The 144,179-nt window shown below is 36.7% G+C and overlaps 1 protein-coding gene across 9 annotated transcripts; it reads right to left on the bottom strand.

Moving 5' to 3' along the window:
• Positions 1 to 38,294: 38,294 nt before the first annotated feature.
• Positions 38,295 to 138,024, bottom strand: VPS13C (vacuolar protein sorting 13 homolog C). 9 transcript variants are annotated; one of them, XM_082322098.1, is made up of 83 exons: positions 137,796 to 138,024; positions 136,048 to 136,091; positions 131,973 to 132,015; positions 131,085 to 131,180; positions 130,209 to 130,310; positions 123,280 to 123,389; positions 122,369 to 122,428; positions 121,699 to 121,758; positions 120,879 to 120,959; positions 116,618 to 116,675; positions 116,162 to 116,289; positions 115,157 to 115,263; positions 114,307 to 114,478; positions 113,784 to 113,846; positions 112,448 to 112,583; positions 111,785 to 111,879; positions 109,776 to 109,918; positions 108,211 to 108,403; positions 107,953 to 108,067; positions 107,486 to 107,622; positions 106,639 to 106,765; positions 105,900 to 106,017; positions 105,422 to 105,551; positions 104,959 to 105,037; positions 103,822 to 103,961; positions 103,076 to 103,229; positions 102,541 to 102,617; positions 102,333 to 102,392; positions 100,446 to 100,599; positions 98,979 to 99,095; positions 97,952 to 98,055; positions 97,482 to 97,649; positions 96,372 to 96,676; positions 95,905 to 96,052; positions 94,967 to 95,075; positions 94,388 to 94,521; positions 92,193 to 92,349; positions 91,347 to 91,426; positions 90,425 to 90,484; positions 89,109 to 89,274; positions 87,957 to 88,073; positions 87,299 to 87,402; positions 86,672 to 86,839; positions 85,930 to 86,234; positions 85,393 to 85,537; positions 84,092 to 84,248; positions 83,107 to 83,237; positions 81,879 to 82,048; positions 81,090 to 81,328; positions 78,866 to 79,095; positions 77,992 to 78,084; positions 76,063 to 76,428; positions 74,695 to 74,784; positions 74,115 to 74,270; positions 72,803 to 73,067; positions 71,859 to 72,019; positions 71,221 to 71,342; positions 70,680 to 70,974; positions 68,932 to 69,321; positions 67,793 to 67,897; positions 66,853 to 67,017; positions 66,366 to 66,494; positions 65,487 to 65,620; positions 64,972 to 65,098; positions 63,278 to 63,513; positions 62,791 to 62,941; positions 61,579 to 61,719; positions 60,410 to 60,491; positions 60,234 to 60,303; positions 59,279 to 59,390; positions 58,253 to 58,366; positions 56,558 to 56,694; positions 56,216 to 56,297; positions 55,669 to 55,782; positions 55,339 to 55,414; positions 54,517 to 54,680; positions 53,204 to 53,249; positions 52,056 to 52,179; positions 51,225 to 51,339; positions 44,071 to 44,162; positions 42,665 to 42,788; positions 42,321 to 42,404; positions 38,295 to 39,884 (listed from the first exon to the last, which is right to left on the bottom strand). In XM_082322098.1, the coding sequence occupies exons 1-83, from the start codon at positions 137,893 to 137,895 to the stop codon at positions 39,783 to 39,785; spliced, it is 11,160 nt and encodes a 3,719-aa protein (XP_082178224.1). In that variant the 5' UTR covers positions 137,896 to 138,024; the 3' UTR covers positions 38,295 to 39,782. The 9 variants fall into 9 exon arrangements, 8 of the variants coding, with proteins under 8 accessions (XP_082178224.1, XP_082178225.1, XP_082178226.1 ...); XM_082322099.1 differs by lacking the exon at positions 131,085 to 131,180; XM_082322100.1 differs by lacking the exons at positions 91,347 to 91,426; positions 92,193 to 92,349.
• Positions 138,025 to 144,179: the final 6,155 nt, after the last annotated feature.

The following is a 144,179-nucleotide window of genomic DNA, read 5'->3' as shown; positions in this document are numbered from 1 at the left end:
TGCAGTTTTCTTTTTTCTTAAGGTTTGACTGCACAATCCAAACACTATCGTTAGCAGGCAAATCCAAAAACTGTGAAGAGGTTTTTTAATGCAATACACAAAGTTCTCAATTTACCTCTGTTTTCAGTCTTTATAGGAAGAGCTCTACCTTATATTGCCATACTGGGACAAACAACAGACACTTGAAAACAAAACCTCCATAATAAAAATATTTAAAAGCCTAGGTTTGCTAGAAAAATTTATATTCGGCTAACAAACTTCTCCAAGAGAGCACAATAAAACTAGTTAGCTAAAGAAGCTAAAGAAGTTTGTTTTTGATCTTCAAAAATGTACTTACAAAAATAAAAGAACTAAGAACTGTCCTCCATTATTTTGGATACCAAGGGTTAACAACCTGCACACAATTTAAACCATACAGGGTTTCAAATACGGAAAGTAACATGAATGAATACCAGGACAATAGCACCACCTCTAATACCACTTACATACCTACTGCATAACAGCATTTACCAGCTGTTTAACATTAAGCCTCAGTTGTTCTCTGCTGATATGCAGAATACATCATTCACAAGAGTTTTAAATTAGTTTAAATTCACCTCGAACAATATTTTTTTAAACTTATAAACATCTGACCTGCTTAATAATAAAAGTGATCCAGTAGAAAACTGGATGTAGAGTTGAGACTTGACTCCATTTACAAATTTCTTGCTATATAATTTGCAAGCTTTATACTTTCTCTGCTATAGTGTTTCTGCCATATTTAAAAAGGAGTGGACATATTTCAGAGCATCAGCACTTGTTCAACTAACTACAAAGCCTCAATTTGTCTCATCATTCATCACTCATCAGTCTTTTTCTTCTTTTTCCACCTATGCTACAGTCCTTACACTTTGCTGACAAAGGATATCAGCAACAAGGGGCTGCCTGACTATGGAGCACAATTAGCTTCAAACATAGGTAATTACAAATCATGCTCAGCACTATTTCTGTAACTGGGGTTATTCTTCAGCCCCGTAACCACATTAATCGTGAGTTCAGGACAACTTGCATTTGCCTATATGCATGAAAGAGAACCATGCTTATGAACCAGGAACATCTGCCGGAACAGTAAGGGTGATGGGAGGCGGCGCAGGATGGTGTGGTATGCGCAGAACAGAGAGGGTCAGAGTTGATCAGTGTAGATACTGCTGGGGTTTACCATTACTACTTTTGCTTGAGTACAATCAGAGTGGGTCTAACTTCAGGCAGAAGGTGACAGATTCTCAGAAACACAGCAAAAGACTCACTGCCTGGGCCCTGAGATTTAACCATTTTGCAAAGGGCAGCAATAACTAAAAGGCAGTAGCTGAATACAAAGGTTTTTGAGTGCACACTTTAAAGAGACTGATTTCCTCCTAGCCTGCCTTTCCACCCTTCCCCCTTTCTCTTTCCACACAGAAAGCACTGTAGTTACATACGATAAAAAGCCTGTGCTATTTCTAATCAAGGTCAGTAAAATCATTTTTGTATTTTTGCGTTTCAAGAAAAATTCAAAAATCATTACTACCCTAACTTGGATGGTCTTTTTCAACACAAACCCATGACTGTGAATCACCTTCCTGTTCGTAGGTGCAACTCTGGCAGCTGAGAGATAACATCTTCCTTATGGAAGAATATATTTCCCTAGCAAGGCTGGGGTTGGTGCATGTGCATTACTGTTACCTTGGCACATGGGAAAATTATTCCTGGATCATCCTGATTTTTTTTTTTTTTTTTGAATTTCATTTAATTGTAAAATTCTTCAAATCATGTTCCCCATCTGTACTCTTCCAGGCTTTTCCAGGACATTTGTAAATGTTTTCATTTCCCTTCAGTGAGTACAGCCATCTTTTCAAGTGTAGCCTTTTCCCTGCAAGCAGGCACCACTTGCAGAGCTTTCATACCCAGAGAATGTAACACGCAGTTGAAAATGTGCAAAGCTAGTGCAGGATGAGTAAAAGCTCTTAAGTGTATGTTGCTCATTAATTAGTCAACAGAGTCTCCAGCTGCCTCTCTCATTCAAGGCTGTTTTCCTTCGCTTTTCTTTTTTTTTTTCCTTCCCCCCCGCCCCCAGGGAAACCAGCTCCATACATGCAGCTTGCTTTAAAGAGATTTCTGCTGTGCCTCTGATATCACCTATATTAAGTGCTCCATATAAAACCAGGGAGCACATTTTAGTAACATTATGCTGACTCCTTTTCCTTGGAATCATTTATAATGTTTTTTACTTTTTTTTTTTTTTTTTAAACTGTTAAATTTACTGGTATTGCACAGGGGTGTACTTTAATATGGACAAAACATTATAAATCCTTTAACATCTACCTGTGTAAGAAAGAGTAAGTGTGTTATGCACATGAGCAGAAAACAGAATCCAGGCACTATATATAATAAAATCATGTTATCCAACCAGAAACATGAGGACTCAGTATTGTTAATTATTTTACAAGAGTGTTCAAAGGCATCAGTGCTAATGATCAGCTCTAGCCGCTCTAGACACTATGCAAAAAATAGTAATAGCTTCTGACCCCCCAAAACTCACCATAGGTGCTAGTGTATAGATAAGTGCATAAATGTGGAAAGTGAGTTTTTTCCAGAGCCAGGACAATATTTGTGATGCAGCCTGGAAAAGGAACTTGTATCCCCTGGAATATAGTCTAGGGCTGTAACCTTGGTTTATTGTCAGTGATCTGTAACAATTGCTAACATTTCTCAAAAGCAAGGAAGATCTAAAATAATGATATTTCTCTGAGCATAAAGGCTTGTGTATTGACATGCATATATCTAGACATATAAATATACATTGCACAGTAAAAGTTTTTCTCCTTGTTTTAAATAAAAGCTGAGGTTACTTTAACAGTAGCTGAAGGTTGACACCTTTATGGATTATTCCATTTACCTCGCTTCTCAGTTTAAACAACCTATCAGACAGAAAATAATTCAGAAGTTCACGTAGAACATTTTGCTAGGATGTCAGATATTACAATGTGAGGGAAGTTTAATTGCTCTGTTTTTAAACCTAGCTCTGATAAAGGCCTAGCCAGCCTCTAAGTGTCCCATTCAGAAATGCTTTTGGATTGTTTATGTCTTCTTTCACCAAATTTGTATGAAGGACAATCTTGAGCCATCTGGTGCCTATTTAATTTTTAACCACCTCTCACTTGGAATATTTCTTTCTTTATACTTATTTTGTCTTAACAAATTGGCCATAAGCTAAACCGCACCATCTGTGACTTCCAGTAAATACAACTGTTGCTAATGAAATTACCCAGCTTCATCATTTTGATTTAAATGCATTGCCTGCTTTTTCTATGACCTTTCATTGCTTGCCATCAAATCACAGCTTTCACACATTTAGATACACACTCATGTAGGTCAGGCTTCAGGAATAAATCTTATCTGTGAATCTCAAGAAGCCTGGCCAAGCTTGCTCAGCAGGCTGGCATGAGCTACCACAGCCAGGGCCGTGCTAAGAAATCATTATGGCATTTGTGACCATCCAGCTTAGGGGCTCAACTCAGCGTGTTTCATGCTCCAGGGCAGATCCCCCGCCATGTGACCAATTGGTCACTGTTTCTTGTTCTCTTGCCTCCCATTTGTTTGACGGACTGAATTAAGGATTCTGGATGCACTAGCCCAGTCTTTTGGCTACCCTATCTCTTATTCAATCGCAGGACAAATCTGACCAGATTGAACTGGAGGAAGAGACTGGGACCCTTACCTTAAAGAAAAATCACAGGAAACTAAGGGAAGCAATGGAAGATTAGTGGTGGAAGTGGGGTATATCATCACACCAATTATTTATATAGTATTTTATGTATAAAAGTAACCTGGTGTGATTAATTCGAATCTAGAGGAATTCATTCCCTTGCCCTCATGTTAAACTGGTAGTTGCCAGGCATTTAGTAGCATACAAAAGAACTGCACCTCAATTTATGTCAGAAGGAAAAGATAAAGGTGAAATTTCTTTAGTCAGAATGTGATTTACTCAAGTAGGTATTCATCCAGTAGACACGTTATTTCAGTGGCCATTTACATGGCCCCTGCAATATTTTTATTAGGAGCACAGTATGCCCGATACCAACAAAACTTCAGTCCCTCAAGCAGAGGGATGTAGCCCTGGTGAGCTGGAAAAAAAAGGAGAATCATCTATTTCACAGTACAAGCATCTATTTTGGAGGTCCCTTAGGTGCTCTGCTAAGGCTTTGGTTCAACATGGGTTCCAAAGTACCATCCTGAAATTGCTGTCCTGGTGAGACATAGTTAAAGACAGCCTTTCCAACCTCACATCCAGAGATACCAACAGTATTATGAAATCAGTTAGTGAAAGCACCAGCGGGTCAAGTGTAAGAACAGATATGAGTACAGCATACACCTACTGTACCCTGCCCCAACCTCTTCCTTATAAAAGCAGTAACACATATCATACAAATAATGTTCCAATATTTTACAGCGTGGCAAGACCACAAAGAGGTAAAACATGAATGCTGGAAGGAGTAAGGAATGAGCAGCCAGGTTCCTAGGTCACATAAATTGGATTGCTGTCAAGCCACATATTTGCACTGGTTTGTGATCCCTCTGCCATGGATGAGAAACTTGTAACCCAGGTCCATTCTGTTTTCTAAAATGAACCCTTATTTCCAGTTACCCAAAACGGTAGTGAAGAATAAAGCAAATCAATTTAACATTTAAAATCAAAAGATGAAACCGAATAGCTCAGAATAACTTCCTTTAAATAAGAAAGAGGAAAAGAAACTTGCAAAGCTCAAAACAGAGTTCATATTTAATCATTGCTCAGAAATCTAACAATTAGCCAGCATTAGAAACACGATGTGATAAAGACACCAATCTCCTCTGTATACTTCTGCTCCCCATAGCAGATGCTAGTCAGGATTATCACAATGGGCCAATGCAGCCATGGAGACAGCTTTGGATATGCAAACACCTTTCCCCAAACCGTCCATTGCATCCTTTCTAAATGGACATACTTCTGTTTGACTCCCACTCAATGCCTAATCAACATGTCCTTCTAGCTGGAGTCATTAATTTAGCGAGGCCACAATCCGCTCTTGATCAAGCTGATGATAGGTTACATCATCATGTAAGTGCTACAATTTATGAGGCAGGCTAGAGGACCGATGAGTTAGTAGGTCGGTTATGTTTATACAGAGATATGTTGGTATCCAGATGGAAAAGGCAAACAGAATAAGAGCAGATGGCAATTACACTGGCATTTTTGATAAAATTTCAAAAGTTGGTACATTTTGTCAGAAAAAGACAGGGCTTTTGTAAATATGCTTGATGATACTTTCTTCCTGTCAAGGAAGGGGAATCACCTTTACAAATAAGCTTACTAGTTTTATTTAAACTTCCAAGAAGCCTGGCAGTGTCAGCCAGTCTTTGCTGCTCCTTTTTCCTATTTTCAGCACAAAATACATTGTCCTATTGCTCCCAGAACTGCTGTCAGTGCAAACTACAGGTGAACACACTGTTTATTTGCTTACTCCACTAGCACAATCCCAATAGAGGCTCATAAAAAGTTAGAAAGGTTAATAATTCATTACCCAAAAAGCACTTTTTTGGTGTAGATTCTATACAGTACATTAAGGAGACCAACGAAGAGAGGGCATTCATACTTTTGGAACTTGGGCCTTGGATGACTATCAGAAGCACTGGAAAGAAAGAGTAATTTTTAAGTATACTGTGAAGAAAATGTATGTCTGGAATTAGGTATTTTGGCAGTGCAATAATCTTCATGATGTCTGGCAATATGAAAGTTTCTGTACTATCAAGCTGATACACAGAAACAAGACTATAAAAGGAAGCAGTATGAATGGCATTGTTCATCGGGGAAGACTTCCAGAAGCTGGCAGAAACTTTTGTGTACAGCCCACAGAAACTGTTAAAATCGCCAAAATACAAGATGCTATACGGCTACCGGTAGATAAGCTGACTTCCTACATATTAAAGCAAGTAAGAACTGAGCTAAAAAAATATGTGTAAACTCCAACCAAAACCCCATACAAATCAAATGTACTCAGCTTTAATGAGAGATAAGATATTTTAAAAAAACCCACACACACCAAAAAAAAAAAACAAAAAAAAAAACCCAGAGCCCAATGCTTAGTGCAAACACCAAGAAAAATAGTTTCTCAAGCTTCCTTCTGCAACTCCCTTCTGTATGTGGTTGCAGTCTTCAAGAGACAATCAAAAAAAGTCAAGCCAGGGTTATAAACCAAGACTTTATAAAGGGCAATGGTACATTTTAGATAGAATAGGATAGGAATAAATAGAATCCTTTAGATAGGAAGAAATACCACTAAAGGAATGTACTGCCTCAATTGACTTACTATGAACAGACACAAAACAACTTAAACTCTTAACAGTTTGGGTTACACATGTTCTAATCTATATGAGCATGTCAACAACTGATAACTGAAAATCACAACGTAATTTGGTATGTTTGTTTGATGGGACTAGGCTTAATATAAGAGATAAGGTTCTGCAAACCCCTTCCCAAAGTCAAAGCATACATGCAGTTAAACCTGCCTGATATCAATTACCCTGCAGTCAGGTATGTTTCACAACATACTCATGTTATATGGCTAGAACAGGATGACATTTAAACTCACACAGCTCATGGGGATTACAGCTACATGGATTTCTTTGAAACTGTAAGTTTTTTATATTAGGAAAAATACTAATCTTGTTCAGTAACTCCTTAAGAGATTCAAAGCTGTCTTGTCCTGCAGCCCTGAGTGATATACAACCAGCCGAACAACAAAATACTGTGTAATCAATTGTATTTTATCTGCACATTTAAGTATCAAACCATTTATCATCATGCCCAAAGGAAAAAAAAAGCTCTTCAAAAACTACCTCAAATAAATTAGAATGATCCAAGTAGAATTGGAAACTCAAATATCCCAAAAACAATAACGAACAGCCATTTCTATGGCAAAAGTTATTTGATGAAAATCATTATCACAGTTTATCAACCTTTGATGTTCTGTGTGCCTTTGTATGTGCAGACAAGGAAAGAAGACAGCCAGGCTAATTGAAGAGAACTGGATCTAGGAAAATAATCTATGATAGGAAACATTTTCTGTGTTTTGTAACACACACTTCTCTGTTGACAACAGTATCATTTCACATACATCAGGATAACAGGGTGACTGGGCTATCAAGCCAGCCAGCACAGCTTCTCAGAGAAATATTAACTCATTCTACAGATGCAGTCAAGATAGAGCTATGAACATGTTTTATTGTAAGTAGGAGAAGGCAAGGTTGAATCTTGGTTGAACTCAGACCCAGGTAATTTCTGTATAATATTTTTAAGGGAAAAACAAGCTTAAGAAGAAAGTTTAAGGGAGGATTAAACTTCTGTTTTTTTATTTGAGGTATTCTTTGGGGAAAAATAAACAAAACTAAAAGCAATTCACATATGGTCTCTCAGACAGAGGTTTCTATGGAAGACAAGTTATTTCTGGTTTTAATAGCTTACATAAGACCAAATATTGGTTTGGCATTACTAAGATGACAGTTTTTAAACAGATGTTTTATTTCATCCCCTATCCTTTTCTATAACCTGCACCCTATGATAACATGTATAGATAGGATAACTAATTATCCCTAGAAACATATTTATTCAAGGCAACGCAGACTCCAGGTCTAAGTTTAAGAAGTAGCTTTGCTAGTACCTTTCCCCTTTAACTTTTGCTCCTGTTAAAAGTATTAAATTAGGTAAACAGAAGTCTTCCTAACATATATTTTCACCACTTAATGAAAGCTTAAAATGGTACAACAGTGCCGGTACTGCCATTTAAAAGGGCAAGCGCTCTGACCTTCAATTCAGAAGGAGAATCTTTCTCTCAAAAAACTCAGAATATGCATTGTTCCATTAACATAAATTATTTTTAATAATTCGCAACCCTAATTTTAAAAGAAGTTTGGTGTCCTGGTTTTGTTAGCCTTCTTCTAATTCCCATTTATATTCATTAGCATTTTACATCTTATGTTAGTTCTAATGTTGATGTTTTCCTTCTCAATTCTTACCACACAACCTTATGCCAGTGTATTCATACAATATAGATGCAATACAAAAGAGGTTTAAATTCACGCTGCAAAGTTAAACCACTAAAACAAATCCATTTTGATTCAAACATCAACTCGGCATTTTGCTATTCACTCAGGCCTCTATTTTCTGGTTTTTAGCTGTACCTTCAAAAGACAAAGTTGGTCAGAGTTTGTCACTTCAGATCTCTAAAATATATTGGTATGATTACATGTTAACTCTAGACAGTTCATTATACTTTTAACATAAATTAGCAAAATCCTAGGGGAAAAGACAATTTCATGAAAGTCAAGATGAGAAGCATCAGATAAGCTTAGTTTCAATAAACCTAGGTGCAATTCAACAGCATCTCAAGAGAGAGTTCCACGTGTAAGCCTTAATTATGAGTTTCTCTTTATCCTAATTGCTGTCCAATAACAATGCGGTTTATGAAATAAAGCTGTATTAAATGATTGTGTCAACAAAAAGGGTAGGCTTTCTTCCTCTGGGAGGCACAAATACCTGATTGGCAGTTAGCTCAGCAGATGAGCAGAAACCCCCCACACTTTTTATTTAGGGTAATCACTTTTTCACACTCTGAAACCATTCCAGTTCTTTTGCTGCACGAAGAATGCATGACAAACTCATCACATGCTCTTTGCAAGGTATATGGATCCATCCACCCACTTTGTAAAGGGTTACAAGTGAGATTTCCCAGTGTAATTTCTCATGGAACAGGTGTTCTCAAAAAGGAAAGGTTGCTCCACAGCACAGGGTATTGTGAAGGGGAACTCTACCTCTGACAACATACACACAGGCAGGCTCTGACATGCCTAAACTTTTAGTTATTCTCTCTACATTAGGAATTTCTTGCTAGAAATCCTCTCTACACTAATCACTTCCTTTACAAATAAGATTGCAACTTAACCGCACACCCTTAAACTCCCACCTTAAAAGAATGAATTGAGAAGAGCAAAAAGAGGGAGCATGTGACTGATAAAAAAGGCAAGAGAAGCTAAGATGGAACCACTTTCATCTTGGACACAAGGTTCTGCCAATCTACAAATGAGTAAGACAGAGCAGCGTGGAGAGTAAAATAAAAGAGGAGCACTCCTCCTGGTTGGATTTCAATCACTATATCTACTCTCCACAGGAAAATGCCTGTATTTCACTGTGAAATAAAGAGAAACGCCAAAAAGCAAATAACCTCCAATCCTTCCCAGCAAATAGCCCTTCCAAACCTTGCCTGCACATTTTTGTTACAACTTCCACCACTTCTAGCAGCTTAGGAAGCGACCACCAGTGCTACAGAGACTTAAATCAACCCTTGGCTTTCAAAACTAGATGCAACAAATCATGTTTTGTTTAGTTAGGAGACACCCTTTCAAGCCAGGTGACACAGCTCCACTGAAGAATTGCTGAGTGTCTCAATACATTCTGTTTGTAGAAGTGATTTAGTAAATAAAAATCATTTCATTGCTTTCTGAGTCATCAGCTCTGTACTTCATCTAACTTTTCCTTATCTGGGCATACACAGTTATATCAAAGAACTTCTATTATCTATCTGCTTTGTTCCCTGACACTGGACATTTTTTTGAGCTCTGAAAAGTCCCAACAAACGCAAGACCAGTAGCTTTTAAGATGCTTAGCAAATCCACTGTTCGTGCTATCTACGATCTGTATTTCTGCCAGCTAAAATGCACAATAAGCATTATCAATCCCTCTTTGTTTCAAATGTTACTAAATAAGTCGCACCTGTTCACCAGAAAAAAAATATCTAAAGGAGACTTATGAAAAATATTTTCACCGTTTATCAGTGTTTACAGACAACACTGGAAGAAACAAGACTCAGTATCTGAAGTGAAGTATATCATAAAGGATACACACATACATATACTTTGCCACCAGCTTTCAGATGAAGCACACTGCTGATACACATTTGACTCTTAGAAATACCTAAGATGTGATACCAAATTTTACTAAATAAAATCTGCGGAAATGTTTAACTTCAGAAATATTAAGGGATAGTATTAAGGAATATCCTTAATGCTGAGGAATTCTCAAGTTCTGTACCTGTAGTGGCCTAAGGACAGTTAGTTACCTCAAAATCTAAGGTGTCCATACTGAATTAATATGTTAGGAAGGATATCAGGCCCTCAGAATTTGATGTCCTGATATTTTAACTTCCTGAGAAAAGCAAAAGCAGTTTTTGATCTGTGGTTCTTAAAAAAAAATTAATTATGGGCTGGATAAAATTTAATGTGGAAATTAATTGATATTGCTTGCTGAGTAAGAGAAGTGTTTTAAATGTTGTTCTTATTCTCACTTTCAGTGGTTTCTGTAACATTTCCCTAGTTAATTCTACAAGTAAAAATCGTGTTATCTGTTACTGCCTCAAGGCATGAAGTTCAGGCAGGGTGCTAAAACATGACATGGCTTTTTCAGCATTCTTTGTCCTTCCTGAGAAAAAATTCTGTGTTTATGTTTAAAAAATTATTTCTAATTGTAAATTATTTCAAATGAGCATATTAAAAAATCTCTGTTGAATTAATGACAGGCACTTGCATTTCAACAGCTGAGCCTGAAAAAAAAACAGCTTTGTACATGCAGTGGAAACATTTAAAACTCACTTCAGTTTTCCTTACTCAGTTATTTTTAAAAGCTGAGGATTTTTTTTTATTATTATTTTAATACCTAGTCATAATTTATGACACTTCCATTTATGATTCTGCAGTATAACAGTACAGAGAAAATTAACTTTGTCTTCCTAGAAAAAGTAGCAGAGCTCAAATAACATGCACGATGTTCTCTCATGTCCATAGGTCTAAAAGAGATGCCTTTCACATTTAAGTAATCTGTAAGAGTTTACAGGTGCTTGCATATATAAGACGAGCATATTACTATATTACTATATAATAATATTACATATTACTATACAGGAAATTAAATCCAGGTCATTACAGGAAACATAACAAACTTTTATTTCTATGAATATTGCTTCAGAAAGAGTGAAGGAATACACCATGTTACCTGACAGTGTTACTAAAATGTGTCTACCACTCTTGTGCAACATCTTTGACTCTGCAATTTAACATGTTTTTCAAAAATAAGCAAATTTGTTCCTACTAACTTTCATGTACATATGTGTAATTAATCATCCTCACTATATGTCTTCCAGTGACTCACAGATACTGAATGATTTCCAGATCTTTTGCTTAGAACCTAAAGCCAATTTCATCTTTTCTTCCTCAGTTTTCTCTGCAAAAGGTCTGCGGAGAAACTAACAAACAAACTGCAGTTATATCACAAATAAATTTGCATAAAACCCTCAGTTTTACAACTGTTTCACATTCCTGGTAAATACTTGTGCCTTCAAAGAGAAGCAGATCTGCAGGTTGAACATACCTATAGCTATCTATCTACTAGCTTAAGGTCATTGATCTAGAGACTTCTTCAGGAACAGCTTGTCCCTTTTTAAAGTTACTATCCTTTAGATCTTCGAATTGCCATACACTATTCCTATTTTGGGAATACATATTTTTACTTGTGCTAGAGAATTAGATCTAGTAAAACACTATTTCTACTTAAAAAAAAAAAAATCACATAACAAAATCAGAAATGTGTCTGGTGATGCTTTTTTAGAGCATCGTTTACTCATTATTTTGTGTAGAACATGCTGGAACACAGTTTGATGTTTAAGTGGGACTTGACTCAGCTCTCAGAAAAATAAGCTTACAGTACTTCATCAAGTCCTTTTAGGGATTAGTTTGTATCAAATATATCCTTATTTGCAGTTCAAGTTACCTAAAAGGAACTGCTATCAGCGTTTCAAAGTGGATAAAGCCAGACACTTGGTTCTGAATCAAGGCACTTGATTGAGGGGAAAAAAAAAATCCATGTAATAAAAGAAAGACATGGAGTCACAACAACAACAGAAATTTGCCGTGCTACAAGTTATTCTGTTATACCATGGCATGATTCTTCTTACCTACTGAAGGAGGTGATAACAGGGAAGTCTCCATGGGACTGAAACCTAAAAAAGGAGATGGAAAGAGCATCAGATCCACAAAATTAAGTGCTCAAAGTCAAGAAACGCTAAAAATTAGAATGCCTGTGAGACTTCAGAAAGTTCGCTTTGTGAGTGTGCATCATCTGGCAGTCTCTAAATTTTATCACAGGAGCCCCATCTCACTTACGAGAGTGAAAGGACAGTGCCCAGGAAATATACTGAATAGCAGGAGGAAGAAAGCTGGTGCCTGTAGTGTCCCCTTGCCCTGTCTTCCTTTCTGAGAGAATCTGGAAAGCTTGAGGAGAAAGATATTAGAAGCAAAAGAACAGACTTCATATCATTCCTTCTACTCTGGATTCTGATGCTGGCTCCGTCCCGAACAATCTGTGATGCTGTGCAAATTACATAAGGCAGAAGCTCTGTGGTTTCTGTTTATTCTTCATTTTATGGGGGTCCAGCTTCAGTAATTTGATTTGCAGAATCTGAGCACTGTTAATCACTACAGGAGTTGTTGCTACAGTTAAAAAAGTGCAACATTGGTAACTGATGTTCTAGAAAAGTCATTATTCAGTAAGTATGTATCAGACTTTCATCTGCCCCAGCTGTCCATTCGTAAACTGGAAGGAATGCTTCTACCTTGTCTACAAGTGGCATTCCCAAAATAAATTCTTAAATGTGAATGATGAGTGTCCTTACGGAAATCAGTGTTTCCATATTCAGCACAGTGTGAGTACTGCACAGTAAATAGGACATGAGCCATAGCCCGTGCAAGAAGGATAAAATGAAACACTGAAAAACTGCTCATTTGTTGAGTACTGAGTATCCTGCATAGAGAATGAAACGAGGTCCTGCAGAAAAGGTACGTAATTACAGAATTAAAAATCACCTCATAAGTGCATCTGCACATAAGGAGGCCAAACTGAGGTTGCATGGGAACATCTTAATTTTGACTTTTTCTAATTTGAACATTTGCCTTTGCAATATTAGGGATGAAATTAACTCTGCTGGTTTCTATGAAGTGCTTTGCACAGCTGAAAACCTGCAAGTTGCAGAATGTGGGCCCACTCACTGGTTAATACCAATAGCCTGATACCACTCAATCAATGGGCTGAGTCCACCAAAACAGAGCAAGCTGACTAAATTCACACCCAATGAGCACTCAAAAAGTGAGTATCTAGGAAGTGAACAGACTGTTTCTATCTATTCAGCACTGCTGCAAAAAAAGTTTAGTTTCAAAAGAATTTATCTAGAAAAAAGGGAAGTGGATCTGGCAAGAGTTTGACATTGCTTAAGGCATGCACAGGTGGATGGAACTGCAGGCCAGGTCAAAGGAAAGAAGAGATTTATGTTATGTGCAAAGAAAAGGGCAGAAGAAAAATAGCCGATCGGGCTGGGCTGCACTGAAGTGAATGAAACAGCTGTTCATACAGGGAAGGAATGGTCAGGTAAGACAGGTTGGAAATAATAATCATAGGGCCATCTGCTGCCCTGGGACTTTGCACCCTCAAGGTATGAAACAAATTTTTTCTTCTAGGAGCTCAAGCAGTGTAGCTGTTACAAGCCTGTCAAGTAAACAATGCCTGAACAGGGCTTTAAAGTTATATGAGTTTCATGCAAAAGTTGTTTAACTCGCAATAGTAAGTCAAAAGAAAACAGTGTCCTTTTAACTAGATTTTCTGTTTTAACCAAATGCTCTGTGAACACAAAAGAAATACACTACACGAAGTGCCACTACTATTTCCAGCTTACATGGAAGAATTACAGCCATTTAGTTTGATTTTTTTTTCAGAAATTACAGTTCCCATACTGATTCTAACTTTCCATTTTTACCAGGACTTTCCTTTTGAATAATTTTGACAAAAAGCTTGAAATAGCTGGAATCCATGGTGCAGGTATTTCCTTGACCTCCATCAGTTTGTTTCAGGCTTCAGAATGCAGTACAGAAGCTATACTATGAGAGAAAAACATTTTCTGGACTAATTACTGCTTTCATCCAAATTATACAGGATTTGCTACTGTCTTGAGAAGAAGGAGAATGAATCCTTCCATCTCTGGAAATGCGTGTAGCTCTGTAAGCTGTTTTTGAGACCACTGTTCATGCCCACTTCACTGATAAGCCTGTAGTCCACTGCAGGAAAAACACAGGAGAGACTCCAGACCAGTCTTGATATCTTTAATGGGTCGCAATGTGGCCAACTGGTCTTCTGCAATAAAGCCTCTCCCAGGCTGGATGCCACAGAAGCCTGTTTTAGTCCCCTCTCTTGCTTAAGTGGTATACCAAAGCATCAGGAGGCTGAGTGACAGCTGAGAGCCCAAGTGTCCATAATTCCTAGTTTTACCTCTTTCTCATACTCTAATCAACCGGAGAGGTGAAGAGCATATCCTGCAGCAGATTGAAATGGCAAATAGAAGAGAAAGGCTGAGAGGTAACTGGGTATTAACTTGAAGAGAGACGACAACTGAATGCATTGTTAGGGAAATGCCCCTCTTGCATACCACTATTTTAAAATCTGGATATGGTGCTATTTTTTTGCTTTTGGATGCTATTACTACTATAATTAAAATGAACCTCCTTCAGTATGTTATTCCTCAAAACAAACTGCAAGAGTATTCTAACATGGTACACAGCTGATCAAAGTAGTTCAGGCACCTTGCAGGTCAAAGTCTGTGACCAATATGCCATGCCTTGCACCTTTTTACTACAAGGCAAAGATGCATTTTAAGTTATTGTTGAACTTTTAAAGCAGAAGTTTTGTGCCACTGCTACCCTGATGACTTCCCACTTGCTTGGACAGCACTGGCTCAGATAGTGACCCAACATTTTCTACTGAGAAGATATCTAATTTGTAACTCAGAAAGGTATCTAAGGAGTCTAAATTCAGCCAAGGATGGCTAATCTACCTAACATCACTTTTGTAATCAGTGCAGTTCCTTTCTGAGGCCAGCAGGTTACAATAGATCGTCAGTCCACTCACAGAAAGCCTACTCCTTTTCACAGCTGCCCCTTCTGCCCTGAGCCCACCACTAGGCTGTGGGTTACTAGGCAGTCCTACCTCCCCAGGCTCAGAGCCTGTAGAACACAGCACGCTCCAGCTCCAAAACCTTCCTGCAAGTGTGCCATAGGTCATGTCCAAGTTGGATGGTACTGAAGGACAACACATCCTTGAGGAACAGCTGCTTTCCTTCTTTGCATCACTATCAGCTGGATCTCTTCATCAGCTATAAAAGAAACCTAAGGAGACAGCTTCTCAAGCCTAAACAGCCTTTGTGAATACCTCCGTAAATATCTTTGCATTGGCTCAATGGAAACCATATTTGTTAGCCTGCAGAACACACTGCGACATGCACACCCGTTCTCCAGCTCCACTGGAAAGAAGCCTTCGGCTGGTATGTTTTAAGAGAATAGACACCAGGATAGGGGCTTTTAAAAGAAATGTAGGCAGAGATGACCTTGCATTCGGATTCCCTGCTGTTTGCAGCCATCACTTAGAAACAGCACTTTTAAAATTACGTAGCATCGTGGCACATTAAGTGTAGCTCGAAAAAAAAGATCATTTATTTAATTTAGTTTATTTATTTAAGTTGACCTGCTGAGGGATGCAGTGGGACAGGGAGAAATGAAAGAAGGAAATGGCAATGACCTTGCATTAATGAAGATCACACTCTACTGGAAAAATAGCCAGCATTAGTAGGGGTTTTGCTCTAAGGAAACCTGCAGCTGCTGAGTCTCACCAATACTAATGACTATCATTATGCCCATTTGTGAAAATAAGCCAAATTTTAGACAAACAAATGAAAGTAGTTGGGACAGAGAGATTTATGAAGTAATCATAACATGCCAAAGTTACGACAAAATGTCACCTCAGTATCTCACTTAGCAACCACCGCTAATATAGTGTGAAACACAGCTCAGAGGAAAAATTCCTCAGTTATTGTAATTAAAAGGTGGATGTCAGATGACTCAACATAGCATAATCCAACACAACAGCCCAGGTTAGGAAATCAGCGTTGGTTTGGGTTTTTTGGGAGAAGGGGAGTTGGGTTTTGTTTTAGGGTTTTTTTTTTGGTGCCACTGGACAATACCTGCTAACTGAGCTTTCCAGATACGACACACTCATTCAGATTATCTATGCTAGTCAGCTGGCACAGATGTAGATAAAATATCTCAAGTCAGAAATAGCTGTGCAAGTGACACACCAGTCAGGCTGTGCATCCTTTATAGTAAGTGTGCAGTCTCATTGATTGGGAAATCCACTTCAGCATTACTAGGAAAATTCACCGTCTGGGATAGTCAAACAATTAAAGTTTATAATAAGCTCAAACACAGTGTATATAGATGTTTTAGCATTAACATGGCAAACCCCTTGGAAACCACGCTCCTTGAGTAACATCAAATTTTGGACAGTCTTCAAGCTAGAGGCTAAGCCAAAGGCAAATAAATTTGCTGTGGGCATTATTTAATACAGATTTACAGCTTTTCTTAAAAAACAGACTATAGCAGATGTTTAATTTATTGCATCTGAAAATTCAGAATATATCTGGGAGAAAACTGTACAGTAATGATTACAAAATAGTGACTGAAGTCACCAAGAGTATTTTTACCTAAAAGATCCTCAATCATGAAGCATAAAGCTTGAGTAAGCTGCTTCCCTTTTCCATGCAATTTAATATACTGCCATCATACAGTAGAGAAAAGGCTTCTGGGTATTCTACATGAAGAGACAACTGGTGACATAAGAAATTAAAAGTTTTAAAACTCCTCATATATCCTGTATATTTCCACTTGTTAACAATATTTCTTGAGACAAACCAATGATAACCCTTGCTTAGAAAGTTAGGCTACTTGCAAGCTAAAAATTCAAAGCCACAGTCAATTAAATTTTTTTTCCATTTTACTCCATTTTTACACCACTGATCCCTCACATTAAAGAATGACATTTAAGATATGAATCCACTTTGAATCCAAGCCAAATTAATGTTTTTCTTTTAAGAACTGTAATTATTAGAATTATAAAAATAATTGATCAAGTGAGGACTGAAACTTCCTCAGTTTTAATATCTGATCAGATTTTCACTCACTTTTAAAATATAAATACAGATTTATACAAAGCATTGTTGGCTTAACAAACACCCAGAAATCCAAGTAATACATTGCTAAATGGTAACAATATTTATGTATTAGATTGATTTTTAGATCTCAGCCTGAGAGCTTTTCATAATAAAACATCCTACAGGTAGTTTGCCCATAAAGAGATTCCTGTAATCAGGCTGCAACAATTTAAATTAATCATAAAAGAAAGAAGGAACAATATTGAGAGTTGATTCATGTCAGCTCTGAATTACCATTCTAGACTAGTGACCTTCCCTGAAAGTGGTGATGTTTGAGGACTTCTTAAAAACTACTTTCTTGGTTAACGCTCATTCATATCTTTTGCAACTACAATAGTGACAACATTTGACATGACAACATTTAACAAATACGTCTGAGCTCATAGGCTCAGGCCATCTCCTGTTTGTTGTTACTTCAGCGTACCAGACAAGTACGCCTCCTCAGTGTGTTTGCATGATACAAGTACACAGTAACTTCTACTTGGGACAGTGTTTCTGTCAGCAGGAAAAGAGAACCCTCTGCAGGGCTCCTAGCAACACCTCCTGGATCAGTCATACTACTGCAGCAAATGCATCCTTACAGCTGTCTGCCATATGACAGGAAATAGTAAGGAGCAACTCTGACAGTTTAGAAAAAAGTATGTCTCTAAATTCAAAAGAACAAAGGATAAGAATTTCATATGACACTCTCTACTTCTGGCATGCAATTTTGCAGTGTGGGTTAATTCTAATATGCATGAGAATGCAGCAAGTAGTATCACCTTGTACTTTGGCTTTTAGTTTAATTGAATCACTGGTTCATCTGAGTATGAGATGTAACATCCCTCATGGACAGCCAGGTCCACTTCAATATCCTTATCAGGCCAACGCAGTTCCTCGGGAACTTTGCTTCTTTGCTTTTAAGACTGGCACAACTATGAGAAAATTCAGGCTCTAGGACACAGTGCTCTCTTCCCTCATCCACTTCCAGAAACCATTTTTCTCCCTCCAGTGTCTTACTTCTATCAAAGTAAGAGATGTCTTTCGAGTTGTGTTTGGAAGAACACTATATTAACAGTCACTAAGAAGTACTTAATTTACAACATCTTATTGTCTTCAAACATTTTGTCTGGTCATAATTCATTGAACATAATTTAATGTAAAAAGAATATACGGGGCCATAGCACCACTATTCATACCTGTTGATAGTGCATGCAGTCCTTACTGAATTGGATTCCTCTGCTCAAGGAAGTAGGATCATATACATTATTTGTAAACAAATAAGACCACATCAAAGAAATGTCTGACAGCATTGCTAATTTGTCTTGCTCATTGGAAACACAAAGAGAGACTCCATATTTTGCTTAAATCCCCATCTGCGGAGAGAAAGAAGGGAAAGCCTCACGACACATACCTCAGATATGCGCAATACAGCCTTCTCCTTGTGTTCTACTTCCCTGTTTCTTTTCAGAAAAGGGAACATTTTGTAAAGCTACATAGAGTGTGAATGCAAGGACGGGTCTATTCCTTCCACTGACCTCTCTGTATCCAAGGCTGCTTCCTTCATATACATGCAGAGAAACAGAATTGAGTTTAGGCTCCAAACTAAGTTTAAAAGATTAGCTTTTGTGTGAGCACTAAGACACAAGGGACAACTATTTTTTTCCAGCCTTTCTTGATTTTTCATGTAACACCTATTAGCAGTAATTGAGAGTGCATGCATGCATGCTGACAAGATGCTAAACCACTATGTGGCTAGTTAAGATTTAATCTTGGTGTTGCCTGGTACAAAAGATGGTATCATTTATTCCCAGTAAGACCATAAATAGATTACCAGCTTTCTGCCACAGTAACGTATTTGGTCTCACATTTTTAATACCTATCTTTATAAGGTTACTCTTGTAAGTGTCCTCTCCAAGGAGCTTAGCATAAAGCTTTGCATCACCTAATTTATGGGATATTAGCTGTGAAAGAAGTCGATCCCTTCAATACCTTTTGGTAGGGGATAGTTGTTCCTTGTTCTTGTTTGTAATTGGCTCTAGTCATCATGACAAATTCATACCATTCAGAATCCCTATAGGGTAATGACTTCCACTGGGGGTGGATTAAGACAGGGTGACTGCAACAGTACCTCTGCCACAGGTTCCTGTCACAGCAACCGTAACAAAATCAATTCTCATTTGGCAAAATAGCGCTCACCAACATCTCCTCGCTAGACTCAGAAAACAAATTGTGTCAGTTTGCTTGCTTTCTCACTAGCATCTAAACTACAGCACAACCAGGAGAGCTGAAAACTGCCCTTGTCAGCTTAACAGATACTTAGCATCTGACATATTACTATAAAACCCTATTAATGAAATAACTTCTAAACAGAGAAGGTAGAAGAGTGTTTACACTACATCTTCAGCAGCCTTTTTGGTGCACATGGTGACAAGCAGAAAAGGAGCAGAGAGGACAAGTGATGACAGTAACTGCTACAGCCATCTGAGTTTGATTTGCTGCTGAACACAGACAAAAACTTCAGTCTTGCTTTTTCAGTAGATAGCCAAACATGGATTATGGCACAGATAAGACCACACTGCAAGTCAGCAAGGCTAAAAGTCATTGGGATCGCACCACTGCATAACACCTTCACTACAGGCATCAATTCTGCATACACACAAATAACTCATATTCCAGCTTCTTGAGAAGCTAAGTAATAGATTACTACAGGTACAAAGAATACTGTTTCCAAGTTATTCACCTCTGTCATCCTATCAATCTAATTTAAATATATATTTCAAATATGTATTTTTGTTTTAATCGGAAGTCAGACATGTCTCTTGCCAGTTCCCATGTCAGAGTGTGCAAACCACTCCTAAAGATCATCTATGGCAAGTTTCCTACAAGAACTTGTGTGCTGGACAGGCAATTGGGTATGTATGTTGTGACTGCAGCTGATTAGTATCCATCCTACTGTCATCTTATGTTCCTCCATCCAGTCAACTGTTATATTACCTGCTGCCTTACCTTATAGACCGGTTCAGAGATGTTTAGCATTGGTGCTCTTCAGCTTTGGTTTACAGTGGGTTTGAACTTATTGGAATTGTCAGTGCTGTTGAATATGATTTTTATGGCATACTTCAAGCTTATGCAAAAAAAATAACAATTCATGGCAAGTTCTGCCTGTCTTATTATTTACACTAATGCATATTCATCTCAACTTGTACAGGAATGCATCAGTTTGCAGGGGCAAAATCCATATTTCTTTACCACAAAAGGTGTAACATATTGCAAATTTTCACACTGCAAAATGCACTATTTTTTTGTGGGTAGAAACGTCATGGTTTGGCTTCCCTGGTGTATCATCTGTATCTACTAAAATACTTTCAGTTCATTAACTAGATCCTTAAGTTTCCAGACATATTTTTTTGGCTCTTTTCTCTGGCTTCTTGCTTTAATTAATTTCGAGGGTCTTGCAGTCTGTTCCCATATGCAGAGAACAAGAGCAAATACGGTGTTTCTCTAGTATACGACATCACTTACAAAGAACATACACAATTCCTGTGCTCCTAATTGTTGCCAGCTATCTGTTATCAATCCAACTTTACTGCAAGTGTATTTAGTGTATTTTTTTAGTGTTTATTTTTTTTAGTGTTCTTTTTTTTAGTGTATTTTTAGTGTATGTATTTAGCCTCTGACAACTAGCAAAATAGCTAATGGATACTGGTGAAGCCAAGAATGATGCTATGTCCAACGAGAACAGTAGGCAGTAGAGAAGTGGCAAAAACTATGAATAGAAAGCAGAAGAAATGTGCAGCAAAAGCAGCCTGTAAGGACCAAGGAAAGATGATTCTTTATAAAGTAAAAAGCACATACTGACCCAACTCACTGACTCACTACTGATTGATAGTAAAGCTGCTGTGAATTTTGAAATTCACGTTCTGGAAGGCCTCAGCTATAACAACGCAATCATATTCCAGTTCAAACATTACACCTGACTTGCGTCCTTCCTCTCTACCATGCAAACCACACTAGTAGTGCAGCTTCAGATCTCAGACTTAGATCAGCTAATGGTAGCTCAAATGCCAGGGGACATCATAGTAAAAAAAAAAAAAAAAAAAAAAAAAAAAAAAAAAAAGTCATTTGCATTTAGTTCAACAACCTTCAAGGGCTTCAGCAGCACTGGGAGATGTTCAAGCTTAGTCAGCCATTGAGCATACAGCTACACATCCCTTCATAAGTAACGAGATCATTCTGGAAACTGCATCGAAGCTATAGCACTCTTTTTCACTTTTATCCAAACCCAAAACTATTTTTCACATAAAACTGTAAACATATTGGGTGGAAGCCCAGCATGTCACAAACATGGAACGTGGTATTTTATTGTCTCCCATACAAGTAGTTTGGAGGTACTCAAAACCAGTGAAAGTTCTGACCATTTACTTTTCTCAGCTGCAATATAGCAGAAAATTCAAAAGTTCTTTCTGAAACAGATTAAGCATCAGCTAATACTGAAACCTCTTACGAAATTCAAGTAGTGCATTTGCTTTACTATTTAGCTTAACACTTCATTCATGTTTCTGAGGTGACGGTGATGAATATATACTCATACCTAACCCGGTGCAGTGTCACGGCTCTTGATGTGCTTGGTGTACATGCAGGACATGCTGTCTTCCTAGAAAGATTTCTCTTTTTTTTTTTTTTTTTTTTTTTTTTAACAATCAATATATCTTGATCACCAGAAACAGAGCAATTATTCACAAAGAAAAGTGTTTTTAAAGTTCACCACCATTTTAAGTAATGAAATATCCAAACCAGTGCAGTGCTCCTATTACACAAAATTCAGCTGCCACCACTGTAACAAAGAATGGTTTATAAGCCATTCTTGCAGAATTGGCTCTTGGAATAGGGAAATTCTTTATGGGTTTTCAAAAGCTCATATTCATATGAGCCCAGTCAGTATGTAGTCCTGCTTTCACAGATTTGCTATAAAATTAACTATTCATTTCACTGAGATCAAATTGTTACAGTCTACTAATTGGACTTCGTGAAATAAACATGAACATTAAAAAAACCCCAAAAACAAAACCCAAACCCCACCAGAACTTAATTCCTTAATGGCACTTTAATTGCTAGCTCCTCTCCTGAGGCTAATACAGGATTGAGTCTGGAAGATATTTTCTACAAACAGATCATTCCACATAGAACAGTCTCTACCTAAGACAGATTGCACTTGTGCTGCTTATACTCAACCCAAATGCAGACCTTTACAGATAGCACTGTATTTCACATCACATAAAATGACCACAAGTATTTCTTAAACCAGCTATGTAGTGCTTTGCCTAAATTCAAAGTATCAGCCAACTGCACAATACTCATAGAATAATAGAGGATATGGGATTTTACTCAATATAAGCCGCTCCCCTCAAAAGGTCTGTGTAAAGCACACAGCATCTCAAAATTTGCAGCAAGTGAGCTTGCATGAAAGCTATTGTTTCAGCTGTAGATTAATGAAGGATGAATTGAGCTGTGATTTCTATAAGAGGCTCTATCAGCCATCTTCTCTAGATAAACTCCAGAACAGCCAAGTTAAAATATTTTTTCTAGAGAATTTTGCTATAAATTCACTAACAGAAAGAGGAAAAAAAGTAGTGCTCAATTTAAAAAAAAAAAATTAGTCTCTTCAATAAAGTTACATTTATATAAGAAGCTTAGTTGTGTTCCTCAGCTTGAAAGCTACTGGGCATCCCTCTCTCTGACATTACTACTGGACAACAAACTGCAGAAATTATTTACTGGGCTAATAAGCAGTAGTAAGACCTCAGAGTCAAAAAGAAGGACATTTAAATATGCTCTACTTTATATTTGCCAAGAAAAGAAATGCAGAATGGCTGCGTAAGTATAAATACAGTACACCAATAATACAGTAGTCCTAAAGAGTTTCCAGGAATTAATTCTCTAGAATTAAGATGGGAGTGTTTACTGTATCTTCATTTAAAAACACAGCAGGTGGCAGTGTCACTAACAGGTAGTATTGAGAATATTAGTATTAGCAAGAAAGCAGGAAAACTCTCCTTCAATCCAGAATCAGAATGTGGGCAATACGGTTATGTATCTATTCTTTATTTAAATGCCCTTCAATTCTCACTAACAAAGAAGTTCTGACAAGAAAAGGTTTTGCTCATTTTAAAGTGGATACTTGTTATGAAATAGATGTTCTTCAGAAAAGGTCACAAACTATAGGGAGTCAATCACCAAACTGATTTTTTTTTTTTTTTTTTTTGATACATACAGATAAAGAAACATCCCAGACATATGCACACAAAACCCTTTTGTTGGGCCTTTTTCAGGTGTTCCATGAACCACTCACTGATTTAACCAAAGTGTGTTCACCCACACACTTGAAATATCAGAAGCATCAAATAACAACGCTCTGTTCCACCTCTGAAGGACCTATCATCGAATCAGTACAAAGCTAGTTGAGGCTGGGAGCCTTTACCTGGGCCAGTACAGCATTATTGATGACAAATGCTTCCTGCAGCATTCATTAATGCAAGGGACACGCATAGGCCTCAACACAAGAAAGCAGTATTTCCTCTCCAAACAATTGTCAATGCTAATACATGGTTTTCACACACTTTGTGGCCTCTAGGCTCCAGAGCAGTTGCTAACCTCCACCTTTGACAACTATGCCATTGCATTTATCCTGTTAGCTCTTTGAAACTATGCAGACTCAACCATTTTTGTATGCATTGTATTACTACCGGGTCTGTACATTATACCAATGCGTGCCATGCCCTTTGAAACTGCAGCATGCAATCTTTTCCCTCCCGAGACTCTGACTTCCTATGCGCTAAAACTGGTCACTGGATTTAGTCAGTGTGTGATTTGAGCCACCATGTTAAAACAACGGATATAAATCACTTGTGGAGGAGAAGGATCATAATTTTTCAAAATATTCATTTTGACTGGCAGGCCAAAACTATACAATCACGCAACAGTGTGTTAACGTCCTCTCATAGTCACAGAAGTCTTTAGGATTTCAACTAGATGTTTAGAGAATCGAGCACGAAATGACAGGTTGTAACAGCAAAATAGGTCTTTTACCAAAGTCTGTAGGCATTGTCATAACAATGCCAATACAAGTTCAGTAGAACTCTTTTTTCCAGAATGTCCAGTAGCAGAGAAAGAGTTCACGTAATGCCAGATAAACAAGAGAGGAATGAAACAAAAGCAGCTAAAACAGGGCCCACTGCAAACAACCTTCAGGAATAGTCTCAATTTTTCATTACAGTCTGTAAACAATGTTTTCCATTAAAAGAAACAGCTGTATGTTAAACATAATTGTTACCCATCTCTTACTGCTTCAGGCTAGGCAGTTGGTGAGGGATTTTGTTTTGGTTTGGGGTTTTTTGTGTGTGCATGTGTGTGTGCCAAGACTGCCATATTATATTGGTACCAATGATCTTGATCTAATTATTAGGCAGGAAAAGGGAAAAAATGAGCTGAAATTCAAAATTACAAGGCCAAAACCACATATAATTAAAAAAGACACATAAATTAAGGGTTTAAGAAACAAGTAGTGAACATCCTTTTCAGATGAGAAATGGAAGCTTCCAGGTATTGTCACAGACCTCTTTATTTAGTTCTATAGACTTAGAAACCTGGTTTTTAGAAATCTTAGAGAACATCTGATCTCAAACATTGATGTAAGACTACCTATGTGTTTGTTCCTCTGCTTAGTTGCTTTCTTCAAATACAAAGAATTTACATTCTAAGGAATACATTTTCTGATCAGAAGCACTATGGCAAAAATACTCAGCAGTTGCTTCTCTATGGTACTTAAATTTTAAATAAAGAGAGACCAGAAGGAAAGACAACTGTGTGCTTTCTCAATGTTTCTGGGTTTCCTTAAATGAGCCACTGCCAAGACATTGTGGTCTAGAGTAGAATACAAATAGAATACAAGGATCTTGTGTGCAGGAATTTAACACCAAACCAAGGAAAACTTGTTTTTAAAGTAATTTTATCATCGTGTATCATTAACAGTATCATCCCCTCCATAGGCTCGTTTTGGGTGAGAAAGATTTAATTTCTTGAAAGTTAGTTGCAACTTTATATCACAACTTCTTTCTTAGAACTGTCAGTGCTGATACTTCCTCGATTCTAAACCACTGAAAAATACCTTTGTATGGGGTCAACAAGAAAAATAAACACTATGTATAAAACTAGCTTCAGCCCAAAGGAGAACTGAACCCATGACTAATTGTTCAGACTTTGCTGCACACATAACCTGTTTGGACAAACAAACAATAGCAACTGTCAGCTACCATCGATCATTTACATTATGTTTAGAGTGAATCTTAAATCATTGTCTCTCTGGAAAGAAAGACAAAATTGAGATAGATACTGAACTGTCAAAAGCAGAAAGCTTTGTAATTGAGGGTCTTTCACGAAAACTTTTAAACTTAAGTCAACCAGCGGCTATGCAAGCTATTGAGCTTTTAAACACCATGACGACTCGCTAATGAGCACATATCTGTAGAAACCCTACATCAACCAAATGCTATAAGCTTCATCATGAACAAGAAGTAAGAGTCTTGGGAAATCTATGCCTAATCAGAGCAAAAGCCAATTTTCTTATAGCACAGATGAAATAAACGCCTTAGCAAGTGAATTTCAGCAAGTAGAATCAGATTAGAGGTATTATAAACAGTGATCACTGGTTTAGCACTGACAATAGTGAAGACAGAAACGAGTAAAGCACACAGATCAGCTAATTTTTGTTTTTCAAAGTTTATGGCTTTTTTAAACTGTGGAAAACCTTTGAGGAATTTACTTATCATCATAGAGCTATGATTTTAACTAAATCAATGTAGACTTCAGAATGCACAAAGTAAATACTTCTGAATTTAAATATAATCTAAAAATATTCACTGCTTTTATTTACAATCCTTCTAAAGTTCTTAGGAAAATTCTCCAGATAAGTACTATATCTTTTGTAAAAAGGAATGGCTAGCCATCTGAATTTCCTCTGTAGATTAGAACTCTGGTTTAATTCTCAGACTGTTATAGAAATTTCTCACAAAGAAAACAAAGTTTAAGCAGTTTGCTGTCCCTACAGATGGCCAATTCAAATGCTCAAACACCCACACAGGAAAAAATATAGCTCCAACCTCTCTAGAATACTGATATCTTGAGGAGAAATCAGCATTGTCTTGTGTTCTTCATTCCACAGTATCATGAGAAGACTCAGCAGACAATTTTTTTCTAAGGCTTAATATGACAACGTAACAGGACCAAGTTAACTTTGAAATCCAACTTAGATTCACAGCTATGAGAAAATCTGATTTCCTGTTCCACTAATACCTTTTTCACTTTTTCCTTCATCACCCATTAGGGCAAAACCACTAAGTTTTGAAGATTTGAAGGGTGATACAATCAAAGAAAGAAAAAAGTTTCATAAGCATATGGTTACCTGGAATGTGGGAAACTGGTGCTCTAACCAGCATGTTACTATTCTTAGCTGAGGGAAGAAGAGGGACAAAGAAGTCTCTTGTTTTGATTTCAGTTTTCAACTGAATCTGAGCAACTCTCCTTCAAGTCAGTATGTGTCAACATATTTATGCTTTTAATTAATCTGCTTTCCCTCCCATTAACAAAATATTCCAATTATGAAAATTCAACAATAATTCTTTCCTAAACTTTTTCACATAACATTATTTGGAAGGCTAACAAGCTAGTGTGTTTAATTTGTGTGCTCTCTCAGAGAGTTTTGGCTCAATGCATTCATTCAATTTTGCAAGAAATTCTTAGGTTTAAAACATTTGTTTTCACTAGGATTGAAAACAATCACATTTCAAAAAACATTTCCAAGGTTTGTGTGCTGCCGTAATAGGGAACTAGATCTCATCAAGCATTGAGTAGGAGGTCTGGATAGCAAAGGATCAGTCTGTCTTTAATCTCATTTCCTATTTAAAAAAAAATTCAACTTTGACATGATCAAGTGATTTTTAAGATTTCAGTGAATCCATCTATTTTGATTAAAATATTGTTCAGCAATTATTATTGTATTCTTCAGTGCCCCACAGGAACTCTCCAAGTAATTGTTAGAGGTGAAAGGCAAGGCGTACAAAGAGATAGACACAATTTATTTGGCATGCTTTAGTTTACAAGCATCAGCCAAAATGTATGTGTGTAAAGGGATTAATATTTTCTGATGTTTATAGAACATCAAAGGACCGCCAAATATCTATCATACTTTGTTACTGATACTTGCACCGTCAATGCACAGAATCACTTGAACAGAGATTTAACTTCAGTTAATGGTATTTACATAATTACATTTGGTTACTTGACAATTTTAAACATGAAATACCAGTGTTACAAAAGCACTGCAATCCTATTTGCCAGATGGGAAACTGGAGTTTTTAAGGGTGAGGCTTGAAAAAGTACATAAGAACTCTGCCGCAAGACACACTAAAAGTCTGGGACAGCATTAGTAACTGCACAACAATCCCAAACTAGCAGTTCATCCTTTCTCAGTGAAAAGGAAATGCCTCGGTGAACCAGCTATGAAAGAAAACTTTAAATTACTTTGATCAGTGGCTACAATATTGCTTATAAAGTGGCTAAGATACCTTTAAATGATCATCGCTTCCACATGTTTCGTTGCAGAAGTCTGCTACTCTCACAGTATTCCCATGTTCCAAGCAGAAAGTGGTTTTTATGCTCCATAATAGACTATTCTTGTCAGCGCTTCTTTGGAGATCTCAGCTAACTCATCTTGTATGTCACTTAGCTTGTATAAGCCGATAGGATTGTAAAAGACATAAAATTCTCTTAATTTCATATTCTAACACTATCACTATATTCTAATACAGACCACATAAACAAAGTAGTACTCACTAACATACAGCAACTTCATCACTCACACAAACTATCTTTTAACATTTAAAAGTTTCAACATAAAAGTAACCTCCCCTATGATCCACCCTTACAACACTTATTGTAACTTTATTGAAGAAATACAAGACTATACTGGGCTTTTTTTTTGCCCCCCCCCCCGCCCCGTTTTAGTCCAGAGTGAATGCTAAAAACAGGGTTTGTAATAGTTTTGGGTTTTTTTGGTTTTTTGTTTTTTTAATAAAGGTTTTTCCCAAATGGAAATGCATTCCCTCTGAACACTTTATTTCCAAGCCCTTATCACCTGTAATAGAATAGGCCTGGTGGAACAGTTGAATAATATATTATGCATGCATTCACTTATGCTATGATCTCCACCTGGGTGCTTAAAAAGCAGTATGTTTTCTGAAGAAAAACTGATAGTAGAAACATTCATCTGTGTTGAAAGGACAATGCTATTATTCTGCCCTGTATTGCTTTGTATCTCATGAACTGAATCTATTTCAGGTTCCACTGAAAATGCACAATAAGTCTCTTGACTGAACTGCTAGAGATTCAGGTGGCCCCAGTTCAGACACATGCTGTGCTCTCATACCATTTTCCTTGTATATTTATAAACTTGAAATGTTAAGAGGCCTTTCTTCCCAAAACTCCTTGGAAAGCAGTATTGTCTTGTGGCAAGTGGATAGCTGCCCTGATCCCAAAAGTGTAGGTATGCTCACACCTTTGATGGACTTCATCCTGCAAAGCTTTTATTTCAATTTATCTTCACTAGGTACGCTAGTGACTGGATCCTAAATCATGGCCTATTTATTGCACACTGGCATCTGTTTGACTAATTCATTGGAAGGATTTGGAGGTTTAACTGCCTACTTGTTGCTCATCTGGCATAGGCCTTTGAAAATGTCACACACTTGTGTATCTGTTGGTGAATTAGTCAATTGCCTGCCTGCCAACAGCCTCTCTGCTAGAGTTTCACACTCCCTGCTTTGCTTCTTGCCTCTGGTTTTGGGGCATTTTGTTGACTCCACTCTGCCAATGTGAGTATTATTCATCTGCCCCAGAAACAGGTCACAGACCTCAGCATGTAGAAATGAACAGAGGCGATGAAGCCACCCAAAGAGTAACACCTCATATCAGACAACACTAACACTTGAAAACCAGCGTATTTCAACTTCCAGCTGAAACATTTTTTTAAATTTCTTTTCTAGTACTCAATTCTTCAATGACAACAAAAATGGAAACACTGTGGAAAGCTGTCATTTTTCAATGAAAAGCTTAATTCAAATGAAAGACACATCTTTAGCATGCAGCTTCAATTGAAAAATTTCAACTAATTCTTCAGCACTGCTAACTTTTGGGATGAAGCTGAGCCAACCTAACAGCTTGCCATCATCCAAAGGGAACATTTACTCCCCTCATCTCCCTTTCCTTTCCCTCTCTAGGTACTTAGTTGACTGTTAACATGGCAGAAAATTAATCCAGCGTAGGAAAACTGAAATATGCTTTTACTAAACTAATCCACTCCAGATAATTTTGTTGATTGTGTTTAGGTGTTGGTATCACAGTACTTAATATATAGGCAGAGAGTAATATTTAACATGTATACTTCCCACCGTTCCATTGTTTGTTTGATCTCAAAGTTATTAAGACAATTGGTACCACTTCAGTTTCTTCCCAACATTAAATCACGCCACTCATTTGAATTTACAAGCAGTCTGTATTTAAAATTAAAAAAACCCCAAACAAACCACATATGTTCCTTACAGGTTACAAGAAGCTGAAGAAGAGCTGAAGCACAAGTCTTCTATAGCTGTCCTCTGATTAATCAAATATAGGCTAAGTCAAGCATACTAACATCTACTGGATTGTAACCATGCAGTGATATACACTATATGCATATACCATGTAGTGATACATGAATTTTGGTGCAACTTTTGCTAAGGTGAGAAATGTAAGGCTGCGTCCTGTTTTGGTGAACCAAAACAGAGAAAAGCAATTGTTTGGCGCATAGATGCTTTGATTGCTGTGAATAATCAAAACAAATGAGGAAGGTTGTTGATGTGTTACTGACTTACTACTGTGTTGCAGTAACCAAAAAACCTAAAGTACATGGATAATTGAGTAATTTCCCCAAAAGATGCAGCAGGATAGATAAATTGTGCATACCTTGTGCTTAAGAACAGAAATAACCTTTAAAAATTCCAAGTTCTCATTCTGATGTACATAAGCACGACATGTCAGAAGAGTAAACACAAAACAAGAGCTACTTCGGCTAAGGCTGTGATTTGACACTACATATAAATCATTTGGTGGCAATCTCACTACTTCTTCCGACTGCTCGGTCCCACCACTGACAGGTTTCACTGGTGTGAAGCCACATGAGTTTCTTGATCTCATTTAGAGTTTGGTTTGACGGACAGTTGGATTTACTCAACTGAGGGCGTGGCACAGAAACAGGAATGAGTGGCTTGGACTGCCTTTGAGCTCCACAAACCAATATTGTTGCTGAATGCTTCATATTGTCACACAATGGCCTGTTCCATGTGCCATGGTCCACAGAAGGACCAAAACAAAGAGTAAGGCAGACACATGATGAATATCAGTGCCTCCTTGCCAGAACTGCAGCATTGGTAAGACTGCCTGCCTAACTGTCTTTAATACCACTTTAGTCATATTGTTTAATGCTTATTATTTGCAAACATGGCCCTAAACGTGCTTTCAGATAAGTTATGTATTTCCCAGGTCTACAAGCTTGCTTAAGTCCTTAGATTAGGGAGGGCTTCTACACATGCCTCTGTATAGGAGGCCATACAAGAGAACAGACGGATAGCTCAGGAAATGAAGTTTTGTGCTCACAAAAAAACCCAAAAAACAATCATGTTAGTTGCCCTGTGAGTAATTCCACATATTATTATATATCTATTTTCAAAGACACATGCATAGAATTCTGAAGACTTGAAACAGATAACCTGCAACATCAAGAATATGTGCCCTATATACAGGTACAATTTATATTTAAAATTGCAAATGTGCAAATCCAAAAGAAACAACTATTAGAGGCAGAACATGTTATGAGACATCTATGGTGGAAACTTGAAGAAATCTTCCATGCACTCTTGTCTATGACAAAAATTAGTGTTATCTCAGTCTAAGAAAACTTTTAAAGACTTTTTACGTGTCAAATATAAATGTTATAACAGCTAAGTTACATTAGGGTTTTAAACCTTGTGACTACAGATCACAGGTGCTAGCAAGTACTAGAGTCAGAATATAATTCTCAAGTTTTCTGGCCTTTCCAAGGTTTCTCCATTCCACTTTTTATTCCCCATTCTTCCGTTGTACTAAGCTCCTAAATCCTTCAAATACCTATAGATTAGTCAGGCAGGTGCCACAAAAATGACTAGAAAGAAATGAGAGGCCGTCCAGAATTTGTTACTCAGCATATCTAAACTGTGTCAGTGCCACCACAGCCAGCTCAGTTTGCCCTTCATGCCCATGGAAGCCATGAAGCTTCCCCTGAAAAAGGCTAAATATTAACCCAGAACACAATGTCTAGCAGAATTCCAAGAATAAAAAGGCCAAATTGGGAATTAAAAAACAATCCATGTGTTACTTGCTAGCTACCCAGGATATACTAGATGGGACACAAAGTCACAAGGTCTTGTCTTCTGGATAGGATGAGAGTTGCTAGACAGAGACTAGAAAAGGAGTAAGGCAGCAATCTTGTTGCAAGTGCTGTCAGTGAGCAAGTGCCTTCCCTCCCTCTTTCCTTTCTTCTCAGTTCTCAGCCCCTGCCTGCAAGCCCTAGATGCTACAGGGTTAGAAAATTGTGAGAGATGGCAGGAGGAACTGAGCAGCCCTCAGAAGCTAGCACAGAGAGCACTCTATGCCTGATAATACTAGAAATAACCTGGTTTAATATGTTTAATTTCCCTATAATGAAGATTGTCTTTTCTCCCATACACCCTCCCAGCAAGATTTTCTCTCAATAAATACTTTTTGCCATTAAAAGATATGGCCAAATTATTATTTTTAAACATTTGGATAGCCTTACCTACTTCCTGTTTTAGGTATTTCTTTCCATAGCATTGGCAAGAGAATCTTTAGAAAGTAGGAATTGGAAAGGATCCTAAAAGCAGACAAAGAAAAGGACACTTGCAACCAACAAAACAGACACAAAAAGAGCAAATGGGCTAATACATCTTCAATTCTTGCACGCTGCAAAGGAACATACTTGATATTCTGCACAGTCCTGGAAACTCACAAGTGTAAGAATGGCTCCTACAACTGAACTATACAAGTTGAGTGAAGACTAGTTCTCTTTAGCAGCAGCTCATAGTGGCAATCTCTAAAATAAGAAGCGGCAGTCATCACCCAAATACAGAATAGTATTGCTTATTTTTTAATTTTCACTTTGTTTGCAAGTAATAGTCTTAGATAGTTTTTAAGTACTATTTGAAATAGGTGTAATATCTAGCATAAAGTATTTATTAACTTTAGCTAAATAGTGCAAAGAAAAAGTATGCAATTCTGTTAAACAGTTCTGAGATGGCTTCTTGGGCTGCCTTAGATCTCTGAATTTATTAGATACACAGAAGAAAAACACGACATACCTTATACAACACTCTGTTACACAGCCATCTTCAGATCAATTTCTGCAATTCAACAGTAGCATTAGCAGAATGAGCACTTCAGTAAAAAACACACAGAAAGGCTTTTGCTCTAAAAACATCACCTGCTAAAGAAATTTGTACACATGGAAATCTGCACCAATTCCTGTAACACTATGTACGAGTAAGAAATAACATGTGAACTATCGCTGTAGTATATTTTTTCAACACTTCTAAAACTCCAGGCTTGGATCTACAGTTTGTAAAGCTCCTGACAGCCTCTGATTTATAGCTCTATGCTCTGCATTGACCATATCAATTAGATGATTTTAACAGTATGGTTTCCAGGCAGAAGGAGGGTGGGCAGGAAAGCTGTAAGACAACAGCAGTAAAATATAAAGTTTTATTCCCCCACCTTGTGGGTAACTACTGAAACAACAATTTACAGTAGCATTTCATCATTTGCAACCTAGACACATATTCATCTATCAAATTTCACACATTGATTTCTGCTATACCACAGTGAGTCAAACTTAAAAAAACTTTGTAATTAACTCAAAGTTGATTTAAGTAATATGCTGTTTTATTTTTAAAATTCCACAAAAACTTAGAGAACGTCTATTCTTTTGATGCTTATCAGCATCGGTAACCAATTACTCAAGGTTGGTGCGCTCTGTTAAAGCGTGAAGAATGTCTTAACAGTGTACAGAAAAAAAAAGTTAGCTAACTGGCATCTAAAAGAAAAGTTTCTCCAGGACTGTTCCCATGACAAGCCTACTGATACTATTCTAATTTAAAAACAATTGTACAATTGCTCCCCAATATGTTTGTCAGAAACTTTCATTTTCTCCTGTTATTTGATTATATACCTTTCAAGACAGGATGAGATCTAAAGCTGGGTTGCTTAATGTAAGTTACTGACTTCAAGATACTTTCTGTGCTGCTTTTACTGGTAATTAACCTGCAACAACCCTATGGGATCAGTTGCAGAAGTCTTTTGTATGCCTTAAGAGCACCTTAGCCCAATGTCATCGCTCTTTAAAAGTCAACAGCAATTTCTTTCCAGCAAGGAAATGGAAAGCACAGCCAGAGGTGAAGACGACGATAAACACAAGAGGAAGCTTTATAAGCACAATACTGTCCTCATACATCAACTAAGTCAAGGGCAGATTCAGGGCCACATTTATCAGAGCAGAGACTAGGACCTGCGCAGCTCAGTGATTTACCTATAAAGCTTTGATTATATATGAGAGGAGCTCATGTCATACCTGATGGGGAAACGTTTCAAACCCCTAGAAGTACACTACATTATAGAGTGCATAAGCACTTTCCCTATTTTTCAAGTCTTTGTTTTCGACAAGCATTTTTCAGAATTATAATCCTTACTGTGCTTACCTTCGATAAACAGTGGAGTCTAGAAACAACATGGACACACACAAAGATGAACACTGGAATTTGAGTGTTGTCATATTACCAATAAAGAGGATTTTCAGTGTTCCATCTGCTGACTCCATTAAAGTGTCTGGGAATGGCTCTGCCTCCCTGACTGAAATCCAAACAAGTATTTATTTTCCCTGTTAAAATTCAACAGTTATTGTTTCGAAGTAGTGCAGTTTGTCTTCATAACTAGATAAAGTATTTTCCCAGTTACTGATGTAAAAGGAATTTGTAGCAGGATATCAACATCCCAAATTGGCTTTTTACCAATTTTTTACCTCTAAAGAGTTAGCCATTTTACAGATTTATCACCACCCTGCTTTTACTTTCCTTCACTCCTAACCTACCATGCCAATATTATGCGGTTCCTCCCACCTGCCTCGCCCCCCCGCCCCAATGCAATCTGAAGACTAGATCAGGATAGACAATGAACATTCTCACTCTAAAATAAATAACAAGGAACATAAAATAATTTCAAAGTAGAAGTTTACTTGCTGACCTATAGGAAGGGCGAGGATACAATGAACTGAATCAAGTTCTAAATTCACACGTTCCTTTTGATAGGTCAACTCTTTCCTTTTCAGAGTTATTTCTCCTTTCACACTTAAGATTTTCTCCTTCAGGCAAGTCAGGTGACTAGATTAAGCTACCATCTTAGTTGCTGACAAACATCTTGAAAACTCCAAAACAGAAGCAAATTGCAGCACAGGGATAATAAATGCTGAAGTCTGGAGATCTGTGTATTTGCATCATTGTTACTTAGTGATTATGCAAATGACATCCAGAATCCAAGGAAGGGAATTGCATTAGGATCATTAGTAAACTGAACAATATTCATATACTTGGAACAAATTTTATTTTACATCTATATGTCTAATAATTTTTTTCCTTCAATCTGCCCTTCACGTGCTGTGTGGCATCATATCTTTAACTGATAACTGCCCTCTCCCTCAAAAGCATACCTTTGTCCAGGAAATTTTAATAAAGAGACTAAAGCTTTGATTTTTCCAATGGAACTTGAAGATGTGTATGCTGATTCTCAAATCCCTCCACTTGTTTCTTACATTAAGTTTTCTCCTGAAGCAGTCAGTCCACTGGCATCTATTTCAAATTAAGTCTTCACACTCAGGTTTGAGTAAATGCGAATTTATAAGCTGTTGAAAGAATTATTTTGTCAAACAGAAGCTAGCTAGTTTCAAAAGGTTTCACAAATCAGTTTTCACTTTTAAAATTAAATCCTTTTAATTTTATTTTTAAATAAAAGCAACCCAAGATCCCCTTACATAAATAATCCTTGCCAACCAAAGACCGAGATTAGGATATACCTAGTGTAATCACTATGTTACTCTCCTACAAAAAAAGCATGTTTACTGCCAGCAATGAAATAAAAATATTGGTACCTTGATTGTTAAGCTGAACTACTTCATTTATTCCCTCCTTCAACTTCACAATTAATCCCCTCTAAAACTATTTAATCTCTTACTAGTAAAACACTCCCTATTCAGTGTCTGTAATAAACCAAACATTCTTCCAGATTCTGCAAGCGTTGAGAAAATGGTTAAACACGATGATGAAAGGTGTAAAGCTGTTTTGATGGGTATAAGTTAAATTAACCCAGGAAACACAGAACCTCACATCTTTGGGGTTTTTCTTTCTTTTTTGGGGGGGAGAAGGGGCATTTCAGATTTCTTATTGCGAAAGAATCACAGAATAGCTGGGGTTGGAAGATATTTCTTGACATTGCACAGTCCAATCACAGTCAGCTAGAGCAGGTTGCCCAGGACCATGTCAATTCAGGTTGTTAATATCTACAAGGATGGAGATTCCACAATCTGAGTGCTTTTAAGAGCAAGGTGGGGTATTATTTGCTTCTTTTGAATGTTCACTTAAGTAGTTTTAAGTGGTTGGCTTATTGTAATTCTGTAGAGAATGACTGGTAGTAGTAAACTTAATGAATGTAGGGTCCTTTTAAGAGGAAAAAGAAGTCTGCATAAAATCCAATTAAAATTCCCATTGAAAGATACCCTAAAAATCCCTCTGAACAGTTAACAGCAAAATGGACCAAGCTCATGTAATAAATTAGTAAAGAAGCTGACTGTATTTTCAAAATACAACATTTCATTATGTGAAGACTTACTAGTCTCCAGATTGGACAGAAATTCAATGAAAATTATCAAGTAAAATACTCCCCAAAAAAGCCCACCGTTAAGTGGAATCGATAGCACCACCCTGTGAAGAAGCACATACACCTATTATCTATTCCAAAAGTTCTCCTTTCTCCTTTTTTTGTTTTTTTTTTTGAAAGCATTAGATGGTTCTAAAATCATAAGCAAAAGCATATTAACATGTTTTTACACAAAACAGTTTGATTTTATTATCATTTTGTGCTACTGTCCTTTAAAATGGTTATTAGGTTGAGACAGATCTACATTGAGGAAGGACATACTGTTCTCTACCTAGGAAGTAACTGAGCATGCCGGGGGAGGGAGGGCATGACAGAAAGGACCAAGAAGGTTTCAGAAAGGAGGCTAGCTCAAGCAAGAGACTGAGAAAACAGTTGCAAGGACTAAACACCCATCCAGGCCTTGTTAAAAAAAGAAAAAAAAATTGCTTCTGAAGAGCCAGAGAAACCTATGATGAACCAGAAAGCAATGGAGTAACGGAAGCAAATCAAGGACCCAGGCCCAACCTAAATGCTTGGAGTTCTAATTAACAAGCTAGTATTCCATGTTTTATATTCAGTAAAACTTGGCTTTTGAGACAGCAAAAACTTCTGGGAGCCCATTGTAAGGAAAGGTCTAGGAAGATCTCAACAGTTTGACCAACTTGTATGCTCAGTAATACTGAAACTCTAGAGCTTCATAGAAACATAAACTCTTAAAGGTATGGGAAATCACTCTGTTGCTTTTTCAGTAAAAAAAAAAAAAAAAAAGTCAAAATCTTTGAAAAAGCTCTTGCACTTTCCATTGCAGCATCTGGTTGAAATTCATCACTGAAGGTTGTCTGAAAATGCACTCTACCCCAACAATGCCTCATTTCTACAGATCATCCAAACAGGATTTAATTCTGCAGCTGTTCTTATGCTGGACATCTCTTAGGGACTAGACAAGGGACCCTCCTTGTCCCTTAACTCCCTCAGCCAGCACTTCAAGAAGATGTACCAGCTTAAGGAAAAGGGCAGAAACGGAACAGGAAAAGAAAGTTGAAGTCAGAGAGCAAAGCCTAGGTACAGCGAATGGCATTTGCAGCTGGAGAAAAGGCTGGATAAAAAACAAGAGCGAAGACAGAAGGACACATGGTAAAATGGAATGGAACACCTGAGGAAAGCACAGGACAAGCACTGGAAACCTATTGGTCCCGAACATCTATCTTCACTTAAGCAAGAACTGGAATTTCTTAGCAAATGATTTCTCTCATGTCCTCTTGAGCGCTTGATCCAAGTGGTAAAGAAGGTCGCTCATTACTTCTTCAGCTGGAATTTTTAGTGCCATCTACCAGTTCCAATTCAGCTAGCAACCCAAACTGCACAGACACGCGTTTCAAAATAAAAAATTATTCTATAGAACTCTACTGCTTCTTCAGACTATTTTAAATAGGAAGCTACTTCATTGTACCTAAGCACATATCAAGTGAGAAAATGAAATATCTACTGTTTACAATTCAAGCCAGAAAGTTTACAAATAAAAATGAGGAAGTACAGAACTGAATCAAGCAGAAGACTAGAGTCAGAAACGCATCATCAGAACTGGTTTAAGCTCCAATTCTCCACTTTAAAAAAGGCACATGGTACTGTCTAAACATGCACTGAGAGCAGACTGAAGTGAAATCTATTTTCAACGATGAATTAAGAGACAGTACACATGCAACTATCCCTTACATGCCAGACACCAAGTTGAAGGAAACGTTGGGCTGTAGAAAGCTTTTCTGCAGTACGCTAGTACTCCAATAATTTTTTCCATATAGTGCCAGTGACATGTGGCAAACCAACAGCATATAACGTATTTTAGAAGCAACATTTAAAATCATAGCACAAATAATTGCATATAAAAATTTATTGTCTTTTTTTTTTAAACATGGGCTTGAAATACATACAAGATAGACAGCTAATTTAGTTCATGTTTGAGCAGAGCTTTCTAGAATAGGTGATATCACAGAATTAAAGGTTGTACCACATTTTTTTCACCGTAGCAAACCAGATTAATAGCCATGTGCATACAATAGCAATAAAATCATGTCTGCAGATGCTCTCTAGAAGTCCTGTGTTTGGCAGCTTACTTTCAATATCTTACGCTTTCTAATTTTGGTGAGATCATAGGTACAGGTTAAGAGTACATTTATAGAATTTACCAGCCCTTATGTATAAAGAGAGTTTAAAAATCCAGGACTAGATCTCACGATTGCTCCAATTACTGAATAGATCTATGCAAGAATATTGCCATTTTTATTTATTGAGTTCATTTCTACAGCTATTATCTAGTACAAAAACTAAAAAACAGAAATCATTCTTTCCAAGTGAAGTAAGTTGGAAGGAGCAAATTTTCAAGAGTAAGTATTTGCAAGGACAATTTATATCTTATTTAAGAGCCAAAGACTGAGAGCAAGAGCTCTTCATTTACTGATCACTGAACTGAAACCTCTTTGCTCATATAGTCCTTGACCCAGACATTACTTATGTATGTGCCTAACGTTAAGAATGGAACTTGTCTTAATGAAGTTTGTGGGATTATTCATACCATTAAGAACTAGGCATATACTTTAAATGTGCTTAAATATCTTGCTAAACTGAATGCTAACAGTCTTCAGGAAGAGAAACGGCAACAAAAATATTGTATCATCAGAAGTGACTTTTAGTTTAATGAGATGGCACTCTTCCAGTGGAGTAATGATACACTGAAATATGGAAAGCTAATTACTTTGATTTAAGCTTTTGACATACCATGCTGTCTAAAGCCAGTGTGCTGTTCCTCCTGGAGAAGTCTTTAAGCTACAGCAATGCAACAAACAACATATACATGCACATGACAGGTGAATAATATCTTCCATTTTTAAAGTGCAGAGTTTCATTTACAGCATAAGTGACAACATTCCAAAGTAAGCATTTCCAGACAACAATAGCCTATTTCTTTCATACATATTCATTCTTATGTTGCTCCAGTGCAGCATTTTCTAATACTAAACAGACAGGGATTAAATTATAGTAGCTAACTTGTGTACGCTTCTTTCTTAATTTAAATAGAATGCTGTCTAAAGTAGAAGGAGTTTTTAATTAGTTTCGATCAGTAACATAAGTACTTTATTTTGCAAAACACTAGAACGACAATTACTACAACTTGTCTGTAAACCATAATCTTAGAGTGCAAATCACATAACCACTTTATTTTAGAATCCATGTACAAGAACTCCTGACATGAAAAAGGGCAGAAAAGAAAATTTCAGAGTGGGAAAACATTTTAGCAAAAGTTGTAATTTTTAAACTTAAATGTGTATTTTAGAATAATGAAATCCATAGTTTTAGAAAGAGGCATAGCTTCTTAAAATGAAGTGTTTATGGCTGTTAACTTTGAAGGAAGACCTCAGATATTTTATCTTTACTTTCTGCACAACGTTTCCATATTGCTTCTAATCGATTTCAGGGATAAAATTGCATACCAACGGTCAAACCCGACAAATCCTGTCATTATCAAGACAACATTTGTGGTTTCTTCAACTGCAACGATGCTTGCTTCACCAACTTTTGTTGTTTTCTTGTTCCCTGGGCTTCCTGAATGGCACAACAAATCCTCTGTAAAGCAACATATTAAAAGAAAGAAAATTAAAGCGTACAATCTGCAGTTTTCTTCTGTAGATGCTACTAAAAATAGTAAAAGTTTAAATACTGTAAGAATAAGGTCTTTTGTGGAAAATTTAGTATCAGATCAAATTAAGCAATTTTTTCTCTTCTAAAATGGATAGAAAAGTATTGAGAGCCTACGACTACTAGATTCAGTCTGAGGCAGAGAGCCTCAGAAGAGGACTATGTTCAGGCCAAACAGCCAAGAGGTTTGTGTTATCGTTATCTGGAAATATAAGAGAATCATTCACGATAATTAAAAGAAGATACAAATGACAGCAGTCATTTTTTAAAATATTCACAATGGAAAGCACTCTCAAACTGGATAGTTAGTTGAAATCCACAGAAGGATAAATTAAAATAGAACCTAACAATAATTCTAAAATTAGAAACAACTTAACTGAACAAACCAGTGCAACTAAACCAGTCATTTTTATTTAATTCCTGAATTAACAATCTAATAGTTAAAAAAGACCCACGTCTCAACTCTCTAACATTAAACATACTGTACATTGTGCATAAAATGTGTATACATAATATTAACATAGTGATATAGCTCTAGTCTGAGGAAATGAATGTCAATGTGATACGTGCAAATGCCTAGGGGGAAAAAAAACCTCAACAAAAACCAAAACATATTGGGGTAGCTTGGATGGTCAGTCTGATTTTACCTGAGTAATTCCAGCATTTAGTGAAAGCTGAAGTGTTTGAAATGCTTGTGAGGGCTTTTTTATCCATGATTTCAATAAAAGTAGAACTCATTTATACAACAATGAATATTAAAATAAAGAATAAGTTAAGCTGGATGGACAAATAACATGCATCGGGTGTACTTGAAGTATTTCAAACATTTATTGACTTCTGATAACTCATGGAGGCTGGGGAAAGATTCAGAGGACTAATAAAGGGCAAACCTAAAACTCTTGTTTGTTTTTTAGGGAGACAGAAAGAACAAGGAAGCTACAGATAACCTTAACCTGATCGTAAAGACATTAATTTCATGCACATACAAAGGGCACCCCAGAAATCTTCACAGAAGTGACAATTATTTGTGAAGCGTACTTTTTTTGTGACTTCCTATCAAATTGGTATAGTTTTACAAGTGGGATCTATGCAAAGAACAGAGATGCAAAATGAAGAGTAATACTGATAAACTCAAGAAACAGAAATCTACAGAAGGTAAATGGGTAGTGTTGCACTTCAGGACAGAAAAAATTTATTTTCAATGTATACATACCAGCATAAACACTATCAAAGGAACACGTAGTTAGGCAGTAACAGAAAAAAAAGAATTAAACACAAAGAAGCATCCTTCTAGTGTGGCCTGCATGTTGTGTACAATGCTCCAGCTTTAGCCATGACACTAAGATACAGACAAACTAAAAGGATTTAAATTAGTTAACCAAAAGTGTGATTTGGAAGACATGCTGTAAGAGAAAGTTGAAGGAACTTTTTCTTTAGACAAGAGGCAGTGAAGAAATAATATAGACTCTTCCAGAAGATAAAAAAAGTGCCTCAAAATGATAGCAATTTTTTTTTTCCCCTTCCTGGTCTAACCTATTCTTTTAGAAGGCTTGATCAGTTTAATAGAAGCAATTTGGCCCCTATTCTGATTCTAGCTGCTGACTTGCTATTTACTGGAGCTACAATTTCAAGTCTGCTTCCAAGATGCTGTGGATCTATTTCATCTCTCTTTCAGTATCAAGGAGAACTCCTCTCTCATCATCTGATACAAAACTACAGTAGGATGCATGGTTTCCTAGGTAAATTTTTCTATTGTTGAAGTACCCTGGAATTTATACAAATTGTTAGTTCAGCTTGTGTGAGTTAGCTATGAGACCCAACCACCCACAGAACAAAAGCTCCCAAAATAAATCAGCCTCTCCAGCATCAATATGAACAAATATTTAGAGATAAATGGTAGAAAACCCAGGTAAGGGGAGGGTGCAGGAAGGAATTTAACTAAGCCTTTTCACACAAGGTACACTTATTGGGTTAGTCCAGTGATCCTGAAATAATGAGGAGGTAGCAGAATTCAGAGGTATGGTGAATCCTAGAGACTATAATGAACTTAACCTAGTACTTTAGGTATTTGAATTATTTTCCTTTAATGAGTTTTAATGCACAAAACATAAGACTATGCAACTTCAATCTTAATTATTGCATACCCTCTCTTGAATGCTTTAGACTATCTCGTCTCATCTTTCTCCTGGCTAAACTCATTTTTCAACATGAAAGTATGGTAAACAGTCCTGAGGCACAGCAGCCTATTCTATAATGGGTCTCTGAATGTCACGATCTTTTTTACATGCTGAGTTTCAACAACTGTTAACAATATCATAAGGAAAGAAGATGAAAGAAAAGAAAAAAAAAAAAAAAAGAATATACCCTTGCTGTAGTTTCATCCTGAAGCTGAACTGTCTTTACACATTCATGACCTGTACTGTCCTTTCTTTGGAACATCCTTTGATCCTGTTGCAGAGGGGAACAAAAATGTACTTCAGGTGACTCACAAAACAAAAATGCAGAATCTGACACTTAAATGGCTGGAATGTCAACTTCAGGTTACATTTCCACGTGGACTCTGTCCAACCCATCTCATACTTTCAAGAAATCTTAAGTAAATCCTGTCTCATAGTCCCATGGTTAGCAGTTAGAACCATAAATAAGTTAATAGCATGTTTGGACCTATAAGTAGTATAAAATAATAAAAGTTTACATGCTTTTCTTACCAAAACGGTTATTTTTAAAACATTTGCTTCATAGGAGGGATGGCGTGTAAAGTCTTCAAACAAGTAATCCCACTCTGTGGTTAAATGGCCTAAGATTTCCACTTCTTTTACATATATCACTCTCCTGTTCAGAAGGAAAAAAGTTAAACTCGGTTTCTCCCTGGGACTAGAACTTTGCCAGAAAAACAAAACAAAATGAAGAAAAGAAACTCGTTTGAGAAGGCATTTTCTATGTGGATTAAAAGTATCCACTCAGTCACAGTAGAACCATATTTCCTAAATATATATTCTGAGATAACCACTTTGTCCTTAAGGCTCATAGATGATCTACGATATTGCATAGTATGCACAGGCCAACTTAATTGAAACCCACCCAGCCCTCCAAATCCAAACATTTTACTAGAATTGGGTACTAGAGGGTCATCAGTTAATTCAAACCAGTTCCTCAAAGCCAGCCTCTACCAGATGAAGGCAGTCAAACAGCTACATACTAGCTACACAATGACACAATTACTACTAGAGTGACAGATGATCAGTTGCTACTGTTTACAGTTGCTAGCTAGCTGCCCCTTAACTACTTCAAAGCTCCAACATCAGCTAGCACACCAAGATAAAAACAGGTGGCAGTTTTGAATGGAGTTAAACTAGAACTTTTAAGCATGTGGAAAGGAACTGGGATGAGAAAAGTGCACATTTATCTGAAGGCGCAAACAAATAAATCACCTAACTATAATTAAAGGACTTTGTCAGTATCTTGAAAAAGCTTGTTTGGCTGCAGCATGAATTTTGAGGTGTGCTAGTTGTTATAAAACAAATATGGTGGGGTGCCTCCTGGAGTCTCATTATGGATGAGCTTATCTCATACATTCAGGCACAGTGGATATTGGTGACATTTGAGATGTGGAGATCATAATCCACGGATTCCTTTTCATTACCTACATGTATTTAGACAGTTTTGACAGCTCAAACTCCATATCCAAGGCTAGTAACATCCTGCATTCTAAAAATTGTCTGATGAGTTTAATATTAATTTTCATACTTGTACAAAAACCTAAGACTCCATTTAGAGTATTCTTTAATTAACAAGATTGTAAATATTGGTTTGACTGCAAACACTTACCACAAGCTAATTTGAAAAATAAGAAAAAAAAGAATATTTCCCTCCAGTATGATGAAAGGGTCACTGACCTCAGAGTAAACTGTCTTCCTAAATTAGTATCTAGTATTGACGTCATTACCATATTACATTTTCCATAAAGGAAAAAAAATATTAAAAAAAAATCAAGAACAAAATGAACAAGGGAAGTACATATGCAGAGAACAGCAATCAGTTTAGACTTCCCCAGATGTCTAATTCCCAAGTTGAAACCAAGACAAACCCTCAGAAATCCTTCAAAACTTAATACCTGTTGGTAACAATAAGGTTTGCTCTTCTGCCTCTTGGAAGGGCACAGTGGTATCGATAGCTCTCTTTTTCCAGTTTTCTGATATGCAATTTCTGAAACAGAAATAGAAAATAATTTTTGCGCTGTAAAAAGAAAACTCAAAGCGATGTTTCCAATTCAAAAGCCTTTTAAAAAGTTACCTCGTTGAGCTAGTTCTTTAAAGGCAGGCTCTCACAGTGTTCTCACTCCTGAAACTGAGTCACTGAAAGGTCTGATCCATTCCACTCAAAAGGTGGAACATTGACACTGCATTATCAGACTATTTCTTCAGCTTTCATTTCCTTTCTCTGCTAATAATTGTTTAGCAATGTTCATACTGTTACACCCCATGCTGCAGACTTGATTCAAGAGTGAAAATCCTGCAACAGTTCCTTTAAAGGTGGCAGCACATGACCCAGACCCTTAGAAATAAACTATCAAGTTACAAATACTCAATGTACCTCAAGGTCAGGCTTCTGAAGCGTTAAATGGACATGCTTATTCAACATCCAAAATCAGAAAGTATAGGAAACTGTAGATCAAATTACTCATCGCGTTTCTGTTAGACAACTACAACTCAAGTGACAAACTATGAATACAGAGGTTAAAAGTTTTGAAATAAAGTACTGAAGTGCTTCCTAGCTATTTTTTTTTCAGTTCTTCATTAATTTTTTTTATTACATATTTTTCAGATTTCCTATTCTGTACGTGCTGTTTAACTGAAGTAAAACATTTTCTAGAGCATATCACCAAGTTTACAATATTCCATCAACTCCAAAGAGCAGCATGGAAGACAGTCTCACAGTCCTCCCTACATCAAGCTCACAATAACACTGGCTTAAAGGCAACAAGATTCACAAAGCGACACATCAACGAATTTGTGGGAAATGGATATACATCAAAACATCATGTAGCAAAAGATAAAATTGTGATATGAATAATGGACTACCAATGGAAACCCAACCTCAAACTGGGTCTGAGAATAAATCTATGCCAACTACTGGCTCTCACGCTATGAATTTGTCAGAAAGCAGGCAATCTGTTTCTGTCCACCCTACTTTGCAGCCTGCTTGATTAACTAATGTAACACATTAACTATGTGTTACAGGTAAATGTACTTGGGTTACTTGTTTGAATGAATATTAGTTTTCAGGACAGAAGTGGTCTGCTAGAATTAAATATGTGTTTTCTGTTATAATCCTGCATATATTTAGTAGCTGTAAGGTTGCTAGAATTCACATTCCGACTGTAATTGTCACGTACATGATAAATATGTAATTGTTACTAAAGAACCTTATCTGTACACAGATTGTATTAAATGCAGAGATCATTAATTCTTTGGGTAGCAAACCTACCATAGTAACAATGTCATATCACACATCTGATCTAAAACCAACTACCAGCAGAACACTCTAATAGGAAGCCCCTAAAATACTCGTGCCTACCCTTCTCTTCGGGGAAGCCGTACATTGTTACATTTAAAGATGAAAACTCTAGCATGAAAAACTCTGAAACAAGGAAGACGCACATCAGGTTAAAAGCTAGTTCTGCTTTTATTTTGGACTGCAAAACTAAGTATACTTGTAATACACAATATTCCTATACTTCAATCATCTCGTATCTCTGAACCTGCAAATCAAAGTGCCCTGATGTTGGAATTCTGCGAAGTTATTCATAAGCAACTAGACAACGTTTAGAAGCCAGCAATAGTGGTAATAGTAGAGCACTTGGATTAGTCTCTACCTTGGAAACATGTGTTGGAAAGAGGATGTGCATACCCAGGACTTTGCCCTAAGACTCTAGCCAGTGAAAGCATCTGGATCCCATTTATATTCAAGAAGCTTCTAACAAACAGAGCTCCACCACAGTAGTTACAAAAGCCTGGTCAGGGTCACTAACCTAGTTATGTTCTCTGACAACCATGACCTCTTTATATTTAAAAATTATGATGGTCATCAATAGAGGATTTCACAGAAACTCCAATTACTAGTCTTCCTAGGTCACAAAATAAAGCTTACCATTTATCGCTAAGATCAAGAGATTTCAACTATCACTACAGAGAAGGCAACAGAGATGCTGAAATTTCACCTATGGTACATGCATCTCAAACATCTACTCTACCCTCTACCACTAAGAATGTTAAATCAGTGCAAAAAATCTTTACAAAATACACACTCCACTTGTAAATAATGTTTAATTAGTAAAAATGAACAAAAGACAATTATATAGGTATAATGTCAATGCATGTTAGCTTTGTACTCTCTAAGCCAATATAGCCGCCTTTTTTATCATACAATCTGTTTTAATGGAAGATCTGCAGCTCCTGCATAGGAACATGAGGAAATAAAAGGAAGAATGAATGCCATACATGCTTTGCCTGGATGCAGAACATATGCACCTCAGATCAATGTTTAGCAAGTGCCTACAACTGGATGCTACAAAATTGGTTTGATGTTCTTCATAGAAAAGTGACCATCAGTTCATTTTACAGCTGTTACTGTGGAATTCAGCCTCGGCATAACAGTGAAGTTCTGAAGTTGTTTCTGACAAACTAGTGAGAACAAATTAAGGGAGGAGGACTAAAAGTTCAGTATGTTTTTAGTTATTCCTTGTAAAGATGCATTTCCTAGCTGGATCTATAAAACTGGTAAGATGACAACAGAAGCTAAACTTGACTCCATATTCATCTGTCTGTGATCAACCACGGAGGCTAGTAACTCTATATAGTTTAAGTAACCAAAACAGAAAGATCTTTTGTCAACTCAGCTTGCATCAGAATCAATTAAAAGAGGCTTCAACATTTATTTGCATTTGCATTTTATTTTCATATATTTAAAAGTTCAACAAATGTCTTAAAGCATCATCATACATTGCAACTGACCCGAAAAATCCTTTAAACTCAAACGTGGATTAATATTCAAGAGTTTAAATCAACAGCATAGAGTTTTCCTGGATTTGCTTGCTATTGATGTGACGTTTTGAAAAACATTTAAATTCAACATTTTCCAGCAACCAAAAATATAGGGTCCAAATCTTCTATATAAAAATATCACTTTCTGACCACCTTAAAAATTTCTGAAACATACATGAAAGGAAGAAAAATGCCAGAAAGACTGCTTATCTCAAAGTCTCTTCAAAACATCAGAAGAAAGATGGCAGCATAGGACTAAAATCAAAATACGAACTCACATTTTATACCTGAACCATAGCTATTTTAAAAACAAGGAAAAACTAAAGAAATACAAAACCCACCACCATGAAAGACTGCAATTCAAAGGCTGCAATCCATATTCTGAATCCTTTTGTTGGATATGCAGAAATGAGATGTGCCACAGATTTAAACAGATTTATTCATAAGCACGTTCCTCTATTTAAACTCAAAGCTTTAGAGAGAAAGCCTATTTCTCGTAACTTCAGAAACAATCCCAATAGTATTTTTAGATTATACATGCAATATGTTACTAAAGTAAGAGTTCCCACTGAGCTCTGTGCCTAAGAGATGCAATGTTTCTCAGAGCTATTCTCAATACACCTGACAGACATCAGCACAATGGTGGTGGCATTCTGTAAAAGAGGGCTGCACTTGATGCAAATTACTCCATGATCTGCACACTCTTAAAATTTAGGCACCTATATCAAAAGCTTTTATTTCGGTGAGAATACTAGAGCACTTTAAAGTAGTTCAACCCATTCTTATTTTACATGGAAATGAAAGAACCAGTGCAAATTTACACAGCAGAACAGTGACTCAATCAGAAATAGAATCTGCATTTTCTTGAAACCTAGCATAGTATTCTCTCTGCCACACGCTGTCTCACCACCACGTCTCAATTATTCATTAAGTGTTCTGCATTCTTTATAAAGCTCCATGCTTTAACTGGGAAATGAAACAAAGTAACGTCACAGACACTGAATAATGTATGAATTGCAGCATGTCAGACCCTAAGCGCTGGGGTTAGAAGACAGTCTCCTCACCAGAGCAGGCAGCAATACCTGCATATTAAAAGGCAAAGACTAACAAAGCCAAAGGCATTCATTACCTGTTCTAGCAAAGCTCATCAACTACAAACACTCCTCATACAAAGATTAAAACTCATGAGAACTTATTCCTTGGAAAACAATTCTCCTAGAGTTGCCCTATTTGTTCTGATTTCTCCAGCTATACATACTGTGCATTTATGTTTAACAAAACGCATTCTGGACCTCGCTGCATGAGCTAGAGACGTGGCCTGCAAGATGTCAAATCTGACTTTCCAGGTTTTGAATTGAGTGAGCATATCCCTATATAGCCCATATAAACTAGATTCAGCACTTCTGGGAAAATGCACTGTGTAAACAAGTTTACACAAGTGAACTGATCTACTCCATCTGGCTACTGTCCTCATTCTGCACAAAAAACCTGCAAAGTGGAAAAAAGTAACTTGTCTTTGAAGACCCACATATATGCTCCTCCTAAGCTGAGCTCTAATGTCTACCAATGTCTGTATTTCATATACAGGTGAGTATTTAAGTGAAACATTTTTTTGTCCAACCACTGGATAGTATTGAGGCATCCATTCCTTAAGGTAACCTTACAAGGTTTCAACCTTGTAAGTGTGTATTTATCTTCAAGGGACAAATGCATTAAAAGTAGTTAAAATAGACGAGAGGGTGGGGATTCTGGTTAAACTGCTTGTAAAGTTGGGTAAAAACGGGATCAAAAATTAACAGCACTAGTACCTATAAGTTGAGTTATTTACAATTAAATTTGTAAATGCATATAAAACTGACTTTCTGACTCATCTTCCTTGTTAAATATCCCATTTCCTGTAATGACACTGTCCTCTTCTTGCTTCTAATTTACAGTAGAAAACAAAACCTTCCCAACACTAACCTCTAGCATAATAATAAAAATCAGTTGGGGGGGGGGGGAACCACACACAAAAAAAATCCCAAACACAAAAAAACCCTACCACCTGTATTCAATTCACTGACTTCTGAAAGGAAGAAACTTTAGTGAACTATACAGAGGATTCATTCTTGGTTAGTATATAATTCCAAACTACACCATTTAGATAAGAAAAATACAAATATTAGATGTGCAGGAAGGGCATAATATCCAGTTTTCACTGTTAATTGTGCTACCTTTTCCTTTTTGATAGATGGGAAAAATATAGTGCAAAAAATAAAAAACCTCACTACATGAAGAAATTTGGTTTGCTTAGTAGATCATGACTTAATTTCACTTAATTAGCCAAAATAAAAATTCACTAAATTTTTTTAAACAATTTTAAATTAAATAAGTTGACTATTGACCACTAAATTCTTAAAAGGCATTAGCAGCAGAAAGATGTCTCTGCTCAATTTTTTTTCATGTATGATAGGCAATTTGCTCTGAGAACAGCTTGTTAAGCTTAGCTTGTTTTTTTATAAGATGTTGTATTAGAAATGAAATTTATGGCATCACTTAATTTAGAAATATATATATTTTTATTCATATGTATATGTAAATTCATCTTAACAGCTGAAAGTTTACATTTAAGTATGTTGAACAGCAAAGCCCCAGAAGATTCTGTGAATGAAACCAGAGTCAACTGAGCTGGCTATATTTTTTAATTGATAAAATTTCATAAAGAAGTAGTAGTAGCAGTAACTTGAAGTGATAGTGGTTTATCAGATGTATAAATGACAGGCCTATGGCATATTACAGAAACCACAAATACAAGTTTTCTTAGCATTTAAATGGAAACAGTATTTCTATAGTATGAAATTATAAGCATTTTCACAGAAGAAAATTCCATTCAATATCACTCTTAAATTTTGCACAAGTATCAAAATGTTGCTTTCTCCCTTCATCCACAGCCCTAGCTCTAAGAGAACGCTAATAAATGAATGAACTCAGCATCTACCCTACCATGATTTTTGTTCCAAGTGCCTTCTGTTCTTGCCTTTCATAAGGAGCTAAGCATCTTTAGAAAAAACAAATACACAGGAAACAAACCCTCCCCGTCTCTCTCATCTTACTCACTCATCTAATCTTACTGAAGATGGTTATTCAAGTTAGTTTGGTTGTTTTCTTAGCCTGGACAACATGAAACACTGTTTTATTCAACTGCTACACAGAAAAGATACGAATGAAGGGGAGAAGACATGTTAAATGCAATCATGCCCTTAATCTAAATACGTAAGGCAGATAAAAGACCATGACTGAAATAGAGAAGAAATATGGAAAATGTTTACTCCGTTATTCCAGTTCTTGCTGCATATGCCAGGAGAGAAAGAGAAAGAAGAGAAACATTAGAAATAGAGTACGAAATAAGGATTAAAAGAACATCTAGAAAGTAGTAGCAAATATGCAAGTTTTGGTCTTAAAATGTTGATGTAGACAGTTATTTTACTCTAACTTTTTAGCAACAAAATAAACATTTTAAGATAAGTTTTAAGAATGTGAAGGCTGAAATACAAATTAACTGAATTCTCATTATCTAGGACTTGAAAACAACTGTGATTCATCCTCCATATATTAGCCACATTCAGATGTAGGAGTAGGCTAAATGTCCACACAATGCCTGTAGCTATGACATATTGCTATTAAGAACAACATAAGGAAATACCAAAAGGTGGTATTTTGAGATTTCATGCGTTTTTTTCAACTGCTGATACTACAAAAAAACAAAACCAAAAACCCACAAAAAATCAATAAGGAATTTCAGTAGTTGTATTATATGCCAAACAATTCAAGCTCTATTCATCTTATTTAAAAGTAAGTTAGTTTGTAAAGCAGCCTCAGCTTTGTTATTAAGCAAAACATTAAAACTGAGTATCAAAATGTTTTTCTTGTTTCCACATATTCAAATCTTAATCCTACTAATTCTTAATCCTACTACCTCCTTCCAGAGCATGAGATAAGCAATTACAGAACATAATGTGCAGAAGATCATCTAACAGCAATGCTGCAGTTTTCTTGTTGCATTCAGCTTACAACAAGCACTGGGTCTTCTCTGCTATACAGGCTTGGCTTATGAAATAGGCTGGGGCAAATTTTTACTACAGACAATGACTGCCACAGATCCTTGGCAGCTTTTTTGTAACGTAATCCTTTATGGAACCCTGCAGAGGTTAGAGAATTTTAACTGTATTTACAATGCAAGTCATACCTCAAATAAATCATAACCCTCAGCTTCCACCCTATCGTATGGCCGGATGATGCCATCTTCATGAATGAAACGTGGAGGACGAAGATTAGATACTTCTTCAGTTGATTCTGCCACCCTGCCATAGACAGTGGAACAGTATTCTAGTAAACTTACTACAATTCTGAGTTTCATCAGTATATCTTTAAAAAGTTACCCTTTCACTTGCCACATATCCCACTTACATTTCCTAGGTACTCTACAGATGTAAACAGTAAAGACACACCGCTAATAATAAATCCAAAGTAACATTAGCCAATTAGATAGCTACAGAATAACTTGGAGAAGTTTATTCCCAAATGTGGATAATTTACTAAGGGTTCATATGTTTATTAACACACTTCTCAAAGGTACCCTTAAAACACAAGAAGCCCCCGATGTGCACTGCTAATTTCACACTGGCAAGTTTTTCTCCGAAAATTTCAATGGTCTATTTTTTACAGTAAGTTTAAATAACATTTAGATATTTGCATTCAGCAGTACACAAACCTACCTGAAAAGTAAAATTTATATATGATCTTTTAATTACTTTCTGATCAGGGGAAGGAGTGAAAGGAGAAAATGGACTAGTTATCATCTGCCTGAACTACAACACTGCAAGGCATATTCTGAAGCAGCAATTTCCAGAGATCATCATAAAATGCATTCATTATAGGCTACTAGACATCTCCCAACACGATATATCCTGCTGCATGTTGTATTTGACACAAATAATTGTGTGTCACTACTGGACCACTTTACCACCTGGTATCCAACATAGGGAGAGTACTTCAAAACTTCTTCTTGACATTTTACCTTTGAATTCCCTGGAAGGTACTGCTTGCCATATCTACGATGCCACCTGTTGGGCGGGCTACCACTCCAACAAGCCCCTTTCCAATTCCTTTAAAGAATCCAGCTGCACCTTCTTTTTTAGCCCCTTTAAAAGAAAGGGAACAGAGAAAGAAATAGTTTTAATGACCTACTTGAAGACGTTACCAACAGAATTAAACCATTACTGCTCCAGGCTGCACTAGAACTGCTTTGTATTGGAAACAGCCCATAGCAATTGATTACGTACAATCCACTTGTAAAAAAGTTTTCTGTGAAAAGTCACACATTGCTTCCTTGTCTGTTTAGACGTTGCTGTTCACTTATCCTACCAGCCTCCAAAGCCAGCATAACTGAGATGTTACCTAGATTCTCCTTCTCACACTTTCAGTCTGGACTGTTGGCCAATATATCAGTTTTTATAGGTTGATAGTAATAACAAAATAATCTGAAGACTCTAAGATGCACAAGTACAATGGAAGTTAACTATGTCTATCTCAAAATTTCATGTTTCTGGAGAGACATAACTATGGAAGAGCCAAGACTGTTTAGAAAGCATGAGTGTTCATCCACCAATGAGAGAAGGACTACACCTCAAAATATCTGCCAATAACCTACAAAATACAACAAAATAACAATTAACTTCCAAAATTTAAATCATTTTGACATGAATTTTAATAAGAAGCATTTTATCTTGGATTTTTTCATCATCTATCATACTGATAAAGTGAGAGTCTTCACAAAAACAAATACTGATTTCTAAAACCAAACTTGCTTATTAAGATTTCTCCAACCTTCAGAGTCCCAAAAAACTTTTTCAATTGGTGCTTTTTATTTTGTTATTTTTAGTACCTTTACTCTGGTGTTAGACAATAAATGGGGTACTACAGCAGACCTAACAAAATATGTCACAACGACAACCATTCCTTAATTCACACAAAGGCTGAAAAGGCAGTAAGCCAGTAACAGCTATATTTGAGTAAATCATCGTATAAGGTCACATTTCAATTAGAAACATAATCTTACTATGCCTTAGCATCACCACACTTAGATTGATACTTCTTAAAATTACAAAATAAATTGTGAAGTAGTGGGAAAACATTTAAGCAGTACAGTGCAACCTCAGTGCTTACCTTCTACAGGTTTAGTGATTATGCCCGTCACACCTCCAACAACACCCTAAAATGAAGAAGATAATTAAGTTCATACTTAGAAACAGAAATGCTACAGTTCAACTGGGCAACCAGTTGTCTCTCATCCTTCATTTTAAAACTTTATCATGAAGTTCAATATCCGAAACATTGTTTGGCTAGGTTTTTTGTTTGGTTGGTTTTTACTTAAAGTTGTTAAGAAAATTATAACTGAGGGAAAGAAAGGAGAGGGAAACTAAAGTGGCTGAAGAAACTTTTATGCTGGCAAGAAAGACTAACAAATCTTCTGTACAGTAATCAGTCTTGTAATAATTAAGAAAGTTGCTATTTCTCTTTCACTACTAACAGGAAGCTGCCAGAATTCCCAGTCATGAGTGAGTGATATGAAATATTCGGGATAAATTAACATCAAATAACTCTCTGGAAGACTTTAAAGGTCAAGTAGTTTAATGCCACTAAGGCAAAAGAATAAAAATCCACTGATGTAACTTCCAAATTTTCAGCAAACAGTACCAGAAACAACTCCACAATGTTTATTACTTATAATTACTTAGAAATAAGTTGACTGTTTTTATTCTGAATAGGAAGCGATAGAATTTATTAAAGACTTAATTTGCATTCAGGTAATAAAGATCTCAGTAATTGTTTATATGGGGTTTGTCTCACACTTAACATTTTAACTAGAAACAGACATGATCTTTCAGCAACCAGAAAAGGTTCTCGATTTTAGATTATAAAAAAATACAGGAGTTGCACAGTTTCTATTTCAGAAAAATCTCTCCAGCCTAATGTAGTAGTTGCTTTTATACACATTCTACTTGCTTCATGTTCACATTCTTTTAAGTCAAGAAAATCTAGTAGTTTTTATAAGACCTCAGCATATAGGAAGCCATTTCTACTATGCAGCACATGCCCAGAACTTATAATTCACAGCCAAATGACTTTAATGACAGAATGCAAGGTAAAATAAGGGCCCAGTTACTTTAATTAGACAACACATTTGTTGAACATGAGTAACTATTTGCTTATTTATATAACTCACAGGACAAGTTGGTGTTAGTTCCTACACTTCTCCTTTCCGAGACCCTACCTTCAAGTCCTCAGGTTGGCCAAAAACACGACCTCAAACACTAACGCTGATACACTATTCCAAGTGTCCTATAGACTGATCGCCTGTTTGTTTCTTCTTTATCAGTTCAGGAACTAAACAGAAGACATTATCAAACTTGCTTGCATATAATTTTCAAGCATAGATTAAGAGTTGGCACATCATACCCTCAACTTCAAACTCATACCCGTAACAAGCCTTTTCCTCCTTTGGCCAGGCTGTCACCAAAGTCTTTTGGCTGCCGACCCATTTCCTCTCTCCGTTTCTGCTGAAATTCTTTATCCATAGTAATAGCAGCCAAGCCTTTTCCAACAGAACCAGTGATCCTAGACACCACCCCTGCTGCACCACCTGATGGAACAGGGTGGAAAGCAAAAGTTACTGTTCTTTCAGAATTTAATAGCAGACAACACACAAGAAGCCACAGAGTTCATAGCAATTTCCCTTCATATTCAGTTTAGATATTACAAATTTATGCAGAGTGACTATCACATGTTGTCCATGAAAAGACTCCAGAATCTGGCCTGAAATCCATAAATACAGCAAAAGGTAACCCTTAAATCACTTCAGTACATGGTATATAGCATATTGGATGGAACCATATTTTCTCTAATTGCTGTAACACATAGCTAAATAAAAATCTAAGGTAACTGTAACAGTAGCTAGTCCTAAGAACACTTCTCAGGCTTCTCCACTCATTTTAGGACCATTAGAATTATTTTCCTTATTCATCCACAGCATGTTACAAATTCAGTTATACGTGCAATGTTTCTCAGTTTGCTTGCTCAGTCTACAGAACAGACATTTAGATGGTCTCAAGTAAGCTAGGTATGAATGATCTGTATCACAAATACTGGCAATCATATCTGACAAACTTAAATACTCATCAAAAAATGACCATGTACATATTTTAAAAATACAACTTTCCCTTCAAAATAAGAAGAAAAAAATCTAAATGCAATCCACGAGTTAACTTAATTTATGAAAATGGTAACAATATGATACATACCCACTGTGTGTCCAAGAAGACTTTTAACACCAATTACAAAGCCTTCAGCAAATTCTTCAGGTCCCTGAACAGCACCCTAAAAATGAAGCTTATTATGAATAGCAGAAAACTATATATTTACACATCTGTTTCAAGAAAAAACTAGCAACTCCTAGCAAACTGATGAAAGTCAGGCCATTTGAATATGTTATTTCTTTAAAGTTAACATAAAAAATTACTGCTTTCTTAACTGTTCAGGGTGTACAGTACAGTGACAACAAAACTACAACCCTACCAGTATGTTCAATCAGCCTACTATTCATACACTGTTGAAGAATCAGGAAGTCATACCTGGAACGGCTCATAAAAGAAAGCTTCAACTCCCTCAGACAAGCCTCTGATTAAGCCGAATGGATTTCCAAGAACATCTAACCCAAGTACAAGAACATACATCTGTTTCAGGAGCTAAATAATGAGAGGGCAAAATAAGCAAAAACAAGAGCAGTGTTACTAGCTGTTGTTACACACAGTTCTACATTAGAACCCAAGATGGGTAAATTTTTTAATTTAGTACCTAAGACGTTAGAGTACTCAACTAAGTATTCCTACTAGAATGAAGACAGGCTTAGGCAAAAGATGCAGTATATGTATGGATAACTATTAGAATACTTTGGTAAAGAAAAATATAAATAAAAAGAACAGAAGTAATCACTTAAAATTCTTAAAACACATTTTCAGGACACTTTTGTATTTCCATTTTCGTACCACCAGATTCCTACTTCACTACCATGAAATCAAAAATTAATAGCTTTTAGAGGTATTTACCTTTCCTTTCCTATTTTCTGCATTCTGTAAGATACTTAAAATTTTACACAACTGCTCGACTAAATAAACTTACTTGTTCACTATAATGTCTAACAACTCTCTTCATCAGTTGGTCTCTCTTGTAGAACTGATACTTAATTTCAAAGAAAGCAAGTCTGAAAGATGAGTAATCATACGTTAGTTATAGATACTCTTCTTCCTTCCAAGTAGTTCTGTTTTTTCCTTCAGATAATCCTGAAGGCCTATTCTCTTAAAAAGGAGCCCAAACCCCATCTTCCCTCCATTCCTCCCTTTCCCCAAAGGCTGTATACATTTATACTAGTCAAAGTTTACCATGGAGCAAATTACAACATGTACAGTAGCTATATTCAAAGTATTACAAAAAAACGAAAACCAAAAACCTTTATTAGCTTACTTGAAAATAAGATCATCCACATCTGTTAGAGTAGCTCCAATACTTTTCAACAGCAAATTCAGAGAATGGATGGCTATCATTTCCCCCTCCTTATCTGATGCTTCTCCACCAGAAGCCAGAGACAGACTCAAATGCAACTGTCAAGAAAGAATTAGTAAAACAAGACAAATAAAGACAAAAAAGACACACACCAGACAGGTTGTGCAGCGCACATGTAAACAAACCAGTAGTGAAGAAGTGTATTTTTACTCCCTTTGGGGAAATGTAGAATTTCAACAAACATGCTTAAACTCACAATGGTATTACTTTGATAACCTATGTATTTATTTATATTTCCATACAGAGAAGTGTCAAATTGCCCTAGAAGTTTAACTTTTGTTATGTTTACATCTGTGAACTTCTGTGTAAACAATGAGAGAAATAACTTGTTAAACAGGGGGAGTTTAATTCCCAGTACAAGTTAAATTTTAAATTTTGATTTTCTTAACTAGCTCGTGTATTTTTGCAACCAGTCACTCTTTTGGGGAAATGCACGAACTTTAGAGAACTGTCTTCAACACTGTAAAATGTGATTGTTTAGAGTCAATAAGAAACTTTTTAAAGGAAATCCACACACTTTTCTTAAGGGTGGAGAGGGCAACAGAAAATTATTTTCCTTTTCCCTTGTTAATCACCATAATCAATATTGCTCCCTTCTGCTCCCTTAAAAGAGGGCACGGCAGTTAACCTGTATGATTTGACTTTTTCAAGATTCCCCATTTTCATTTTTTTCAAAAGGCCACACAGCCATTTTCATGGTCTTCCCACTATCCGGTGGTTTAGAATATTGGGATAGGTCACTGAAGTAAGGGGAAAAAATAGGAGAGAAAAAGAAGCCCCTTCTTGTACTTAACAGGCAGCACATGTAGACATTTTAAACAAAGATGCAAAAGAGACTTAAATTTATAACCGTTTCTTCAACAACTTTAGCCAGACTAGCTAAAGGATAATGTTAAAATATCACAATAGTGTCTTGTTCCTCTAGTGTTTTCCCTGGCTTCACACTCTTAAGTTTATAAGCACAATCATATTAAAAAAAAAATAATCCAAGAATCTAAGTGTACCCTAACAAATACCTAGTGAAATACGTAAAAATTTGAAAAAAGTGCCAGAATTTAATAATCTGTATTGGGGTTTATGTCTGTCTTTTAAATGTTCAGTCAAAAGAAAACAAAAGTAAGTGATTTTTTTCCTCTAAATTCTTATGCAATCTGATAGCCTCAGGGGAGCATTCTGTACATTCGGAATAATGTATTATTACTGATGATCTTTCTTCCCTTGCTCAAAAAAAAAAAAAAAAAAAAAAATCTAACTGGTTTAAGAGAGACACGAAGACAAGCCCACGAAAGTGTATTTTATTATAACTTATCATACATTACTTGGATACCTTCAGGCCAGCATTTTATCTAGCCTTCCTCACTATTATACCCATTGACTCTTCCCACTTGGCAACGGTTAAGGGTCTGTTTGTATTCATGGGCAACTAAGAAAGTTTTCCAATAAAGTTCTAGAGAACATAAAAAAAATCCCCATTAGGAAGACAGCATGAAGACCTCAATAACCCAGAAGGTTGATCTGATGATATATTTACTATAAAGAACTAAAAGATCACCAATATCAAGTGTTTTATTAACCAAAAGCATCTCTGTTACATACCTTAATTGGAGAAATATGGAAATGCTCAAAGAAGCTGAGCATTGACAGGTCTGTTAGGGAAGACTCCATTAGCTCAGTGTTAAGCGCATCTACATCTTGCTGAATTAATTTAGACTGGTTTTATTAAAAAAAAGTAATATAATTAATAATATTGTCTATAAATATATGTAAAAACATACATACATATAAACAGCAAAAATAATCATAGCCAGATGTAATAAAACAGTTAACTAATTAGTTAAATAGCCAACACCTCGAAAACTGGAAATACACTAATTACTTTTGTATACCAGATTATAACTGTACTAATACTTTTATTTAATCCAGGATTGAAAACAAAAAAAACAAACCCCAAAATCACAACAATTTCTGGGTGACTTTTCCAATTTATGATATATCACTTGATATTCCCTTAAATTCTTCAACCACTTAAGGTAGCACTTCTAAATTAATTTAGAAGTATTAGTAAAATAACTAACTTCCTGAGGTTCTTTGTGTTTTTGTATTTCCTCACAAAATTGGAATTTTTATACAGTATCTGAAGATCTAATTTCTAAGAAAAAGAAACTTGTAAGAATGACTTTCCTATGCACACTAGAACCAAACGTGACTTTTCTGAATACTATCCACCTATTTAAGACTTCATTTAGAGCCATGAAAATCTCTTCCTTCTGCTCTCTGAAGACAAAAGACACTGTTGACTAACAGACAATTAGAAGCCCACTTTATAAACCCTAACCTTATTTCATCCACCACCCTTAACACTGTAGCCACAGTTGAAACAACTGTGTCATCAATTAATGAAACATTAGAAGAGCAGAAAACAGTTACACATACCCAAATATCAGTTACTCAAACTTGTCAATTAGTAATGCTCACAGCCAATGTTTAACAGAAATCCCAATGCTTCACTGAAAATTATCTTACCATGTCCTTTCATTCACTGTTGTCAAACGCAATATTCATTCACTTAAACTTAAATAAAAGGCCCTGTTCTGGCAAAAATCAGTTTCTCTCATATGTTACCCTTTGTCTTTCAGCTTCTGGGTCTGTAGACGGAGTGAAAAGTTCACTAAGTGCTCCTAAAAATCCTTGATCAATTTTCAGTGCCATTTCCTGGATAAGAACCATGAAGTATCTAAAATGAGAAAAAACAGTGTATACTTGTAGAAGTTAAACTTAAATATCACATCCTTACCCTATGTAATTGAATTTTTGTTATGCAATGTTGCATATTAAGACTTAAAATCTACAATATCAACTATTTATAGTTGGAAAGGCTTACCAGCCTCACAAAGTTATACACTACTTTACTGTAGATGAACACTTTCAAAATTTACCTAAAAATATGAACCATCACCAAATACTTCTTATATTCATACATTATGATTCCATGTGCTCCATAGATAACATCACCTAAACAACGTATTTCTTCCTCTTATCCAACTGCCTCTCTCCAAAAGTCATATTACTGAATATTTATTTTATTAAAATACAGCATTCTCAAATATTATATCCACACTAGTTGGGTACAGAGACTTAGAAACCATCAATATAACTTTTTGCCTCATTTTTAGTACAAAAACTCAAGACACAGACATACTAACTAAAGAACTTACATTTCACAACAGAACACACTCTACTGGACTACATTAGTGACTGTATGAGCTGTCTATTGTTAGAGCATCAAATAAACCCAACACTGTACAGCAAACAGGCAGACATGCAACTCTGATATTGTAGTACAAGAGGGAAATAATTCTGATTACTAAAGAATTTGCGTAACAGTCCCTTCATGTGGTCAGTCCTTACTTTCTAGAAGTAAGTTTCTTTTAGAATGATGTTTTTTCACTGGAGATGTTTAAAAACTCAATCTAAGTCAAGAGTTGTTTGGATAGGAGAATGTGAACTTTAAAACAAGGTTCACTTCTAAAAAGCATTAGATCTCCAAAATTGTATTACAACACACTGTTAAACTCACTTGAATTGCAGTACTTTGCTGTATTCGTTGAATCTAGTGATGATGCTGACATCAATGAAGGGTTTTGGTTCTAAATAGAAAAAAAAAAAAAAATCTAAGTATATGTAAAAAATAAATTGTCAAGTTACTACTTTTAAGGCTGAATAAATCTGATATTACTAAACGCTTTCTCTTACCTGTATCCAAAGCAATCGACTTGGGAGGGGCTACAGGGTGAAATACAACAGGAAACATTGATCCTGGTAATTGATTATCAACCTAAAAAATTATTGCATAATTACAGGAATATTTTAATGACATAATAATCAAAGACATTTCCATTTTAGAAGGCTTGAGGAACTTGTTTATAGTTTGTGTTCAAGAAGAACGTCATTCTTATTTTGGGGGAAGGAGAGAAGAGGAAGAGGATTACTCTGATATTTTGGAATGCTACTTATTTAGTTATAAAAGGTCAGATGACTGGAAGTGTTGCACAAGGAATGCTTACACAGGTTCACACTCATAAGGATTCATTTAGAGGGTGTGCAGCTGACGGCATACATTGACTGTAATAGTGAAAACTACCTTCAGGCAAAAATAAAAACAAAATGCAAAAGATAAAAGGAAAGAGGAAACTCTTCCCCACCAGCTGGTCAGGAAAAGCATCAACAGAGTCCTCAATGAGTGCCCTCCCCTGTGGGACTCTGAAGTGCAGCAAATGGAGATGAAGATGACAATGATGGCTTCTCACCATTATTTTCCTCTAGTACTGATCACTTTTCACTAGTACCTGCTCAAGTGCTCTATTGGCTAATTTAGCAACACTTTTAGTACTGACTGGAGTATGCTAATCAGGTGCAAGTGTTGCACATTAATTCGCTGTTAAGCTTACATGCAGATATATTACTGCATACTACTTTTGAGTATTTAAATGTCTATTATCTACTTTCCATTAGACAGGTAGTTTTTGCACTAAAGATCTCTGAACCTCTAGATACACTCTCTAGAATGATGTTACATGACTATGCAAACTATGGTAAGCAAATTTTGAAAGAGGTTGAGGTTTTTGTTTCTTCGTTTTAAAACACCAAAACACCTCTCTCTAGAAATAAACTTTCATTCATAGCACCCCACTTTACATTAACCCACAATTTTGTGGAGCTTTTTCCATACTACTTGCAAAATCCTGGGATGGCAGTTCTGCAGTACTTTTCCTTCAATGGAGTATTCATAGCCCTTCTGCTACTCTGATGCAGTGAGCAGAGCAACACATATGTAAAATTTGGAGACACTTTTTCATATAAATGAATAAAATAAAAGCCTTAAAGTGTCTGTTTAGTTTATAGAACATGATGAAAGATGATACCTGCAGCCAATACAATTGAGCCCGTAAGCTTCTTTGGTGAGGTGACTGTTTGAATTCAACCTGAATTCCTGACAGGAAGTTTCGTCGGATGCTGCATTTGACTGGGAGACGCATTTCCATTGGAAACTTACTAAAATTCACCTGGAAATACAAGAAAGCAGAGCTAACATACAGTTTAATTAGAGAAATAATGAAATGTTATGTTACTAGTAAGCAGACTAGGACATAAAACATGCATTTTTCCTTATTTCATGATCACATGGCTATTGAATTACTCAATCCAGTTATCTGCATGGAAAGGAACGAAAACCACAAGTTAGTCTGATAAGCACATTACATTGCAGCTTTAGTTGCCCCAAGCAGGAACTTCTGTGTCATCTTAGTACCTATTTCTTCATGAGTTATATATTACACTGCCATAATTAAAGATATTTACATGCAGCTGACTACTTCTCCAGATGATGCTTTTACCCTGATCCTGAAACATTTAAGTTATGAGAAGCAAAAAGGAAAAACCTCTCCTTTATTCTGAGTCAAATATAATGATTTAGAGATACAAGGTTTTGATACCACGTACTGTAAATGCACTACTGCAATGTACATAAATGGAAGTATTCATACAACTAAGGATATATATGTTTTTCAAATGAAAGGATGATATAGAAAACAAGCCTGATTATGGTACTATAAAATGCCTGTATTTTACTTAGCCATTTCAACACATTAAATTTATGCGTGGAATACAGCTATGTATAATTAATGTCTGAAAAAGCTCAGGTAAGTGAATTAATTTCAAGAGTCTTTCAACGCTATAGGCTCCTTTATCATATCAAGCCATGGGAACCACAGCTTACTAAGAAGCTAAAACCAAGATTTCTGCAAAGAACTGAAGTTGCATCAATGAAAATATAGGTTCATAACTAACACGCAGATACCAAGCAATCTTTTCTACCACACAAAAGCAAAATTCTTTGAGATTCTCACTTCATAATACAAGTCTGAAAAATACCTCAATACTGCCTCAGTATTACCTCAATACAAAAATATTCTACTGTATAAAATGTGAAACTATTAAAAAAAAAAGCAAAAAGCTTGCTTTTTGTTTTTGTTCCTCTTTAACACAGCATCTATCCTTACTTAGCAAAACAGAAGTCTGTTTTAACTGTTGTACATGTTCTGCAATCATTTCAACACTGAAACCTCAAAACATACCTCAGTATTGCTGTCTAGTTTATGCCAACCTGGAGCTTGGAAAGCACTCTTACAAAGATACTTTTGATAGGCTTGTTCCAACAGGTTTATTTGCTTTTGATTAAATGGTTTCCACTTTTGCCTTGGTTTCATTTCCCAAACAACACCAGAGCTGCAAGGCAAATAACAGGGTTAACAATTTAAGAGTATTTAAACCTTTCTTATGCATGCAAACCATGTATAAAGACATTATCCTAATTTTTCAGGTTCAAAAAAAAATATTGTTTACTCTTTTTTTCAATAGAATCTAAGAAAGAAGGCAGTTACTCCTATTTATTCAAATTGCACAATAAGAATAAAGGCAGAACTTAATTTTACTTAAAAAGGTTTCACTTATATTAATTCCATTTGAAAAATGTCTTCTTCAACTCAACTATATTGCTAAAATTATAATATGCTGTCAAATTTTGATTATTCAAAGGAATATTTAGGCTTCCATGTGCAGTACCTAGTAATTCCTATATAAGAGATTTCTTTTTTGTTTTCATTGTTAACAAGAGAAAGTCCAAGACTATGGATTGACAAGTTTATTTCTTGATCAGGTTGCTCCAGCTCCTCTGCTTGTCGTGCTTTAGAAACTAATGCAACATCATCTGTAAAAAGCAGCACTCGTTGGCGTCCATCCAGGAAAGACACCCAGTGTATTTGAGTATTTGCATTGTAAGGGAATTGGCCACATTCATCCTGTATTGGGGAGAAAAAAAAAAAAAAGTATATAATAAGTATATTACAGCAGTAAATCCATGATGCTGCTGTATGTTTACAAGCAAGCAAGTTTACTGGCACACACACAAACCAGAACTCAGTATTTTTCTTGTTTGTTCAGTTTACTGCATCATAGTGATTCGGTGGCATCTTCTATCCCAACAGTGGAAAGTTGGGGGTTGGGAATTTTTTTTACCCTCTTGAAAAGTAGGCATTCCAGCAATATTTGTGGATGAGAATAATACTGGAAATTATTAGGAAATGAAGGCCCTCACAGCAAAAGAAAAGACTTAGAATCATAGGTGATGGGGGAAGAAGGCATTAAATCATATACCACAAAACTGCAAAACCAGACAATGATTAAGATCTCTGCTCTTCAAATGCAGATATTCCTTATTTGTTAATTTGTGAGGCAAAACTGAGATAGTTAAAGCCCTTTTCTCAAAAGCCCCAAATAATCATGAATGTAACCACAATTATATACTAAGAAAATCAGTTTCAAACTAAAAACATTTTAAATGTAAAAAATTTGACCCAAGAAAGTGCTTATACAGTAAAGCACACTGTAATTGGTTAACTGTCAGAGTTCAGCTGTGAGAAACTAAATCCATTTCCAGTATAACTGAAACACAAACTTGCTTTCCTGTCCCTACTTTCAGCTACTAACGTTTTCAGTTTTCTTATCTTAACTCTGTGCCTAGTCAACAGAAAAAACAAGCCACCTCTGAAGAATTCAGTTTAGTAAAAGGTGCAAGAGGGCTGCTATTTCAAGACAGACACATAGGACTTTATTTAGCCTACATTCCAGTTAAGTGAGAAAAATCTTCCTCCATCAGTGCTTGCTTCCCCATTCTTTAACAAAATACTTGCCCAGTCTTATCCTATATTTACCTCTGCTTCTAGTTATAGCTTCCCTCTTGCCCCACTCTTTTTCCATCTTGATCATCTTTATTTTGCCCCTGCTTCACAAATTTTCCTATTTTAATATTGCATGAGTTACAAACACTGAAATAGCTCTTAGCAAGCAACTCAGAATTTTCTGCTCCATGCAAGCATTTCCCATAGGAAGTGAGAGTCACAACAGTCAGGGGTTTTCTCCATCTTTAGGGAGATACTTAAGCCGAATGCAGCACTACTAGATAAGTGGTGAATTATTCATCCTCTGTACTATTTAGGTACGTCCACCGCTCACACACTTTATCCTCCTTCTTTCATATCCAAGAAAACCATGGGGAAAATGCAGGTTGGAGTTTCTGCCCAATCCTCCAATTATATTAATCTAAACATCTAAAATCTTGCTACTTGAGAGCAGGCTTAAAAGTCTCTTACAGGACAAGAGAGATGCAAAGTTACCAAAGAAGCTTTCTCCCACATAATTTTAATCTTGTTATAGTCCTAGATTGGTTTAGCATTTACTTCTCCCCTTCTGAAATTTACCTTAAGTAGGTCATGTTCACCAAAATTTTGGGAGTAGCCCCAAGTCAATTTTCTTGTTTTAGTTGGATCTGTCCATGCAAACAGGCATACTTGCTTTGGTTTCAACTCCATTTCCTCTTGTAATCCACTGCAGGTTAAAAGAAAAGGAGTAATATGACAGCATTCACTAGTTAAGACCACTGATTGAAGGGGTGCAAGCAGATCACAGTGCTATATACTCCGCCCCTCCAGCCCCCTGGGGTGAAGCATGAAGGGCCTAGGCTATCCACTCCAAACAAGTCCAGCTGCAGCTAGGCTCTGGGTGAACTAAGATCTATACCGCGACTTTATTCCCCCCACTTTCTCAAACTATGAAGACTGCTTAAAAGTAGACAAAATACTTCATTAAAAGAATATGATGAAGACAAATTTTTTTTCTATTTTTCAAGGTACCATAATGGTAAAAGAGAAATACTTTCTTCACAAAGGATACCCCCTGGTTAAACAACCAATGGTGAATTGTTTCTTTCACATACCTCTGTTTATATCTGAGGGAGTCCCAGGAAGTATGGTTAACAATAAGAGCTGGAGCAGCTCCCTCATGGTAATCCGAGAAGCTTATGAGAGTAGAATGCTCAGAAACGTTCACATCTACCAGTAAGCCCCCATTCTGGAGAGAAAGTTAGACAGAAAGTTCAATATTGATTCTATGCGTAAATTCAAGTTAGAACAGACTAAATTGTTATTTTTAGATCAATCTTTCACCAGCCTCTTACAAATGAAAAAAGGAAGTGTACTCTACATTATCTAGTAACAGTAAGCCCAAACACTGGTCACTGGCTTAAAACAGACATCAGTAGCATCCACAAACTATTTGTTGATTTAACTTAACTGAAAAATTATATTCAAATGATAACATTTTTAAGAATTACTTTATTTGGCTAAGTTCAGAAAAAAGTATAGGCAAACATTCCCTTCACTTTCTATTACAAAACTTAAAATTATATTTAGAAACTGCAATTTCCTTCATACTCCTTAAAAATCTGAAAGGCTACTCTAGGCAAACATACTAAAGTTTTTAAAGGTATGACAAATACAGCAACAGCATATTAACAAACTGATCACTGAGCAGAAAAGTTCTGTTGATTAAACCCGTAAACAAATCAGCTGTTCAGCTTCCTATAAGCTTGTCCAAACTAAATCACTTGACCACTTCACACACCTATGAAAACATTAACAACATTGCAAACTTGATTCACAACCTTTTTTGTGCAACAGAACCGAAGTGCAGTGCACCAGCACCTTAAGGCACAAGGTTTCAATCTTGATGACCTTGGGGAATCAACGTTTCTTAAGTTCAATGCCATAAGGTTACAATGGAGTATTAAGAACAGACCACACAAAGTCAGTCTCACCAATTCTTCCAGCCTCAGCAGAGTACCGTTATCCTGGGCTTTAAACAGGAATGGTTTGGATGAGCTTTCATAGCCAACTACTCTTACACAAAGTTCACCAGATGAGTTTTCAGGCCAAAATGGAAGACACTGTAAAACAAGAAATATGCATGACTTTAAGAGTTCATGTATGTTCAAGGTAGTAAGCCAGCAGTAAAACAGTCTTGTGTGACTAAAACTATTTCAAATGCCTTAGTTCTTACCCCACTATTTACTGATTAACATCTCATCTACATTTAGTAAATTATCTAAACTGAAGGACTTGATTAATTTACCAATATATGCAACCTGTGCTGTTCAAGTTGCCCTGAGATGTGAAGTATCCACATCATACCATCAGAAGTGACTGAGCTTCTGTAAGAGAACTGCTTTTTCCTTAAGTGACAGCCAGATACCAGTTGTTTGACTACAATAACATCCAAAGGAAAAAAAAACCCTGAAACATTACCTCTGAAGCAGAGATATAATTCCATTTATTAGTTGGAAAAGAGCCACTAGGACCAATTTCTCCAACTTCTAGTTCCAGAGAAGATTTGTTTGCTATTGTGTAGAATGGAGTGAAGGTAACTATCCTGGTAAGGTTAAAACTGCTCATTTTGATGCTAACTCCAACCTGTTAAACAAGGACAATTTGAGCAAACAATCAACAAGAAGCTTAAGAGTAAAGTCAGGATGGAAAAAAAGAAAAGTCAACATTACTGTAATTACAAAGGTTAGCATGTAACACTCCTGTTCTGAACACCTGTAATAAAAGAACCAAAACAGCATGCAGTAAAATCAGCGAACTACGCAACACAATTAACACAATGATAAAGAGACAGTTTTACGGTTTTAGCTGTAGCATTTTGTAGCTGTAGTATTTGTGGGGAAAATCCAACAGGAATCCCTCTACACTAAATCAAGACAACCTAAAATGATCGTATCAGAGATCAGTTAAACAGTATATGGAAACACAATTCCCCACATATCTGCATACTAAATAAAAATAAAAAGAATAAAGTATATTCTTTATTCTGCTTAGTTGTGGAAACATAGTCTTAGACAAGGCTGCTAAGTGAAGATCTAACATTTGCAAACCATTATGAATTCTGAATGTGAACTCTTATCTCTACTATGCGAGTTCACCGTTGTATTTTCAAACAGCCTAGTACTACACATTTGTTATATAAATCACATGTTTATGATTACACTGAAAATTCTGTTGGTGAAACTACTTCTCACCAGGTGCAGACCTGAATAGTTGGGGCATAAAAATTATCACCCTAGATGTTAAATATTTCCATGATTTAAAAACAGTGTAAGTAGTGAAACAAAGGCCTTAAAGGAGAAAAAAAGTCAAGCCAAAAGAACCCCAAGAGAGCTCCACAAAACACAGAAACCTATCTTACCAGATAGTCCATGTTATTAGCTGAACATCTGACACATCCATAGCTTCCTACAGTATCAAGGGAAAAGCTACTGGACCAAGTGCTAGTCGAAATACATAACTGGATCTACACACAAAAAAGAACAATGTGGAAAGTACTTCAATAAATTCATTTTAATTTTATAGTTCATGCATTATGGAGTGCAATTATATCACATGCAGCAGTATAAAGATGACAAGTGCTTTTAAAACCTTCTGTAAGTTAAGATGAGCTTAAGCATGTAGTATCACTATTCATATTCTGATTTATTAGTCTGTGCCTGAGTTCTGGGAAAGATTTAACAGTAAAAGGCAGCAAAATAGAGGAGTCCTCATTGACTCTTATGTTTGTGACAGCACACACATAGATGGGAAAGTGCTACAATTTTGCGGTGCTTCACAAACTTGAAGAGGGGGGAGGAAACAATCAAAAGAACACCTTGTCAAAACTGTTTCCTCAACCATTTCTTCACTATTGTTGGGTGAAAAAAATAGATTTGCAAGGAAAGAAGGGCCACTTCAGAAAAAATCCTCTACTACAGTACTCTTCATTTGACTATAAAAATATCACATCAAAACAAAATCAAAACAAAAGAAATATGTTTAACATAGGACAGAATATTTACATTGTGCATTTTAAGTGTCAAAGCACCAAGCTGACTAAAACATAAGCCTGTAATTCCTCTTTATTCAATGGAAAATGCCTCCACAGGAAGATTCAGAGCAGCCTTCCTTTGGACTATAAAGGAAACCACACTCTTAGTTTACATAGCTACATTAAACTCCTCTCTCCAAGGAAAGATTTTTCTGGTAGGGTACCCACAGAGTTTTCAGGACCTAACCACTCTACACCATCAGCCAGCTTCTGGCAGGATGAAAGTTAGCCAATGCGATGCAGTGCAAGATCTGGAAAAAGTTACAATAGACTTTTTGTCTACCTGCCTTCCCTTCTACTTAGTCCAAAAAGTCTAATTAACAAGAAGAAAGCAGCAGCCAAATGAAAGCCTATAAATAGTAAAAAAACCCAATCCTTAGACAAATGGGGGGGGGGCGGGGGGCAGCGCATGGGAGCGTCCCCCTCAGAGCAGGATTTTAAACCACCACCGCCTAAAATAAGCATACCTTATTTTTACTAAAAATATTTTTCTTTTTAAAGGAGAACAAAACAATATCTCTGTAGTCTGCTGGATGCTTCACATGAGTGTCTTCAGCTCGATACTGGAGAATACGGGAAGTCTTGTTGATTATCCAATAAGGACTGAACACAGACAAGATCATACGGCTTCCAATTCGCCTAGTATGTATGTAAATATCCACTGTCATCACTGGCGCAGAATGGGATGTGAAACACACGGAAAAAAATTCAGGCATCCCATGACGAATTTTAAGATGCCCATTCCAGTCTTTGCCTTGATATTTTATCAACACAAGCTCCATTATTTCTCCATTGATTCTTGAATGAAAAACATCTGCAGCACTCCCTTCTGTCAATTCACAGGCTTCTGCTGTTCCCTGTAGCAAAATTAGAAGGAGCAAATTAAGTTTTTAACATATAAAATTTAGGTATTACAAAAACACATTTTATTCTTCTCTTGCAAGATGCACGTTTCGGGTATCTCAGTACTACATGTTCCAGTCTCCAATCACTTTTATTTGAGCCTGATCCTACGAATAATTTGAGATCAATTGCACTTTTCTTGCAGGACAGTAAAGACTGCTTAATTCTGGATTTCAGGAAGGCAAAATAGCTCCAATGTATCCCCTGTCTCTGTTCCCTCCCTCCCTCCCCCATGAATTCCAATGGACTATGGCAATGAGTTCTTATTCATATATTTACAACACTGGGTGCAACACTGAATTGGACTATGCTGCAGACGTACAGCCAGGACTTTTCACATTAAAGAACACTCAAGGCAGAAAGCTGGCAGCTGTGCCATACTGTTTGGCAGCACAGCTTTCCTCAGGTAGTAGCATCCCACAACAGCAGCTTTCCTAATTTTTACTGAGAAACAGTATATTTTATTGTATTGAACAGTGGCCAGGTTTGATTAGTCAAGGGGTGTGAAGACAATAAGCACATACCCATCTACAGGTACAGTGACTTCAGCAATAGATTTGAATTACTAGTTTTAGCTCCTCAGTCAAGGCAATGGCACTCTGTTCTACACCCTGTGACACTGAGTACTGAAGTACAGTGAAGGTAAGGAAAACTGGAAATAGTGCCATTAGGATGTTGGACAGAAGTGAAAGAAAGATGTAAGTGAATGCCACAGCCAGTTATGCTACTAGGACAAAACAGAACAAATTAGGATGATGTATCTAAATCCTCACACCTTTTCTGTTTACTAAAATCACTCAGCTTTCATGAAGAAATACTAGATACTGAAAAAACTGAAAGAAGAGAAAAAAGTCTGCATAGCATGCCACAAAGAAATCTTCCAATTTGTGCAAGGGAGACCTCACAGTAGTCCTCAGTAAAGAATCAGTGTCAGAATGGAGAGAAGTTGTGTTTTCTACACAGAAGAAAAGCTCCAGAAAATTGAGATGCTTCTTCCTATGCCTCTTCCTGTGAAACAAAAGATATCTTGCAAAACACAAACAGGATCTCAGAAGAATGTAAAAGAGAAAGATCAATCCAGTTCAGGATTCATATTTAAGGAGCAATGCAGAACTGGCCAGGAACACCCAAATTAAAAACAATTTATCCCCAAACTCCCAGAATCAATCCATCAGCTGACTCACTCATTTACAACAGAAAATACAAAAACAAATATTCAGTATCTTCCACACTACATTCACCTCCACTTCCAAGTATAGTCTTGCTTAAAATCAAGTAAAGGATTTACAAATAAAACCATAAAACAACATACCTCAAGCAAATATCTCAAGGAGTATGGTAAAAGATTCCTCACAGTCAGTGTAGGGTAAAGGTGGATAATGTAAGCAGGATCCCATTCCTCTCCATAAGCTGAAATATAATTTAGTTCATCAGGTACAGCTGTTGAGCTGATTATTAGAGGCAAGAAATTTGTCTCGATGGCTGGGCACTGTAACAAGCACTTTACTTCATTGCTCCTATGTAGCTCTTCCCTCCAGGCAATGTAAGTTGTGGACTCTTTAAACTGACCCTCTAACATTCCTGCTGGTCGAATATATAGTTGACACCTATGGGAAGAAGACAGATAATGGAACACAATAGCTTTCCATTGACAGCTAACTTCACCCATTTTAAAGTAATTGCTAATATTCTGAAGGGCTTTTGCAGCATGCTAATTACCTAATAAAGATAGAATTTTGGTGTTTTAGCCCAGCCAGGAAGAGTTCCAAGTGCAAATGTAAGCTTCCACACTAATGCTGTATTTGTGCATCGGTTTCACAAAGATTAGCCCTACAGAACAGGAAAAAGTGTACCTGTATGAATGTAAAGGAACATGAAATTCCTCTTCTGGCTTGGATATGCCAATTGGCTCCAGTGACTTGGAGTCTCTAGCCAGTTTGTAGATTATAAATGGGATTGAGAAATGGTTCTTGATCTAGGATCAAAATGCATAATTTTCATTACATTTCTATGCTATAAATTTCTGAAGGAAAAAGTATGAGTAGCAACAAGGAAAAACAACATTAGTAGATTTAATGAAACTCCTCTGGAAAACAGACTTCTATGCATCTTAGCAAGAAGTACAATTCTGAAGGAGAACAATATGCAAGCATATGAGAAAACTATGCTACTTTTAAGTTCCATGCATTGAAAAACATGCTTAAAATGCCAAATCACATAAAAAGTACATATTCCAACCTCAGCGTTGACGGTATTAGAAAGGCAAAAGTTAAAAGTAAAAACAAAATTTTTCATTTATCAGGAAGACACATACATAGGGAATACAGATAAAAATTCATGTAACAAAGAGTAAAATATTAATTATTTACCTTTAAGTAACTTTTTGGAAAAGTATGATCTCAAAAAAATGTATTAAGCTAGCAAAGCAAAGTCACTCAGAGAAGGGCACTGCTTTCAGGCTTTTGGTTCGATTTGGTTGGTTTTTTTTTACCTGCAGAGGTGATCGCACAGTAATAATCTTATTTCCTTCTGTAGCATCTATCTGTACAATGATTGAGTCTGAATGATCAACAAGAAGGTTTCTTATGTTGTACAGTCGTCGACCTGGTTTGGCTATGGGAATGTTTACCACTTCTCTATATCCTTGAAGTTCTAATCCATAAAAATATACAAAAGTCTTAATTAGGCAAAACAAATCACATTACTGTTTTCTATTTGAACAATACTTTAGCTTCTCTAAACTCAGCAACAACCAGGATCAAAGCACTCTCTGGCAAGCTTTAATGTCAGTATACTCTTGAAGACCATAACTTTAGATTATGATTTATACATAGCACGATAAATATACCAAACAGTAAACAAAGGTATTTGTGGTATTTGTTGGGTGAGTTAACAAAACGCAACACAGAACATGATCTTTTTATCATGGCCAAGTACCTTCGTATGGGATGTGATGGAAAGGAAAAAACCCAGGAGATTAGGTATTAGTAGTTATTATATCCTATTCTCCTGGGAGTATTTTCTGGCAAAGCTAAAAACACGGAAAAATCATAACTGCTCTCAAGTAACTGGGTAACTACAGAAAGCTGAATGGTAGTAGGGATATGAGAAATGAAGATCCTGTTTAACAGGAGTTGGAACCCACAGGCCTATGTCCCAGGGGTCTGTAAGATAGTCTATCAATGACTCCACTGGAATGTCTTCCATTTCTTCTAAAGGGGGGAAAAAAAATATTGTACTTTTCACCCTCTGAAAAACTGGACAGAAGGATTTTTACATCTCTCTAATTTTTTTTTTATCGCCATCAGTATTCAAAAGTAGTTTCAACACAAGGTATTTCACCTGAATTTTGATCACAGTGAATTTAACCATGTTGACTCCCCCATCTTCCCATTCTCAAGATGTTATAACACATAGTGTTCCCTAGCACAATACCTAAATTTAAAGAGAAGACAGAGCTTTCTTGTCGGTACAATGCAGACAACTTTCCTCGTTGGGGTGCTTCAAAAACAGAGTATTCCAGTTCCACGTTCTGACCAATTTCTACGTCGTTCATGTTTTCTTTTTCAACTGCACCAACTATCCGAAAATTGGAGCTAGGAAGCACTTTGAGAGGAACACCTAGGGCATTTTTCACTATGAAAGGTGCTGTCTCTTTAAAGGAATAGTCAAACGTGGATGCAGTCCCTTCTGAAAATGCCTGTAATTAACAACATATATAATACGTCATACATAAATAGCCACAATCACATATAAAGGCTTTAAAAAACAGTTCCCAGCAACTACCGTTTTAAAGAAAAAAGCAATATATATACAGCAATACCTATACTTTGTATAGTGATATTTCAGGGAAGTAAAGGTTACTTCCAGAAAATTTCATTATATTATTTTGTGATTTGCAGCAAATATTGATGCTACAATAAGCATTCATGCTCCTCATAGGAAATTTTTTTACAGTTGTTGAGTTGTAAGAGAAAAATAAGATCTGGGACACAGAAGTCCCAAGCACATTCACCATGTACATACTTAATATTCAACCACAACTTATGCTTACAAACATTTGCTTGATTCCACAAAAGCCATGGTAACTGACTGCCAATATAGACTTACAGTATAAGCAAATACTAACTTAGAGAACTGTTGCTTATTTAAAATTAAAAAAATAAATACGCATACGTGACATTCTGTAAAAATAGCTTGATTTAGTAACCAAATTTTCTTCCCCCCACAAAAAAGGGAAAAAAAAAGCCTAGGACATTCATAAGCATACATACTATTACAAGAAAAAGAGGGAAAAAAGTATTTTTAACACACTGGACTCTACTTCTACAGTTTGAAGGCCAGTCCTAAAATGTACACTTTTCTTAGTATGCTCTTAAGGAGAAAAGATGAAAGGGAAGTAAATTTCTCTTAATATTTCAGGAAAAGGATTGTAGGAAATAGTTGTGTTTATTGGAGGGGTTTATTTTCATTCAGCCTACTTGTAGGACTGTTCCTTAAGTCCTTCTTAAGCACATTTGTTCTTCTAACACAGAAATTGCCTCTTTTCAAAGCTAGCACTGCCTTTTTGTTAACCCTAAAGGACTAATCAGAGTAAAACTCCTCAGCCCTCCTAGATAGCATTTGTCAGAGCTCCAGAACAGTCATTGACTGTGACTGGCAGCACGGAAAGGTCTTAAAAAAAAAAAAATAAATCAGAACTTCTATAGAACCACATAATTCGGCACCTTCTGCCTGTTCGGACTACCTTGGCTAAATTACTGAAAACAGTAAGGCAACATTTGGATATTGTTATATTCATTGTATCCTTCGAAGAGATGTTAACTGCAGTTTGTGGCTCAGGAAGAACAATGAAGTCATCCCCAGGCATCAAACTTCTCTCTTGGACAGGGTTAGTCTTCATCTAAAACAAAAATTCCATTAGGCAATTATGAACATATAGATTACTTTCTCCTATGTTAAAACAGGAAAAAACTTGACCTACACTTGACAATTTTGCCAAGCAAAGGAAAACGTACTTTACTTAGTAAATATCAGACACCTTACACAAAGATGGAAGTTTTATACCACCATGAAAGGCAAGCAAGTTATTTTCTTTCCTCTCTGTATATGTGGTTACACACTACATTTTGCCCATGCACTGGACAATTAACATTATTCAGAAAAACCTTAAGATGTCTAAAGACCTTTTTTTTTTTTTTTCATGTGAAATCACATAGCTGCCTCAAAGGAACAGCATTCAAAAGGTCAATTTCTGTCACATAAAACTTCTAAGAAATAGCTGTCTATTCAAACTATTTCACATAGTTTCAAGTACGTTTACATACTTCCAGCTTTAAACTCCATTGCTTTTTTCCTCCTTCAATTCGTTCAATAAGCGGCTCCCACACTGCATAGGTTTCATTGTAATAATGAACCTGAAGAAAGAATCAAAATTAAACAAGGCATCTAAAAATAAAGGACTGAGTTCCATTCCAATAGCATTTAGTAAGAAAAATATTAATAAGAAAACAATCAATCCTCATTTCACGTTTTGGAGGTCTAGCATTAACTTCTAATGGCTTCAACAATTAATACACAGAAGAGTAATATATCATACATTTTTCATAACTGACATAATTTTTGAAGAACTGACTACCTGGCTTTTAAAGCAACCAGACATCCTGGTAACTCCATATCTTTTTAACACCTTTGCTTAATATAATGCCGTCTCTATCCTTTCCTACACTGTTTGAAAGAATGACTTTGAGATCAAAAACTTCAATGCCACAAGTACTTCATTGTACTATCAAATAACAATTAGTCTGAGCAAACTTTAGTCTGAATCTGGTCCACTGGAACAATTCATCCAACTCATAGTCTACACCGAGTTTTTACTTCCCTTTAGCCACTGCAAATCTGAATAGAAGTTGTGGACCAATCAGTTCTGGATGCTCCCTTTCAGCTATCTTGCTCATCCCTCCCCCCTTCTGGATCCACAGTGCCTTCCACAGTTGTAAATGATTAGGCGTGCATCTTCCATACTCTATTTATTATGGTATGCACATCTAGCAATGAAAGAAGGCTACTTGTATATCCAGTACAGAATGGAGTATGAGGCACATTTGGTAAACTGACAAAATACAACTCAGATGTAGTTAACTTATTGCACAGAGCAGCTGCACATCTGGTTGTATGAAATTTTAACATGCTGCCTCTGTGAGAGACTTATACCATCTCGGAATCTATCATATGTTGGGGAAAAAGAGTTGCAATAGCTGGCAAAACAAATACGGTGTGATTACAATCCAAGATGTAGACAAGATTTTGAGAAAAAGATTATAACTTCTATCTTACCAATAAATACAATGCTAAGGAAACAAAAAAGGTGGGCTGTAAGAGTTAAATATGAATATTCAACTAAGCCAAACTCATTGTTCATACAGCAAAAAGTGAATATGCAAAAATAATAGAGAAACAGAGAGGGCTAGATTATTCCACAGCAGCCACTGCCATTAAAATCTACTATTGATTGCAAAGTTTCTGTAAAATCCACATTATGCTTAGTCATATGCCTGATTACTAAAGAACTCCTAGGAGCATTACAATTTAAACCTATTATTTATTTAGCACATAAAAAGTGTACTAAAAAGTTACTTGAACATTATGAAACATGCAGAAGTGTTTTAAACTGCTAACAATTTGATTCTACATACCTCCAGTGACATATCAGCAGTGACCTCCATCAGCGAGGACCAGTTTTTAAGGACACCTGAAAACACAGATTCTACTAACAATAAAGGGACAGTACGATGTCCCAGACCACATTCCAAGGTGATCTGAACTGATTTCACTACAATGTCAAATTTCTCTTCTTTTAGAATATGTTCACGGTCCATAAAAGTTTCTGTTGCTTCTGTGGCTACATCAACACCAAGAAACCAGGCACTGCACTGATCTATAGGCTTCACTTGCCACAAATTCTCAGAAACTTCAGTTGCTCTTCTAGAATCCTCCTCTGTTGTTTTGGGTTTTATGGCAGCCATAATGGTTATCACAGTATTCAGAATTATTGGCGAGATCTTGAACAAAGAAAAAAAAAATCCTTTATAGCTCAAAACATCTTAGAATTTATTAACCTATGTCCTGGTTTCAGCTGGGATAGAGTTAATTTTCTTCCTAGTAGCTGGTATAGTGCTGTGTTTTGGATTTACTATGAGAATAATGTTGAGAACACACTGATGTTTTGGTTGTTGCTGAGTAGTGCTTACACCAGTCAAGGACTTTTCAGCTTCCCCTGCTCTGCCAGGTGCACAAGAAGCTGGGAGGGGGCACAGCCAGGGGGGCTGACCCAGCCCGGCCAAAGGGCTATTCCATGCTGTATGACGTCATGCGCAGTATATAAACTGGGGGAGCTGGCTGGGGGCCAGCGACCACTGCTCAGGGCATCATTTGGCAGGTGGTAAGTAATTGTATAGTGTATCACTTGCTTTGTATATTATTAGTTATTATTATTACTACTATTGTATTTTATTTTACTTCAATTATTAAACTGTTCTTATCTCAACCCACGAATTTTCTCCCTTTTAAGCTTCTGATTCTCTCCCCATCCCACCAAGGGCAGGGAGTGAGCGAGTGGCTGTGTGGTGCTTAGCTGCTTGCTGGGGTTAAACCATGACAACATACAAAATATATGACAAATGGAAATGGCAAGTAACTCTTGGGTTCTCCATACGGGTACACAGCATTAAAGGCCATTATAAGAGATGCAACTTGAATCCTGTTTCTTTATCTTGGAATTTATTCATGGACCTCCTCTTATTTTCCTTTCATACAAATTTTCCCGATTCCTCCCTCACAATCCCACAGGCTGAAGAACAAAATTCTCAAATTGGAATTTCACTTTTACTGATACGTGGTACTCCCACAACAGTAGTCAGTATCAACATTTTCCCTACTACATTGTAAAAAGTGAATTTATTTTTAAGATCTTCGAGGTGTTCAAAAAAGCATGTTCGCAGAGTTATGTACACCACCATTTCAATTAGCAGTACAGTACGTCATGTCAAAAGCCTTATGCTTTAGGAACAATGTACTATTGCTTACAGTTTAAGACTTTGCCAATGACCACCTTTTCAGATCATAAATGTCAATTTGTCAAGTTTTTATAGGAGAATTAGCAAACTACATTCAGAAAGACCTTTATTATAGGCACAATTATTAATTTACCTATTAAGAACAAGGTACTTCACATTGTATATCATTCTGGAAATCATATTAACAGCCTTAAATTTACATGCACTTGTGTGCGTGCTCCCGCTTATAAGTCTCTCTGAAGAGAAAAATTAGTGGTGGTGGGAGCAGGGGGAAGGGTTGTTTCATAAATTTGGAAGAAACTAGTAGGAGGAGTCCTAATATCTGAAGTATTTAAATTAGTCCTTTTCGGCCAAGAGACTGCCAAAACAAGGAACACGCAACGATTTTTTCCAATACAGAGCAGCTCTAAAAAGGATAAATGCCTATTTCTGGAATTAAACTAATGGGGGAAATGGAAATTTTAAATTGCAATACATAAATTTAAAAAAACCCAAGCTACAGCTTGAGAAACACACCTGTTCTTCCAAAGACAGTTTTAATGATCTTACCTTTATAGTAAGTTCTTCTATTGTTACTACCACAGTTTGTAATCCTGAGACATGCATCATATTTTCCATGACCAAATAACATGGCCGTAACACCTGAGTGAAAAATATAATTTGATTATTAAGGTAACTCCTGGAATCCAACTTTTCAAATGGTCTTGCATTTTTCAATCCCATAGGCCAAAGGGATGCTGATCCCATAAAATAACAACACGTTTCAGAGTAACAGCATTCTTTTCTTAGCACTACTGTGCTTCATTCCAGCATCCAAATTTGCACAAGAGCAATTTTGTACTGGAAGGTTAAAAGTTAGTGTAATAAAAGCTTTTGACATAAGGCTTAAAAAAACCCGACAAAACAAAAAACCAACACACAGACAGACTGATGGTATACTCAAAAAAACCCCGAATCTTTAAGAAAACTAAACGCATAAGGAAAGATACCATGTGCAAGATGAACCACACAGGCCACCTTTGTGGCTCTGCTCCCCTGCCAGGAATGAGTAGATGAAGTTCCAGACAACATGCTGATCAGCACACTCTACTGCAACAAGTAAACCGACAGCCAGTAAAAAAAGTTGCAGAGAGGTATTCTTAGTCTTCAAAATCCCTCATACAATTTCTTCACTAAGAAGCTTTTAATTTAATTTACAAATGCACTACACAGGTTTTAGACAGAGCTCTGTGTGATGAAGTCTGGCACCTACTGATAAAAGATTCACCTTTAAGCGGCATACCAGAGATGCACAGTCCCTTCCTATCTTCATAACAATCAATGATATGAAAACTGAATTTTCTGAGTGCTATGGATGCGCGAACTAAAGGACACACCTGCCAACAGTTCTCATTATGAAAGCTTTTTTAAAGTTTTTTTTTACCGTAGTAACACTCTTGTCTTGTTTTTCTTTGAGAAAGGCACAGGCCAACACTTTGAAGCCGTTCACTTGAGCAGTCATCCTCTGTGCAAGCTTTCCAGATGTCAGAGAAAAGTCACATTGGAAGGAAACTTTTAAGGCAGGGGCATCAGCATCAGTCAAATTAGCAACAAATACAATTTCTGGATCCATGATGACAGCTTTTACTGTCATATTTGGCCGTACAGATATTTCTATGAAAAGTAAGTAAAAAACCCCTTGAATATAAAAGGTTTGAAAGCATTATTATGTACATAATACCTAAACCATGCATAAAAATTGCTACATAATTTTAGAGGTACAAAATTAACAGATAATGTCTCAATTTTCACAGGAATACTTTGCTGAAACTGAATATCACACCATGTCCAGAAATCAGCAGCAAACTAGTCAGAAGTTTTGTGTTGAAGAAACTGTTTCAATATTGTAAAAAGACAGTATTAGCTCTATACACTGTAGTCAATCTAAGCACTGGCTCTACAAAGCCAAGTTGGAAATAAGTTATCTTCTGACTCAATACTGTGGTGGTGCTGCCCCTCCCCCGGGCCACCCTGAAATGTCAGGATAAGCCCTATTGTGCTGTTATCTTGGTCACAAGTGCAGTGACTTGGGTGTCAGGCACTCTCTGGCCACACCTGGACCATCTGCTGCCTGAATGGAACATCAGGACCACCCTGAGATCTCAGGAGAAGCTGTGTGTGCTTTGGGAAAAACTCCCACTGTGCTGTTACCTTGGTTGCAAGTGCAATAGCCTGGGGCTAGGGTGGCCAGGCACCCCCTGGCCACACCTGGGCCATCTGCTGCCTGAATTGTATACCAGAATGACTCAGCACGAATTGTGGCCAGAATGGAAAATACTGACCAAAGCCAATCATCTCAAGATCCTATAAATAGCGATCCAAAAGTGAGACCTTTCGAGCTCTCTGGGACCGCAGCGGGCTGTGTGACCCAATATCTCCCCCTGAGCTGGGACACCTCTCACGGTAGATTTCACGAGGATTGAAAGATCATCCATCGACGATTTCGCGAGGCCTCAAAGGCCTGATTTTGCAAGGTTCTTGTCTGAATATCCACCCAGTCTCCAAACAGAAGGAGAGAATTGTATTGTATTTATCTCAGTTAAAAGCAAGGCTCTCTAACCTAGCGATGGACCAAGTCACTTTGGTTCTCAGTGATAGGCAGTACAGTGGTGTGTGACCCTCCTGCACACTAGGACTCATTATATGGGTTACTCATGCCTAACACTTGCTGGAAATATTGGAGTATCACATATGCAATGGAACAGGTGCCAAGTTGAGCCTCACTGCACTACAGGAAACGCAAAGAAGGCTGGGCATAATGGGTTGCAACCAGCAACACATTTTGGTAGTCCTGAGCAGCCCCTGCAAGTGCCATTTTTCTGGAGTGTGTACCATTCCTCCCTCATCACAGGACTTGTGCATATCTCCAACAAGGGGAGAAGAGAGCAAGTGAACTGCTGACATCACTAGGGAAATTCATAAAACCTAAGGCTTGACTCCTAGCACTCTGCCAAGTTCCCCAAAAGAAAGGGAGGGCTGCTGGGAACCAGCTAGACAACACAACCAGCAGATTAGGTCTGACCACAACTCAGGCAAGCCTAGAAATCACTTAACACCAACCAAAAAAAAAACCCTCAGAAGTGGTCTTCCTTGCCCTTGTTTCATCATGCTTTACCTTCAGTCTTCAACCAAAAAGAGGAAAGCTGTTCATCAAAAACTTAAGTTTTCTATAACTGAACTGAAAAAATAACCTACAGTTTCAAAATACACAACTTGCAGAAGTAAGGGTAAGACATTCTTCGCCACTCACCTTGAGAGTAAGTTGTTCTTTTTACTTACTTAACTACAATCTACATGGTGCTTTTTACCCTAAAGATGCTTTCCTTTGTGATATTATATGGGTAAAAATCCTGTTTAGCATGAGTGATTTTCAATATTTAGCTCTGCTGGAGAGCACAACTCTGCTACTTAACACAGCAGATTTAGAACTACTACTGCTTACAATGATCTATGGTATCAGTAGTCAATTTACAGTTTATGAAGAATAAGCTTATTTCTTAAGTCTGATAACAAGAGAGCATCTTCAAAACTTTTGGATGATTTATTTTCAGTATGAAGGCTGTAAAGAAGGGGAGTAGGGGTGAGGGGTGGAAATCAGTTTTACAGACCTGTTTCTGGCTTGGATTTCCCAGAAGCAACATGCTTTAATTGGAACTGTGCAGATCGTTCAGTTGAGGATGCTGGCATTGAGTTAATGAAAAAATCTGCTACTGTCAACAAAAACTCCATACTGGCACATACATAGAGCTTGTCAAGGACAGCAGTGACTTCAGTTCCATTTTTATCCTGCTTGTAGCTTATATCTATCATAGAACTGTCATTTGTGTCATCTTTCTTGTCTATCATTCTGGAAAACAAGTTTAAGAAATATTTCAATCATCATAACACCTATCTAGAAAAACAAGGATGGGTAAGTAGTGCCATTTTTTCTCCCTGTGCCATTTATAAATAAGAATTACAACATAAGCAAGCAGCGTTTCCTCCAGAAGTAAGAGGGTATAGACTTCTCTAACAGAAGAGTAATTTCAATTTAAAATTTGTGTGCTACAGTTTTGGAACTACGTATGCGGCGTGTGACAATCAGACTAAAGTTTCAGAGCATAGAACTCTCTAGCTGAGGCTAGTTGCTCTCTACTCAGCTGTTCTACAGTTGCCTGTAATAGTCAAACCTCCCAGGTATTTTTTTGTTTTGGACAACCTGGGAAATCAACATAAAAGAAGAATCTTGCTTAACATTATTAAAATTACATCATTCATCACTCTAGTGCACAGTATGACAGGCAACAACTGATAGCCCTACTATGTGAATCCCATGTGAAGCGCAGTATAGAACAAAGAAACAGTCTTCCTCACAAGCTGCATGGAGTTTTTTTAATTTCTGATGCACTCAAACTTACCTTGCAGTCACATTCTGAATTCCTTCTCTGAGATCATCCAGGGTACATGCCTTGAGTTTAACATTAATATCCATTGAGTCATCTGAAAACATCTTCCCCGATGATGCCATGAGATGCAGTCGGAGTTCACCAAGGCGCAATTTGTCACTATGCAGCGAAAGCAGAGACTTCTATATAATGAGAAATAGTAGGACTAGTTATCACAGAACAAAGTAATAAGCACATTTCCCTTGCTGCTAGCCACGTGCATTTTGATCCACAAACTGAAGGATCTGATTAGCCTGTTGCTGTCATCAGTCCTTCCATCGAACAAATTAGTCCAAGAAACTCACTAAGAAAACAGAAAAAACAAGTTGGGTTGTAGTAAAGTTGTTTCTTCACCACATTTCTAGCAGTTGTTCAGAATGCATGGCCGAAGGATAATCTATCTCAACTCTGAACCTCCTACAGAGGATCCCTTCGCTCCCATCACACTGACTCATTCACAACCAAGACCTCAGCAATAACCAGAAAGGATATGAAGAAGAAATGAAATAAAATCCCATTACAGTGTGTTTCTTCCCACGATGCTCATTTCACAAGAACTTTTTAAAACTACACACCCCTCATACAAAAAGCACCACAAATTCCTGCATTATAGTTATTTTAAATGCAAAGCTACCACACGTTCACTATATACAAGACTTATAAAGCAAGAACCTTCACATCTGGACATATTAAGTCGTCAAAACAAGGCAACATTGTACATCTTTCTCTTCTGTTTTCAGCACAGGAAGGATGTTCATTATTGCTTACACTCAGAGATATGTAAGAGGGAAGTATGGGCCATGTACACCTTGGATCAGCCTACTAACTATGTAGGCACTATGCCTAGAATTAGCATCATCTATGTTAGCAATTCCTGCTTTTCAAATTTTCATTTTTATTTTGGATAACTGGAATCAAGGCTTGAATGACCAAATCAAATGGTGGGGCGTTTTGGCTGGTTCGTTTTGGTTTGGTTTTTTTTAGCGTGATTTTTAGAAATGCACTTACGTCCTTCAAATTAAGGACATTCTCTGCCCATAAAGCCTCAAAAGTTCCAGGATAAATTACATAAGCTCCATAAGGCAAGCATTACAAAGCCAATACAACCAATGAAACTCTTTGTTTTACTATCCTGAGTTCTGTCGATGTGAGAAGCTTAAGTTCCCCACCCCATCTCTATGGTAAAAGCCTTGTCACAAACCTGATTCTTGTCACTATTGTAGAGAGTTACTGAAAGTGACTCAAAATTAAAGTCAAATTTAAGCGTTGTATAACATTCCGCAGAAGACTGAACTGTAGAAACATTTTTTTGTCCAAAAGCAAGAAGAGGACCTGTCAGTGAAAAGAAAATATTTTTACATTTCTTTAGAACACTGGGCTTGGGCATGGTTTTCTGGGTTTGGGTTTTGTTGAGGTTGGTTTTGTTTTGTTTTTTAAATTAAGATCAGAAAGTCACAAAAAGAGGAAAAGCTCTAAATCCAGATGACTACTCAGCAAAATAAGCACTTTAATTTACACAATACTAGGTTGTTCTAGTCAAAGCCTGCTAAAATTACCTAGCACAGAGTGATTTAAGAACCTTAAAAAAGCCGTTATTAATTTACTGTAGTTCTTCATTCGTTTTAATGAACTACAGGAAGTACCAAGACTGCTCAAGGAGTTTGCACTACTCTGCCTTCCAGTTTCTTCTCATAGCATAGCAATTCAACTATTGGTTGAACAGTAATTTTTTGACATTGAGAATGTTATATTTTGGACAAAAAAAAATATTTTGGCAAAGTGTTAACAATATTTCATCCAAGACATATACTGTTTACATTTACACAGTTTTAATACTAATAATATCCTCAATTGTTATAATTGTGCATTAACATTCTGGGGTAGTTTGTTTGGTTTTTTCTTTTTTAAGCCACCTGCAACTTATAAGTCATTGGTATAGACTGAAGAATACCATCCTATAAAAGATGAATCACAAAAAACACGCTACAAAAAACTTTTGACCATCAACAGCCCACACTCCATGTGTGTGCACACATTCCTATTTATAACTTTTCATGTACACAATACATGTGTAACAATTAAGAAAAAGAATTTATTTACACCCATTTAAGTGCTTCAGATAAATATTATGTTTGAATTTGCAAATAGCCCTCTGCCTAAACATTCAGCTTTTGAATTGAACGTACCCTCACAGAAATCAGATTCATTTGGAACTTTTCCTTTTTTAACTATCTGTGTATCTTCAACGTTCTCTTGCACAGTATGTGGCTGGGAAGAAGCCCCTCCAAGGTTTTCAAGTAAAATTTTCATGACAACAGTTAGATCATCTTCACTGAGTGCAATCTGTAAAGTGATAAACCCACAACTTCATTTCTGGTGACAGTATTTCCTTCCAACACAGAATCTTATCTTTATCAATAGTATGCAAATGTTGAGAAGAAACAACATGATGCTTTCACCATAAATAAGCTGTCTAGTCAAAACGATCCTGGCCAAAACACCCTAAATAGTTTGCCAATTTTTCCTAAAATATAATTTGTTACTTATGAACAGGAGTTACAAGAACTAACACTCCACATGACACTTTCTAGCCTTGTAAAGGCTCTTCGCCTGCTTAAAGTACGAGTAATTGATCATAAGCACTTCTTAACAATTCAGTAATCCAGAAACATAACCAGATAACATTAAAGCCAAGATTTACATTGTATACACTAAAGCAACTGTCATTCAGTAGGCCTTGAAAGAGTTAATGAATCTGAATCCAATTATAACATGATCATGAAAAAATAAGCAGTAATAAGTGACAAAATGCAGTCACTTAGCCCATAATACATAGTGTTGGAATATTTTTTCTACATTTTATTTTTATTACTGGTACTCCCTTCAGTATCTTATTCCTCTGTGCTTCACCAGTGCTACATTTGGCCACAGCACAGATACAGGAATGAAATGGGGCTCATGAACAACTAAGAGGCCCACCAGTCTGATTTTAACCTACTTAAATCCACATGGTTAATGTAGGAAAAGAGAAAGTAAAGCCCTCCCTCTGCAAAGATATCAACAATAATTTTAAACTATTGTATATTACAAGTCCACATCCACCCTTTTAATTTCTAATAAATCTACTAAACACCCAAATAACCTGAATATTACAGATTAAACAATTTAAAATCTTAAACCTAGATTTTAAATGCTAACTCAACAGATAACCTCAATGACTTTACTGGCTGTTGAGTCAAAGGATAGCTCCAATAGACCCCCAGAAAATGAAAATAGGTTTTATTCCATTCGTATGCAGCTACACCAAAACTATTCATTATACAATCTCAAAACTCTAACAGATCTATAAACTCACAGTCAAGCTGGAAGTTTTTTAACATTCTGTAAAAAATACAAATTGCAATGAGTTTACAAGCTCCTTAACTAGGCTAAGCACTATTCTGAGAATATATGTAACTTTTGATGTAGCTCTGATTTGCCACATTACCTGCATTGGTTTTAGGTCTGCTTTGATACCAATCGTTGGGGTTTTATGATACCAAGTTGCTGCTAAATTTCTCTGGACCAGTAAAGTCAAACTCACAGGACGCAGAATTTCAGTATCTTGTTGAGAATCTGTGGATATAATGCACCTACAAAAGACAGTGGAAGCAGCAGAGGAAAAATATTTACTAGTTACAGGACCCCAAATATCATGACACTAATCTACCACAATTATGGGTATACTTCTTTTTAAATTAATAATAATGTGTGCTTGTATGCACTTATGCCCAGGTATGCAGTTAAGATCAATTCCGTTACTGTCCTATCATTCCTTTCTTTCCAAAAAGTTTTAGAGGTTGTGGCCATGTATCCTTACCTAAAAGCACTCCCAAACTTAGTTTGGGGGGCGGGGACAGGCTGCTTGGTATCAGTATGCCTTCATCACCTATCATCTTTAAATAAGAGAACAATGCTGCATATGGAACATGGACCTGTTTTCTTTACAAACACTTTTCAACTCAGAAGAAAACTCCATGTATACCTTGATAATTTCAAATGAGTTAGCTGCACATCCATGTTGTCAATGACTGGAGGAAGAGAAGATTCATCTGAAGACACCAGCTTGAATTCATTCTGAACTCTGATTAAGCCAAGATCAGCTACCAATGCATTATATGAAGTTGAAGATTCAGGAACAACTATAACTGGAGCTTTCAAGTTGACATCCATTAAGAGGCGGAAGCTCTTTTTAGCAAAATCTTTCATGCTGGAAGCAGCCTTTTCTGCTGCCTGGACAGTGACTGCAGTCAGGGCTTCTTGTGCCGTTTGGAAATTGTTTAGGAAATTCTATTCATAGAGAGTGAAAAAAGTAAGAGTTCTATGAGAGCAAGTAAGCCTTGCAACAAAGGCAAGCCCCAGGCAAAATGTAAATTTAAGAATAATAGTATAGCTGTAGCAGAAATGTGAAACCTTTAATTCAACCATGCAAGTATCCAAAGAGAAAAAGTTTGAAATCACGTACAAGCTAAGATATTGCTTACCTATTTAATTTTTAAGATATTATTAAAGTTATTAACTCAATTCATTACTTGTTTTGTTATCCTACTCCTTATTTATCATTCTTCTATAAAGCAGCGCAACTTAAGTGACATTTCTTCAGCAAAATACTTCTATATGTGTGTACATCAGCTCACCATAAGGTACAGGTCACAAAGAGCTGATTACACTTTATTTTATTAAAAAAACTTTTAATGTCAAGAAAAGAACTGAAACTAATGTCTTACCAAGAGAGACATAAAGAATTTATGCAGATAAATTATTTGGATGCAGCCCACTTTCAGAGACATTTTACCATCCACCCTTGACATATCAGCATAGGCTTCCCCTGCAGTAGCATCTGGATAAAGTGACATGTGAAATCTAAACACTTCATCTCCCATTATGGAGACAGCCTAGAAGATTAAAGTCCATATAGTTAATACTCCCAGGCAGTAATGTCTGATAGAATTATTGCTTAAGTTATCAAATAAGAATTATTTCCACAAAAAGATCAACTGCAACTTATCAGCAATACTTGGACACATACATGCTAGGCCCAAAAGGAAACTGAGTCAGCTATTTTATGGTATGTCTCTTCCCACCTGTTTATCTATAGTTCATTTTATATTTAACCCACACTACTCAGAATTAAACACATCAGCGCAAACATGATTAAAAAGAATTAAATATTGAATGGAGGCATGTTTTGCTTCCCTGAGATAAAGGAAGTTAATCAATGAAATTTTGCTGAATATTTGGTACGTTACATCATACTTAGTATTATACAACACAGCAAATAACAACAGTGCTGTCATTAAATAACTTAAAGAACTAGATCTTTTTGTTTGTTTAGAATCTGCGCAACACATCACCTTTTTATGGATTGTTTTTGGATCAACATTTGTAATTACAATGTCCTCAAGTCTGGAGAACACTTTAATCTTTTTAGTTTTCATAGCTACAGCTGCATCCATTCCTGATTTGAGACAAAAGGAAGAAGATAGTCATTTGTTGAAGTGCATTTACTAAGTAAACACTTTTTTAAAAAAGAGGCATTATTTATTCCTGAATATAAAGAATAAGAATAGCTTAGAATCCAGCATTCTACTATGTAACAACTAATGCTAAGCCCAAGACAGAAGTCGTGACCTTACTACACATGACAAATTTGCCAACATAAACTGACTCCAAGACTAGAGTAAAAATTCTCAACACTATCTAGGACCTATCTATTAAAAAATGGAAGCTTGTGTTATTTATAACATAGTGCCTTCATTTCTTTTACTTTTACTCCACTTAGAAATTAATTGCCTTCTTTTTCCAAGTCAAACATTTTCTTCCCTCACAGGCATTTTGGCTATTAAAATACTTCACTGCAATCATATCATACAATCAAAATGTATTCAAACGTATGTTACAGAGATGTCTACAGTGCACACATTAGCCTTTCAGAAGTGAATGAATGGAGGGGAATAACATTTTTTCCTACAACCAACCAACTAATCTAATATTTAAATAAAAAGCCCTTACCTTGTATTCTAATGTCTGCAATTCTACAGGTCTGATCACATACTGTAATACTGAATGCACTTAGCTTTGCAGCGAGTTTTAATTCACAGATATCGTCATGGGCTGCATTACTAGACCCTGGACAGGAAACACAAGAGACATACAAGAACTTCATTATAAGTCAATTTCTTAAAACAAATGTTAGGTTATTTGTTTTATACATATATGAACTATTCAAAAAGCAACCTGCAGTTATTCCCTAAAAGTTACTGCTAATTATTAGTCAAGACGTGAAATAAAATCTTTTATTGACACAGTTTTCTTCTGGCGCAAGAAGAGTCAATGACTAACACAGGCAAACAGCAATCAAGATGATATTTTTTCCCCTCATTAATATCTAGTTTTCATGCAACAGTATGCTGAATACAGTGTAAATTTAATTATTTGAAACACTATCTCACATGAGAAATGTTCCTTTCTCTATAGAGTAACAAGGCCAACTTAGGCATATTAGATGAAAAAAGTTTCTGCAGCAAAATCGAAGGTGCCTGCAGAACACAAAAATGTAACAGCCAGCCACTGTAAACTCAATCCCAATGGACTTAGGATTAGAAAACCTTGAATTTCCCAAACAACACTACAAACAAAAGAATCCACCACACAGGACCTGACGAAACATTCTTAAGGAGCTCCTTAAGCTCAAACAAAAACTCATACTGTTCCAAGGTTACAGATGCCAATTATTCAAATAAGCACAACACGCTTCAGTTCAGAACTTCTCTTTGCTTGCCCAGGGCTCAAGAATCTCTATTTTCTGCAATGTAAGCACTCTTTAGAGCCGTCAGATTGGAAAGCAACAAAGTTGTGACACTGATGCTTTGGAAAGGCTTTGGTACTGTTCACTGCAACATCGTTTATTTGACTTATTATACAAGTCAGACCACTACCTAGGAAAAAGTTATACTGAGTAAGGAGAATTTGAAAATTAAGCAACAGCAAAAATACCTGGCTTTTTTTTTTTAAATGAGATTATTTTCTCCCCATGTACAGTTGTGCACGCCTTGTTTTTCCACCAAATAGACTGCAATGCTGTCACCTGAAATGGTATCCTTTGAAACCAAAGGCTAGATGCTGTTAAGCAACAAAAATATGGCCTTTCTAACACCGCATTACCTGGTCTAAGAGTACTTCCTTTTTCTTGTTCTTTTATTTGAGGCTTGTGGTCCGATACTTTATCAGTACTGGTAAGACCACCTGATGGAACACTGAATGTGAGAAAACTCAGGATGGAAAGCAAAGCCTCTGTGTGAAGTACTATATCCAAACACGAAAACATGACCTAAAATGAGGGCAAGGAGACAAAGTAACATTGTTATTTAGTAGCAGTCTATTGCATAACAACTCAGAGTTACTGTCCCAGAATTCAGAAAAAGTGTCTTGCTCAATTTCACAAGTATCTCACTCTTCTATCTCCTTCAACTTAACACCACACAAGCTCCAGAACAGATGAGGGAGCTATGGAAGGGAAGTTTAAAACAGCTACAGAGGAACTGTGCCAATCTAAAAAGTGATGCTTCATGTGGTTATGTTTTTTCAATAAGCTCTCTTAGTTCTGCTGCATTTCATTGTGGACTATTGAGCACTTTGGTTAACATCTTTAGAACCATGTATAGAGATATTTTAGTAGGTATGATACAACAAAACAACAAGATCCAAAATTTGCAATCAGAACAGAAAGTATGTGAATAGCAGCTACTCTAGCCAATATTACTCAGCGAAAACTAGCATCAGCTAGCAGACTTTTCCTAGCCCAAAGCAACTCTTGGTATAAAGCTGGTTTTACTGACTCCAAAGTAGTCCAGCCCATTCAAATTCCACATATGGCTGTCAAGAAGCAAGCTCCACCCACCACTACTACTTTAAAGGAAACATTTTAAAAGCAAAGTGACCTGCTTACTTCAGAAGCCACTGAAGCGATGAAAAACTACACATGAATAGTTGCTTTCAGGAGAAGTAAAAAAAGGACTGATTGAACAGAAGACCTCTGAGAATGCTTGTTTGACATTTCACCTCACATCTTGATTTCGCTTTTAAAAACTTCCAAGCTCTGAAACACAAGGCCTCCGTTTCACACACTGCTAAGTGTATCACTCAGAAATAAAAAAACTTCCTACAGGCCTCAGTTACAAAGATGTCCTTATAAATTTTAACTAGCTAAAAATGTACAGCTTCTAGTTAAAAAAAATTAATACACTAAATACTTCTGTAAAAAAAAAAAAATCATCTTTTTTCCTCCTGGATTTCTCTTTGAAGTAGTTAAATATAAAGCCATAAGCTTTAATGATGAGAGAGTCAGGGTTTTGGTTTCTGGTTTGGGGTTTTTTTTTCCTTATTCAGTGAGAAGAGAAAAAGTGGGCAACTAACAAGTTTACACAGCTGCTACTATCTGAGAAGCTTAAAAAAAAAAATTAAATGTATCCAGTACTTACATTGATGTTTTGCTTGGTGCTTCCATAAGTAGTAACAAAATCTGGTCCATCAGCATCAGCCTAAAGGAAGAAAAAAAAAGCCCAAGCACACAGTCAGTCTCTATTGAATTAATCGCATTCATTAACTGAATTAATGGAATTTACCACACACACACACACAAGGATTATTCCTATTGCAAAAGAAAACAAAGGAAGGTGATGAAGCCTGAGGAAACATGTTCTCACAATCAAGGCCACTAGAATGGGGTACTCTCAATGCTCTGCTCAGTGACATTTTACAGCACATATTTTGTGAAAGTTCAACCGGCCAGTTACAAAATTTTCTCTTACCTAGGATCTATTTAAACTGGATCAATTTATGCTTAGTACTTTGCCAGAACAAATTAACTTGTTTTTCTCTACAAAAATTATGTCACTATAGATAAGAGTATGAGTAGCCCACTGGTTCTACAACCTGTCAGATTCCCAAGTATTCCTGCAGTTTTTGAAGGGCATTTTTTTTTTTTTTTTCTTAAATAAAAGCTCGAGAGCTCTAGCTACGAACAAATAACTCCTCAAATGCTAGTTTTACCACCTGTAGAGAGCCACCTATCACTTAGGTAGGCAACGACTATCTCACCTATTAAGTTTCACAAAGGTACTCATCTGTACTGCTCACAAAGAAGAAAGCATACAAACATTTAGCTTCACCAGTGATTTCAATAATTGTGTTGACTCATGAAGCAAGCACTATATGGAAGCAGCAGAGAGTGAAATGAAATGGCAAGTTGAAAAAACAGGTATTTGGTGGAAGAAAACCTAGACAAGTTTTAGATACAAATCCTACATGTTTTAAAACAAGCAAAAAAACCATTCTAACACAGGTTAAGTATGGAAGCCTTATTTTACTCCCCAAATAATCCTAGTTAAAAGGTATTGAAACCTTAATGTATTCCATTTTCAGAAGATGTTCATCTGTCTCACTTGAAGAGTTAATAATGCAAAGAGGATCTCCTTTTGAGTCTGCAAATAAAGAAATAAAACTGTAAAAGTATTTCCACTCACAAGCTTTACTCCACCTATCGAATGCCTCCATGCTAATTCTCAATTATATACTAATTATATACTATTCTTGCTGAAATAGTGAAGGTACACATCTCTCTTCACTGAGAAGCTGCAGATTAAGTATTACCTTGTGAAATGCTGTATTCACTTTTTTTAAACTAAACTAGTCAAAATTAACTTATCTTGATCCTGAAAGAAGATTCAAAATTGGAAAGTTACTTGCATTCCTATAGTTAGTTTTGTATTTCTATCTTTAGGTTTTTATATTCAAAACCATACTTTTCTACTTTGAACACGTGGCTATTTCAGTTATTACTTCAAAATCACTTTGAATTGTTACCTGACCAATCAAAGAAGCACGCTGGATTTCCAGTGCTGCCAGAACTGGTCATAAAGCACAGATTCAGAAGCTCATCAAAGCACTCTGAACAGATAGAATACTTCTCAGGAATGACCATTCCTACTCAAAGGAGGCAAGTAACTCAAACAAACTAACTCAAGCTAACTCCAGCAACAGGAGTAAAACTTGGTATCAGGTAAAACAGATTAATTGAATCTGAAGTACACAGGACAGTGTCATTAAGAGAATTCGTCATGTAACCTCCTGCCCTTTTTTCCCCCTGCCCCCGCTGATTATTATTATTTTTGACCATGCTATCCTCTTGCTACAAAAGCTGATTGCACACACTGTACTGACTGTATACCAGTTTTCTGGAAGACTTACCATTTATTTCAATGCATTTCATAATAATTTTTTTCAGATATGCTGCTGCAGTCAATTCATGATTTCTAATTTTGGTTTCGGTTCCAAGCTGTAGCACAGTTAGAATATGTAATGGATATCTCTCCTTCTGAACCTGCTTCATCAAGGTTATTACAACCTTGAATATGGAAAGGGAAATAAGTTCACTGTTTCAGTAAAGCTGTCCAGATATTACAGCATGCAGTTATAACTGGGCATTAGCTCCTCAGCTAAGCTTCAAAAATAGTATTAATCTAGACATTTTGCCTTTTTACAGAGAGAACCTACAACACCAGTTTGTTAAATATTTTGCCCCCTCCCCACTCTGTTCCTCTTGGCCAAGCAACCAATCACTTAACTCCTTCAACAACAAAACAAAAATCCCAATTCTATTAATTTGGCTAGAATTTAATTTTGTTGGCCTAGCAGTGTATCTTTGCCTTGTCAAGCTATGCTTTAGTTTTGTAATCAGACACTACTCAGTGCTACATACAGAGTTTGAATACGGGAAAAACAGTTACTACAAATCCTACTGGTTGGAAGGAAGGGCAGTAGAGAACAGACAGCAACGTGAATCAATCTTTGAATATCTGATGCTATGCAAATAATAATTAAGGACACAAATGCTTCAACATTACAATTACAATTGTAATTACAAATACAATAAGATTTTAAGCATTACACTGATTAGAACATTGAAAATGAGAAAGAACTTGTGTTTCTAAACGTAGCTGAAAATTAAGGTAGAAGAACTAGATACAGTTGTTAATGAACAATATTAATTTCAATGCAATTATTTAATGAGGCAATTATCTTCCATTCTTGGGAACTAAAAATACTGCCTCAACCTAACTATTTACCATACAAGGAATTTAAATAATTCAAGTTTGTCAATACTTTGTCTGCATCATTATGTGGCATATTCTTTGTACACTAACAAATTAGCATTTTATCATTAATCACCCAACATATACAGTCTACAGACAATGCGGACACTACCTTAGTAAAAATTTCCATGTGAAGCATGTGTAAAAGTGTATTAAAGAAGACAGAATTATTAATAAGATGACAGTATGGAGCACTACAGGCTAGCCTGTAATATGCCCAAGTCCTACCATTAAAAAAAGTTCTACACAGCCAAGACAGCAATTCTGAAAGTTAGAAGCTGCCAAGGTACTAGTGATATGTGTTGGATCACTACATGCTATTTGGTGACAGGTACCTCATCAGCCAATTGCAACTGTAATTCTGCAAAAACTGAAAACTCAAAATCTGAGATAGTATCAACTTGTTACCTGTCTACACTGCAGCTGCAGGACAAATATTTCCAATAGCCTTAAGACTAAGTTTGCTTATACGATTTCATATCTCTCACACAGAATATGTTTCCCTGGTGGCTGGGAATAGGAGGAAGTTTGTAGTCTTTGAATGCAACTCTCACTTGGCAATAGAATAGTTTTGAGTTTGAAGTTGGTTTTTTTCCTGTCTAAAACATAGGAACCTAGATTTTGTATGGACAAAAACATCCACAGAGATTTAGTGAAACAAAAATTACACACCAAAAAAAAAACCCAACCCCAAACCAACAAACCCCACAGTTACTTAAAGTAACCTGCATACGTAAGCCGTTTGGTCTGACTCTTGAAAAAATGCTGAGGCGATGCTGAGCTCTTCACATTTAAGTATCACAGAAATCTTCAGAGAAAAAACATGCTTGGATAATTTCTTACACATGGGTATCTCCAGTAATTGATTGCTTGTGCATTTTTCCAGTATTTCACCTACAACCTATCCTTCAGACTTTGTATCTCTAAGGGAAAAATACTAGTTCTAGCTTAACTATTTTGGCTGGTTTGTTACTAAGAGAATCATATGCAGCATTATGAAGGATTAAGGCTAGGTGAGTGTGGAACATCTAGAAGTCTGGTTTTCCCTGTTAGATGTATTGTCTATGTTAAATATTCTATAAATACAATCTCACATAATATAGACAAAAGAAAACAGCCAAAGAAACAGCTGAAGAATCTGAGTTCTGAGGGGTTTTTTGTTTGTTTTCTTTTTGTTGGTATGTACCCCCTTCTTTAAACAGTTAGAATGGACTTTATAGCCCACTACTTCTAAGAAACAGACTAGAGTACCAGATTCAGTAACAATGAATTTTACAGATGGATACATACCTCTTTGATTTCAAAATTAAGTAGCATATTGATTACATCTTCATTTAATGTTCTTTTTCTCTTTTCAGACAGCATTCCTTCTGCAACACTCTTATCCTGCGTCAAAACTGATTTCTCCGTTTCTTTGGTTTTACCTGAAGTATTCAATAAATTAGTTAACTTTTGAAATTGCCACCATTTGTTTAGCTCAAGAAACATATCCAATTCTTCTATTCATTTAGATGGCTTACATTCACCTAAGATAAGTTAGTAACATTTCCACAAACAGAACCTTTAACTTCAGAGCAGGCAAAGGAAATAAAAACATCTTCTGGCAACAAGACAACTCTGACATCTCAATACCTTGCTAGTTCCGTGACAATTTAGCTAACACAATTACCAAATTTTGTCTTGTAATGTTGCCACTTTTTGGAAGTATTAAAGTATGAACACTATCCTTGCAAAATAAAAAAGAAAACAGTTTATCACTAACACATCATACTCTCAGACATAAGCTTGCTTTCCAGACAATAAATGCTTTTCATTATTCCTGAAAGCTAACACACTTAATATTCATGACAAACAAATTCCATCGCTGACCTTCCTTTTGCAGTACTGATTTTGCATGAGTTTGTTTTTCTTCTGCTTCACCAAGGTTTTCCGTCAACACTTTGAGAAAGACATTCAAATCCTCTTGACTTAATACAACCTACGAAATTGCAGATCACAGTTCTCAGGAAAAACACGTTGTTCTTTAAACTTATCACCAGCTAGCAAAGCAGAACAATTTTTCCTGGCAAGAAGAGTGCTTATTCACAGGTATTTTGTCAGCAGCATCATCCCTTAAATAACACAATGAAATTCTTTTAACCACTTATTGTTAAAGGATTAGGAGATTAAAGAAGGTTGTGACTTCTAAAGCTGTATCAATATATAATGCAGCCTTTATTTAGTGTATCTATGCTTTTAATACTTTCCTGTAAATGACATGCTACTTCATGATATTTTAATTCCAGTTTCACCCAAGATGTACCTGGTATTTTCTTTCACAGTATATAAATTGCCACAAAAAACCAACGATCTTGAGGTCATTCAAGGGAGATAGGAAGTTATGAAGCTGGAGTTACTAAGGCAAATATTTGCATAAATTTAAATTCCTCTCAAGAAGATTCCATTAAAAAAAAAAAAAAAGGGCACTTCAAAAAGACTCACTCAGAGAACTGGTCACAAAAAACATTTGATTTAAGTAGGTCCTGCCTTATGGCAGGGAATAAACAAGACTCCTTGACATCTCTTTCAGTTTTCTCTTTTCTTTCTCTCAGTTTAATAAATGTACACAGTAGTTTGGGTGGTTTATATGACGCTTTCAAACCTCTACATTCACACAGGTTAAACCCTGTTGACATCCCTGAAACTCACTCCAAAGCTACTAAAAATTTGCACCTTGTTGCACCTTTGTGTCCCGAAATAACATAAAGGTTAGTCTTACATTAGGTATTATCACGAGTTTCTCACCACCACCTTTTCACAAAACTTACATTCATTGTATCCAGATACCCCGTGATCTCCAATATCGGTAATTTGTGAAACCAAGCTGCAGATAGATTTCGTTTCACAGACAGGCTTAAATTAATAGGGTGAAGTATCTGAATGTCGGGATGTGACAAACCTGTCTCCATAGTGGTCCTTAAAACAAAGGCGGGGCGGGGGAAGAACAAAAACAAACACATATTGGGGAAGTTAGAAGTTAAGTCATATGTTACATTTTTGAAGTAACATCTTAAAATCTCAAATGTAATAACTCTTTTGGATTAAACGGCTTCCGGAGCAGAACAGTATCTCATTTCACTACTGATATATTTGCCCTTAAGATAACAGGTTAGTATTTTAACACCAAATATTTGACACTGTCACCAACCACGGCTTCTAAGCAAGTAGATTAATATCCTATAGAGTATTAATATTACCAATTAGCTAAGGCATTACTTAGTAAAGTGGACTTTACCTAGACAGTTTCAGCTTTGTCAGCTGCACATCCATTTTGTCGATGACTGGAGGGAGCGAACTGCCTTCTGGAGGCACCAAGCTAAACTGGTTCTGAACCTTAATCAGGCCAAGATCTATTACTATAGCATTGGGGGAAACTGAGGACTGAGGAATGATTATAAGTGGTGCTTTCAAGTGAATATCCATTGCAAGTCGAAAACTCCTTTGAGCCAGGTCTTTTACACTGGTAGCAGCCTTTTCTGCAGCTTGGACTGTAGCAGCGCTCAGTGCTTCCTTAGCTGTCTGAAAGTTGTTCAAGAAGGTCTAGAATAAGCAGTTGAAGAGAAAAGAGAAATGTCTGTGAACAGTTTTTTAACCTAAATTAGTCTCTCATTTTACAACATCAACCACAACCAACATCAACCACCAATTATGCTGCCTACTGTGTTAAATTTCCCTGGGAAAGACAACTGAGTGCCTTCTGTCATGACCTCTAACAGAGGGTCAAATGTGCTAACCAGTACAATCCACTCATTTTAAACCCACCTCTACTTTTTCTTCCTTCATTAGCTACAAGATTGATTTACATCATTAGCTTTTGGGGACATATATTATTTTGAGAGCCCCTCTTTGCCCCCAGTGAATACTAACTCCTATTAAAGCCAGTACTGAATGACAGAAAGCCCACTAGTGCTTTATTGAAAAAGTCATCATTAGGATACTTGACAAAGGTACAAATATTTACAGTGATTAGTTTGCAGTCCTCATAGCATCTAACCTTGCAGAAAGTTTTGCCTCTAATGTTAGCTCAGATATGTTTCCAATGAACTCAGGTTTTTGCTAGGGTGGAAAGGGCAGTGAACACAAAACCCCCAAAATACCTTAGTAGCACCAAGCTTTTCTCTGTTTCCAAAGCAGAGGGTGGGAAGTGACCCACTTGCACTGTGTTAGTTTTTTAAAATTCAAACCAGTTAAAGCTTACTTATCAAAGTTTTTTAATAGTACACACAAAAAATTAACCCTATCCTTTCTCTTTCAGAAACCTAAGTTACCACTTGTACTGAGGACATAAACAAGGAAGACTAATTTGAGAATGCAGCAGAAATGTAAAAAGGCAAAAAAGACTTACCAGAAGAGACATGAGAAATTTGTGAAGGTACACTATTTGAATACAGCCTACTTTCAAAGATACGGTACCATCCACTTTTGACATGTCAGTGTAGGCTTCTCCCTCAGTAGCATATGGATCTAATGTCAGATTGAAACTGAAAACTTCATCTCCTACTATAGACACAGCCTAGAAAAAAGAGAAACAGGACCTACCAGCCATCAGCAGCTTCTAAATAGGTACTTAGCACAAAGAACTAAATATATTGTAAGCCTATCAGATGTACAAGTTAGATTTTTTTTTTTTTTTTTTTAAATCTTTTTGGACATCCCTTCTTCAAATATGAAAACTATGCTTTACCATCTATCTTATTTGAAAATAGGTATTCATGACAAATCAAATATTTTTAAGAGTGGAATAAGAATATGTATTACATTTCACACAAAACTAACCAAGAATCAAGTAAAAATTAAAATCTTGTAGTTGAGTACTTTTTTATGAAGTGTCCTTGAATCAACATCTGTGACAACTATGTCTTTAAGTCGGGCAAAGAATACAGTGTGACTTGGCTGAAGGAGAAGAGATGAATCAAGACCTGTAAAGTAGAAAGAGAGAAACAGTAGTATTTCGTAACAGAAGTAACACTCATTTTCAGGGTGGAGACACACGACACCAGTAGGGGAGGTGAGAAAAGTTACAGAAATTATACATTGCAAAAAACAATGATTTTGTTAAAGACACTTGATTCTCTCCTCTGTTTCCAAACAAAGTAAGTCAGTTACCACATCCCTTGCTGAAGGGACTATAAATGAGAGCTCTATTCAATCCAAGGCTTTTTAGTCTCCCTGTATCCAAATCAGAATAATTAGAAGTAATTCCCAACTACCATAACTTCTCCAAAATAAAAAAGTATTTTAAGTTCTGGAAATAGAGACTTTTGCATTTTATCAGTCAGACACAGAAGACGAGTATTGTCTAGAGTTCAAACCCAAGTCAATACACTATGCTGTCTATTAAGCTTTGCGAATGTGACCATACTATAGCTTTGAACAAAACAAAATAGGAAAATTTCTAATACAGATAATGTCTCAATATCAATCATCTCTGGAAAGAAATGAGCTACTATTCATACAAAAACATTCAAACAATAATCCATCTCCACCAAGGTACTGAGCTAGTTTACTGAGATTTTCTATCAAAAAAGATGTTACACATCTGGCACAGCAGAAAAATATCCAAAGCTTAGTACAACATGAAAAGCCACCCATAATCAAACTCCTTCAAAACATGAACCTAATTACCTGAAGAATAATACCTCACGTTTTTCTAGCTGGAGGCCAAAACATTATGACACTCTAGAACTTTGAAAACAATACTACAAGCCATGTTTGTATAGTAACAATAAAAAAAAAGTCAGATGCTGAAAATTTCCACCTTAAGTATCTTTTAGTCCAATTATTAGTAGTTGCTTTGAAACTAAACTACTAGATCAGTTACTACTAACAAAGAATTTAATACCTTGTATCTTGATCTCTGCAATGTTCTTTTTTTCATCACAAATATTTAAACAGAAGGCATCCAGCTTGGCAAAAAGCTTGAAGTCAAAGACATCTTTATCCTTGGAAGGTCTAGCCACTAGAAATGAGAGAGGGAGGGATTTTCAAGGTACATGTAATTCATATTTTCACTTGAACTCCTGAGAGTATTTGAGAGTTGTTTTGGTCTACTAGGGCTTTTTTTTTTTTGAATTCAGATGTTTTCAGTTTTGTTTCCTATAGTTTCTTTCATTACCACTATCATGATTAAGCCTGTAACATCCCATCTTAGAGCAACAAGTCTTCCTCTGAAGGCAACTCTACTGATAAGAGTAAAACATTTCAGCATTTGCTTGTAATTCTAGGTCTGATATTACTCCCATTTAGTGATGACTTTCTATTGGAACAATTTTACTTTTTTAAAATGGAAGGTAACTGCTGGGTTAAGAAGAAATAAATTTCACACTATACTTATTTTTAACATTCAGTCCATAACTCAATAGGTTCACAGTAGTGTTTTTTTCAAGTTATCTAATATTTCCTATTCCAAGATCCTAATGTAGGAAGTTTTCTCTTAAACTTCAAGCTTATAAGAAATGGCAAACCTTGGAAGCCTATTTCAGGCAGCCAACACCCAGGTTTTACGACAGCCAGTGTTAAGGCTAGGGAGAATAAGGTGAAGTTACACACAAATGTCAAAAACTATCTATGGAGAAAGAACAGAAGCCATCAGACCTCACTGATGGTCTGCACCTTCACTAACCAGGAGTAGCAGAAGTGTTAATCCAAGAGCTCAAATATTTATGGGCTTTGTCAAGCTGTACACAGCAGCAGCTTCTTTTTCAGCCTGCAGATTCAAACCCAGGCCATTTAAAATTGTAAGTGATTCTGAACACTCTTCACTAGACACGTCATTTCTAGCTCATCTGATGCTTGAGTTTTGCACTTAGTATAAAGACAGTGCAGCTGCTCCCCTCTGAGCCTATTTTGATATAAATTCATTTTTTGTTTCAGTGCTACAGGAACAGCAAGATTTTCGTTAGGCTAGCAAAGGACTCAACTACTGCTTTGAAAGTATATTTAAATTGCCTAGATCAATAACATAGCATAATCAAAGTACTATTTATCTCCTTTATTTTACCATGAACACTAACATCATGCTGGTCTTTGAGCCCTCTAAGCTCGCAGAAACCTCATTTACTCAAATTCAAGTCTACTTGTGAAATGGCAATGAATAGAAAGGTCACCTGAGGACACCATATATGATCGTAATCATTGTTTCATTTATTGTTTTTTTTTCAATCAGTCCTCCAGCCTGGTGAGCTACAGTCACATAAGCTTTGATCTTCAGCCCACACTACAAAGCTGATCAGGTTTCTCTGGATTTGATCGTTTTGCCAGCATGACACACATCCTTTCAGAACCATCATTTTGACAAAGACAACTGTACCTTTCTTCAATCTAGTGTCATCTTCTTGCTTTTCATCTTTAGCTGGTGTGTCTCCACTACTTTCATTGCCTGATGGACTAACAGCTGTCAGAAAACTGACAGCAGACATAAGAGCCTCTGTATGCAGTAGAAGGTTCAATGATGAAAAAGCCACCTGTTGAAAATATGAGACTCCATATGACAAAAAAATAACTTACAAGTATAAGAGGTGGACTGAGGTGCAAAAGCACCCAATGGAATATAACAATTTCTTAGAAACAGAAAAGCTGCATGCATTATCAGCAACAGATCATAAAAGAAAAAAGCTTTCTGTGAAGCAGAAAAGTGGTAAGCTTAGAAAATAAGAAAACCTAACAATTCAACAGCTGTAACTGTTAACCTCTAACCTCCTCAGTACAAAAGCAAAGTGACAAAAAATTAATTTAGAAGGATTAAATGAGTGAAAAACTCATTGTGGAAAACCGCATTAAATAAGTGGAAAACTTAATTAGATGACTGAGAGAGATACACCTGCAGTAAGGCAGTCTAACCTAAACCAGGATTCAGTCTTCTTAAGCAATATGCTCTGTTGAAACACAGACTCACTCTTGAATGCTCCTGCAATAGCACAGTACTACATGAACCGGTAAGTGGTGGGTGGCTGCCATGTAGATACTTAGTATAAAGGTATTCCTCAACAAATCCACTAAGGGAGTCCAAAAGGTGAATAAGTGCCTGCCGTGTAGTTTAGTAGAAGTTATCCGCTTGAATGGGCTTGAAATTGGAAAAAGTGCCCAAATGCAATTCTTCCAGACACAAGTCCCACTGAAGAGTTGCAAGACAACACCTGATGATGTATAGAAAGTTGAGTTCTCTTAATATCAGCACTATCCCATACCGTGAAGTCAGTCAACTCAGTATGTATATCCACCTTAGCAGCATTGGAGTAGTAGAACTGTCATCCCCTGCTGAGGCTTCGAGAACCTTTTCTTTGCAAAAAGGTTCCAGTATTAACTGGACTTCCCTGATGAAATCTATAGATACTTTAAAACGATTAGGTGGCATGTGAAATATTTCAGTCTTCACACCAAAAAACGGCAGGCAAAATAATGTCATAAAGTTATGAAGGGAGGGAACTACTTATCACAGAAAACTGACACCCCTTTGTAGTTTAATTCCAGAATTCCTCAAGACGCTTTTTCCTTAGATTGAAATTTCTGACTCAAAAATACACCATTAGTACAACAGTCAGACCTTAAGAAGCTAGGTACTTCCTGTCTAAAAAAAAAAACAAAAAAAACAAAAAAAAAAACAAAAAAACATTTCCCTATATTGCAGTATTTAAGAAATCAAATTCTCATTCTAGAGTCTGACAAAAGCGATGGACAGGAAAATGCAGTATCACAAGAACCTCCCGAGTCATATTTCAGAGTGAAGAATTAGAACATGCTCCTCTCTGCCCTCCCCCTGCCAAAAGCAAAATCACTCATAAATGGATTTAGACTTCTTAGTAAATTTAGCCAACAGAGCACTCATTATGTGGCGCTCACAATACAGATTATTTGACAGGAAAGGAAAAGACTTCTAGAGCCCACTACATTTTCCCATACTGAGCATTTGAACTTTGTGATCTCATATGCATAAGAAGACGCATTCTTACATTATTTTGAATTTTATCCACATGAGCTAGCTAGACAGTTTTTTGTCATAGTTAAGAAACAGACTAACAAACTGCTCTTGTATTATAAGTTGTATAAAAACTTTCAAGTACATTTTAACTCTTTAAATCTCCCTGCTGCAAGGCTTGGGGAGGGAGAGGAACAGGAAAGCCAAAAAACCCTTATTGATTCCTCCCTTCTAAGCAAGCAAACCAAAAGAAAATAAGCAATAAAATCTGCAAGCACTCACTTGAATCATTTGTTCAGTGTTGTTAAAAATTGTCTGAAAGTGTGGCCCATTTCTGTCAGCCTGAAAATAATGATTCACACGGAGGTTAATATTAAATTCCAACCAGTCACTGCTCTTCAGAAGATACAAAACAATCCACTAGCTCCGAATAGTAGGTTTAAGACTATAAAAGTGCTTTAAAAATAAATTTAAAAAGCTTTATGTATACCTTTATATATTCCACCTTCAGAAGGTCTAAGCCAGGTTTATCTGAGGAACTAATCAGATGAATGGGTGCTTTTTTACCTGTAACATACCACATGAAATACACAAGAATTAGGGTAATTTCTGTTCTTTCAGAGAACCAAAGAATTTGTGTCTTGAAGACAGGGATTAACTTTCAATACCGTTTGTTAAAATACATTGCACCACCAAATATGAATCACTGGTTTCTGTTCGCTAAGTCCAAAATGGCAAGTCTGTACCCCTTCTCCATCCAAAGATTGAGCACTAAGCTATTTATTTATTTACCTAATGAGCATTATGGTAGGAGGCCAGAGCTTATCAACTGTACCAATGGGACAAGCACTGCCAATGGACAGTTACATACCAAGTATTCTAACTGGAAAATTAGAACATTTGGATTTCAATGAGCACAAGAGACAGGAGAGACACAGTTTCAGACTAACTGCTATATATATATATATAGCTATATATACACACACACACACACACTAGTATACTTCTCTTCCATTGCTTATTACCTCCAATTTCATAGTAATCCAAGCTTATTTTCTTTAAATAAGATACAGATGCTAAATTATAGGTTCTGACAGTAGCTTCTGTCCCAAGATGCATTACATCAAATACAAGTACCGTTTCCTCAATTTTCTTTTGCCTGGTGAGTTCTACTAAAACCTGGATGAGCAAAAAATACAGTTATACCATCTTTTCACATGCAGTATTCTCACCATTCAAACCAACAATGAAAAATGAAGCCTTGCCTGCTTCACTGGAAGTATTATCTTTGTTACAGAATTAAAGTGTAAAAATAGGAAAAAAAAAAAAAAGCAATTGCTTGATGGTAAGAGATATAAATATCATAGAAATATTTTGGGATTTGCTCTTCGCAAGTCACCTGTCTGGGTATTTACTTTGTTCTTCCAGTGCAAATTTCCCACCCCCAAATTATGAGTTGGTACTACTATTTTCTACCAAAAATACTCCAATAAAGGGCTTTTTTGCTGATTTTTTTAATACATACACACAGATGAAGTATGTATATGTGTTTTATTTATATACATACTATATATAAAAAAAAGAACTCATATGCATACCATATATAACTAACGCATACATAGAAATATGTATGTATATACATGTGTATTTTTTTGTTTGATGGCTACGTTTTTGCATCCACTAAATCTGGAGAACACTGGTAATAGACTACTGGATTTTTAGTTTAAATAATCTTTATGTAGAAGGCAAAAATAGAATTAAAGAGACATACCTCTTTAATTTCAAACTTCAGCTGAAGATCGGTCAGTTCCTCTTCAGCAGGCTCCTTATTTCTCATTTCTTCTCCTTTAACTAGTGACCTGTCAGTTGGTCCAGAACCTTCCTCAAAATCAAAATATTCTTCTTCAGAGTCTACGGAAGAGAAGTTACTTCCTCCTTAGTAAACTTTTTCCGGAAACAGGGGTAAATACCCCACCCTCTCTTTCCCATTCCAATCGGATTTTAAACTGTATGAAGGTTAAACCTAATCTGACAAAGTATACTTTTTAGATCTATACTGCTCTCTTACCCACTGGATGAAAAGACAAGAAAATTAAAACCCTATTAAGGAAAGCATTAGAGTTTAGCTGTATCATTTGGCATGAAAGAACACATATCAAGAAAACTAGTTACAAAGTAAGCTCCAGCAAACAAGTTTCTCAGGTTCCACTATAAGAATGTTCTTCTCTAGAACAGCCATGGAAGTAAATGCTCAAATCCATAGCGTCAATACAGTAACTTGCCATTTGTTATTCTCGTTCTGCATTTTCAGAAAAAGGAGAGCTTTGCTAATGCAAAACACTCAGGACAGTACACATGATGTTTGTAACAGTCTATCTTTGCCACATGTTGGCTGCTTAATGCAAATGTACACATCCTTTAGACATGTTACTCATCTTTTTTTATGGGCCCACCCCAAAGTACATGTCCTGAAGTGGCAGCAGCAGCAGATTAGTATTTGGCTAACTCCGTTTTTAGATTTAAGTCAATTCTGAAATAACAGGTTCCTCAAAACTCTCTGCTACAAAGATGTCTCGTGACATCTGAATAATTAAATTGGTTTGCAAATGACATCCTAATACAGTTGTTATTAATAGCTCACTTACATTTGAAGAGGTTGCTTATGCATAATATCAATTAATCCCCAAAAAAGTTCTTTTTGCTTTTTTAAAAAAGCAAGTTTATTATTCTGAGGTAACATCAGCATCTTAATCGAATCTTCTTATGCACTTGAAGTTAGAGATGATCCATCATACTCATCCATACTGTCCTTATAACATGTTTTAAGATCAACAGCAGCCTGAAACTGTTAGCTATTCCGTAAGTTATGGCCTTCTACTTTTACAAAGGCGTATCTGTAGCTTCTTACCTGACACTATTTCTGCTAACAACTGGGGTGTATTAAGTAACCCTTTACTAACAACAGGAATTGTGGGAATAGCTGGTACCTAGAGAGGGGGGAAGAAAGAAACAAAAAGAAAAAAAAATCACTACTTTAAAGTTTGTATAACTTGGTATGTTCAGTCATATTTTCTACCGATGATGCAGGTTTTACCTTGCCTCCCCCCATATTACTTAGAAAGGTCAGTTTTGCCAACGCTTATATTGAAACCAGCAGGACAATGACAAAGGCTAAGCTAGCCTTGTTTGAATAAGCCCAGCATGTTCTGATGGCAAGTCATAATGAAGACACTTTGCCTAATACGGCTTGGCAACAGATCTCTTATTTCAGGTGATCAAGACCACAGACATTAGCAGGAATTCACACTTACAATGATCACTTTAGTGATGTCTTTTTTTTTTTTATTTCAGTTTTCTTAGTTATAGCTTACCTTTGTGCTTGGAATTGACACAGATGACTTCTGAGGCAATGGAATGCTATTAATCAGATCAAAAATTGCCTTGATTTTCTGGTCAGAGAGTCTGACATGCACCAAAGGAAGTCCTCCTGACACTTTAAACCTTTTTTTAAAAAAATCTGATTAAACTCCAAGGCAAAAAAGTACATACCAATTCTTGATTTAAATCTTACCAATAACTATACTCATATATAAAGATCACATCACAGTAAAGCTAGTGATTCTGCATTAAAAACAGGTCTTGGACTCAGTTCAAACAGTATAGTTAGTAACCAGAGAAGGTGACTAGGGAACTACTTGCCAAAAAAGGTTTTATGAAAAGTAGTAAGGTGCTTCTATTTCTTAAGTTATACCTTCAAATTATAAAGTGTAACTGAACCTTTGAGGAAAATACAGTTTTCTGTAAGTATACAGTAATTAAAAAGAAGTCTTTTCAACATTAATATATTACTTTGCCATTCTGGTATCTCTTTCCACCATCGATTTTGCCAACTGTACATGAATATCCATAGGCTGTAAGATGTGCAAAGTTGATGGATGTTGAAAACGAGCCTTCTTCCAGTCTTCACCTGCAAATGATCAGTAAATTTAGATGAAAAAACACTGCTTGCTAATTGCTTTAATTAAGGTATCATTAAAGTAATCAAATGGCATCGCTAGGAAAGGATAAAGAATGCACTCACAAACTAGAGAAACCTAGAACAATTTGGGTGTTAAGAGCTTTTTAATCCATTTTCAATTGTTCTTAACACTATATTGCCTTAGCAGCCTTAAGCCCAATTCTACACTAAAAGATGTATCTGAACATAGAACCCTACAAAGAAAAAAAAAAAAAAAAAAAAAAAAAAGATAAATATATGCACAAACTTAAGTCCAAATGAAGCACCAAGGCCAATTTCAGCTGTATTTTCCTGCATATGATGGAAAACATAATAGTCCTATGCATTTATGTTGCTCGCTGGCACCAAACTAAAGAAGTGATACACAAGTCCAAACAAAAAGCAAGCAGCCGTTTGAAGAGAAACTAATGAATTTTTTCACAGCTTAATACCAGACGTGTATTATAATTTATCTTTTAGTTCACTACTGGTTTTGGTTTGCCTTTTTTCTTTAAAAAACATATTTATTTACTACAGATAAGTAGCCTTCATCAATCTTTTGAGTAAACAGCAACCATGTTGTTTTGTTACCTGTTCTTCCAAAAAGAAGTTGCACGTTTTTTATTTCCACATCAAACTTGTCATAAGCTTTGTCCATAATCTCCTCTAAAGATGAAAAGCTAGAAGCTTGACTACTGCCTTGATTTATGCTGTTCAGCTAAACACATAAAGGACAAGATTAAATTAAGTCTAAAACTTACATACATATGGTATTAATTCTAGTGAAGATTAAAAAGATGATTCATAGGAGTTTATGATTGACATTTGGACTCTTACAGAGAAAAGATCTTAATTCATTTCACACTTCACTTATCAAGAGTAAGTAGGGTTTTTTTGTTACTTCTATCAATCCACTTAATTCAAGTTATGCAAAAATAATTTTTCTTATTAGTTTACAAGTTTACTGCTAGAGTACAGCTAAAATTAAACATTTAATCAGTCAGCTAAAATCAAGTTAAATTACTGTAATCTTTCAATTTTATAGGAACAAGGGAATCAACTTTCAAACTCCAAGAGAAAAATTATATTCTCTTTTATTAATAAAAGACTATCATTTTATAAAAAAAGGAAATAAAAGTTCATGTGTTTTGCTGAAGAAATTAAAGATATTAAATGATATGCTATTACAATCGTGATTACAAAATGAAAATGTTTCTGGGGAGATTAACTAGTACAAGTATATCAGACAACTTAACAGCTTTGAACATTGATCAAATTGCTGACCCAAATTTATTTGGTAAGAAATTTAGTAAGTTAAAACACATCACACAGATTATCATCCTTGCCTTCTGAAAACAAGACAGTTTCACATACAGCTATGTTAAGAGAAAAAAAATATTTTCTTCCTTTGAGGTTATAAGAGAGGTCATTTATATACCTGAAATGTACCAAAGTCCAAAATCAGCAAATCTGATTTTTCATGGTAGAAACCCGTCTGCGGAACCACAAAGTAGGAAGGTTTCAGATTAATCTTCAAGTCAAGGACTTTCCGCATTTCAATAATATGAACTAATCCTTAAATAAAAAGGAAGGGACATTAAAATCAAAATGCTATTCACAAGTGAAACATTTGTGCCAGTCAACATATAAAGAGATGCTGTCTATCTGGAAGATAACTCATCTTGAGTAAAGACTTATTTTTGTAACATTCTACTGATTTCTCACTAAACTCAATACTCCTTCCCACAAAACCTCCACTAAATCTCCAAGTCAAAAACTCAAGGAAAAAAACAATCATACTATTTGTCCAGCAATCAAAACATAAGCGAAGTGTTTAGAAAATCATATTGAAACATTTTAAGACATTCAAGGGTTCACCTCGGGTGAGATTTGTTATTATCTTACCTGTAGCAGTTCTCTCCTTGATTTCTTCCAGCTTCATTAATGTGGCTGATGTTAATCTTTCAAGATCCATTCCCTTACTTGTCTGAAAGAATTCTACCATTGCATTTATTGTTCTCTTTAAAAAAGACAAACAAGCATTATCAATATACACAGAAGTCACTCAGTAAAAACTCAAAAACAGATCTTCACAAAGCAAAGAGAATAACAGCAGAGAAAGGAGAATCAGAAAAAGAGCTAAGAGTTTTAGTTACTACTCACTGCATCATATTTTATTTCCACAGGCTGTGATTCAATAGTAAGACTCTGGTCAGCAGTACTATCCTCTGGGTTAACATTAAACTCTATCTTAAGTAGAGAAGACTTGCTATCCCCTATGGAAGCCACAAGAGATGGTACAATGTTTTCTTGTCTCAGGCCTGTAACATACCAGTTTTCAAGCTTTGCTTCAACCCTAAAGAAGATGAATAGTTAAGTATACTTAATTAGAATACAGAACGCAGTTCCATCTAGGAAAGACAAGCAAGATGAGAAAGCCTTTAATAAAGCCAAACACAACTAGCTTCACAGGACTAACATACCACATGGTTAAGAAACTATTACACTAATAAATTGGAAAAATAAATAGCAGGCAGGTTGTTCACAGCAACACAAGGGTGATACTTTCTTTTTACCTTCTGTTATCTGCAAGGTGGACTGATATAATTTTCAGCTCATGTTTAAGAGAATCAGTTACAATAGAAAAGAAAGGCAGAATATTTTTGCTACAGGTGAAAAAGAGTAGGAACGTTAACTATTATGTATTGATTTCAAAATCAGTTATGGACTTGTTTTGGTGCAAATGGGTATCCTTTACTGACAGCTTCCCCAACAATAGTATTAAGTGGAGTCAGTAGAAAAATGCCTCTCAAAGCAAGCCATAGGAACAGCACCAAACCACACAAGCTTCATTTGTCCTTAGAAGTACCTATTAGATACAAAACTGATTTTCAGGTCCTGCATCTCCACCATGGGAATCGCTGACTTTGGGAGGCAACACAGTTTGGGCATAATCAGTGTCACAAGCCTGGCTCCATTGAGATAACCTAATTACATGCTTCCAGAAACTTAAAATCAACAAAAATATCTGTTCTACTATTTCAGTTTTGCCAACTAAATTATATGGCATGCATTTATGTAAAATATTCTCAAAGCTCTTTTTCTTTTTGTGCAGCATTCAAGCTGCACCTTTAATATTCCCCCAAACCGTTTTTAGCAAAAATATGTCAGGAGTCAGGAGCTGAGCTGATGATCTTATGCATAACTCGTAAGATGAAGGAACTGCAAATGAAAGCATGAAGAGTGCACAGAATCATTTTCCAGACACTGAAAATCTTATTCATTGACTGTATAAGCCAATAATTCGTGTTCAATATTTCTGGCGTGCCCTCTCTCAAAAGACAGGAAGGACTGTTTCCTATGTGCTGGTTAATCTCCTACCCACAACACACAGACATAGTTTTTCATATCTGTAGGAAGCAAGCAACACATTCAGTAGTTTGGCTGGAGTATGTTAGCCAGACCATTTCACACTGCTTAGGTATCACAACATCTGGATTCAAGAAAGAGCTTATTGTTGCTTATGAAGACTAACAAATAGTATTCCTTTCTTCATTCCATTCTATTATTCACCAAATTATGTGACTAACTTTTCAGAGTGCAATTGCAGAATGCCCATAAAATTAAAAGTCAATACACAATATAACGCGCTGCCCAAGAAAAGACGTAAAAAGTCGGGGAGGGAGGAAGAAGATATTTCTACAAAAACAAAATACCAATCCAATTACTTAATGGCTTGTGCTCCTGGGCGCTGTGATATTTTGGTACTCAGATCAATTATCTGTACTTTAAGAGTTTCTGCCACATTCTTGTCTTCTTTAATTGTAAGAGAAGTGCTTAAGAGCTTCAGTGTCACAACATGGGCAACATACTAGTGAGAAGGACAGAGAAAATTGAAATTAGTCATCTTGATATGAATAATTTTTCAGAACTCCTAATTTCAACAAATCTAATGAAATGTGGTATTTAAAGCTATTCCAGTCGACTAAAGCAAGAAGCATATCCCCATGTAGGAAGCATAGTATAGAGTCTTTACCTCCTTTCAACCCTTATCAGTCATTTCTTTAACATAAAACGGTGTATTTCAACAAAAGCAGAGCAGATATAGTCTGTATCTCTTTTCAGGATTCAGGGAAGTTTTCTTAAACCATGAAAGCAAGTGTAGCTAAACTACACTCAGTAGAGAGCTAGCAAGAAACAAAATCATCATAATCCCATCAAATAACTACATTTTAGAAGACATTGCCTTTGTTGTTCTTGCTGCTGAATGTCATCTCTCAACCTTGTCAAGACAGGGTTTTGGCTTCCTGACACATGTACCATTTTATGACTGTGTCAGTCAGCAACTTAAGAATCAAATAATACTTCCTGTCTGAATTTGAAGCCTACACCTTTCTCCAGGGTACTGAGAGAGATGAAAGCACCTTTAGTTTGTCCAAATTAAAAATGGAAGTTTTTCTACACAGGTAAGTAAGGAAAGCATGAAGGGGCGGGGGGGGGGGGGGGAGGCACCAGTACTGGGCTCTGTTTGGGCTGTGTCTCTGTTGGTAGGAGATAGTTGCAGCTGCTCTGCTCTTCTCAATTTGACAGGAACACAAGTTCATACAATAGCGCACAGGCCTCCATGTTGCCACTCAAACAATTCTGAACTTCCCTGGGTGAGGCACATGTAAACTTACAATAATTAAATTTAACAAAAATATACAAGGTTGGAAAGTCGGAGTGTTGGGTTGGGGAGTGGGGAGGTCTGTTGGGAGAAGACACAGCATCCTCCTTTAAAGAAATAGTCTTAGTGTAAAAAGTGCTTCTGCAAGTGATGAGCAACTTAAAGCAGAACCACCAGTCATGTTACAGTTTAAGACAACAATGTAATAGCGCTCACAGAAAATAAGTATACTGAGAGAAACCTTACCATTTCACATTTTCTTAGTTGTCTACTTTCTAGCTTTCTTCCTATAAGCCCTCTGAAGAATACTATACCTGTAAAGTTTTATCTTTTATTCCTTTGCTTAACAAGCCAAAAATATCTGCCACAAAAATGCGTTTTTAATTTTATGCTTTCCTTTGTGTAGTGGAAAAAAAGTCCTACAACTGAAATCACCTAATATTAATCATTAGCACAAACGTTTTAATAGAAACACAACACAATCCTTCTAACAAAAGCATCCCTGTAAATTATAAACATTAGGTCAAACAGGAAATTATCACATGCTAATGTTCACCTTTATATAAACAACAACTATGCAATTATCAGAATCAAACTGACTTTGGATTTTAAAAAAAACAATAAAACAAAGCAACCACACAGACTAATTTAGTTTTCACCACAACAGGTAGCAAGAAATAGATGCAATGAAAAAGGTAACATGCAATCTTTCTTCATTTACAGTTAGCTTTTTTTATTCTCTTCCAAGTTGCAAATAGGTATTTACCATCCCGTTTCAGTTACTTCTAAATCACTCCAGATTAGGATTGTGCACAAGGCAGAAGAACACCAAAGAAAACATTAGCCATTCTTTGTGTTTCTGAATAAAATTTTTTTTAAATCTGCTTTGTACATTCATAGATTTGACTTGCACTGACACACATTCTACTGCTTTTCTTAAGGCTAACATGCATCAGAGAGGTTTTTTTGGTTGGTTGTTTTTTTTCTTTTTTTTTTTTTTTTTTTTTTTTTTTCTTGTTGTGGATTTTTGTTTGTTTGTTTTTAAAACCATCTCCATAAGAGGTTGCTTACCTGCTTTGGTAAGGAGAGGTGATGGGAGCTGTCACTATATCCAATAGCAGTAAAAAGCTTAGCTTTCTCTTCTGGTGTCATTAGTTCATCAATAGCTAAAAACCAAAAACCCACAAAAACTTGCACTTTAATTAGTAACGATAAGCATTTTTCCTCCCCTTTGTTTTCTACTGTACTTAAGTTCTGCTGACACATTTCTTTGATTCTTTGTACTACACTAAGTTCCATATTGTAAAATAACTTACAAAGAAGTAGTCTTCGTATATGGCGTTACATACGTAGCACAGAAATCAATATAATTTATATTACAAGAGTACCCATAATTCCCAGTGATGAAAATAGCTTTGAAGAGTACTATTAGAACAAATCTCTGGTCCAGACAGTAAATCACCAGAATACAGTATTCCAGTTGTCAGCTACTGCACTACAGCTATAAGCTCGATACTCTTCTCCTTACCAAGGTTATGCTTATGGCCTTTTCAGAAGTATGCCTTATTTGCCAGCTCAATATTCACTAACATGGATCAATACTGCATTGCACTGTTTATGTCATACTCTCTCCTTCTGCATAGTAGGAAGCAAAACATATTATAACTTTCCTTTTAATGTATATAAAAACTTAAAGTCTCTATAGAAGTTTATTATATTACAGTCTACACCTACTTTCAGGAACAGGTGATTCTTCATCTTCTTTTTTCCTAGATTCTCTTTTACCCCAGAAACCACCAAACCATCCTCCACTTTTTTTTTCTACTTCAGTGGTTTTCTTCTTCAGTAGTTTTTGTCCTGATCTTATTGTCTACAAAGCAGACGTTAAAATACATAATTAACAGAAATACTATATATTTTGTTTTCCTGTAAATAATGCATGTATGTATGCATGTTGAACAGACATTTAACTGATGGACAGTAATACCACCCCTCAAGGGATTAAGAGCTCTTTGACTCACCAGACAAAAGCAAAAAGAGGATAAGGGGTGAGATGCACATGTGTCCGTGTGCGTGCGCATGTGGAAACAAGCGTGTGTTACTTTTACTTTGGATGGTCTTTTTCTACATATTTCACTAGCATTTAGACTACAAAAACGCAGGAACCACATGAAAAGACAGTATTTAAGAGCATATGAGAAGCATTTACATTCCTTAAATCTACTAGTAACAAACCTGAAGACTGATCCTGTACCATTACATGTATTTAAAATTTTTAATTTGTATTCAGGCTTTCACTTTGCATTTAAAAATCAAGGTCTGACCACAAACATATCAAAAATAAGAAACATCATTATTATTTTTTCATCTTCATCTTACATACATTCTGGATGTGAAGACAAATACTGAGGCTACAGTGGCATGAACAGTAATTATATGATGCAACTACAGAGGTTTATTTTCATGTTAGGAAAACAGCTACCAGTAGCACGCTTCTTAAGACGACTATTCTGAACTGGCACTCAATGTGCTAGGTGTTTTTGATCTTAACTGTAGATACAACACTTGTCATAATGTTATAACATGCAACTCCTTGTTAAGTGTCACAAATGATTTCCAAAATAAAATGCAGCTAGAGACTGCATCTACCTTTTAACAATTCTCTTAGAGTTGTCTTTTAATTAGATTGGCTGTCCACTAAAAAGAGAGTATCTAAAGGTGTAGGTAGGATGGGAACAGCCATACATGTTTGATCTTGAACAGCTGCAGAAGCTGTCTTGAAATAACAGAAGTCAAAGGAAGAAAAGAATCATTAAATCATCACCCTTAGACAATTGCCTAATGATACGCAGCAGGTAGCAGTAACACTGTGCACACACACCGGTAGGTTTTTGGAACTGGTTTCTAGTTTGGAAATTGATTTACTCTTGTCCTGGAAGGATAGGAAACTTGCCTTCCCACCTCCCTATCCTATCATACTCATCAGCACAATTTTTTTTCAAGATACTATCATGACAAAACCATCCTATTTGAAGTGTTACAATATTACTGAACAAAAATTATTTCTTACCTCAACTTGTGCTTGTTGTCTTGCTAAGATTATGTTGAAGACATCAAGCTTTCTTTCTAGGTCCTGTAAAAATGTATGATGAAATCATTTGCCTCTAAAACATATTTAGGAAAGGCTCACCACTACAAATTCTCTACCAGCTCCTACGTATTTACACTCTAATTTCTTTCTAGACCTGCTCCTTTCTTTCAAGGGTATACCCCACCCTCCCAGAAGTTCACTAGATGATGAAACCTGATGTTAGGCAGTCTGATTTTTTTTAAAATAGATGAGTCTTGCACGTCATTAAATGCATCCAAGTTCATTCATCCACAACAAAAAAAGGTTTATTTAAATGGCACTTTAGCCATATTTTCTTTCTTTTCACAACAGGTTACACTGAACTTCAGATTAAAATGGTATTTCCACAGAACTCTTGTGCTGTTGTAAAACCACCAACTCTGATTACTGTCATGTATATTTAAAGTATTATTTAATAAAGGGACCAAACCATACTTTCTCCAAAGAGGAAAAAAAAACATACCTGAATTTGCCTCTGTGTTTCTTCCGACAGTTTACTCTGCGTCAGCTTGCTCTTGTACATATTTTTGTAACTCTTCAGAAGCTGCCTATGTTGTTTTATGTTACTCCATGACCACATTCGAGTATGTCTTTTGATGTGAACTTCAAGAACACTGTTACCTGCATATTTCCACCTACAATAATTCCACACTTGTGAGCAACTTCCCATTTCATTTGTGCATTATAACTTAAAAGTTGAAGAGGTAGTTTATTAATATGCAAAAACTTTGTTTACCACTTGGCATTACAGTAACTTTGTTTATAAAAATTTTAATGGTTTCAACATCACTTCTGAAAAATGGACCAAGGGCTTATATTTAATGCCTGAAGAACTATAAATCTGCATTCTCTATTGACTTCTGCATGCTTGCAAATTTGGGTTGTAACAGCACTAAGTACACTTAAGCACTTTGATAATCAGCATCAGCTAGTACTTAGAAAAAATCCATAAAAATGTATATCAGCTCAAAACTTTAAAAATTACAGTTGACATACATGTTTCCTTGTAATACATTTACTAAGTTTTTTTCTTTAGTCTTTCTAAAATTATACTCTAACCTCTAGAGAGAACATCAGCATTTTGTTCAGAGATTTTTGGGGCCCAGGGTTAGCTTTTCAAGTCTGATTTTCATCACTTGGTTCTTTCACCTGTTCTCTTCTGCAAGCCTTTTCTACTCGGCTAAGCAAAGATCTGTGAAAGTCAATGACATATGCAATCTAGTTTTAAAACTACATTTAGCCACAAAAGAGAATGAAGAGACTGGAGAGGACTCCAGCATCTCCCAAAGAATGCACGAATGCACACAGCTTACCATTGCCTGGCATTGTTATGGAGAGATACATTTGGCCTAAATCTTCTGTACGGTGCATTGCGAACCATGTAGTCTATGGACTCCAGAAGGTCTATCATGCTGAGGTACTAAACACAGAAAACCAAGTTTCTTAGCAGAGGTTCAGATTTTGTTGCATGCAGTGCTTAAAGTACATGTATACCATGGTCTTCACTATTCCCAAAACTATACAGAAATTTAAGCCTATGAATTTTCATTAGTATGTAAGAGTGGGCCAGCTATACCCATTGCTCTCAAAGAACACCACCGTATGAACTTCTGGTTTCCCTGACGAACAAAAACAACTTGTATTTCTGTTAGCCTGCTCAGCACAAAGTCTCAGACTTTCTCAAACCAACTATATTCTCTTCATTTGCCAATACACAGTTTCCCCAATTTTAGAACTGCCTTTGCATTAGTCACCCTTATATCGGTACTGTTCTGAATTCAGATTACACTCTGACATCAATAAGAGCTAAAAAGCTATCTAGCAAACTAACTGTAAATTGTCACTGAATAAATGAAAACGCTAACATTGCTGGGGAGCTATCTAAATGAGTTCCTTGATAATTCAGCAGGCTTTGCTGCCAAAGCCAGTATACTCCATTCATTCACACCCTTGCTTGTATCTTGGCATCTCTGCAGTTATAATGTTGGCTTATAGTTTTATAAGATAAGGGCTACTCATAAGAATGATTCCATTGTCTATGTGAAAGGAATGCTCTTGGAAGGGCTGAACACAGATCAGATTTTCCGCAGAGGGACCACAGATAACAGGGTCAGAGTGTCAGTATCTAGCACCAGGAAGTGACTGTTACACAAAGGGAAAGTGATCCTACACTTTTCCCACAGTTACTGCTAAACAGTTTAGACATTCTACTTGCATATAAGCAGAAAATTCCCAAAGAAGAATGTTTGCCAACAAAAAAATCCTACAGTTCATCACAAACTCTGAAATAGGTGATAACAGATACCAAGCCAACTTACCTGTGGTTTAGTGAATTCAATGACAATTCTCTGTACTTCTACATTACAGTCGAGCTTGGGGGTTTTTAGTTCTACTTCTGCATATGGGTTGATATACAGTCTTGCAGAGGCTGATATTGGTCTAAAAACTTAAAGACAAAAAAAATAAGATTAATTTTATGTTTACAATTAAAATATGGGAAGTGATCGTAAAGTATTTATTTCCACTGCCTGATATAGCAACCACTTTGCACTGATAATGTGTATGCTCAAGACCCACAGAATCAGGATGCAATTCTTACCAAAAATTAAGATAGCCCAGCATTAGTCAAAAAGCATACAAGCTCTAATATGTTCTACTATGTTTACGTTTTTGTAAAATAAAGTTAGTATGGGCATGCCTGTATGATCAGGTCAGGCTATTAGTTACTAACATGCTCAGAACAGTTTATATTCATTCATTACTGGCTTACTTACTATACTGGTAGTCTTGAGGCTGGTTACCACTACATGGAATTCCTCTTTTCAGCTGATCCTGTAAAGGAATATGATACTGTCTAGCAATTGCTGAAGAGCATTACTTGTTTACAGTTCTCTAAGCTTTGAGCAGACCAACTTAAGTTCACATGTATTTTGCAAGGGCCTCCGCCCCCTACATGGGAAAGCTAACATAGCACAAGCACTTAAGTGTGAAAGGTTTAAATACACCAGATTAAAAAGAATTCTAAGTTTCTCATATCAAGTGGAAGGTTAGTACAGTTTTTATTCAACTTCTGTCTAAAGCTTGCAATAACAACTAGTGTGTGTTAATTTAGAAACACATAGCTCATGTGTACACTCAAACATGTAGCATAATAGATCAAGCATTTGTTTTTAAACTCCTTGAAGGTACCAGGAGTATCTATTCACATTCTACCCTTCCTCATTTTTAGCACATAAGGAGGCCACTTGAGCCTTCTGGTATTCTGCAGGTACGAGAGGAATTAAAGACAGAGTCATCAGGAAAAAAACAGAACAGCCCGAGGCCTGACAAATATCATGCTAGAACTGAGTCTTAATTCAAAATGAGGTCTGTCTGATGGTATACTTCTTCAGCAATTTACTGAGAATGCTATATTCGTGCCCAAACATTTTATCTAGTTTCAGAATTCCAATGGCACAATCAGTTAAAGCAGGAGGTCTGCTTTTGGGAAGATATACATATTAGCTATTACATGAAGGCAGATGAAGTGCTTGTTCCCATTATATTTTATAAAGACTACCAATATTGAGTTGTTTTTACGAGGAAAATATTTTGTAAATACGAATTTCTTCAACTTAATCCTTTTCCCAGTTCCTTATTTAAAAACTGGTTTGTATTTTATAAAAGGTACACTTTCTCATTAAAAATATTTGTATTTCAACCTATTTCCTGTCTGCTGATCTATACTAATAAAAGCTAAATTTCAATGCGATTAAGTATAAAACAGCTAATCTCACAACCAGACATATACTCATGTTATTTAAATACGAAGACTGTTGTATGAAAGTAACAGATTGATACAGATTACACAGCTTATTCTTACTACAACATAGACCAATTAGCTACTATGATAAATCTGATTTCCTGCTAATGCTGCTTAAAATTATGACCAAAACAGCCTGTCTGGATGGAAGATCTAGCTCTCCAGGAAACAAGCTACACTAAAAATTACATACAAAAAAACGTATTCAGGTATTTAATACAGATAATGTTACTGAACAAGACATGTTATTTGCTATTTGTTTAGTTTCTGTATTGGTTTTAAAATTCTGAAGCAGAGAGGACTTAAGTGGGAGAGAAGATGTACACAAGTAATCTTATGCCCATCATGAATTCCATTCTTCCCTTGTGCTTCTTCAAATCTTCTCAGATGTGCTCTGAGCTTATTCCTGCTCTCCCTCTCTTCCCCTCTTAGGCACAAGGACACAAAGACGACTAATCACAATTGACAAATTTAAACTAACAGAAGTCATCAAACAGTCAAAAGATGAAAAAACCCTGAAATAATGGAGGTAATGCCAGCATGCAAAGTGATACTAGTATACAGTGCCAAAATTGCTAAGGATTTCAAGAACTGGAAAAACTGCAAGTAATGAGGTGCTTCAAGTTAACAGGTGGTCAGAATATCAGATACTATTTGCTACACTGGAATTTCTCTGCCTCAGCACTCAAAGGAAAATTTACATGCATGACATGCCACAGGCTTTGGAAACAGGCAACTCCATTTTACAGTCATGGAGGGCAAAATTCCCAATTCTTTCAGAAAGAACCTGTTAAAAACTTGCTTGATGATGGAATAGAAAGTGGTACTTCCTGATATATAAAACTTAAGTTCAACAAAACCACAGCAGCATCTTCACTTGCAGCCTAGTCAATAGTAAGTTGAAGTCCTTTGAAAAGGACGGAGATCTAAGCTGCCAGACAGCGTCAGGTAAGCCCGCAAAGCCATCGGCCCACAAGCATGTCAAGGACTGATTCACAAAGGATCTTTCCAACAGTGCTGGAATGACACATTTGAAGCCCTAAGACTTTTGCTGCTGTCAATTCAAATTGTATATTGGTTTGCATTTATATTTTACTTCAGACTGAGATACAACAGAGAAAACATCCACAGATGTAATTCTGAAGACTCCCGTAGCTAAAGTAACTTGGCTGTTATTAAAAACATAAGCATTTCTGCTAAACTAAAAAGGCAGAAGTCGAAGTGCTCTGAGGAAATTTAGTTCTTTAAAGAACAAAGCAAGAGACTGTAGACAGGAAGAGAAATCGACATATTCATATTATCTTCTACAGTGAATCTACATTCCAATTTTGAGACAATAAGGAGTGCCCTACAAGAGGAACCAGAACAAAAATAAAAGGACTTAGGTTTCACGTTCCATGTAACAGACAAGATTCAAAGAACATTAAACTACTGGCTGGTTTTAAACACTTCAGTTTTGATTCAACCTTCCATACTAGTACCAAGCTTACCAGGTTAAGTCTGTATTTTGTTAAGGAGATAATAAACAAAAAATAAAGATACCTGTAAAAGATGAGCACAAAAGAAAAAAAAAGAAAGAAGTAGTATTGTACAAGGAACACAGAACACCTGTATAACCTTTACAAACATAATGGGTAAAAAATGTCCCATTTTTGCACAGAGAACACTTATTCACACCAGAAATAGAATGCAGATACGCAGACAGCATACACTGCACATCTGATCTTCTCCACAGTAAAATGAAATGAGATTCAGACAAACTAACAACACTAATCAGATGTCTGCTATTCCAAGCAAAGTGATTTGTTTTCATAACCCATTCTAAAGTTCTCTTTCAGAATCTAAGATATTCAGTAATGTGCTACCCAAAAACTCACTAGAACAACTAACTGTTTCTCATTACCTAAAAATGAGCTCTTTTAACCACATGAATGAAGTGGCCATCTGAAATAAACTTCTTAACAGTAATGGTGCTTTTGCAACTCAGAAGTCCTCAGCTGTCATACAGAAAGAGGATGTGTGCCCTCAGCCACAATTTATGTCTCTATAACTGCCTATTCATACTGCCAAAGCTCCCAGTTCCTCTTCTGAGAAAGTAAGACTTAGAGGATAACACAGCAATGAAATGAAAGCAAAACAAGTATTTCACACACTTATTATATTACAAGTTGCAGTATTCCACTACTCATCTAGCCAATGGCAACTCAAAACGTGAATGAATCAGAAAAAAAAAAGACAGCCTCCAGGAAGCCCCCCTACACAAATTTGATTTTATTCTTTCCCTGTAATTACCATTTTAAGATATCTGTCTCTCATTCTGTCTTGATTTACCCTCACTGCCCTCACGCTGCCTCTCATCTTCTGCACTGGAGCACCGTCACCTATTTCTCTAGTCTCTACACCACCTGAGTTAGCTTCCTTCATCAAGTTGGAAAAAAATATTTCCAGCATTATCTCTTCCTTACAGTCTACCTTAATTATATTCCCTCCAACCTCATTTTCAGAAGTCTTCATTATTTAGTCCTGCTGTGCATTCCACATTTAAAGCTGTGACTCTCTTCTGTCTGTCAAGCGTAGCATACTCCTTCACCGATCCATATAAAACTTATTCTACTAAAGCTCTTCAAAATTTTGCCAAAGCTACTTCCCATAATAAGGGTTGCTATCTTAAAGAACCACAACATTAGCCCCTCTGCAATTTTTTGTTTCTTTGTTTAGGTCTGACAATAGATACCTACCTACCTAAGCTTTGGTTTATTAAAAAGCAAAAAAACCTTTTTGTTTTAACATCTTGTTCTTCTGTCTGGCTTTGCTCTATCGGTTAATTCTGGCCATGCAGCTTAGGTAATCTGGATAACATGTGATATAAGTTCCTGTTCTGATACAGATCTAATATTCTGAATTTTCCTTAATGTTATGCTCGTTTACTATCTCAATACTGCTTTTTTCATTACAGTAGCTATGTAATAGCTCATGTAGCCCAGATGTTTAGTAAACAGTACTGGCTAAACAGCATGAAATCAAGATGAATATGCCAATAGAACAGGATTTTACAGACACAGTTTCTGACCATTTCTAAAACCTAGAGGGGTTGATAACATATGAAGTCCATAAAAAAAAATCAGCTATCAATAGTGCAATGGGTTAACATATGACCCTGGTATCAGACTACAGTTCACCGTAAGTGTGAGGAGTGAACATAGTACTGTTTAGTGTATTTTCTTCTACATTACCAGTATTTGTTCACGGGAGCCATGATAATACATTTTGCTGTGTACGTTCCAATAAGCACTGAGGCTGTCCAGGCACAAAAGCTGCACAGGAAAGAAAACACTCAGATACAATACTCAGTATTCAACCCATTCTGTGAACGTAGCTTTCCATTTATGAAAACAGAAAACAAATGAAAGCAGACTAGACAGCAAGTCTACCATTAGCATTGAGACGTATTTAATCTTACAATACTATTTTTGAAGTGAAAATTGAATTGCTAAAAAGCAAGTTCTTAAAGCACACAAGTTCATGCACGTCTGTTAAATACTGCTCTGCATTGCAGGGGTGAGGGTGCACAAAACCAACATTTGGCCTAATAAAGAAGCCAGGACTATTAAACCCTTCTTATACCGTTCCTATAATTTCTTAGATCTATGCATACTCCTTTCAGCATGGGGCTGGTGGGCAGGGAGAACAGAGAGACTTTGTAGCTACCAGAATCCCAATTACATTAGGCATACAAACTAGAGTAGAAATGGCAATTTGACAACCTATTTGAAATCATAGTTAACATGCAGAGTTGCTGTATAATGCATTTAACGAGGGGATCAGTGTATGCATTTAAGGGAAATTATTTAAACCATGGAGTTGAAAGTTATGCCTTACATAAAGCCAGTTTTTGTGCTCTACTTCTGTTTAAACACACAGCAAAATTAAGGAAAATGGGAGAATTTGCAAAGCAAATTATTTTTCCAATTTTTATTTAGAACCCCAGATTATTTCTCTCCAAGATCAATTGCTCTCTTCACTTGGGGAGGGGGGGACCAAACCACACATTACCTTGTATATTATTTTTGCAGCTTCATTCAGAATAGAAGGTGTCCAGTTTTCATTTGTTGTCTGAAAGTTCAAAACGATAAAAGTCATTCTGTACATCTTATTTAACGCATTTGCAGTTTTATCCTACATTTTCAAGCACAGAATGCATCATTTTGGTACTACCTGATTACAGAAGCCGGTTTCTCTAGACTGCATACACACAAGTTGAAATTCAATATAAAATTTGTCAGTTTATTTTGATTTTCAACTCCTTATCCTACCCATAAAATCCTTAACATCTAAGGAAAAGAGAGGTTAGCTGAAATTTTCTCCCCATTTCTCAAAAAGCCTGGAAAATACCACATTCTTTATCATCATGATGTAATGTTTGCCCTTATTTATTTATTAGGCCTGGAAATAACCTGCCCTATGAAAGTAAACATATTCAGTTTTAAAGATCACTTGGATCATAAGAACAAATCACTAGTCTCAGAAGAGTGTGATGTTCCTCAATCATCTTCCCTTCTGCTTGCACAAATTTCAAGTACTATTTGCATGAATAAAAGATTGTCTTCACTTCCAGCTGTATGCATATTTTCATTGTATTGTCTTAATACATTGCTTTTCCTTTCTGCTACTCTAAAGACAAGTAAATGGAAAACATAAGAACATGCATGCACACACAAATTACCAGTAAACTAAGCTCGCCCAATGTCATTCCCAAGGAAATCGGACACTGTGGATCGGTGATCTACAAAAACAGAAAAATAACAGCTATTTATTTCTCGTGCTGCAAACAGATGTATCATTTAAAGCTGACTGAAATCCTGAGCTGTTTTGAGGATCTTCCTTTGCTTAATTATTCTAGCTGAAGCATTCTTGGAACCCCCTAAGTTGGGCCAAAACTAATACGGCTGTAGTGGAATGACCTAGGACTTCAAGCTGAAAATTTCCTTCTGGCTTCTAAAATCTTCATATAGGAAGGAACTAAGAATTACAGAGTACCATGGCTCAGTCAGCTGTATCATTTTATGACTTCCATTCCCCCTACCTTTTTAAATTTAGTGTCTCTGAAAACAATACCAAAATAGGTTTGAGAAATACTCTACATCCAATGCTTTTCTTTTACATTCAATTATATCATCACAAACTGCTTTATCATTTTCCTAAAGGAAGCTGAAAGCAGGCTAGAATAATACCAGTTTGGTTCACATAAACATTCTCATTTCTCAATTAAGCGTTTTCAACTATTTGCCTTCTGACTCATCTGTAATCCAACTAGTTTCAGCCGTTCTGGACTTCACCCAGGACACTGAAAAATTCTGTACATCAACTGCACACACTAACATATGACAAACAGCCACCATCCACATTTAGCGAGCAAGGCACCACCAGAAAAGGCAAAAGAGAGAACATCTATTTCACATATCCAAAGTATTTCTGGCTTTCAGTCATATCTGGGGTACTTTATTTGAAGAGGTACAGCAGAAACCACAGCAACTTTTTCAAGGCGGCAGATAACAGTTTCTCTCTATGAACTAGATGAACATGACTGCACAGGAGTCCAATTTAAAATGAAGAGAATATGTTCCAGATACTCACATCATCTTCGTATTTAACATGAATGCCTGTGATTTTGACTTGCACATTTTTTATAACTTGAGTTGCAAGCTTTTCTAAGAAAGTATCTTTCTTCTCCTCCTTTGGTTTGTCTAAAAAAATAATTTGAAGAAGTCAGCATTCAGCATAGTAGTTGCATCTTGAGTTTAACCGCACCAACAGCTCTACTAATGTAAATTTAATGTTTACTCTAACATGAATACTTAACATTTAAGTTTTCACTTATTTAGACTACATATTAGCATTTTTTTTTTTCCTTTTCTGTACATCCATATTCTGAAGATGTGATGTTAGCTGTGTGTGCACAACAGAATCATACAAAAATTTATGTCTAAGTTTCAGTCAAAACAGTTCAGCTTACAGCAAGTTGTTGTTTAGTATACTTCTCCCCACTCCCTCCAAGGTAAAAGGTTCTCTCTTAAGAGTCCCTCAGCAATTAACTAGGGGTTTCAACAAGCAAATAGGTAAGACAGTGTAATTTAGCAGAAAATACCCTTGAATAACCAGGTAAAGATGACACTTGCACAACAAGAGACCAGTCCATTAGAGCCTTTCATACAACAGTGCCTGAGAAAATTAAAAAGCTGGTATACCATAAGTGAAAACGAGCGGTTACTCTGAAATATTCCATTTCTTCAATACTGGACTTATACTGTGACCATGTAAACTAGGTCCATATCAGCCTTTGCTATGCCATATAGTGATACTTGAACTTATGCTGAACAAGATATGGGAGCAGAAGTTGCATACCAACAGTTCAGCATTCCACTGAAGACGAACGTACGCGCGCTGAGGCGGCAGAGGATATTTACAATCCCTCATTATTTAATGACATAACTCTAACAACATTATCCCAGGCTGAGCGTCTTAACATTTTACCTAAAATATGGCTAGATGAGCTGCTTGTTCTCTAGCTATCTTTAGAGGCTACCATGTCTTCTTCAGTATCACCTTACAAAGTGGCTATCTCAGTGAATGTGACTAATCAGCCTACCAAGCTCGTACATTTTTGTTGGAAATGCTACAGATGGCTCAAGTTGAAGAAAGAGTCATGGCTATCCAAGTAGAGAGAAATAAGGACTACAGGTTTTGACTAAGTTTAGGGTTGCACTCTGAGTTTGACTTCTCTGCTTACTTTAACTGTTTTTAACTTTTTAAATATGCAATGCACACTGAACACCACAGATATATAACTTTGTACATCTTGCTATAAAAATCAGGATTACTTTTTCTTTTAAGCTCTAAGAGAGGTTGAGGAGATTCCTTTAAAAATGAAGAGACTTCTCTGTTGAACATGATATAACACTTTTAGTGAAGAGCATTTGATTTCAAGTAAAAAAAAATCAGTCATGAACTCAGAAGAAACCAAAATATTATACCACCTTTACATGCAACTCGCATTTCCTGCCATTAACCACTTCTTCACAACTCCTACTCCCTATTAACAGAGACCAACATAATACTGATAAAGGAAAAAAAGGGCAGAAGTGCTTATCAAAGCTTCAGGACCTTCAAGTGCAAGCAGGCAACCCATTAACATTTTTCCAGCCAGATGCAGCTACCAGTAGCAATAAAAGTCTGATAGCTTACAAAACTTATCTAGGGTCCCCACAAAGTTTTTACTCCAATTACAAGTCTATGCTGCAGCTTCCTCCAAGATCAAATGTGTAACGATACAACCACATTGGTTATGGCAACCCATTCTTAGTCACATGCTAATACTAAAGACCTGCATGGTTTGGTACTTATGGACAATGATTGTCCTCTTTGGGAAAAACATCAATTTCATTGCTTTCAAAATATCAGTCTATGTTAGCTATTTAGAACACAAGCCAAAAGGTGCTGAAAAAGACTGTTTACTGCTATATCATCACTATAGTATCAGATTTACTTTACATAGCTGTTACTGGAATATTACAAAAATTAGACGAATAGGTATCTCTTCCACATGCAGTTTTTCCAACAGTCACAGTGAAATGCCACTAATCAGCCCATGAAATGTGTACATTTTTGTTGGAAATGCTACAGATAGCTCAAGTTGAAGAAACAGGCACAGCTATCCAAGTAGAAAGAAACAAAGACTCTCTTCAATCTTACTGGATGCAGAGAATGGATAAACAGCAAAAAACAGTTCTCTCCAATTTCCATCCTCTCTTTCAAACAGGAGAAAAAAGGTATCAGTGGATGTATATGCAAGACTAAGAAAACTTAATCCAAACACAAAGCAAAAAAAAAAAAATTCTTTAAAAAAAGTTAAAAGCCATAACTTTTACCCACCTTTTGAGTGATCATGACCTTTAAAGGGTCTCTTAAAACGCTTTTTATACTTTTTACGCTTACGTCCTTTTTCAGTGCAAGCAATTTTTTGGGAAAAGGATAAAATTCAAGTTAGTAAAGCAGAAACGTAAGAAAGCATAAGAAAAGATAGAAGGAAGTTTAGCTTGTCTTAAAGCAGAATGCCTTAGTAAAGTCTCATTAAAAGCTTTTAAAGAATTTCAGATCTGTTAAGGAAGCAATCAGCTACTTCTAGCACAGAGCTGTATTTTTCATAATTTATGCATACCTAAGTTCACTTTCAGGGAAGTAAAAAATTCACTTTTAAGGAAGGAAAAAAGCCTTCCTTTCCTCAACCCCCCCTTTTTAAAAAAAAAAAAAAAAAAGTCATTGAAGTTGACAGCCCAAGTAAACTAAGCAGCCAATAAAAATTTTAGATTAAGTATCCAAATTTCTACTTCATCAATGGTCCTGCCAATTGTAAGGTCAACACATTTAATTCAACTTTCATATATTCCTTATGTAACATCTCAAGAGTTCAAGGAATTACAAATAATCACCAGGCTTCTCAGCAAATACATACCCAGACTTCTTCATGACTGCATTGCATAACATAATTTCGGATCACTTATGTACAGAAGAGAGCTAAAACCAGAGCCATGACTGCTTATTAGAAACCCTGGTGAGTAAGTTTTTCCTGTAATCCAAGTGTTTGCTTTTTATTTAATGACCTCAGGCAAAAGCATAATTGTGGGGAAAAAAAACATGGAGGTTTAAATACAGAAGAGGCTTCTACCATAAAAGAGCATAACTTCCAAGTTAAGATATTTGAGATGTACATGGAAACCCAAAGAACACTTTTCCAATATGATTCTCATGCTAATCAACAGTATGATATGAAAGCAATCTGGAAGAATGACACTAGTAACTGCAAAAAAGGCATACAAAAATGATGACTCTTTAAAAGCTTTATGAAATTAAATTCTATTATTTACACACAAATTATGACCCACACAGTCACAACCATTTCATGAATTAAATTAATGCTCATATTTTTCCACATTGCTAAAGAAAACCAGTTTGGTGAATTGCATTGTTTCTTTCCCCTCTCTGCCCACATAGGGAAAAAGAACTTAGCGCTAGGGCTGCCTGCGCTTAACTTCAGCAGGCTGTAGCATGAGAAGGGTGTATCCCACTAAAGCAAGAAGGAAGCAAGTGCAACAGTGTATTTACCTCTGGGGAACACCTTTATTTTTATGTAATTTGTATGCTTGTTCAAACAAGGGAGGAGAAAGTGCCTTCCAAGACTTCAACCTGCCTTGCAAGTAAGGTGATCAACAACGTTTTCTTTTGGACAGTTCCTTTTAACAGTACAAGTAATCCTCTATAAATGATATTTTAAAAAAGACAGCTTCCTTCACTTACTATTAAATTTGTAGTTCTCAGGCTTTCACTCCCATGTATGACAAAACTAAGGCAACACGATTTTCCGCTTGATTACCTGCATCCATTACTATGGAGAAACTAAATGTATGATTTTAAGCTCATTCTAAACCTGTGTTCAGACAAAAGCCCACTAAGTAATTTTGGCTAAGAATATATTTCTGAAAATCTGGCTCAAGAAGACAAAAATACAGCAGGTACAACATAATAACAGTTCCTCTGAATTTCAATGGAAACTGTTTCATTGCCTAACTTGAGAGCAATCCAAATAAACAGAACCTTCAATCTGCTATGGTTCATTTTGCCTGTCCATGGTTTCAAGACAGCCTGAACTTCCAGTATCTTAAACCCAGACACTTTAAGTAACGGTAATTCCCCTCTATTCTCAAAACACCTAGAGATAGTGTTTTAAAACTACAGTAGAATGTTGGTCTTTTTGAACAGCCACTCAATTAAGACAGGACTAGCCACTGCAAGTTTCCACTTGAATACACAGTCATTACAATCTTATTTCTAGAACTACTAATATGTGGATGATTACCAAACAAGTACTGCTTTCTCATTTCTACATTTGGCTGGTTTTTTTGGGGGGCAGGATGGAGGAGAGTGTTTTTAAAAACGTAAACTGCGTACCCATCATGCACGTGCAAAATGTAACCATGCATACCCACCAGGCTTGGTGTCCTTGTAAATCAGACTCTCCAACCCATACAAGGAATCTTGTGAATGAGTGCCTTGGTCCACATGGCAGCAAGTTACCAAAAAAAAGCATTTTGTTTAAAAGGAGGAAATCAGCTCCTGATTTAATGTTAAGTTTATAAAACTCGTATGACATGTTAGTATTGCCATTACAGTATCTGACAGCCAAAATCACTTCAGATTATCTAGTTTCAAAGATTATCTACATAGGCAAATTACACAATTTTCGTTTTACTTAAAATCAGCAAAAGATAAGAGCTGCAAGCTTTGGTCTCTGTATATGAGTTTTGATACTCACAGATTTTAATAGCTTAGAAAACAGAAAATAATGTTTTGTCAGCTTGTGTCAGCAGAGCTTGTTATCACCTTCTCATCACACTACACGAACCACACAGTGACATGACCATTTTGCTCAATACTCAAATAGCATGTCAAAAGAAAATATGCCCAGGACTGTTCATGCTAAGAGACTCTTAAATAAATGCAAGTACCGAATAGAGATTCTAAACGCATTAAGGTGAGTACTAATCAGAAATGCAAATACAGCTGAGAATTCATGGACCCTGATAACTTTCTATGCAATATATTTCCTAGATTTTCACTAGCTATTGTGGGCTCTTAAAAGCCTACAGAAAGCTGAATTTCTTAGAAGTTTATGGTGCAGTAGAACAACTTGGGCCCTAAGACTTCTGTATCTAGCAAAAGCAAGGGATCTGCTCATGCAAGAACTACACAAGTCCTCCTGAGTACAATATTCTAGTACAACACCAGAAACACAAATAGCTACCACCGAGGTATGACCATAGAAACACAGAATGTCTCAAGTTGGAAGGGACCCATAAGGATCATGCTGCAGTATGACTGCAAGGATAACTACAGTTTAAAATAATCCAATTTAAATGTTCCTCTAGCTTCTCCTTCACAAGGCTGAAAGTTTAAAACTGCAAAACACAACTAAATCTAATTCTAGTTCTTTACATAAGGAGTTGAGCTACTGAGATATCATTTTTATATGATTTTTTTTTCAAAAGCCTTACAAATGCTGGATGTAGTAAGTTTCTTTAAAAAAAAAAATATGACTGTCACCTGTGCCCAGACTCGCTCTTAATTACATGAAGTTCCAGAATTAGAATTCCTCACGTAGTGCCCATCAGGTTAAATTCTTCTTGTTATATTATCCCTTCATCCCACTGCTACTGGTGTAAAGAATAATGGCTGAAACACTGCTGCTTTACAGTATCCAAGTTCTACATAACCAAGGTTAAACCTCTACGAACATTCCTTTGCCCCAGTAAGAAGTAATGGCTGCAAAATTCATTCACTGAAGTTGTCTTGGCTCTCATACAGTTTCTGGCATATTAAAGACAAGAAATAAAGCAAGGTTCCTTTCTTCACTGTAAACGGATTGCCAGATTGCTGTTTGAAGGAAACCGCAAATGTACATCTCAAACTAGCAAAACAGGAACAAGGCAGCAGTCCTGTAACTGAAAAAGTAAATAAGCAGAGAGATTACAACCAAACTATCTTTTTCCAAGTGTTCTAAGCATCATTTCATTTTCAGTAACTTTTCCAAGGCAAATGACTTGCAGCATTACAGGTATCCTAGAGGTGCATCTTAAGAACCATTATAGCACCCAACAAACAGCTCTCACTTCAGACAAAAACTTCAGTAATAACTTTTTCCTCTACCATATGTAGTTAACTGTCATTGGTTCCGAGCTTGGTGTCTGTCCAAGCAAGCCTAATTTATACCATAATTTTGTTCAAGATATTTGTTACGACAAAAAAACAAAACAAGAAAAAAACCAAAAACCACAAATCAGGTTAACTGTACTGAAATGATCAATTGTTTTAACATATAATTCAAAATTTAAAATTATTCATGACCTAGATCAAAAGTTTAAGTGAAGTTTCCTATGTTCGTGTTCAATTAGTTTTCCTGTGTCATGAATTATTTCCTGCCCAAGAGAGTCTCATTTCTCAAACCAGTCAAAATGCAGTACATCATAAAACGACAGCAGAAACCAAAACAAAAGCATTATTGTTGAAGTAAAAACATACAAACCTTACCACTCTCCTTAAAGTTTCCTCTAAGCAAGGAACAACCTGTCACATGCGCCTCTAAAACACATCATTAAACATCTATTATTGAAGCTCTAAAGCAAGATAACATTAGCCTTATGCAATGCAGTTTCTATTGTTGGTCATGTTCCCCTAGAGCTTTAAGAAAAAAGAAAAAAAAAAAAAAAAAGACATACCAGATTATCAAATTCCCATTTCCAATGGAAGCTGACTGGATAAATGAATGGTAAACAAAACAAATAACGTTTCTTTTGAAGTTTAGAGGAAAAAGGCTTTTCAAAGCACTGTAGTAAGATTAGCTAGACACTTGAAAAAACATAATTTAGTAAGTCAATCACAAAACTGGACTTTTCTTTCATAGCACAGTCTAAGTCCTCAAATTCCAATGGAGAGTTGTATTATTAACTCAGTACCTTTTTCTGCTGCTTTCTGCAAGGCTTCCTCAATTCTTGCCAATTCCTTTTGTTTATTATCCTGTAAGTATTTTTCTTCCTTCTCTGCATCATATTTAATGCCTGTAAGCCAAGTTGGGACAGCTTTAACCCTAAATTTCAGGTTACATAAAAGCATAATCAAGCAACACACACCATATTCAACATTATGTTGCAAAACACCTTGTTTGAGATAAAGGCTATTATAGGTTTAATTGTGAAAGCTGCATCCAGCCTCTGAAATTGTTATTTTTACACAGTAAGACACAAAAGGATCATACCAACATTTGAGCATTATTTCATAGGAGAACCTTCCCGTGGAAATTCAGACCCTTAAGTGTGGTCTGTGCAACATAATGAAGGTTTGTAAGTTCTACTACACATATATTTGACCTTCTAGAAACTTGCAAGTTTTCTTAATACACTGGAGGTTCTGATTTCAGAGAAAACTAACCAAGCTTTCAGACCCTTTTCCCTCTCCCTAAAAACAGTTCTAATGGAACTACTACTTCCAATTGTTGTGAGTTAGAAGCAGATGAACTGTATCATGCAACAGCCAAAAGATCTAAAACATGCCAGAGAAGTGGATTCAGGATAAGCACACTTTAGAGGAAACCTGGCTGTTGAATTGAACTTGGAATGGATACAACCAAGGATTTCCATAAAAGCAACAGGTGCTGTTTTCTCCCACCCTTATTTCACTAACTTGCCAGCATTTGTCTAGAAATTCCCCTGAGGGAACAGAATGTAAAAATGGCAGCTTACATGAAGTACTTGCTATTATTTACTCAAATACGTGGTACCCTTAGATATTTTTCTCTTCCATTATTTAACTGTGTTGTTGAAGAGTTTACGTACTTGCTCCAGGAACTATTAGAAGATACAAGCCTTCTAGAGTTGCAACAACTGCCTCGCCATAGAGATTCTTCCAAGGAATCTTCAGAGTAAGTTTATCTAAACAAACCAGATGCAGTTACATCAAAACAAAAATCTATGCTGTGCTTAGTCCAAACAACACCTCAGGCATCGAAGAGCATTAGCTCTGTAGCCTGATGTCCTAAACACCTTAGAAGGTAAGAAGAAACCATATGGGCCTAAACATTTTAAGGCCCTTGAAGTGATAAAATACATTCATAGAAAATATAAGCCATAGATTTAAGCAATAAGATGCGGTTTGAGTCAGAAGACTTCAGATCAAAACCTGAGATCATAACTGGAATTCAATTCACTGGGATGAATGTGATTTTCCCAGGGAAGCAGAAGAAGTAGTACAACACACATTCATCTCCAACAAATGTTTCATGTGAAAAAGCAATGCTGACCACCAGGGAAAGGAATTTAGAAAAAAGAAACACACACATATATCTAAGAGTTCCTAAACCCTTGGCATGTTTGCCAGTTTCAGGAATCTTACTTAAATTCTTCATATTCCTAATCTGTCCTTTAAAGAGCCACACACATTCTGCCTATACTAAACAGCTCCCTTAATCATCCATGTATCTGGCAAGAACCTCTCAGACATGTTTTTCATACCAGCCTGTAAAGTTACACAAACATGGTTTGCCAGATAACATTTATGATTTATCCAGGGCAGTCACATTAGACTTCTATGCCAGTTTCAACAGCGAGTACAGTTACAGAGATCTCTTAAGAAAGCTTGATAAAAGAAATTCAGAGGCAGGACTGACCTTAAGGCCTGTACTAAAATTTCCATTTCAATACTTTTACACTGAAACAAAAACTTACCTATCTGACCAACTTTTATTCTAAAAGGTACATCCAGTTCATTCTGCAAAGAAAAAAAATATAGTATTAAACAGATCCATGCTTTTAAAGATAAGCAGGTTTATAGAGCAAAATCATTATCTTTACTTCTGTTAAAGCTATTTTCTCAGAACTTAAGTTCCAGAACAGAAACAGTTCTCCATCTGACAGATTTAAGTATTTAGCAATACTCACATGAACTCAGGAATCCATAAATACGGTTAGGCTTGTAGAAAGCCTTAAAACAAAGCATTTACACATTTCTGACAATTCTCTCCTACAAATATGATAATGCTTCGCTCCAAAGGTTACTAAAAAGTAAAATTTTCTCTACCTACAAGAATTTAATTTCATATTTTTATTCATTTGCCACATGGGTCTTTTCTTTCTGATAATAGCACTTAGTATTTACAAACGTATAAAAAGTCTCACTAACAATACTGAGAAGTTCTTTGCAAAATGCTTGCCAAACATCAAGAACAAGACAGGCTCATAAAGACGAGGAACGTGTGACAAGCAAACAACTATTACCATCAATTAAAACCTCACAAAGTATCTCTCCTATATAGTGTACAGCAAAACCAGGTATACAACCACAGGACTATCAAGAACATAAAAGAGGGACAAAGTAAAGAGGAAGTGGGAGAAAATAAATAAATAAATAAATAAAATGAAAAAATAAAAAATAAGTTAAAATATCAAGATTCCAGAACTGTCTTCCACTTCCATATTCTTTTCAAATAAGTTAATGATAATTCAAAGACCTGAAGAAAAGTCTTAAAGATTATAAAAAGCAAACCCATTTTCCCAAATGAGACAGATATTAACCACTTTTCTTTTCCCATGTACTAGAAAACAACCTTGACCACCACTTTTCCAACAACTTATAAATATTTAACAGGGCTGCTCAAAAAAAATAAGATTAATATCCAAACCAACATCTCTGCGAGATTCCCACAGTTTTTAAAAAGCATTCTGAGCTGCAGTTAGGAGCCTAACAACAACCAACTTTAATTAAGTGACTAAACTAGTGACAATATTTCTGTGGCTTATTCTTTTTTAGCGCCTCAAAGAAACAACTGAAAAGCAAGAGCTATGTAATATTTTAACCCTTTTCTGGTTATAACTGCATAGTCCTAGAAACTTTTCCTTATGCTTTAAATTCTTCCTGGTGACCACCGCACTTCAGCATCTCCCAAATATTTCTTCCGGCAGACTGTTGCATGTTAAAAATCTGGTCAATAAGCTTAACTGGAAGTTTTCTTCTCAGTTTTTATTTTTCATTGAAATGCATCCGGAGAGAAAGAGAAAACAGACTCACTTTAAATAGTTTGATCTCCAAACTTTGTTTTTAGTAGTAAGAACATGCATAAGAGGTTGAAACAAACTGTGAGAGCAAACAAAGATCTCTGCTCTCGATAGAGCCAGGAGCAGTCATGTAGAAGCAGATACCAGCAACCAAATCCACCCCATTTAATACTGCATTTATGACTCTCAGCTGAATTCTAAGGGGGACCAGCTCAGTTTGGCCTGCTGAAAGGACAAGACCATGAGTTTGACCTTGAAAAATTAGTTTTCAGAAGATTAAATTCCAGAGGAGGAAAAAAAAATAAATAAGGAAAGGCTAGAAATTAAAGATGTTTTAGACTAGTTGAGTAAAGTCAACAGATTAACATAAATTAAAAACTGTGAGAGCATTGGGGTTTGATGTTAACATGCAAAAAGATGATTTACTGAAAATACTTCAAGACTGTAACTGAGAAGGAACAGGCAATAGCAGCTTTGAAGATTAAGAGCTGTGACCAGCTGGATACTGGATACAAATTCACAAGTAAAGGAGCTCAGAGTTCAAACTTTTTGATGGTAATGACTCTAACAATATAAGCTGAGAAACATGTAATAGGTTGCTAAAGAGCTTAGGTCAAGTTTGTCATCAGTCATTTTTCATTATGATTGAAAAACAGGATAAAGCTCGAGAAATCCATCAGAAAGAATTCATTACTATCACTACTACAAGTTTTTAATGAAGTAAAAAAGGAACATTAATAGCAACTGCCCCATTACACTTCCGTATTTTTTTAGCTGATGTCACACAAAACAAAACACCAGCCTCAAAAGATCAAAGTACGTTTCACAGAATGACACTTCAGCACTTTGTGTCAGCAAACTCTAACATATTTTGGGGAAAAAAGTGGTTACATTTTCAAGGTGCCTAAGAATTCATTTGTAAAATAATTTTGTACAATTTTATTTTAGAAATCTTACACTAATCTTAAGTTGACTTTGCATAAGCTGAAGCCTAAATTTTGACTGAAGTCTGACAAACTTCCACTTTAATGTAACGTTCTGTTACTATGACTAAGGAAAAAAAAACAGACTCAGCAAGTGTAACACTAAAAGTAACTATTTGCTCATCTCCCTTTTCCTAAGGACTTGCTTTTCTCACATTTGAAAAGTATTGTATCTATACACAGAAACTAAAAGCTAGTTATTTTTTGGTAGAAAACCTTAAGAGGAAAACAAAAACAATCCAGACAGCAGCAGACAGGCAAACTAGAAAAGAAAAAGCTGGACCATATCACATTCCTTTAATGCTTTCTTTTTCAAGAAGACGTAGTCTAGTTCTCTAAAAATGGTGTTCAATATCAACCTTCCTTTAATTACTTTTGCATAGGAATTTAATATATTGCAATTGTAAAGCAGTGAGAAGCATCCTTTGTTTTCAGTTCCTGAATTCATCTTAGCTCTCTTTCAGCTGGTCAGTCACATACACGACCATGCATTTTTCTAAGTCAGAACTGCTAGAACCATAATCAACCTTGCTGTCATCATAAGAAAGACAGACATGTACAAAGTAGATAACACTTCCTCCCTTCCTTTTTTAACTACCAGATTACAATAATATTTGTATCAAGAGTTTTTTTGAGTACAACAAAGCTATCAGGAATGGATGAAATGGGCAGGTAAAACATGAAACTTCGGAACAATGAAGAGAAACCAATGATTAGGTCATACAAAGATCCAACATGTTTTCGATTCACAGAAGAGTAACAGTTCTCTTTACTGAAGTCTGAAGCACACTAAAGATTGCAGTGAGATTCTCTCAATAGTACAGGTGTTCATTAGCCCAATTAAAGAACATAAAAATCAGCCAAGTTTTTTTTCAGACAAGAATATGGGCACTTAATGCAAGTTATTTCTTGTTTTTTCTTCACTCTGTCATTCCTATTTTAAAAGAAACAGAATAGAGCATTTGAATAACCATATTTACTTTCAGAGAGTACACATCTTAAAAATGTCTTCCCTGCCAGTTTTAAATAAGCACAAATTTACACAGAAAGTCATAAACATAAGCTTCAGTCACATCAACTGATGTAGAAGGATGAACTTTTTCCGCCTTCATCCCCACACCAACAATTGAGAAATGAACCACTGTCTTTCAGAAGACTTCAATGAGATCAATCAATTTGCAGGAGTCAGGCCTTGAAAAATCCATTTATTCAACCAAAGCTGAAAAGAAAAAGAATACGTAGGCCTCTGCAAACCCATTAGATCTAGTAAATCATTCAGAAACATACAAATACCTACTGCATGGACAAACAAGTGAAGAAAAAAACCTAGGACTTACCAGAAGTATGATTATACAGTAGCAGTCACAGCAAAAATTAAATCCTTGAAGTTGTGCTGGATGACCAAAAGGGTAACAGAAATGCACCAATACCTTATTTGAAGTTTTATCATTTCAAGCCTCAAACACTAGGACAGGTTGTATATGCATGTATGTATAAAACACTGGGAAACTTACTTTATAACCCTACTGTTATCTTCTCAGAAGTTATTTCTCTCTTCTGAAGCAGCACACTTACCTTTTCACACATAGCTTCTTTTCTTTCTCTTCCAGTAACATAAGCAAAATTAGAAGCAGTTAACCAAGGACTTACTTCCAGTAACGAGTAAAGAAGGCATATTGTGTAACGTGAGGCTACAGTAATATTTCATCCTATGACTTAGTCTCTAAACCCATAAAAACAAATGTATAAGTTTTTAGAATACTTACTAATGCATTCTCCTTTATCTGTAAATTGTCAAGTGCCACATTACCTATTTAGAAGAAAAAGAGAAGTACAGAACAAGTGACTTCAACTATTATGTAAGTTGGAACAAGGAACACAACTATAACCCTCCCGAGTACACATGGATAAAATTGGAAAAACCTTACTCCAGTTACAGGATAGCACAAGAAATGTCTAATTTTTAAGAGTCATTAAACAGTGATTATTCAGACAAAATTTTATGGTGGCAGAGATTACAGAAATATCACCAAGTTAGATGTCTGCATGTTTCTACTCTATTAAATACACCTACAATAATAAGAAATCTTTCTTATTATTCACTTTGTTGTGAATGATAATTACAGTTCTATCCCGGTAGGGTAGACTAGGAAAATTGTATCTTGTTTTTGATGATTTTATATAACAGAAAAATCATGAATCATAGGTCCAGAAAAACATATGCCTATTTTCACAAATACTTTTCCTGACACAGGCAACATAACAGGATTTCCAAAGGGAACACCGGCACACAGAATTATACCTGCAGAAAGCACATATAATATACCTCTTAGTGCTTTAATGCCAGATTCCTTAGAGCTATGTTCCATTTTTATTACAAGTATTAATAATTTATAAATGTTAAAATACTTACTATCGTGGCAAGAGCAAAATTAACATGACAAGTAAAGTCTTGTCCCTTACGTATGGAAGGCATCTAAAACAGCCAGCCTTCTCTAGACAGTACTTCAACCGGTTTTTTTGCATGCCTACAGGGTAGCAAACTGAAACGTTTGATATATTTACCGAGAACTCCACGTTATTGCACTATCACATCTGTTCAATACACATTATTTACCCCAAGCACCCCATCAGCTGCACCGCAACCAAGGCCTCCCCTCTTTCTGGGGCGACCATGCATGAGCCCCCCCACGCTCCGCTGCACCGCAGACAGACCCGACAGCACACCCGCGCTGCCACCCAGTATACTCTCGAGAACAAAATGGGGTTTTTTTCCTTGTTGACTGTGTCCTGCTTCAGAGCACTCCGAGGCGAGCGACGTGCGCCCACGCCTCGCCTCAGCCTCTCGGAGCAACTGCCACAGCGGGGAACCCACTCAGGTACCCGCGCCCAGGCCCCCGCCTCGTCGGGAGGGAGACCCCAACTCCGCTCTTTCTCCCCCACCTGCCGCCCTGTGCCTGCGCGGGTACCCCGCCCCAGCTCCCCTCGCAGGCAGACCCTCGCCTCACGGCGGCGCAACCGCCAGAGCCTCCGCCCGCCGCCGGAGAGAGCCCGTCGCGGGGGGGGCGCCACCGCGGGGAGCCGCAGCCCCACAGACCGGCCCGGTCGCCCGACCGCCCCTCAGGAGGAGGGAGGGAGAGGGGGCCACAGGCAGGGAACGACCGACGGCCCGCCACGGAGCGGGGGGGCGGGTCCCCGGCCAGAGACCGACCGACCGCCCCGCACGGCGGGAAAGGGCTGGGGCAAGAGCAGGTCCGCGGCCACAGACTGACCGGGCGCCCCTCACGGAGGGCCGCTGCTCCGCAGCTCACCCTCCCCTCACGGGGCCGCAAACCCACAGTACCGACCGCCCCTCAGCGGGGACGGCGGTCCTACAGCCCGCCAACCCCTCACGGGGGACCGCTGCCAACGAGACCCGCTCCCCACCGCGGCGCGATGAAGCGCCCGCCCCCGGTGACAGCGGCGGCCCCGCAGCGCCGCGGAGACGGGGTGGGAGAGGGAAGGGGCTCCTTACCCCCCCATATGCCCAGCTTGAGCTGAGACTTGTTCAGGTTCTCCACATAGTCGCCCAGGAAGCGGTTCAGCAGATCCGCCACCACCGACTCCAGCACCATGGCGGAGGCGGGCCTCGCCGCACGCCAGCCGCGGCCCACCGGCAGGGGACGGGAGGGGAGGGGAGGGCAGCGGAGAGGAGAAGAGAGGAGGGGGCGGCCGGGCGCGGCGTAAACCAGCGCCGGGCGCGTCCCGGCAGTCAGGTGACGGGGCGGGGGCGGGGCGCGGCCCAGCGCCTGACGGGCTGGCGGGCCCGCGCAGGGGGCGAGGGGCGGGCTAGGCGCGGCTGCGCGGCAGTCGCCGGGCACGGGCTGGCCCGCGGGCGCGTTTCCCGAGGCCGAGGGCCGGGGTAGGGAGCCCCGGGCTGCGGGAGCCGGCGGCGCCTCAGAGCCGCGGCGGCAAAGGGGCGCGTGGCGGCGGCGGGGAGGGGAGGGACGGGACCGGTGTTTCGGGGGTGGCGCCCCCTCACGGCGCGGCGCGGCAGCTCCGCCGGAGCGCGGCCGCAGGCGGGCCTCCCCCGGCTCCTCGGCGGGCGAAGCGACCGCCGTGTGCTGAGTGCAGCCACGGCAACCTTCCTGTCTCTTACCGGCACCCCCATCTCGCCTCCTCACCAGCCCCGGGAAGGGCGTGCGGGTTTGACTGGAGGCTGACCGGGCAGTGCGTGGAAGGCGCCCGGCCTGGTGCCCCTCGGGCACCCCTCAGGCGGTTCCCGCCGGAAGCTGTGTTCGCACCTGAGGTACGGCCTAGTAACGGGCATAGGCAACCGCGAGGCTTCACTGCGGCAGTGCCTCCTCTCCCATTCAGCTCTATATTTAGGATTTATGCACATGCTGAATGCAGCCCCCGGGATGAACACCTGTTTGCGCCCGTTCAGCTGGCATTAGACAGAATCTGGCTTGTGCTTATGGTTCATAAGAAAACTATCATTGCTGTTATCTAGCCGTTCAAGTGACGTGAAAACTCGCAGACGAAGGGGACGCAAGTAAAAATGTCACTTGTAAAACCCATATTTTTTTAGAGTTAATAGCACTGCAGAGGAAGTAGATAAGAGCATGCTACTCTGTGTGGTGAACCTGCAGGCAGTGGTGTCAACACTGGAACAAGTTTTTTAAATCTCAGGGGGACTAATTTCAAACCGGTTATGTAAAGTCATTCTGAACTCGTAGGAGCTCCATTATTCATGGAGGAACAGCACTTTGAAGCTCAAAATGACACATTCAGTCTAAAAATGTGTTCCAGAGAAAGAAAATTAATATTAGCAATAGGATTCAATCTCAAAAAGATATCAAAATACATCAAGACCACATGAACATGATCAGACTGTTAACACGGTGAGACAAATACTGCTTTAAACAGCATACAAATATATTGTGCAGCTTAGTGCAAGAAGATGTTACAAAACCGCAAATAGTTTAAGCAAAAGATTTAAGTAAACTGATAAAGGAAAGGTCCATCAGGAACTGTTACCCCTCAGGTTCTGTTACAGCCTGTGTTTCAGGCTTGCAAGCTCCCTTTTGCTGTCGTTGAGGTAAATCCAAAGATCTCTGCTTGTATCTCTTTTGACTTTATTTGAATAGCGGACACACACATGAGATCACCCTCATCCAAATAATGATGTGTCAAATGCATTTTCAGTTTGTTAAATATATGATAAACCATAGAGTCCAGTCCAGAGCGTGCAAGCAGCACATTATTTATTATTATTTATTACTATTATTTATTATTTAGCACCTTTTTCCACATTGTAAGAGACAAATGCCACACCTGTACCCCATTACTGTACATATATATGCCTACCTTTCCTGCAAGCATTTTTAACATCAAAGATTCAATAGATAAGTCAGACCCTTATGCCATAAAGACCAAAGTTCAGGCCTGCTGTGGCTGTTAAACATGATGGTCTGGATGCGGGTTTGACTGGGGAAGTCATATTATTGAATGCTGGAGAAGCATGGAAATGCTAGGGGGGTTCATCTGTGGAAAGTATCTCCTTGTGTTCTTCCATAAGCAGCCACTAGTAATGGCTACAATGCATCAGTGCACGCTGGAAGCCCTTTCCCTCCCACCTACTGTGGCAGTTCTTGCACAAGCACTGTCAGATGCTTTATTAATAGTCACAGTATTGCTCAAAATCATCTGAGCATGGTGCATTCTAGCCCTTTTGCAAAACTGGTCTATGCCTGAGTGTGGATAAATTGGTTTTATGTTGAGTTGTTAGTGCTGGTTTTGTTATTTATAAGAACTGTAGCTGTGGCAATCCAGAGGTGATTTCAAGGACCATAAGTCTGTCTCTGTGCCTTCAAACTAAACATATCATGATTCTGACATGATTACTTTAACAGATGAGATTACACTACAGGTTTTTATTCATGGATGGCATTAAAATAATCTAAAACTATGGAAGAATGAGAAATACTTTAAATTATTTTAAATAAAGCTATATAAAAAACCAACATTGACTAGAGCCTCTCTAATAACTCATTATGTTAGGGAGAGAAGAGGTAGATCTGATCTGAATTCTCTCAGTGCCAGGAGGCACACAAGGCGTGAACATCATTCTTCCACTTCGATCGGTCTGCGGCTGCGTGCTCTGGAGTCCCAAGGGCCACAGCGCAGTCTTCTGTTGGTTTTTCCCTCAAGACATGACCGATCCAGTTCCATCTCCTCCTCCTCACTTCATTACTGATTTTCTCCATCTCCGAGTTGATGCTCATCGTTTCTGCAACTTTTTTTTCCTGGGAGGAGGTAGTTGGCCTCCTGCCCAACCCCCATGACTTGGAGGGCCAGTGGTTTTTCTGTCAGGGTGGCCTTCCCTTAGGCTGCGTTGGTTCGCGGCACCTTCTTCAACTTTATCCAGTGCACCCTCCAGAGAGGGATCCCCTATCCACCACCCAGGGGACGCGCCTTCTAGCCGTGCAGCCCCAGCTGAAGGGAAGAGGTAGAAGGGAATTGAAAATACCAGGTAACAACCCACACAACTTCTTTGTGACTGCAGAATTCGGCATACCAAGGAGTAATGCCAGGTTGTTTCCTGGAAGACAGAACTTGTTGTTTATTGCCAATAGAGCACACTTTTGCCCCAGTAAATGGCAATAATGTAATATGAAGAGACCAGCTATTATAAAAAGTTTTTACGGTTTTAAGTCATAGCCAAAAACCAAAATCATTAACCCAAAACACTTTATTTGTCATCTTGTGATAAGAACAGTCAGCCCCCAAAGACCACTACAATTATGTGTATCTATCTCTACAGCTAAGGTCTCTGCATATCTAACTATATCCTGTGTACATTCTAGCTAGTGACTTAGCAGTAATGTTTGTCACAGATACAAACTTACATTGGAAGATTTTTTTCTTTCCATTATAAGAAGAGGTTGCACTGACTCCTAGAATAAAGCAGCTCTCTTACAGAAGTGTTTCCTGAAATACCTGAACAACATAGCGTTAATTTTATTGAAGCAGTGCTTTCATGCCATTTTTTCTTGTTTTCCAAGGTCAAATTCATTCCTGACAATTTTTTTAACTTTAAGTAATGTGTTAATACAACTTGTCTTCCATAATGCCTTAAAAGTTCCTGACCACTTAACTGATGATTTCTGCATATCCTAGTGTTTGAAGTAGAGGAGAGAGTTTTAGTCAAAAATTACTGAATTCTCATTTTATGGTCTATTTAGCTTCAGATAGGAAGACAAATTGCTAATTAGGTAAACTAGAGAAACTGTAGAAAATGACAATTTATGTTTTATTTATTTGTTTACTTCTTTTGTGCAGTGTTGGCTGTTCAAAGCCATTCCTATCACAGGGAAGTGTCAATGCAAGAAAACATGGCAGGAAATTGTGAATAGAGCTCCTGCTGCCATTCTGTTAGGTAACAAACTTTCATTTGTGACTTTTTTTAATGAAGTTTTAGAAGACTTTAGCTTATTATGCTTTTGTATATACAAACCACAGCTGAATAACTAAGGTTTGAGCAAAAGTACTGGCTAATCAGTGGCAACTCATGCTCTTAGTGTTTGTAAATATAAGAACAATCATGCAAATCGATGGCATTAAATGCTCTCTATAACAATTATACAATATAGCCAGGATGATATATTCATTTTCTACTTCACTTTTCATAATGGGCATAACGATTTCTGCACAGCAAAAACCAAAGAAAAGTTAAACACAACTATAAAGGGTGTTGAAAAACATAAGCAAATAGATTGTGTGTGGTTAAGTAATTTCCTAATTGACTAAAGTGTTTACCTAAAGAACTCAAAGAACTCCGTGAATTTTTAAAATCGTCTTGTTATAGCATATATTTGAGTAAATGAAATTTCTACTGCTCTTTACAAACATGCTTTCCTATCAAACATAAATATATGACCTAGTGGATCAAAAAATTGCTCCTAAACTAATGTGATTTCACCTGCAAAAGAACCCCAGCAAGCCACATCTGTGTCATATATCCTGTTTCAGTAAAACTACATAGATTTAAAAAAATAAAAGGAAAATGGAACGGAATTAAGAATGGAAGAACTGTGAAGGTGACAGTTTAAATAGATATTTTGTCAGCCATGTGTGTGGTTACTTTAAGTACTGAGATGTTACTTGAAAATAAAGATAAATATTTTTGCACCTCTATTAGCAAAAAATCCCTTGTCAATCTTCCTGAGCTTCCCTTGCAGATAGGATGCCACTTAAAAATGACATTAATGCAGCTCTGTCTGTTGGTAGGTACCATCCCTTGTGTGTTCTCAAGGAAAAAGGTAAACAGTCCAAAATGGGGGGGAACTGACCCCCCAGAAAACCTCATACACAGTTACATGATGTATGAATTCTGTATGTAGAAGAACAGATACAGGACAAAGAGAAATTTTGGTATTTGCTTACCATTCATTGAATATACAGATAATGTTAATTCGCCTCAGGGAAAAAAACATGCATTCTGCCCATTTTTTCTAAATACCAACATTGAATAGACATGACTCACTTGATAAATATGAATGGAATCAGTAGTTTCACTCAGCGGAAAGTCGTCAAAAACAACGTGTTCTGGTTGATGTATAGAGGCTCCTTGTGTATTATTGTAGCACTTCATTAAATAAAAGGATTTGATGATTCCATCACTGCATAACAATTTACTAAAAAGAAAACATAAATACAACACTTAACTTTGTGATTTTGCTATTTATGTGGCAAGATTTGCTCAAACCTCTTAGGGAAGCCTTTACAAAAAATGAAGCCTAAAAAACCCAGGAAATCTGCATTGAAAGTATCAGTTAAAGCTTCAGTTTTGTGAATACACACATTGCAACAACAAATACTTGTTTATCATTGCCCATTACACAATCTTGCATGCATAAATAAATAATAGTCACAGCAATTCTAATGCTAATCTGAGGTGGGTACATAGATTGATAGCTCAATAACCAAGCTTTCTTCTCCTATTTTACTGCATTAATATTACAAAATCTCCAGCTCCTACCATCTGACTGTTGGCAAGTGAACAGATGGCAAATTTTACCCACTGTACCTCACTAAACAGAGTGTATGCCTATTAGCAGTTGGGAAATCAGCCAGATAATGTGGCATCAACACTCATCACAAAGCCTACAGAGATGAGAGGACTTTGTGATGAGTTAGATCAGGTTGCGAAGAGCTGTGTTTGAACAATTTCGAAAATCTTCAAAACCGGTCATGCCACAGCCTCTCCGAGCAACCCGTTCCTTATCCACTCTGATTATGAGGGGTGTTTTATTCCTTTTAGCTATTGAGAATTTCCCTTGCTGCAATTTTTGATTGTTACAGTCTCAGAGGTAACTATATATTTAAGGCACATATTTTTGGACTTAACAGATGGAAGAGATCAGTATTGATGATTTTGCCATATTGCCTTTTCTAAAGAAAAGTTCAGCATTCTGCAGAAATAAACGTATTTTATATTGTTTTTAATTTGATTTACTTTTCAATTTAAAAAATTCATAGTAACTTCATTTTTCACTGTTTTTAAGCTTGTTGCTAAATAGTGCCCAGGAGATTTCATTAATGCTGAATGCATTTGCAGAAAATAAGGGAAAACAAAAGGTTTCTCAACAATTATGTCAAATACTAAAATAACACCCAAATTACAACAACTAGAATAGCAGAATAGTTGCAATAACTGCTATTACTTAGTTAGAAAACTGCTAAGTAATACTTATTAAGATAATTCTTAGAAATTTTTGCAACACTTACTTACTTAATTACGTTAGCAATATGTAAAACCAATAGCTTAAGATACATGAAGATGTCTGAAGCACTAAGAAGATACCAACACATAGCGCTCTGCTTTCCCTTTTCCCCTGTGACAGCTGGAGACTCT

Source organism: Platalea leucorodia, assembly GCF_965183815.1.
Source record: "Platalea leucorodia genome assembly, chromosome: 9".
NCBI classification, from domain to species: domain Eukaryota; kingdom Metazoa; phylum Chordata; class Aves; order Pelecaniformes; family Threskiornithidae; genus Platalea; species Platalea leucorodia.
The sequence above is the reverse complement of the archived record's forward strand: the minus strand, read 5'-3'. Positions and strand labels throughout refer to the sequence as shown.

What these genes read in the sequence shown, in the direction of transcription:
- VPS13C (XM_082322098.1), bottom strand. Translation starts at nt 137,895, where the DNA reads ATGGTGCTGGAGTCGGTGGTGGCGGATCTGCTGAACCGCTTCCTGGGC. An exon ending in AGAGATACCAGAATGGCAAA is followed by an intron (nt 105,552 to 105,899) that starts GTAATATATTAA and finishes TTTTAAAAAAAG; the next exon opens with GTTTAAAGTGTCAGGAGGAC. An exon ending in TGCTGAGGCTGGAAGAATTG is followed by an intron (nt 65,621 to 66,365) that starts GTGAGACTGACT and finishes CTTTCTCTCCAG; the next exon opens with AATGGGGGCTTACTGGTAGA.